We start from the raw sequence: 144179 nt of genomic DNA on the forward strand, positions 1-144179 counted from the left end.
CCATAGATAATTTTGACTATTTACCTCAAACCTGATCCACTCTTATGTCTCCACACAAAATTCAAGTACTCATGCAATAATCATGGGTCTTAGTTTATTGGATTTAGACTTTCATACAATTTATGAAATCAATATTAAGTTTATTGATTATAGAAAATATTTATCATTTTACAAACTACGAGTTTTAGGACATAAAACCCAACACTCTCAACTGCTGATGCATAAAGAATTCTTTTCATTTCCTCAACTTCTTGAGGTGTCTTAGGACACTGTTCCTTAGACAAATGAATTTCGTGCCTAAATGGTAGCATACCCTTTTTAGAATTTTGCATGTTATATCTTGACAACATTTTGTTAATATAAGATGCTTGAGATAGCATTAGCGTTTATTTCTTGCGATTCCAAACAATTTAGATTCCAAAAATATATTGTACTTCTCCCAAATCTTTCATTTGAAATTGCATTGCTAGTCATTTCTTTATGTCAGCAAAGAATCTTGTCTCATTCCCAATGAGCAAGATATCATCAACATAAAGTACCAAGAAAGTTACAGTCTTGTTAACTATTTTCTTGTAAACACAAAGTTCGTCAACATTCTGCTCAAAGTCATAAGATTTTATCGTAGTGTCAAATCTTATATTCCAGGATCGAGATGCTTGTTTTAATCCATAGATGGATCTATTAAGCTTGCAAACCTTTTTCTCTTGACCCTGTTCAATATATCCTTCTGGTTGAGACATATAAATACTTTTGTCAAGATGACCATTAAAAAAGGTTGTCTTGATATCTATTTGCCAGATTTCATAATCATAGAAAGCAACAATGGATAAAAGTGTTCTAATGGATTTAATCATGTCAACAGGAGAGAAGGTTTCTTCATAGTCTACCCCCTCTCTTTGGGTAAAACCTTTTGCCACGAGTCCAACTTTGTAGGTTTGCATCTTACCAGTTTGGTCTCGCTTTCTCTTGTAGGTCTATTTGCAACCAATAGGTTTTAATCTATTTGGTTGATCTACAAGCTCCTAAATAGAATTGGAGTACATCGACTCCATTTCTAGGTCCATGGCTTTTATCCATTGATCTCTATCTACATCTTTCATTGTTTGTTTAAGGGTCAATGGATCCTCTAAGCCATCATTAGGTATGATGATTTAAGTTTTTATTAAACCCATATAGCGATTAGGCTATTGAACAATCCTCCAACTACATCGAGACATTCTCAACCCATGAGAAGGATATGATGTATGAACAACTTTTGTTGAAGAACCAGCTTGATCAACAACTTTTGTTGATTTATTTGTAGATTCTTTGGACATCTCATCTAATACGAGTTTACTGCGAGGTTGATGTTTTCTTATGTGATTTTCCTCTAATAATGTAGAATTTATCGATACAAATACTTTATCTTCTTGAGGATCATAAAATAGACCACATTTTGTTTCTTTAAGGAATCCTACAAATAGGCATATTTTGTAACGCCGTTCCAATTTGTTAGGATTTTGCACCAACACAAGTGTCACGCATCCCTAAATTTTGAAGTGACAAAAACTACCTTTATGTCCTCTCCAAAACTCATATGGTGATTCTTAAATACTTTTTGAGGGAACGATGTTCAGTATATGTGCAACAACTTGTACTGCATACCCTCAAAAGAACTGAGGTAACTGGACAAAATTCATCATTGAACAAACCATGTCTAACAAGGCTCGATTTCTCCTTTCTGCTACATCATTCTATTGTTGTATACCAGATGCTGTGAATTGGGATTGAATTCCATGTTCTACTAAATAGTTATGGAATTGTAAATCCATATACTCACCACCCTGATCTGATCGAAGTATTTTAATCCTTTTACCTAATAGGTTCCCAACCTCAGTCTTATACTCTTTGAACTTTTAAAGAGTCTTAGACTTATGATGCATTAGATAAACATAGCCATATCTGGGATAATCATCAATAAAACTAACATAATATTCAAATCCTCCTCGAGCTTTAACATTCATCAGACCACAAAGGTCTGAGTGTATAAGTTTTAGAGGTTCTTTGGCTCTAAGACCTTTTCCTTGAAAAGATATTTTAGTCATTTTTCCCTCAAGACATGATTCACATGAAGGTAAAGATCTATCTTCTAACTGATTTAGATGACCATTCTTTATCAATCTCTCAATCTTGTTGACATTTATGTGACCAAGTCTTAAGTCCCAAAAATAGGCGTTAGGAGAAAACTTTCTTTTCTTATTTTGAGTTTCTGTTGTTTTAAACATCTCTATATATAAAATGGTTTTTGCCTCAGTTGGTTTTAACACATACAAGTAATTTTCAAGTTTAGTTGTACACATTTGAACACCTTTTGAACTAATGGACACTTCATTTACATCAAAAGTGACTTTATACATATGTTCCAATAAATAAGATACACAGATTAAGTTCCTTTTCATTTTAGGTACAAAATATACATTTTCTAGTAAAATGTAAGAATCTCAAAAATATAACTTGATGTCTCCCACTGCTTCTGCTAAAATGACTTCACCTATTTCACACCTTGAAAGTTATTTCATTTTCTGATAGTTGCTTCTAGGAACTAGTTTTCTTAATGAAAGTGCAAATATGATTAGCGACACCTGAATCTAATATCCTGGTTAAGTGAGAACTTTCCACTAAACATGTTTCTATTACAAGTAAATCAAATTTATATTGATTTGACTTCTCAACTTTCTTCTCTACAAGACGCTTAGGGCAATTACATTTCCAATGCACGTCGATGTTACAATTAAAATATTTTCCTTTTGTAACTTATGTCTTGCTCTTAGTAGCAGGAGTCTGTTTCTTCCCTTTTCCTTTTTTTCTTTATTTGGATACTTTTATTCTTTGAAGATCCCAACTTCTTTTCAGACGGTTTTGTACTAGATGAAGCACCCTGTTGAAATTTCCTTTGGGAAACAACATTTTCTTACCCTTCTTTATTTTTCATTAAGGATTGATAAGTCTGGAGTTCATTCAGGATAGATGTCAAGTTGTAATCAATCTTATTCATTACAGCGTTGTAGGAAAGGTTGGAAAACTCTTCGAAAGAGATTTCATTATCATACTAACTTGACTTCTCTCATCTATGGAAACACCATTTGCTTCCGCTATGTTGAAGTGGATCATCATATCCAGGATATGTTCTCTAATAGAGGTTCCCTCTTTCTTACGCGAATTGTAAATGTATTTAATAGTATCACGTCGTGTCGATGAGGACAACTGTCCAAACATCCCTTGCAACGCTTCCATGATCTCTCTAGTAGTGACCATGATTTCATGTTTTTTAGTAAGCACATTAGATATGCTAAAATATAGGCTCTGGATTTTTCATTAGCCCGAACCCATCTGTCATAGGCATCCTGAACATTTCGAGTTGCATTGAGATTGGGAAGAGGAGGACGTTCCTCCATTAAAATGAATCTCAGGTCATCAACTACTAATATCGTGTTTATGGTTGACTTCCAATTTGAATAACCCTCTCCATTGAACTTCTCGAAGGCTAAGAGTTGTATAATCGAGTTCGACATGCTGAAACATAAACAAATTCTATGAGAAATTTTCATCTAAATCCAATTTTAGCAAAAGTAATAAAGTACCCATATTTCTTTCTTTATTTGCAACGATACTTTAGTGAGTCATAATAAATGCTACTAAACGGCAGTCAAATACGCTTTCACTAAAGCAAAACATTCTTAACTAAATACTATATCCAGAATAACTCTTATTCCTATAATCATTTAGTTACCATTTTCGGTCAAGAACTTACTAACACTTAGTAACTCTTGTAAGTGTGACCCTCCATCTTCAGATTTCATAGAACGAGATGAATATTCTCCCGAATTTGAAGACAATGTTCAAGTCGAAACTAAGAAACCCTATTTATTTATGAAATTTAGGTAAATAATATTTCATTCTGGTTGTTGCCACCAAGTCTCTTGCTCCTATTAAGCTCAGCCTTAGTTCTGAATCCTATGTTACAACCCTCCGAGGGGATCATCGTAAAAACGACTAGCTAGTGTTGCCTAAAAACGACAACAGGAGCAACATAAGAATCTCACGGTTCAAACTAATGGAAGAGACCGTAGGATATGCTGACACATTTCCTACACCCACTTATTATGAACTACTTCCCCTATTCACCTTGTTATTGACCCATGTAAATACTTTCCAAATGGAGTAGTCATGGTAAAAGCGGCACAAATCCGAGCATGGATCTCACGGTGAGAACTCTTAGAGACGTGGGAGCTAAAAATAATATATCGTATATACTATTAATCTCCCACTGAAGTGTTCTAATTATTTGGATATCTCTTGTATTTAGGCATATTTTGGCTAATAAACACTCTAAATCTATGTGGTTTATCCAAGTATAACATTTATATTTGGATTTAACCTACAATGTCTAAGTGATAAAACAATTTTATTACCTCGCACCACTCATACATGCTCATAAAATTGGTTGACAACGCTCAACATTTCAGCTATAATCCCTAAGTAGGAGGTGTTACGTAAATTGTCAACTTAAATACCTCCAGCCTTAGACAGGATCATAGACTGATTGAGTTTGTAACTGTGTTTTATAAGATAACAACCTATTTTAACTATTAAAACAAGTTGTTATTAAACTTAAGTGAGCATGCATCAAATCTGTGTTATAAATTTTAAATCTCTAATTCATTTTATAGCTCTTATAAAATTATAGATAGGTTATAACGCATACTTAATCATTCGATACATTAATATAACAATTATATTGAACTTTTGAAACCCTAATCATGCACACTATATATTGAAGGAAATCTAAATAGACATCCTTTGAGTGGAAGCAGATCGCTCCAAATCCCATTGAGAAATAACACAAACACAATATAGTCTAAACAAAAACGATTATGCATAATCAGAAATTATAGCATGCTATTTTAAGGAACAAATAGGGATAGAGTATGCAAACCTTTGAAGAACCTTTCTTCAAGTATCCCCCGATCGTTCAGCAAATCGTTCAATCAGCACGAACTCAAACGCAACGATCAAAACTCGATCTCAACGAACGTCTAAATGAACCTTGATCCCAATCAAGTCCAACTCGATCCTCAAACGGAACTAAAACACCACCACAATGGTTATCTTGGTATTCTCGGTGTGAGAATCCAGGAGTTGTGGGTTCTGTATGATTTTGGATTAAGAAAAAGAGGAGTTAGACAGTCGAGTAAGTGGGAGATGAATACTGACTATCATATAGACGACATACTCGATCGTTTAAAAGATGAAGCCTATCGTATAGACTTTGCTACTCGATTGTGTAGCAACGAGTAAGTGAGTAACTATCGTATAGTAAACTTATAACTCAAACGTGTATGCTCTCTATGCTTTCACTTAAGAAAACACTTTTACTTGATAGCCTTTTTTTGTGAGATTATTCCGAATGAATCATCATCTAATTTTGGAAAACCATTTTCCTTTTTATCTCACAGTTACCATAAAACTTCCAATAACCTCCCATTCACTTCAGTTATTAGAGAAAAAGAATAACTAATTATCATATAATTAATATGTTATAAATAAATATAATAACCAACTTATCATATTCTATTTATAACATATAGTTTTAATATTTCATCATATGAAACATATAACCGTAGTTCTTTTTTCTATTTTATGATATTTAATATAAATCATATTTATATTAATTAATGTATCTAATATATCATATCAATTATATTACATATAATTGAATTTCCTCTTGTTAATTTGAACACTTCAAATTAACCCAAAATCTTATTCTCAACTTGAACCCATTGAGCTACCAAGAGGACCTCATGGACCTGTAGCTTGGAGCTTCAATGGTACAGATATATTAAATGTTGGTCACTCCACTAAAGACCGAAAACTGCACTCTTTGTACTACAGATATATTTTTGTGTCCATATGACCAATCAACAGTGCGATGACCCTTCACAAATCACTCGTAAGTACAATTGGGCCAATTCACTATTTTTCCCGGTGTAGTTACATCTAACTTCTTAAGTACCACTGATTCCTCTAATGAACAATAAGTCATAATCCTACTATGACTAAGTCCTCTCGGACCAGGAGAGGGTGTGGCCCCTATGTTCAAGACCCAGAATCAGCCCTTCAGGGAGCAATTTATTTACTTATCTCGACTTCGAGGAAGGAGTGAATTCCATCTGGTGTAGCTGAGTTCCCAACTCCCCAATCAAACGAATCCCCAAAATGGTAGGCTTGTTGAATTGGCAATCTGGACACTCTCACCCATACAAATCAAAGGACTGCTCTCATAGGTAGAAGTTCCCAACTTAAACAGGATTAAGGTCATGTCACCTATGGTCATTTTAGTGAAATGTAAGTCTCAATTATCAACGATGTTATATAAAGAGACGAATTATCTCGTGGTCCGATCTTATACAAACTCTTTGTATAAGATACCCCCGCTCGCATGTCTCCATATGAATGGTTAGGATCAGACCATTTGTAGCACTTTACAATACTTGTAACATCTACAAAGCAAGTCGTATCCGTGGTGTTAACAAGATAAGGTATCCCTCCTTTATCCATCTACTACAGACCATTTAGGTTATTACTTAAGGTATGATCCACTTGTATGTCTTTATATACATGCTTAAGTACATGAAATAACCACGGATCTTAGTTTATTGGATTTGAGTAAATGCTTATTAAATAACATTTATTTTATTAATAACAATATGTGTATAAAATGTTTACAAACTACGAGACCACCGGGAGAATTAGGACACCAATCCCAACATATATATTATAACTAATTTATAACATATATTAATGCAAGAAACATGCTTTCCTATTGTGGGGTTTTAAATCTACATGGCATACAATATGCATATACATGTGTAATTTAAATATAACATACATCACATGCATAAAATATTTAAACAATATTGATATGGACTAACTTTGGCATCCTAAGCAAGCAATAAACTAATTTATTACAAAATTAATTCAAAAACAGCTTGAAGAAGCCTTTGGATCACTCGAACCGACCTGAACCAGACCTAAACCACCTAAACCAATCCTCCAAATCTCCAAAAGATGTTGAACCAATCCAAATTTGGTTGAATCAGACCCAAGGAAGTCGAACCGGTCAAACCAGACTCCTCCTGCGAACCGGTTTGCAAGTGCGCATGTCTCTGGGCTGGGATGAGCAGTGTTACAACACTCCATCCCAGCGTTACAATGCCTCAGGCTTCAAGAAGAACAGTGTTGCAATGCTGTATGGGCAGTGCTGCGAGGTTGCTTGGCAGTGGCTTCTTCTCCAGTCTTTCCAACTGAACTTGCTTGTTTGAATCTTCAATTACAACCTAGCTTCAACTCTATTGACTTTAATAAAATTACAGACTCTCAAGCACACATTAAGGCTCATCAATCAAGAGCCAATTACAAATAAAACAACATAATTAAAGAGGAATCTAATGCCAAAGTTGAATTAAACCATATCAGTCACCCAAACATGCATGACTAGAAATTCACCCACCAAACTCAAATTAACGTTAATTGAGTGCTTAAATCATGCTCTGATATCAATTGATAGAGTAAGCATGCATAAAACAGAAGCTAACATAATCATTAGCACTCTAATTACAGTATAAAGCATGTCAAAAAACAGTTTTAACAAATAGGGTTTCAGAAATGTACAACCTTTGAAGATTCACTTCAAATCCTTGCAATCTCCACGAATTAGATCTCCAAAATTCTAGTTGACCACCAAGAGAATCTTCTCTACTATTCCCAGACTTGGATTGAGTGGTGAAAACTCAGATTTGAGAGCAATTAGAGATGGGATTGGAGAGGGTTTTAGAGAGCAAGTAAATCTCAAAATTTCTGTAAAATTTCAGATTGCATGAAAAATACTATGAAATTTGAAGTATTTAATAAGTTCAAACATGAAACTACTAACTAATTCAGCTGATTGACACTTCAATTAGCACTTTAGTAAGTGAGATAGGTGTTAATTTTGTGGATTAATCCACTAACACATTTAATCTAATTTTATTTTATTTTTGGGAAAAAACCCACTTTCACATTTAAAAATCATTTTAATTTGATTTTTAATCTAATTTAATTTTACTTTAAAATTAAATTAGACAAAATCTAAAAAATAAATTCTGAAATTGAATTTTATAAATTAAAAAATTATTTATTTAAATAATTAATTAATTAAACACATTTAATTAACCAAATAATAATTTAATATCAAATATTAAATTAATAAAATACCTAATCCAAACATGAATCCTATTCATGTAATCAATATTTAAAACATCTTTTAAATATTTTGAACTCTCCAATTACGTTTAAACTTCAATAAATTTAAACGTCAATTATATCAAATATAATTATCCAAACCCTAAAATGAATCTAAACAAATTCTAAACCCTAATTTCAAATTTGAACGCTTCAAATTCGTCCAATATTTTAATCCAAAGTGTAATCTTTTACGAGCTAGTAGAGGGACCTTATGGACCTACGGATCATGAGCTCCAATTATTTGAGATTAATTGTCTAAACTCTTTAAACTGAATTAATCAATATACGTTAACTACCGAGACATACCACTATAGTTCGATAGTTGCACTCTCCTCACTATAGATATTTTTATCCACTTGATTTAACCATAATCAGTAAGTCGATCCTTCACAGGTTGTTCGTATTTACAGTTAGGTCAAAATTACCGTTTTACCCCTATAAATACATCTTGCTCCTTAAGTCACCACTGATCCTCTATTAAACAATTGGTTTATAGTTTAACTAATAAAACATGTCCCTCTCTATCATGAGAGGGTGAAGGCCCTTTTTTCAAGACCAGGAATCAGTACTTAAGGGAACAACCTATCTGCTAACCCTAAATTAGGTAGGAGTGAATTACATCTTATAGAACTATGTCTCCAGCTATCTATCTAGTCTTATCCCCAAAATGGGAGGCTTATTGAGCAGTGTTGATGAATTACTCTCATTTATGCAAATCAAAAGGTAATCCTGAATAAACAGATTTTCATAGTTAGCTCAGAATTAAGATCGAGTTACCCTAGGTCATCGAATTGAAATAGTCAGTTTTAACAGTAAACGGTCATTATAAAGAAAAGTGACTATTTCATGGTATGGTCTTATGCAAATGTCTTTTGCATAGGATGGCCCCACTCGCATGTCTCCACATGAACGATTTCGGGATCACATCATTTGTATCAGTATACAAAGTGGGTCGCGTCCATAGTGTCCCAAGGATGAGGTACCTAATCTCATCCATATACTTATAGACCTTTTAGGCTATATACTATAACTTGATCCTCTTTTATGTCTCTATATAAAGTTAAAGTATTCATACTATAGCCATGGGATCATTTAATGAATTTTATAACAAAATGAAATTTCAATAATACTTTTATTGAAAAATAGAATATGTTTCATATATTACGAACTACGAGTGTTAGGACATTCCCAACATAAAGATCATGGTCATACAAGGGTTGAATGTTTTTCAAATGCTGATTGGATTGGATCTCGAGAGGATAGGAGATCGACCTCTGGATATTACGTTTTTGTAGGAAAAAAATTTAGTGTCATGGAAATGTAAGAAATAGAATGTAGTTTCTCATTCGAGTGTTGAGTCAGAATACAACGTTATGACACAATTTATGTATGAAATAGTGTGGATACACCACTACAAGAAATATGGACTTTGATGTCAATTTGAAAACTAAAAACGGATGTACAATGTTGATTTCTTTAAAAAAAAAAAAAAGCGAATGTTTGACATTAAAGGAGTACCTATAATATCAGTTTAAAACCGACATTGTAGGCGAATTTCAAACAAATTTTTAAGCTTCATTTTTGTTTTCCCCCTCCCCTCCCAATCGATAGTATAGCGATCGCGTCTTAGGAAGTTTTAAAGCAATGAGAAAATCAGACAATATCAGACAATGGCCTAATATATAGCGTAACTATCATGTCAGATAACATATCGTAACTACAATGTCAGCTATAGCAATTTTTCGACGACACAAGCCTGGTTGGACTTGCATTTTGTTTGTACTACAACTCTCTATTTGTCCAGATTTGAATGGCATATTGTCTGTTGTTTTCCATCTGCATTATCTTTATAAGCCTGTGCTTTATCTTTCAATCCTTGTTTGAATCGTTTAATTGTATTAGCAAAAATTTTCTTGCTCTAATCCTCATTTCAAAATCTATTCCAATCTTCTATGATCGCTAAATTTTCAAAATCCATTTGCTTTTTCCTCTCTCTACCCATCATAGAAAACTCAATAAAATAAAACAATGCAATTTTCACTGCATCAAAATCGTTTTCAAACTCAAGACTTGGAAAAATAGAGTCCAACTCGTATGCCTTCATGCCCTCATTATCGTTCAGATACTTTTGCTCTAAGTTTAACAAAAGAATTTTCTCCCCTCACATTTCTAGTTTGATGTTTTAGTCCTGTGATAAGGTTAAACTCTACTTGGCTGAAGGATACTTTATTCCCTATAAGATTAAAGCTAATAACATCTCTCCTAGGTTCCTCTACCTCCCGAAGAAAAATATAATGAATTAGTGGTCCATTGAAGATGATATTTTTGTCAAGGAGGGGACCAAAATATGTTTGTCTAAACATGACTAATTGTGTCGGAGATAGTTTTTTCTTAATTTTAAGGATAGCCTTTCCTATGTGGGAATAACATGAAAGGGCTGCAGGAAAATGGTCATTAGGATGTACCCCCATATCTAGTTCCATTATAACCTATATTTTCATGAAATAGTTAAATTAGAGGACAACACATCATGATCATCAATGCATACTTAAAAAAACAAAAAAGTTATATATAAATATAAATAAATAAATAAAATGGCTCGGCCCATACCCAGCCAGGTATGGCCCGGGCAAAAAAACAGAATACCCCTACCTGGTCCAATTACCGGTCGGGCGGGGCTGGGCCAAAGTCCAGAAGCATCCCCTACACGGCCCGCTCCCCTCTACCCGGTTCCCCTCCCCCTACACGGCTATTGTCTAGTGTTTACGGTAGCTAAACGATCGTGTAGTGCTATCGTTTAGAAAATCTAACGTGTCATTTAGTTCCTACACCACGATCGCTTAGCTCTACATCTAAACAATCGCTCAGTTTTATTGCCTAGCACTTCATCGCATCGCTTAGCGTATGTCGTAGCTAAACGATCGTGTAATGCCATCGTTTAGAAAATCCAATGTATCATTTATTTCCTATGCCACGATTGCTTAGCTCTACATCTAAACAATCACTCAGTTCTATTGCGTAGCACTTCATCGCATCGCTTAGCGCACGTCGTAACTAAACGATCGTGTAATGCCATCGTTTAGAAAATGCAACGTATCGTTTAATTCCTACTGATCATAGCTGAGCGATCGTTTAGTACTAGGTGATAGTACTAAGCGATCGTTTAGTCCCAATACTTCCACGTGCGCCCCCTCTCTGCGCCCCCCTCCTCTCTACCCGATGCCCTCCCCCTACCCGGTCCAATACCCGAGCGCCACCTACTCCTACCTAGTTTTTGCCCCTTCCCCCTCGTTCTTTCCTCTCTTTCCCCCCCATACCCGGTCGAAATACACATACGGCCCGACCGGTCTACCACAGTGCACAATCCCTCTTCCCCAAATCTATCCCCAAGCAACCTCAAACTTGCCCGCCCGGTCACATACCCGATCATGATGGTATGAAGCCTGGCCGGTTAAGACTGATTTTCGGAAACGAATTTTAGGCTTAAACTTATTTAGAAAATGTCGAACATGATGTTTTTAGGAAAAAAAAATAACATTCAACATAGATCTAACATAGATTTCAAATATTCACACAAGAACACCTAACATAAACTAACACATTGAATGAAACAAATGAAAATCCATACCTTAGTCGAAAAATCTCAATGATCTTTAATGAAAAGAAGAATGACAAGGAAATATAGAATGGGAAGAGTGAAAGAGAGTGAGATTGAGGACTTTTGAAATGGAGAAGAGTGAAAATGGAAAAGAAAAGTGAAGGTTTGTAGGGTTTGAGTGAGTTTTGAAATGTGAAGGGTATTAGGGTAATTTTCATTCATTTTCAAAATTGTGGGGTCAAAAAAACATACTTTTTAAAAAGGGTCCAAAAATCCAAATCAAAACTTGAAAAAGATTATTTTTGTCAATTACCCTTAGAATTTCAACTTCAAAATCCCCCCCCCCCCCCCCGGATTTACTTATGTTTTCATGGTGTTTTTCAGGGCAAAGTGGAGACAAGAACAAGTAAGAAATCCGTCTAAGCTTTTAGAAGGATTCTATAAGTTTTCGCTCACATATGGAGATAGAGATGGAGATTAGATGCTAGTTGGAGATATCCCTTGGGGGTTGCTTACTAGTCTATGTCTAATTTCTATATTTAGAATTATAGAACGTGAAATACAGATCGTTGAATTTTGTGTAGAAGAAGGATGAGTTGTCAAAGAATTTGATTATGTCTAATTATTATATAATGCTTGCTTTGTATACCCTTTTTTTTCTAAGGAAAGAGAAGGTTGAATTAGTTTGATGAAATTTGTGTCATTTGTCCTATTTTAATTCCTTTTTTTAATCATGAGATGCAATTTAGTCTATTATATCATACAAATAAGGAAGATAAATTACAAAATGGTTTGAGATTTAAAAGAAATTTTGAGATGCGATTTAGTCTATTGGATTCTAATTTAATTATGATTTGGTGATTTAACCCTTATGAAGCTTTGGTAATTTGTTGATTCTCAAACTTTGTGGTGTTTTAATCATTGTTTTCAATCCAAATTGCTTAAGCCAAGAAAGTGAATTAAACTAATGTTGTGTTTGAGTCACTAGTTTTTCTATTACTTTTCACTAATGTTCTATTTTTTACTTATTTGTTTAAATTATTATTTTATCTACTTTGTAGGTAGTAGAATAATCCCTAGGTTCCAAGAATTGACATTAGAGAAACTTAGGAAGGCATCACTGAACACTCCTCGCTTATCTTCGGTTTATTTTAATGATTTTAACCATTTTGTAATTCATTTATTTCAAATTCTATTCCTGTGTGCAACTGTAACACCCGGACCCGTGCAGGATTCCAGAGGTTGAGGGAAGAATTCATAATTAAAGCCTTGGAAGGAAAAAGTTTGGTTAAGTCCCTAAACTATTCCTTGGAGGAAGAGAAATTTCTAAGTATTGGAGTAAGTGTCAAAATTATGCTATGAAAACCATGTGTTGAGAAGCCATGTGTTGAATTAAGCACAAACCAAGGGGAGGAAATAAGTGTTGGACACATGGAATGTTCAGAGTGAGAATTTGGCTAAGTATTGTACTAGAAGTTGAACAAAACTTCATGAGGAAGCATGCTACACATTGAGATTAAAGGTTGTGAGGTGAAGTAGAGTGGAAGCTTGGTGAATAGAAGGTTGGAAGCATAGTTAAGCCAAATGGATACATAGTTGAGCAAACTTTGAAGCATTGTTGAACAAATTTGCTATCAATGCAACCAAGGCTAACCAAAGGGATCTAGGAGTAAAATTAGATATCAAAGATGTGTTCAACTCATGAACCACGCGTTGAGGTTGGGCAACCATGCGTTAAGGTGAGGGCAAGGAAGAACTATGCGTTGGAAAGTACCAAACCGTGTGTTGGGAAGCTAGGAAAAAAGGACAAGTTGGACGCATGGAGTGCTTCATGCGACCAACCTAAGCACTCTTAACCTTTAAGTAAAGATTTTTCAGCTTATTAGGTGGCTTAAAAAGAAGCTAACACGTGGCTTAGATGGTGACAAAGCCTAGGAGGTGTCAACCTCTCATAACCCCGTAGCATGCAGTCCCAACTATAAATATTGCTACACCAATTTCAAACGAAGAGTGCTCTCAAATTACTCATGAAAATTTGATGATTCTTGAGCCAAAATCTAAGAAATTGAGCATATTTTATATGAGGGCTTTTGTGAGAAAATCCAAATAGGAGGGTCATCAAAATTGAAGAAAACCGAGAGATGTTCACAGAATCTAAGACAGTCGCACAAGGTGGAGAAATCTTGAGATTCTGAACTCTTGAGTTGGAATTTGAAACTCAAACTTGTTTCAAATTTGAGATTTTGAGCTCTTAATTTCTAAACAAGTTTGTAGAAGGACATTTCCTCAAATAGTGTCTGGAAAAATAAGAAATCTGAGCTTGAAGCTGAATCTAGAAATTAGGGTTCAAAGAGGGAGGTGTTGGCAATAGGAGAAAAGAAGACCCACGTCCATTGAAGTGTGATTTGCATCCAAGGACAAGCGCCATAGGGGAGGCCTACAAACCCTGAGGAATTAGCTCAAAGGATTGGGAGTGGTTTCTTTGCTTGTTTGCTTGTGATATATGATGTGAATGTTTATATAAATGTAATGTATATATACGTATAGGTATGAATATAGGATTGGTTTTGAAACTTATGGCATGATCGGAAAATAAGTTTTTATTACTTGATTGTATTGGATGCATGTATGCTATAAGATGTAAAAGGAATTGGAACATCACTCGGGGATAAATGTTAGCATACCTCATGGGCATTTAGCTGGGATTGTTAGTATTTAGTTGGGATAGTCAGTGTACCCAAGTATGACTAACAGGGTATTGTCGACATGTGCACATTCGATGAGATAATTTGGGTGATTGGGAAAAGGTTTTCTGAATTTTTGAATGAATGTTATTTTATGGGTATACATGTGATCTTGCCAGGATATGCTCAGTTACCAGACTGAGTACATGCATATTTTGTTGTGGTTTTATGATTGGATGCATTGCATATATCTTCCCCAAAATGATTTTCAAAACCTATTCGATATAAAAATATACCACTCACTGGGCTTCTAGCTCACTTTTTTCAAATGTTTTGTCCCCTCTTTCCCTCCTCCCTCTCCCAGGTAGCGAAAGAGAGGAGTTCCAGAGGCTGTTAAGGTCAAGGTCTGCCACACCACAACCACACTTCCAAATTTAAGTTTGTTGTTATAAACTTTTGTAATTAAGAGTTTGGAGTTGTTGAGCTAAGTTTGGGAATTGTATAACTGTTATACTAATTTTAATAAAAATAAGTTAAGCCAAACAACTGTTGTTTATTTACTTGGCTTTAAGTTTAGTGAGCAAAACATGTTCAGATGGGCAGTAGGTATCCAAAAGGGTGGTATCTGTCATCCTTACGCCTTCTTTCGAATTCAAGAAATTAACTCGGGAGGGGATGTGACAGCAACTTAGCATGTGTGTTACTTGTTCAACGTGGAATATATATGTATATTTCATGGTTGATACGTAGGGATTTGCTGTCTAAACCATACAGAGTTGATTTGGATGAAAAATATATTTCATCTTCATTTTGGAGTTAAAATTATTATCCAATTCCTCTTTTATGATTACTGTGAATTTGTGAAAGCAATTAAGATTTTATTTTGTGCATGTACAGGTAAAAGAGAAATATTATTGATTTATACGTGTGTAAGTAAAAAAAATATATTTTTTATTTTTTCAATAATAAAACGATGATAGACATTTAATGTCGAACAACTACGGACAAAAAGTAGGCGAAAAACTGACATTGAAGATAGTATTCAATGTCGGTTGAAAATTGGCATTGAAGATAACTGATATTGAAATCTTGGCCATCTATAATGTCGGTTTTAAACCGACATTGAAGACCTTTTATAACATGATCTTTAATTTCGGTTTTTAACCAACATTGTACCCCTATAATGTCAGTTTTAATCCAACGTTAAAGCCCAGTTTTGTAGTAATGCACCAACTTTTATCTCAGATGGATTTTAGCATTACCATATCAGCTAAATTTATAGTGTAATAATCAAGTTGCACTCACATTGCATCCAATCTAGTATTTCTTGAACAAACTGAACACATTGAAGTGCATTGTCACTTTGTTTGCGAGAATATACAAGAAGGGATAATATCTATGGGATATGTGAAAACTGAAGAACAGTTGAGAGATATCTTTACCAAAGCTGTAAATGGAGCAAAAATAAGTTATCTATGCAACAAGCTGGACATGATTGACATATTTGCTCCAACTTGAGGGGGAGTGCTATAATATATATTTAAATTAATATGTACAATCGTCTTTTATTATAATTTTGTATATCCTAGATTAGGATTTCTCATTCACCTATATATATGTATCTTTAGTCTAATTAAATATAAGAAATTCATTATCTAAGAGTACAGAGTACAGAGTACAAATAGGTTATTGAAGAGAGCCTATAAAATGATTCCAAGATTTATACACGAGTTCATTTAAGGGAGGTATATCTTTGAAGAAGAGTAATGGTTAAGAGAAAATAAATATTTTAAAAAAATATTAAACTAGATGCTACATTATCAATTTATTAACTAATTAATAGAGAATTAGCAGTAAGGACTAAAATGGACATACTTTAAAAGTTTAGAGCACTATGTCAGTTGAGCTACGCTCTTGTTGGCAAAACTGAAAATATTAAAGTTAAATTATTCTTAAATCTCACATATAAATTTATTATTCGGTTGACAAGATACATAGCCAATTTTGAAGTTTCATTTACAAAAATAACAAAAAGATTTTAGAATTATAAAAATAGCAAAACAAACTTGAATAATAAAAAACATTAATGACCAACTTATCCAACTAAGTTCATACGGGAATGCAAAGCTTTAAAAACACCTAAAAAATAACAAATACATCTAAACCTTCTGAAAGCAAAAAAATTAAAATCGCAACCGACTCACTAAAATCAAGATCCCAGCACTGGCGGCAGCAGATCAAAGAAATGGAAGTGCTGAGCGGTTGGTCGACAATGATTCGGAGTTGTAGTGGCTTGATAGTGATGCTTGATGGTGCTATACAGTGACCCATACCACGAGATAAAGAGGGAGAGAGAGAGAGAGAGAGAGTCGTGAGAGAAGAACACAACGAAAGAAGAAAAACCCACCCTCGGACGTGACGCCCGCGGCCGAGAATGACGATCAGCGAAGAACTAGCGTAGCTGGAGCAGCGAGTGGCCAAACTGACGGCAGATGAGAGCGTCTGAGGGGGAGCGGCGAGGAGGTGACCTAGCAAAGTGTCTGCGCGATAGTGAGAGAGATGAAATGGGGGTCTGATGACAGGTGCAACAATTCTTCCCTCTTTTTGTTTTTGTTTTTTTTTTCCTGTAACTTTTATATATATAACTCAAACCCTCAAGTAAATTTAAAATACATAGATATGATTGTCAGGGGGAAATTTATATATATGATATATATTATATATACTAAATAATTTAATTTTGAGTTAGATACCTAGCAACATAATTTAAGATAAATAATTTACAAGTACCTGGAACTCGAATCTCACATATATTGTGTAACGATCCAAAATTTCAGGAAATTGTATTTATTTATCTTGTATTTTTCAGTTTGTATTTCAGATTTTAGGGAGTTGGAATTTGTTTATTTTGGAGGGGTAAATCGATTCAAATTAATCTTGGTGAAGGATATGGATTTAATTTAATTATTAAGAATAAAATTTGATTTTGGTTTATTTGGATTAATGGTTGAGATTTTATTTCATTTTGATTTTTTTTTAATTTGAATTTTGGAAATAATGAAGTTGGGTGGAGTTGTTTGGTTGAGAGATTTGACGAGTTAAGGTTAAAAGAATTAGGGTTGCCTCACGAGAAATGTGCCAGAGAAAAAAAAATATTACGTTTTCCCTTCTTCTTCCCTTAGCAGTACGATGTGTCTCTCCCCCTCTAGTTCTGTTTGCACCGCCGTGAAGCTTAGCCGCCGACGACTCGCAGTTGCGCCTCCCCACTGATCAATGTCCACGTCGCATCCAATCACCATCGAGCACCCTCATCGTCGTTCTGCCGCCTCTCCACGGTAGTCGCTCTGCCCACCCACTCTCCACTGTCGTTCGTCCACGACCATCGAATCTTGGTTTTTCGCTGAAATCTTGGTTTGGGTGAGATTTAAGATTTATTTGGTTTTTTTTCTTGAATGGGTTTTTAAAATGTCCATTCGAGTTTGTCTGATTTAAGTTATCCACTATGTTTAGAAGGTTGAAGAAAGTTTTGGAGCTACAAGCATGTTGTCCAGCAGTATTTGATGCGTTGATTTATCATGCGATGTAGGGATGTGTGGATGCGATGATCATACAAGTTTTCTTAACAAAGCCCAAAGCCCAAGTATAAGCCTTCTTAGAGTCCTGGTGTCGAACGCAGGGATTACTAAATAGATACGCGACGGACTCTCTGATTCTATTGCGATGGTGATAAGGAAGTAGATGGTGATTTAATTTAGATTTTCTAATGCGATGGATTTAAATGTGGAGCGATGAAAGGGTGGTATTGTGACAAGTATGCGATGAAGGGGTTGAGAAGAGATTTGGTTAGCATTTCTTAAGATTTTGTACAAGTCATGTAATCATGCTATACACAAATATTAAGCACTACATTTCTCAATGCATAATGCCATATTTCCTATTTCTAGGATGCATGCAATGTGTATAGAATGTAGCAGATAGAAATTATTTCTAAATCTCTACTCTTGCTTATGCGATCTAATCTGACTCTCTCAAGCCTAGATTCTGTCTTTAGACTACTCTCTCAAGTACTCTAAATGATGAATGAAGCATACATAAGACAAGATGATCGCATACGGTGCATAGCTTAAGTCATGCCAGCTAAATACTTCTCAACCCATTCATAAATTTAGTTACTCATGCATGGTGTAGAGAGACTGATCATAAATTAAAATGAAGTTTCCATTTTTGTGAATAAAATGTTGGGTACAAAACAATAAATTGAGTAAGAAGTATCAAGTCAGGTAAGCTATGTCTTGCTTCCTCTGGCTTTTCACACTGCTCTTATCACTTCAACTCCTTTCCGAATTGCAGAATCTTGCTCTCGCAAGGGTTGGGTGTCACTCCTTCGTGTTGTTTCCGGCAGTCTCTCAACCTCTCCGAAAATTAATTTTTTCTCAAGAATTCCCTTCCCTCGGCTTCGCCTCCTCCTTCTCACCTTTCTGGGTTGGTAACATTGGGTATTTATAGATTTCTAGGTGAAGCAGTTCTTCTCTCTAGTGATTACATGGATGGGCAGCATTAATTTTCATACTCTGTTGCGCCGTTTGAAAGTCACCGGAAGTTCAATGTATTTGCAATGGTATGGTCTTTAACGGCCATCAACTGTATTTCAGAATTGACCGTTATCAGCTCTACGTCCCATCATGTTTTATTATGTTGTCACCTTTATGTAAGGTCTTTATGCGATTATCTTTGAGGTACTCTTGGATCACAAACTCAAATGCGCCATCGCATTGTTCCCTTGGATCGCAATTTTAGACGCACCATCGCATTGTATCTGCATAAAATAACACAATTTAACTGCTTTTATGCGATGAGTATTAGCGATCCAATTTCTTTTAGTTCGACGCATTAATCATAATATTGCCTATTTCAACATCTCTTTCTCCCATTGTTTTAATAATTTGAGCTTTAATAACTTGTATTTCAACCAGTTATTAGTATTAAAGAGTGTTTTTTGGTATATTTTTGGTAATTTTTAACGCGTTGTGACTTGTGAAGTTTGGAAAATTTTGTTGTAAGTTAAATTTTAATATTTGATTCTTGTTTATGTTTAGGTTGGAGTACTTGGTGGAATTTTGTAGTGATTTGTGTAAACCACGTGTTGGGTAGGTGGATTAAGTTTTGGTAATGTATGCATTGGAACTGGCCTTAAAGTTGAAATTAAAGTTATTTATGCTTTATGTTTAGGCGCCTTGATTCAAAAATTCCAAAGCCAAGAGGGAAGTTTAATTGCTTGATATTTAGGCTTAAAATCAAGGTAAGTTACCTACTATCAGTTCGTTCACAAACCTAAGTGTGTATTAAGTATTGGTCCCTATGTTGGTTTGGAATATTACAACATGTTTGTTGGTCAGTTGGAATTGTGGAAACTAATGTTTTGCCATGGAAATCTTGATAGTATGTTTTGATGCATGTTTGACTGATGGATGGATTTAGACATTTTCTTAAAATCTCTTAAGCATGATTTATGACTATAATTGTATGCTTATGACTAAGTTGAATTATAGTGGTTGTTAGCCTTTTTAACAGGCTATGCACATCATGAGTAGTGAGCCTTCGGGCTTACACCTTATGCCTATATATGGTGCCTAGGGTTGGCCCCCCATCCCCGCCCCCTTCCCCGCCAATTGAAGGAGGGGACGGGGATGGGGACGGGGCAGGAATACCCTCCCCATCCTCGTCCCATCCCTGACCGGATTAAAATCCCCGATTTTACCCCCATCAAACTGGGGATTTCCCGCCCCGATCAGGGTGGGGACCTAATCCCGTGAGGATTTTTTCTAACCCTAATGGTGCCCCTTGAGATCACCACTTATGTTTATGACTATGTCCCTCCGAGGTCACTACCTATGAAAGCGTGTCTACAGGTTCGTCTCTTATGCTTATGCCTATGCCTATGCCTATGCCTATGATGTATAATGTGCATCTAGTCTCGATAGGAAGTCTAATAGTTCACTTAGTGGACTCAATGGTGTGTCGCTTACTGGGTATATTTACATACTCATCCAATTCCCTTCATGTTTTTCAGATAAAGGTAAAAGCAAACCGACGAATGACAGGAGAGATCCATGACTCGCCCATTGGGATATGTTATCGCTTCCACATTCATGTTGCCATTTGATAGGAGCTTGTTTAAGAGTCTAGCATATCAAAACTCTTAGTTACTTCATTCATTCATTTATTAATTTGTTTATTTGCTCAATTTATTCTAAAATAAAATCAGGGGTACTCTGAACAATGTTTTCTGGATTTTAGTGTTTTTACTTAAATAAATAAAAGTTTTATTTATTTTATTAAATTTTTCTTTGAGAAGTTTATTCTCAAGCCTATGCATGCATATAGTAGCATCCTAAAAGTATCATAGAAATTTGGGTCGTTACAGTTAGTATTAGAGCCTAAGTTTTAGATTCTGAAGATTGACTTATTAGGTAAGTCCAGATTGTCCCATTGGCCACAAACAAATCCTTCGTCATCGCAAGGTATGTCCCTTAAAGAAAGTTCTTTAGGATTTTATGCATGAAACTTTACCTAAATTATAGTCGTAATTGACAGGATTTCTTTTAAGAGTTTTTGTTAAAAAATTTTCATATGGCTATTGATAGAGTAAACTAACATGCAACAGATGAAATCAGAATCAATAAGCAACTAATTACATTTAATTTGAATTTAAAGCATGCAACAAAACAGTTTTCTAAAGAGGGTTTCAAGAATTCATTACCTTTGATGTAAACTCTTCAAATTTCAGCGAATATCCACGAAATTGTCCTTCAATATTTTAGTAAACCCCCAAGAGAAACTTTTCTACTATCCTCAAGCTTGGAATGCGTGGTGGAAATACTAAATTGAAGGCAATTGGATTGAGATGGAAGGGGTTTGGAGAAGGAATTTTTTGGCAGAATCTCAGCAGCCAATTTTCTTACATGAACCACAATTTGAAGTCAAGACTTCAATTTATTGAGTTGGAACATGCAGCTCAACATCAAATGTTGAAGCCACTTCAATTTCCATTGAGATTGAAGTGGCATGTGATGGAAGATTTAGTGGAAAAATCTAAAATTGGATTTTCCCACTTTCTTCTCTTTTTTTCTTTTTTAAATTAATCCAATTTTAATTTTAATCTGATTCATTAAAACTTAGTTAAAATGTGATTTTAAAATTTCAATTTTTAAATTAAGTTTTAAAATATTTTGAATTTTCAAAAACACCAAAATTTCAATTAATCAAATTACCAATTTTGAACAAATTTCAAAATTTGAATAAAATTGGATAATTAATTAATTTAATTTAATATCAAATATTAAATATAATAATTCACCTCATCAAATATTTAAATTATTATTTAAATATTTTTTAACTCTCCAATTTCGTTTAATTTCAACAAAAACAAACGTTTTAATTGTACTATATATAATTGGTTAAAACCATAATCGAATTTGAACAGTTCAAATTCAAAACCCTAATTTCGAATTTGAACATTTCAAATCGGCTCGGACCTACAGATCATGAGCTCCAATGATTTAAGATTAATTTGCTAAACTCTTTAGACTGAAATAATCAATATTTGTTAACTACCGAGACATACTACTATAGCTCGATAATTGCACTCTCCTCACTGTAGATATATTTCCGTCCATAATCAGTAAGTCAATCATTCACAAGTTGTTAATATTTACAGCTAGGTCAAAATTGTTGTTTTACCTTTGTAAATACATCTTGCTCTTTAAGCTCCCACTGATCCTCTATTGAACAATTTGGTTGTTAGTCTGACTAATAAACCATAACTCTCTCAATTGAAATAGTGGTGTCTCGTTGTTCAAGACCAGAAATCAGCGTTTAAGAGAACAACCTATCTGCTAACCCTAAGTCGGTAGGAGTGAATTCTATCTTGCAGAACTATGTCCCCAGCTATCTATCAGGTCTTATCCCCAAAATAGGAGACTTATTGAGTAGTACTGTTGGACGACCCTCACCTATGAAAATCAAAGGATAATCCCGAATAAATAGGAGTTCATAGTTAGCTCAGGATTAAGATCGAGTTATCTTAGGTCATTGAATTTGAAATAGTCAGTTTTAATAGTAAACGGTCGTTATAATGAAAAATAACTATTTCGAGGTCCGGTCTTATGCAAACTCATTGCATAGGATGCCTCCACTCACATGTCTCCACATGAATGATTTTGGGATCTCATCATTTGTATCAATTTACAAAATGGGCCGCATTCAATAGTGTCACCAAGATGAGGTACCCAATCTCATCCATATACTTATAAATCATTTTGGCTATATAATAAAACTTGATCCACTTTTATGTCGCCACATAAAGTTACATGGATTCGTTTTTATTGGATTTTTATAACAAAATGCAATATCAATAATAATTTATTGTATAAAATACTCAATAATATTTTTATTGATAAATAGAATATGTTAACAATATTTATGAACTGCGAGTTTTATGACATTCCTAACAGTTATCAGGATATGGCACCATAAACTAGAGGAAGAGGCGGTCAAGGTTAGTAGGGAGTAGACTCTGAGGTGAAAATCCCAGAAACACGGGACCTGCCACCTCTTGACCCTTCTGGGTCAACCTGGTAAAGGGTTAGAACAAGAACCGGGCCTCAAAATTCGATCACGCCCTCACAAGAACCAAGACCCTCAAAGATCCCGACAGAGTACACTGTCATGGCTGTAGCAATTGGAAACGTGGTTAGGAAGGTTATGGTAGGGCAACTAAGGACATTGTGGCCGAGTAGATAGTTCAGCATGAATAGTCGCAACATATGCTACCTCGTCGGCCTCGACACCACAAGTTCATAACCAAGACCAGATACTAAATCAGGTTGTCGCAAGTTCTTCTCTAGAGGTCAAATATTTATGGAACTTCAAGAAATATGATCCCCGCTGTTAATGGGTCTGTGAAAGACCCCACTAAAGTAGAGTTATGGTTTTCTATTGTGGAAGAGATTTTTCAGTACATGAAGTGCCCAAAAGAGTGAGAAGTTGCAGTGTGCTGCCTTTGTACTCTTCGATAACGCCAAGCATTGGTGGTACTCAGCAAGGAGAGTGATAGAAGTTAATGGGGGGCCAGGCAACGTGAGACCAATTCAAAGAGTGATTATATGAAAAGTACTTCTCTACCCACGTGAGGTACAACAAACATGCTGAGTTTATGAATCTGAAGCAGAGAACCATGACAATGAAAGAGTACGAGGAGTTTGACAAACTGTCTTGCTTCCCCCCTAACCTGATGTCCACCGAAGTGAAGGGAGTTGAAATATTTGTTCAGGGGCTTCGAGACGGGATGCGAGGCATTGTGCAAGCATTTGAGCCTACCATCTATGCAACAACGTTCCAAGCGATAGCACAAGTAGGCTGTACATCGGGGCTAGAATTTTTGAAGTCTTTGACAGCAGAACCCGCCTCAAGGAAGAAAAGGAAAGCTAAACAGAAAGTATCGGAACCTCCGCAGAAGGTTCATAACATAGACAAAACGTTAGGGCACATCAAGCAGCAAGCTGCTAATTCATGAAGAGTCTTGAGGGACAGGCCTGTGTGCAAGTCATGTGGGAGCGTCTGATAGCTCTAAAAAAGAGTTATTATTCCTAGCTAAGTTTGGGGTCGTTATTGATTTTTATGTGTTTATTTTTCTATTTTGTAGGTACCGAGCAACCATGAGGTAGAATTGGCGATTTGAAGCTAAACAGGGTTAATTTGGAGCAATTTGGAGTTGATTTGAGCATCTGGGCTTCAAAAGAGTTAAAAAGACAAAAATGCCCCTGTTAGAGCATCACAACGCTCATGATTTGCCTTGGCCTGACGCTCGCCCAACGTTGAAGGATAGAATAGGTAACATTGCAAGGCTCACTCTGAGCGTCGCAACGTTACGATGTTGAAGACAGAGAAACCCTCGCGCGCGCAAGTGAGCATTAGCCTAGTGTTGGACTTCTATGCCTAACGCTCAAAACCAACCGCGAGCGTTGCAACGCTATACCTTTTTATATAAATACTTCTCTTCGATTTTTAGGTAAAAGGATGCTGAATTTCAATGGAGACCGAGGAGAGGCCGCATTTTCTTCTTCCCCCTTTATGTTTTCAGTATCATTAGGCTACTTTTTAGTTTAATTTTGGATTGTGAGCACGGATTGGATTGTATCTCATGGGTTTTTTTATGAGTCGATGAGGTAATTTTCTATCTAGTTCTTGGATTAAGGATTCGATGTAATCTTTAGAGTTTTCGGCCCAATTTGATGTTTATAATTCAAAATTATGTTTTTTCTGAATCTTAATTGAATTAGACTTGCATTTGTGTGCTGGATTGACACCCCTATCATGATTGCAATTCTCTGCTAGTTAATTTCAAGTTCACACATTTTCTCGTAGTTCGTCTATGCTTGAATTTACCCCGGTAGTAACAATTGAACGTGTATGTTTAGGTTTACAGGCTGACCTTGAATCTTTACATTACATGTTTAATTTAGATTTGAAGAATATTTGGTTAATTGAACATGGCTTTTCCTGACAGTTAATCGATAAAGTTGAATCCTAAATCTTAATGCATGTGTTTCTAGTTCTTTATGGCTACTAAGAACCCAATTGAATCTAGGAGAACGGTCTTTCTAGTCTTAATTATTAATTCGGACACTTGATTAATTTCGATTTAATTGATTGTCAATCTTCGTAGAGATTAGTTAAATCGTATTAATTGGGTAGTTATGCATGCATAATTTGGTGACATAGTCAATTGGTAGAAAACAATGATTGAAATTACATTGAATGTTTACTTGATCTGAGAACTAGATTAACCAATTACGGCTTACATTTATCCCTTGAAATTTATTTTCTTGTATGTTTTCAAATTAATAAAAAACTAAAACCCCGTTTTTACTGTTTTCCTCAGTCAAATTTAGCTTAAAAGAAATTAATTCAATGTTTCTCTATGGTTCGACCCCACACTTACCACTATTGCTATGTTTCAGTAGTAATAGGAGTAGTACAGTTTTTACAAATTTTCTTTTAATCAAGTTTGAGGCTTATTAACGACGTAAGTATCAAGCTCTGTCATTGAGGACGTTGTCTGATTGGTACATGGACTTGCTTCAGGTATAAGCAGGTAGGACATACGGCCGACCAGTGCCCTAATAGTGGCTTTAGAAATGGTAGGGGTCAGCCCCGAATTCACAGCATGGGAGTATAGGTCAATAGCAACAGCACAACTGAGTTTATGCTATGACTTGACATGAGGCAAATAAGTCAGACTCAGTGATGATAGGTACACTTCCCATTTTGGGACATTATGCTTATGTATTGTTTGACTCTGGTTCGATGCATTCATTCATATTGTCTGTGTTTGTGAAGCATGCTAGTATAGAGTTAGAGTCGATGCATTATGTATTATCAGTTTCTACTCCGTCTAGAGATGTTATTTAAGTGATACAGAGAGTAAAAGCATGTCAGCTTGTAATAGCAGAGCGTATACTAGACGTGGCTTTGTTAGTCCTAGAGATGATAGATTTCGATATTATTCTAGGCATGGATTGGCTGGTTGCCAACCACTCCATCATAGATTGTTTTCGTAAAGAAGTTATGTTTAGTCCGCCTGCAGAAGCTAGCTTTAAGTTCAGAGGAGCTAAGACTAAGGCTTCACCTAGGGTAATCTCAGCTTTAAAAGCTAGAAAGATGTTTAGTCAAGGTGCTTGAGTCCTTTGGCCAATGTGGTTGATGTTAGAGCCCCTGAGGTCACCTTGTCATCCGAGCCAGTGGTGAGGAAATACACAAATGTTTTTCCAGAGAATCTCCCAGGTTTGCCACCATACAGGGAAATAGATTTCATTATTGAGTTGGAACCAAACACTACCTCAATCTCTAAAGCTCTTTATAGAATGGCTCTAGCTTAACTGAAATAGCTTAAGATCAAGCTGCAAGAACTACTTGACAAGGGTTTCATATGTCCGAGTGTGTCACTATGGGGTGCGCCAATGTTGTTCGTAAAGAAAAAGGATGGATCATTACGCCTATGCATAGACTATAGGGAGTTGAACAAAGTAACTATCAAGAATAAGTATCCACTCTCTAGAATTGATGATTTGTTTGATCAGTTACAAGGAGCTACTGTATTCTCCAAAAATTGACCTTCAGCCAGGTTATCACCAACTGAGGATAAAGGACAGTGATATCCCTAAGACTACGTTCTATTCTAGATACGAACATTATGAGTTCATTGTATTGTCGTTTGGTTTGACCAATGCTCCAATGGTGTTCATGGACTTGATGAACAGAGTGTTCAGGGATTTCCTTGACACCTTTGTAATTGTTTTCATCGATGATATCTTGGTCTATTCCAAGATAGAAGTAGAGCACGATGAGCATCTTCGGAAAGTCCTAAGAACTCTGAGGGAGAATAAGTTGTATGCTAAATTCTCAAAGTGGAAATTCTAGCTACGTAAGGTATCCTTTCTTGGACCCGTGGTGTCGAAGGACGGGGTTTCTATGGAACCAACAAAAATTGAGGTCGTTACGAATTGGCCCCACCCCACGATAATCAGTGAGGTACGTAGTTTCTTAGGGTTGGCTGGTTATTATTGTCGATTTGTAGAGAATTTCTTTTGCACAGCCACCCCATTGACCTAGTTGACCAAGAAGGGAGCTTTGTTTTTTTGGAGCAAAGCTTGTGAGGACAGTTTCCAGAACCTCAATGTGACATCCCAAATTTTTGGGGTTTAAAATTAATTATCTCGAACTATTTGGAATTATATTTTTTATGTTTGGAGTTCTACATTGAATTAAAGGTGATAAGATAATTAAGTTTATATTTAGTTATTTGGATTTCTAAATTATTTTTGTGGGAGATTGAGAGGTTTAAGGTGCAAAGGAAAAGGAAAAAATGTATATGTATATTGGGTGTTGACTGGTCAAATTAGGGTTTGACTCAATCTTAATATATATGTATGTGTATATATTAAAGGGAATCGACACTCGAGATTTCCATGAGCAACAGAAGCAAGACTATTCCAAATTACAATCATGAATCAACAAATCATTTACAGTCGACTTCAAAACAAATAGTTATACAATTATACAGAGAAATTACAGCATGAATAAACTCAAAAGAATAGAGATCAAACTCTATACGAATATCGGCAGAAGCGTCTCCACACTCCGATGTGCTACTCTGATCAAACAACAGCAACCACAAGCGCTCGATCTACATGACCGCAACACTGCAACAACACGCATGAACACTTCGCGCTCGTCCTCAACGATCTCCTCGGTCACAAATTCCTCCACAACACGAACGAACACCACACTCGTCCTCAGCAACACGAACGGCCTCCACAGCACCACGAACGGTCCCCAGAAAACCTCGACGGTGTCGAGTTGAGTCTGACACCACCAACAAGGCGACCTTGGTATTCTCGGTGTGAGAATCCAGGGTAGGCCCTGTTCAGACTTGGTATGAGGCAGGCGAATGGAGGAAACAACGATTGCGTACACGACTGGGCAAGTGGAAATTGGTTGAGACCTATCGTATAGGTCGATGCCCAATCGTTTACATAAAGCTATACGATCGTCTAGCAAAAGCTATGCGATCGTTTAGTCTATCATCTAGCTCAGTCTGTCGCCTATAGACTCTACACGATCGTGTACCTTGGGCCAGTGATCGTCTAGCAAAGTTATGCGATCGTTTAGTAAACACTGCACGATCGTTTAGCTCGCACCTACACGATTGTTTAGCACGTCCAGCTGTCATTTAGTAAATCTGTATTTACTTGACGACTTTTGTGAGTCTCTTTTCGCCGGAGAGAAAACTCAAAATCTTTTTCAAACTTTTGTAAAAACTTCTTTTTCAAAATAGGAAACCACTTTCCTTTTAAACTCACGGTTACCATGATTCAATAACCACCCACTACTTTGGTTATTTAAAAGAAAAAGTATTAATTATTTAATAATTAATATTATTATAAACATAAATGATAACCAACTTATCATACTATATTTATAACCTATAGTTTTAAGATTTCACTCATGAAACATATAAACCATAGTTCTTTTTCTATTCCATGGTACTTAATGTAAATCTCATTTACATCAATCCTCCACTAGATGTATCTCATACATCATACCGATTATATCATATATAATCAAAATACCTCTTGTAAATTTGAACATTTCAAATCAACACCAAGAACTTATCCTCAACTAAATCCATTGAGCTACCAAGGGGACCTCATGGTAGGGGTAGTCATTCAAACCACAAAAACCAAACCATTTCTAAAAATTGAACTGAACCGAACTGAAAACTCAGTGAAATCGAAAAATTCGGTTTGGTTCGGTTTCACTTTCGAAAATTAAATTTGAAACCGAACCGAACCGTTTTTAACTAATATATATACATTTATTTATATATTTCAAAAAAAGAGTAAAATCGAACCGCTTTTAATTTAAAGAACAAAATCGAATTTAAAACCGAACCGAATCGAACCATTTTTAATTAAAAAAAAGAACATAATATGGATTTTTTTAAAATGTCAAAACTGAATTTGAAACCAAATCGAACCGCATATATGCGGTTTGGTTTTCGGTTCGCTTTCGGTTCGGTTTGAACCAATCAATCGGTTCAATTCGGTTTGACCACAAAACCGAACCGAACCAAACCGTTTCGATCCCTACCTCATGGACCTGTAGATCCGAAGCTCCAACGGTACGTGAATAACTGGCTAAACTCTTTATTCCCGGGATCCACCATCCGTTAACTGCCAGACACTCCACTAAAGATCGACAACTAAACTCTCCTCACTACAGATATATTATGTGTCCATCTTAACCAATCAACAGTGCAACAACTCTTCATAGATCGCTCATAAGTACAGTTAGGCCAATAACCGTTATGCCCCTGTAGTTACATCTGTCTCCTTAAGTACCACTGATCCCTCTAATGAACATAAGTCATAGTCCTACTATGATTGAGTCTTCTCTTCCAAAGACGAGTTGTAGCCACTATGTTCAAGCCCCGGAATCAACCCTTAAGGGAGCAATCTCTCTATTTATCCCTACTTTGGGAAAGGAGTGAATTCTATATTGTGGATTGAGTTCCCAACTCCCAGATCAGACAAGTCCCCAAAAAGGTAGGCATGTTAAGTTGGCAATCTGGCCACTTTCACCCATACTAATCAAAGGACCGCCCTCAAAGGTAGGAGTTCCCAAAACACTCAAGATTGAGGTCGTGTCACCTATGGTCGTTTAGGTGAGACGCAAGTCTCTAGTATTAACGGTGTTATATATAGAGTCTAGTCATTTCGTAGTTTAAGTCTTATACAAACTCTTTATATATGACACCCCCGCTCCACGTCTCCACACGAATGGTCAGGATCTACCATCTGTAGTAGTTTACAACCTTTCTCTTATACACATCTAGATGTGTATAAGAGACAGGATCTATCATCTGTAGTAGTTTACAACACTTGCAAACCTCTACAAAGCGGGTCGTATCCGTAGTGTCACTAGGATCAGGTATCCCACCTTAATCCGTATACTACAGACCGATTTAGGTTATCACTTAAGGCATGATCCACTTGTATATCACATATACATGCTTAAGTTCACATAAGATAATCAAGAAGCTTTGTTTATTGGATATGAGTAAATGGCAGAATTAAATAACACTTATTTTATTCATTGAACAATGTGTATCTTTACAAAACAACGAGACTCCGGGAGAATTAGGACACCAATCCCAACATATATATATACTGTCTCTTATACACATCTAGATGTGTATAAGAGACAGGTTATTCACGCCAGCAGTTGTACGCCCTCCCCCCAATCCACAACTTTTTCTTCTCTTCCATTCGCAATCGTGCGCAACCCTCAGTCCCTAGAACCGCTGCCCACACAAAAAGCTCCAAATCTTTCGTCCTACGCCGCTCCGACCATGCAAGCCGCAGGTTCTCTCAACTGTGACCAAGCGCTGCTTGTTCCGTCGGAATTTCAGATTGCGTCGTGATCCAATCGTAGCCCACCTGATCTCCAGCCGCCTCATTTGCCTACTAGCGCTGTCGCTGGAGTCTAGCTGCCAGATTTGAAGTCGCGCCGCTATCCATAGTCATTCGTAGTTGGTGCTCAGCATGGGCATTCGTGTGGTTTTCGTCGGGTCGTCCGTTCTTTGCAACATCCACCGTTTGGTCTGCCGCACTCATCCATCACCGACCGTTGGTCACTACCACTGATTCTTTGCTTTACATTGCCAAATTTTTAGAGTTCAATGGGGTTCTGGTGAGTTGATGAGATTTCGTTGGGTTGTTTTTTATCTACTGGTGTGTCATTAGTTTAATTGAGTTTCAAATGTGACCATGGTAGGTTAGTCTAATTTCAGTTTTCTTATGCCACCTTGATCATAGATTTAATGTTCTGGAAAAATTCGAAGAATTTTGAAGAAATTTCCAGCAAGGTTGGGTCAACAATCAATGAGTTTTGTTGGATTCTTGTTTAACGGTAGATTACCCATTAAGCTTTGCACTGGTTTAAGTTTGTTGCTCACAATGCTTGTGTTAGATTGGAGCTTTGAAGGACTTTGAGGCACTATTCCGAAGCCGTTGGGTTTTTTTAAGTTATCTTAAGTATAATTGTTGGTAATTTAGTCATTGTCTTATTGGTGACTTGTGCATAGGCTGGACTACTTGGTGGACGTCTTTGAGTGAAATCTTGGATTTATCTTGTTTTGACCTCCATTTGGGCAAGTGGGTTAAGTATAGTTGAGGTAAAGTGTGTTGGAAATTTATGCTTTATGGGATGAAACCGATTATGGTTTATGTTTTAGGCTTTAGATTAAAAAGTTTGATAAATAACTGGATGAAATCAATTGGATTTACTCTAAGGTAAGTGATTTACTACTGGTTCGCACTCGAACCCAAGTTGATCTTAAGACTGTGATTGCACTAAAAGCATGATTCTATTTTGATGGGTTGAATTGCTATGACTTGCTATGGTTGAACCATTGAGGGTGTTATGGAAACTTGTGTTTATGTTACCAGAAATATGATATTATGTGAATGATTTGCTACGTTTGAATGATGGATGGATTGTAGAGACTATTTTGGAAACTCTTGAGTGAGTATGTTCTAAGATTATGATTACATGCTTATGACTATGTTAGAGTAATGGTGACTGTTAGCATTCCTAACGTGTTGTGTACATCCCATATGTATATTTTGGCATCCTTATGGGATTGTCACCTATATTTATGATTTTTTTTGTGACTCTTCAAAGCCACTACTTATGAAAGCGTACCTTCAGGTTTGCCCCTTATGTCTATGCTTATGCCTATGCCGGGATGCACACATTTGTCTTGTTAGGAAGAATAACCTATACACCTAGTGGGCCCAGTAGTGGATCGCTTACTGAGTATTTTTATACTCAATATTTTCTCTATATGTTTTTTTTCCAGGTAGAGATAAAGATATACCGGTGAATGACAAAAGGAATCCATGACAGAGCCATTGGGACTTGACATCGCTTCAACACATGATTTTCTCAGTGTTATGTTTTGTTTTAGAGTTAAATATTTAAATTATTCAATTGTTTTAGTCAGTTATTTATTTAATTTATTTTGAAGTGGATTAGGGGTACCCGAACAGTGTTTTTATTTTATTTTATTATTTTATAGCTTTATTTAATGAAAAAGTTTTATTTTTTTATTGGATTTTTCTTCTAGAAATATGTTTTCAAGCTTATGCATGCATGTAGTGGTGTCCTTGAAGTATATTAGAAAGTTGGGTCGTTACACTCAAGCAGAAGTTGGTTTCTGCACCAGTTCTTACAGTACCAGATGTCAGAAGTTTTGTGATTTACAACGATGCTTCTAAGAAGGGGTTGGGTTGTGTGCTTGTGCACCATAGTAACGTGGTTGCCTATGCCTCCCAACAAGTTGAAGAATCATAAGCGAAATCATTCTACCCATGACTTAGAGCTAGCAGCGGTGGTCTTTGCATTGAAAATCTAGATACACTATTTGTATGGAGAAAAGATACAGATCTTCACTGATCATAAGAGTTTGAAATACTTCTTCACCCAGAAGGAGTTAAACATAAGGCAACGCAAGTGGCTCAAGTTAGTGAAGGATTATGATTGTGAAATTCTTTACCACCCAGGCAAGGAAAATATGGTGGTCGATGCTCTCAGTAGGAAGACAGCTCATTTGGTTGCCTTGATCACTAAACAAGTCCAACTATGTAATGATCTAGAGCAGGCAAAAATTGCAGTAACAGTGGGGGAAGTCTCCTCGCAGCTAGCATAGTTGATGATACGATCGACTTTGAAGCAGAGGTTTACTGATGTGCAGTAGGGCGATCTGTACCTTGTTCAAAAATTTTATCAGGTGGAGTTAAGTCAAGACAGTGAATTTTCAGTGTCCATAGATCATGGTCTTCTGTATCAGGGACAATTATGTGTATTTGCAGATAGTGGCTTTAAAAGCGAATTGTTGGCAGAAGCCTATAGCTCCCAATTCTTGATACATCTTGGCAGAACCAAAATGTATTAAGATTTGAAGTAGTATTGTTGGTGGTTTGATATGAAATGAGCAATAGCTGAGTATGTCAACAAATGTTTAGTTAGTCAGTAGGTTAAGGCCCCAAGGCAGAAGCAACGGGTTTACTGCAACCATTGAATGTACCAGAATGAAAGTGGGAGAATGTCTATAGATTTCATCATGGGCCAAGACGACGAAAGGTTTTTCAATGATATGGGTTGTAGTGGACGGACTCACTAGGTGGCATATTTCGTTCCAGGGAAGCCCACGTATTCGATGAATAAGTGGGCTCAGTTGTACATGAAAGAGATAGTAAGATTGCATGGTATGCTAGTGTCGATTGTATCCGGCAGAGACCCTCATTTTACCTCTAGTTTATGGAAGAGCCTCTAGGAAGCATTGGGGACTCAATTGAACTTTAGGGCAACCTTTCACCCCCAGACAGATGGGAAAATTGAGCGCTTGAACCAGACGTTGGAGGATATGTTGCACGCTTGCACGTTGGAGTTTCCAGGGAGTTAGGACTCTCACTTGCATTTGGTAGAGTTTGCATATAATAACAGTTATCAAACTACCATTGGTATGTCGCCATTTGAAGCTCTATACGGTAAGGGTTGCAGGTCTCTTATTTGGTGGAGTGAGGTTGGTGAAAGAAAGTTGGTGGGAACTGAGCTAGTGGAGATGAAAAATGAAACCATGCAGAAGATTAGGGCTCGAATGCTAGTCACGTGGAGTAAACAAAAAAGTTACATCGATGTTAGGCATAAAGACCTTGAGTTCGAGGCAGGTGATAAAGTGTTCCTAAAAGTAGCACCTATGACAGGTGTTCTGAGGTTTGGAAAGAATAGGAAGCTCAGTCTGTGTTTTGTGAGGCCATTCAAGGTGTTAGAGTGAATTGGTCTTGTGGCCTATTGGTTAGCGCGTCCCTCTCTGCAGTACACAATGTTTTTCATGTCTCCATGTCGAGGAGGTATGTGACAAATCCGTCTCACATGGTGGACTTTGAGCCTTTACATTTGAACGAGAACTTGAGTTATGAAGAGAAGCCTATACAGATTATTGCAAGAGAAGTGAAAGTTTTGTGCAACAGGGAGGTGTCATTGGTGAAGGTTCTATGGCGAAATCATCGGTTTAATGAGGCAATCTGGGAGCGAGAGGATGATATGAGAGCTCAGTACCTAGAGCTCCTAGAGCTCTTTCAAGACTAAAACTTTTGAGGATGAAAGTTCCCTAAGGAGAGTAGGATGTAACGATCCAAAATTTCAAGAAATTATATTTATTTATCTTGCATTTTTCAGTTTGTATTTCGAATTTTAGGGAGTTGGAATTTGTTTATTTTGAGGGGTAAATCAATTCAAATTAATCTTCGTGAAGTAAATGGATTTAATTCAATTATTAAGAATTAAATTTGATTTTGATTTATTTGGATGAATGGTTGAGATTTTATTTCATTTGGATTTTTTTTTTAATTTGAATTTTGAAAATAATGAAGTTGGGTGGAGTTGTTTGGTTAAGAGATTTGGGGAATTAAGGTTAAAAGAATTAAATTACACACACATACACATATATATATATTAATTAGGGTTGTCTCGAGAAACGTGCCAGAAAAAAATAATATTACGTTTTGCTTCTTCTTCCGTTAGCCATGCGGTGCGTCTCCTCCCCTGGTTTAGTTCGCGTCGCCGTGAAGCTTAACCGCCGACGACTCGCAGTCACGCCTCCCCACTGATCGACGTCCACCTCGCATCCGATCACCATCGAGCACCTTCATCGTCGTTCTGCTGCCTCTCCACGGTAGTTGCGCTGCCCAACCATTGTTCACCCGTCTCGGCCCAACTGCCTCTGTCCACTGCCGTCCGTCCCCCTCATCCAGTGTCCGCGGGCGCCGAATCTTGGTTTTTTGCCGGAATCTTGGTTTGGGGTGAGATTTAAGATTTATTGGGTTTTTTTTTCTTGAATGGGTTTTTGAAATGTCCATTCGAGTTTGTCTGGTTTGAGTTACCCACTATGTTTGGAAGGTTGATGGAAGTTTTAGAGCTACAAGTGTGCTGTCCAACGGTATTAAAGAGTGTTTTTTTGGTATATTTTTGATAAGTTTTAAGACGTTGTAACTTGTGAAGTTTGGGGAAAAAATGTTGTAAGTTGAATTTTAATATTTGGTTCTTGTTTATGTTTAGGTTGGAGTATTTGGTGGAATTTTGTAACAGTTTGGAGTAAACCACTTGTTGGGTAGGTGGACTAAGTTTTGGAATTGTATGCATTGGAAGTGGACCTTAAAGTTGAAATTAAAGTTATTTATGCTTTATGTTTAGGCGCCTTGATTCGAGAATTTCAAAGTCAAGAGGGAGGTTTAATTGCTTGATATTTTAGTTTAAAATCAAGGTAAGTTATCTACTGTCGATTCGTTCACGAACCTAATTGTGTGTCGAGTATTGTCCCTATGCTGGTTTGGAATATTATAACATGTTTGTTGGTCAGTTGGAATTGTGGAAACTAATGTTTTGCCATGGAAATCTTGATAGTATGTTTTGATACATGTTTGACTGATGGATGGATTTAGAGATTTTCTTAAAATCTCTTAAGCATGATTTATGACTATAATTGTATGTTTATGCCTAAGTTGAACTATAATGGTTGTTAGCCTTCTTACCGGGCTATGCACATCACGTGTAGTAAGCCTTCAGACTCACGCCTTATGCTTACGTACGGTGCCCCTTGAGATTATCACTTATGTTTATGACTATGTCCCTCCAAGATCACTAACTATGAAACCGTGCCTCCAAGTTCACCCCTTATGCTTATGCCCCACCTAGTCTCGATAGGAAGTCTAATAGTTCACTTATTGGGCTCAATAGTGGATCGCTTACTGGGTACCCATCCAATTCCCTTCATGCTTTTTAGATAAAGGTAAAGACAAACCGACAAATGACAGAAGAGATCCGTGACTCGACCATTGGGATATGTTATCGCTTCTGCATTCATGTTGTCGTTTGATAGGAGCTTGTTTAAGAGTCTAACATATTAAAACTCTTAGATATTTCATTCGTTCATTTATTAATTTGTTTATTTGCTCAATTTATTCTAAAATAAAATTAGGGGTACCCCCAAACAGTGTTTTAGGATTTTAGTGTTTTAATTTTACTTAAATAAATAAAAGTTTTATTTATTTTATTAAATTTTTCTTTGAGAAGTTTATTCTCGAGCCTATGCATGCATATAGTAGCGTCCTAGAAATATCATAGAAATTTGGGTCATTACATATTGTATTTGATAAAAGTCGTGTGAAATATAGTTTTTTGACTGAAATATAATTACATTGTATTTGAAACATATGTTGGACCTCATCAAAATAAGATAATTGTTATGAAAATTGAGGAGCACAACGGGAATACGGATATGAAAAATATAATCTAATAATATTTTTATATAATAATAAATAAATAAATAAAAACTAAAATTATAAAATAAAATAACTAAAACATAAAATAACCAAAATCATGAAATTGGATAATATGGAAATTGGTGGAAGTGGAATTCTCACCAATGTTGGTGAGTTTTTAAGGTCCACCAAATGCCACTATTTATAGGCAAAGTTACAAGTAGGATGTGGACTTACATGGACACCAAGCATGAATAACTACATGCCACATGGACAACATAAATGATGACACATGGCATTTGGGACACTAAGCTATGGGCTTAGATGCCCATATATATATAAAATATGCCTTGTTAAAACATTACTACGAAAAACCCAATGGGAAAAACCCTAGTGAAAGAAAAAAGGTACATATTTCATATAATACATATTCCTAAAAAAAATTCAATATATTTACTCCCCCAAAGTTGCGGTTGGTAATGTCTTTGTAAATAAGTCTGTCAGGTTATCCTACAAATTTGTTGTATAGTAATATCTATCTCCTTTAATATATCCTCCCTTGATTTGGGCTATGCAAGATGTGTTATCTTCGTATAATATTTTTGGAAGGTTTTATTAGAAGACAAGTCACATGTTTCATGAATGTACTGAGTCATTGACCTTAGCCATACACATTCTCGACTAGCCTCGTGAATTGTAAGAATTTCAACATGATTTGAGGAAGTGGTCATTATAGTCTGTTTCACCGATCGTCATGATATAGCAGTTTCTCCACATGTGAACAAATAACCTGTTTGAGATCTAGCTTTGTGTGGATAAGATAAATATTGAGAATATACATAACCAACTAGATCAAAATTTGATTTATTTGAATAAAAAAAACTCATATCGATTGTTTCTCGGAGATAACGAAGTATATGCTTAATTTCGTTCCAATGTCTTTTTGTAGGAGAAGAACTAAATCTAGCTAATAAATTTACTGAAAATGCAATATTTGGTCTTGTATTATTAGCAAGATACATAAGTGCACCAATTGCGCTAAGATATGGTACTTTAAGACCAAGAAGTTCTTCATTATCTTCTGGAGGTCGAAATATATCTTTTTTTTATATCCAATGAGCGGACTTCCATTGGAATATTTTATTGATGTGCTTTGTCCATATAAAATCTTTTCAAAATTTTTCCTGTATAAGTTGACTGATGATTAAATATTCCATATGTTAAATGCTCAATTTGCAAACCAAGGAAAAATTTTGTTTTTTCAAGATCTTTCATCTCAAATTCTTACTTAAGATATTCTATTGCCTTTGAAAGCTCTTCAGAAGTTCCAATTATATTCAAGTCATCAACATATACAGTTATAATAGCAAATCCTGATTGTGATTTCTTTATAAAAACACACGGCCATATTATTATTTTGATATCCTTCTTTCAATAAATATCCACTCAGGCAATTGTACCACATACGTCCTAATTGTTTCAATCCATATAGTGATCTCTATAACTTTATTGAACACCATTCTTGGGAATTTGATGTATATATTTCAGTTACCTTAAATCCTTCTGGAATTTTCATATAAATATCATTATCAAGAGATCCATATAGATATGTGTTGGGATTGATGTTCTAATTCTCCTAGTAGTCTCGTAGTTTGTAAACACTTTATGAACATATTGTTATTCATAAAATAAGTGTTATTTTATAAGTATTTACTCAATCCAATAAACTGAGACCTGTGGTTATTTCATGTAACTTAAGCATGTATATGGAGACATACAAGTGGATCCTGCCTTAAGTAATAACCTAAATGGTCTGTAGTATAAGGATAAAGGAGGGATACCTTATCCTGGTGACACTATGGATGCGACGCGCTTTGTAGATGTTACAAGTGTTGTAAAGTGCTACAAATGGTTTGATCCTGACCATTCATGTGGAGACATGCGAGCGGGGGTATCCTATACAAAGAATTTGTATAAGACCGGACCACGAAATGATTAGTCTCTTTATATAACACCATTGATAATTGAGATTTACATTCACTAGGATGACCATAGGTGACATGACCTTAATCCTAAGTGAGTTGAGAATTCCTGTTTATGAGGGCGATCCTTTGATTTGTATGGGTAAGAGTGGCCAAATTGTCAACTCAACAAGTCTACCATTTTGGGGATTTGTCTGATTGGGGAGCTGGGAACTCAGCTACACAAGTCAGAATTCACTTCTTCCCCGAAGTAGGGGTAAGTATATAGATTACTCCCTTAAGGGCTGATTCTGGATCTTGCACATAGTCGTCACACCCTCTCTTTGGAAGAGAGGACTCAGTCATTGTAGGACTATGGCTTATTGTTCATTAGAGAAATCAGTGGTACTTAAGGAGTTAGATGTAACTACAGGGACAAAATGGTAAATTGGCTCAACTGTACTTACGAGCGATTTGTGAAGGGTCATCGCACTGGTGATTTTTGAAGAGGTCATAAACCCCAAAGTAAGTTGTTTTAAATTATATTTCTAATGAGACTACTAAGAGTTCAATAAGAGTTGTTGAACAAGCTGATAGATCAACAAGAGTTGTTGATGTTGGTTCATCTAGTCAACCATCTCAAAAGTTGAGACTGCCTCGACGTAGTGGGAGGGTTGTGAACCCACCTAAACACTACATGGGTTTAACAAAAGCCCCAAACATAATATATGATAATGGAGTTGAGGATCCATTATCTTATAAGCAAGTAATGGAGGATATTGTACTGCTTTTGTATTGTACATTAGTCTCCCGAGGCATTAGGACAAGTGGGAGATTGTTGGGATTGGTGTCCTAATTCTCCTGGTAGTCTCGTAGTTTGTAAACACTTTGTGAACATATTGTTATTCATAAAATAAGTGCTATTTTATAAGCATTTACTCAATCCAATAAACTAAGATTTGTGGTTATTTCATGTAACTTAAGCATGTATGTGGAGACATACAAGTGGATCATGTCTTAAGTAATAACCTAAATGGTCTCTAGTATAAGGATAAAGAAGAGATACCTTATCCTGGTGACACTAAGAATATAGGCTAATTTTTAGATGTTACAAGTGTTGTAAAGTGCTACAAATGGTTTGATCTTGACCATTCATGTGGAGACATACGAGTGGGGATATCTTATATAAAGAGTTTGTATAAGACCGGACCACGAAATGATTAGTCTCTTTATATAAATTCGTTGATAATTGAGACTTACATTTTACTAGGATGACCATAGGTGACATGACCTTAATCCTGAATGAATTGGGAAATCCTGCTGATGAGGGCGGTACTTTGATTTGTATAGGTAAGAGTGGCTAGATTGTCAACTCAACAAGCCTACCATTTTGGAGATTCTTCTGATTGGGGAGCTGAGAACTCAGCTATACAAGATGGAATTCACTTCTTCCCCGAAGTAGGGGTAAGTAGATAAATTGCTCCTTTAAAGGCTGATTCTAGGTCTTGAACATAGTGGCCACACCCTCTCTTTGGAAGAGAGGACTCAGTCATATTAGGACTATGACTTATTGTTCATTAGAGGAATCAGTGGTATTTAAGGAGTTAGATGTAACTACAGGGGCAAAATGGTAATTTGGCCCAGCTGTACTTACGAGTGATTTGTGAAGGGTCATTGCACTATTGATTGGTTATATCCAATGGACACCGAAATATATCTGTAGTGCGAAGAGTGCAACGTCAGTCTTTAGTAGAGTGACCAATAGTTAACGGATGGTGGTATTTGTGATTAAAGAGTTTAGTCAGTTATTCATGTACCGTTGGAGCTTTAAGCCACATGTCCATAAGGTCCCCTTGGTAGCTCAATGGGCTCAAGTTAAGAATCAGATTTTGGATTAGTTTGAAGTGTTCAAATTAACAAGAGGAAATTTGATTATATATGATATGATTAAATTAATTCAATTATATGTGATATAATTGGTATGATGTATTAGTTACATTAATTGAAGGAATTAATATAAATATGATTTATATTAAATACCATAACATAGAAAAAGAACTATGGTTTATATGTTTCATATGATGAAATATTAAAACTATAGGTTATAAATATAATATGATAAGTTGGTTATCATATTTATTTATAATATGATAATTATATGATAATTATTCTTTTTTTTTAATAACCAACTTGAGTGGGAGGTTATGCACGGTTATGGTAACTGTGAGATAAAAGGAAAATAGTTTTCCAAAATCAGATCATGATTCATATTTTGGGTCGTTTGACAAAAGAATTAACCATCGAGTAAAAGCTTTTTACTAAATGATAGTGTCTCATAGCCTAAACGATCAAGTATCGAGTTTACTATACGATAGTGACTCGATACTACACGATCGAGTAGTATGTCTATACGATAGGCTTTTTCTTATTATACGATCGAATATTTAGTCTATACGATAGACTTCAACCATCTCCCACTTACTCGATCGTCTACCTCATTCTTTCCTCTATCCAAAGTCACACAGAGCCCACAACTCCTGGATTCTCACACCGAAAATACCAAGGTAACTCTTGTGGTGGTGTTCTAGTTCCATTTGAGGATCGAGTTGAACTTGATTGTGATCGAGGTTCATCCAGCCATTCGTTGAGATCGATTTTTGGCTGTTGAGTTCGAGTTCGTTCTTTGAACCAGTTGCTAAACGATCGAGGGATACTTGAAGAAAGGTTATTCAAAGGTTTGCTTACTCTATCCCTTGTTTGTTCATTTAAAGAAGCATGTTGTAATTTATAGTATATGCATAATCTGTTCTCGTTGGACTGTAATTGTTTATGTTGTTTCTCAATGGGATTTGGAACGATCCACTTCCACTCATTAGATCTCTATGTTTAGTTTTCCTTCAATATGTTATGACTACATCCATGAGATGTATATTCAGACTTTTATACACAGTCAAGCCTACTAAATATCTTAATATAATTACATCCACCACCAAAGAATACGTCTCCTTAAAATCAATACCAGGTCTTTGTAACAAACCTTGCTTTATATCTTGTGACCTCATTATTTTCATTTCTTTTCCTTACAAATACCCATTTGTATCCCATAGGTTTAACACCTTCTGGTGCACCTGACGTTTTGAAAGTGGGTTTAATTCTACCTCGAGTGCTTCTTTCCAATGAAGCCAATCTTTTCTATGTCGACATTCTTCAACAGATTTTGGTTCATGATCCTCATTTTCAGATATGATATCAAGAGCAACATTACATGCAAAAATGTTGTCAATAATTACATTAATTCGATTCCAACTTTTTCCTGTCATGACATAGTTTATCGAAATATCATTATTATCTTTAAGTATTTTACCTTTCTCACTAGTCATGTCGAGGATTTCTTTATGGGTATTTACATCCTCAACCAAGTCTTTTTCACTATTAGTTTTTTTTTTTTCGAGGATTTTTATCTTTGGAACCCACTAGTCTACCACGCTTCTGGCGTATTCCAGACTCATTAGTGATAACTTATTGTATTGGGATATCAAATTTTTATGGAACATTTGTAGTTGGTATATGTGACTTAGTTACTTCCTTTTCATCTATAAATGCATCTGGTAATTGATTTGCTATATTTTGCAAATGAATTATTTTCTGAACTTCAAGTTCACATTGATTTGTACGGGGATCTAAATGGGACAATAACGATGCATTCCATATAATTTCTTTTTTCAAATTCTTAATTCCTCCCTCTAATGTTGGAAAATTTATCACATTAAAATAACAATCAACAAATCGTGCAGTAAATACATCACCCGTCAGAGGCTCAGATATTTAATAATTGATAGGGAATCATTTCCAACATATATTCCTAACCTCCTTTAAGGACCCATCTTAGTGCATTGTGGTGGAGCAATTGGAACATATACTATACATCCAAAAATTCTAAGATGGGAAATATTTGGCTCATGACTATAAGCTATTTGTAATGGCGAGTACTTATGATAAGCTACTGGCCTAATGCGTATAAGTGACGCTGCATGCAACATAGTGTCCCCATACAGATGAAGGAAACTTAGCTCTCATAAGTAATAGTCTTGCAATTAATTGCAAACGTTTTATAAATGATTATGCTAAACCATTTTGTGTATGAACATGAGCTACAGGATGTTCAACACTTATCCCAATTGACATACAAAAATTATCAAAAGTTTGGGATGTAAATTCACCAGTATTATCAAGACAAATGGTCCTAATTGTATAATCAGGAAATTATGCTCTTAACTTAATTATTTGAGCAAGCAATCCTACAAATGCAAGATTTTGACTTGATAAAGCATATGTGTGACCATCTGTTGGATGCATCTATTAATACCATAAAATATCTAAATGGTCCATTTGGTGGGTTAATGGGTCCACATATATCACCATGAATTCATTCTAAAAATGCCCGTGATTCAGTCTCCATTTTAGATAGTGATGGTCTAATTATCAATTTTCCTTGAGAGCAAGCATCACATGATAATTCATTAGATTGAAGAATCTTTTGGTTCTTCAACGGGTGTCCATTTGAATTTTCAATAATTCACCTTATCATTATAAATCCTGGATGACCCAATCGCTCATGCCAAATTGTAAATATGTATGGATTCATGAACTTCAAGTTCATTGTTGCATATGTTTCAATTACTCGTATATGTGTATAATACAATCCAAAAGATAAAGGAGGCAACTCTTCTAATATACGTTTTTCATTTGAGACAGTGGATATGATATATGGATATTCCACATTATTCTTACTATTAGTCTCAATATGATAACATTGCAACGTATATCTTTAAAACTTAGAAGAATTCTCTTTGATTGACTAAAGAACAATGCATTGTCAATTGTAAATTTTGTTCCTTTAGGCAAAATAATATTTGCTTTTCCAAAACCTTCGATCAAGTTTGCAGAACCTAATATTATATTTACTTTTGCTTTCAGCATTGTCAATTTGAAAAAGTATTTTTTATTTGTAAGTATTGTATGTATAGTTGCACTGTCTGCCAGACATAGATCTTCTTTGCATATTTTTGAAACACCCAACATATGAAAATGATCCATGTTTCTTCATTAAAAAAAAATAATTACAATAAGACAAACAACACTTAAAATATACAAAAGTTACTAAAAAAAACATGAAGATAGATAAAAGAAAACAACAACATTAAGTCTAGATATTCTCAAAGTCAAAAGAAACACTTGATGTGCCACCAGTTGTGCCAATCTTCTCTTCAGGAGGTTCCAAGAAGTCCGCCACATCCGAATTTGTCATATGGGATGGGTCAAATATGTCATTATCCTAGTATGCAAAATTTGTTGGATTGTATTAGCAAGCAGCGGAAGTAACAAGGATCAATAAGCACTCTAATTCATTAATTTCGCAGAAACTAAAGCATGCTATTGCAGAAATAAATGGGTTTCAAGTCATACCTTTGTAGCACTATTGAAATCTCGATTTTCAGCTACAAATTTCTCCTAATCTCGTTGTAGATCACCTCAAAATCTTCCCTACTATCCTTTTGGATTTTTAGATTGAGTTGTGGGACTCAAAATAAGTTTGAATTAAGGGAATTTGGAGAATAGCATACAATAACAACCCAATTGAAGAACACCTTCTTCACCACGAATTTTTCAGCAAAATTCTACAAATTACATTGCCTCAAATTCACTCCAATCTTCTCAATATATTGCAGACTATCATGTAATGAAGATGGCTGCATGAGATGCAGCTCATGCTTGGAGTAATTGAAGCCTTAGTTTATGGGTTTTGTGTGAGCAACTTACAGGTGTAATGGAAAAATCCAACTTTTCATTTTTGTGTTTTTTTTTAAATCTTTTTCAATTTGATTTTAAAATAACATTTGATTTCAAAAATCAATATTAATTTACAAATTAATTTCATAAATTAATTTTTCTAATAAAATTGATAAATAATTATTTAAACAATTTAAATAATTCTAATCAATTTAATATTAAATATTAAATTAATTTTACACAAATTCACCTTTATATATTTAAATCATATTTAAATATTAATTCTCCAATTTCGTTTAATTCTAATTTGAACGTTTCAAATTAATTTATCACGCTACTCTAAAACTAATCCATTTACGAGCTAGTAGTGGGACCTCGCGGACCTACAGATCATGAGCTCCAACGATCCGAGATTAATTGGCTAAACTCGTTAGATCGAATTAACCTCATTCGTTAACTAATGGGTCACTCCACTAAAGCTCATAGTTGAACTCCCCTCACTGTATATATTATGTCCACTCGATATAACCATGATTAGTAAGTTAAACCTTCACAGGTTGTTCGTAATAACGGTTGAGTCAAATCTCTGTTTTACCCCCGAAATTACTGCTTGTTCCTTAAGTCCCACTGATCCTCTAATGAACAATTTATTTGTGATTTAATCAACAAATCAAGTCCCTCTCAGGCCAATAAGAGGGTGGGGCCCCTTGTTCAAGACCAAGAATCAGCACTTAAGGGAGCAACCTCTCTGCTAACCCTAATTGGGTAGGAGTGAATTCCAAACCTCTCTGCTAACCGTAATTGGGTAGGAGTGAATTCCATCTTGCAAAGCTATGTCCCCAGCTATTCATCTGGTCTTATCCCCAAAATGGGAGGCTTATTGAGCAGTGTTGTTGGACTTCTCTCACCCATGCAGATAAAAGGATAATCCCGAACAAACAGAAGTTCATGGTTAACTCAGGATTAAGGTCAAGTTACCTGGGTCATCGCTTTAAAATAGTCAGTCTTAGACATTAGAGTGACTAATTTCGTGGTTCGATCTTGTACAAAACTTATTTACACAGGACGCCCCCACTTCTCATGTCATGACATGTACAAATTAGGACCACTTCGTTTGTAGCACTTTACAACTCTTTGTAACAACTACAGAGTAGGCCACATCTAATAGTGTTACCAGAGTAAGGCACCCAATCTTATTCATATACTATAGATCATTTTGACTATTTACTCGAACCTGATCCACTTTTATGTCTCCACATAAAGTTCAAGTACTCATGTAATAATCAAGGGACTTTTAAGTTTATTGGATTTCTAATAAGCAAAACATCTATTCAATAACAACTTATTGAATTTTCAGAATAAGTTTTATTGTTTACAAACCACAAGTTTTAGGACATAAAACCCAACAAACTCCCACTTGGATTAAAACTTCAGTGGTAACTTATATATTCAATATATAAGACTGAGTTTTTGAGTTTTATAGAGAAATACAATAAACTAGAGCATCCCATACCCATGGTTTACCATTCGGTATCCCATACCCAATATTTCTTCTACTTGCCCTAGGTTATTTACCTGGTGATTATAGTCTTACTAGGTGATTCTCAAACACTTTAGCCAAAAGAATCATTATAAACATGTTAGTGTACAATAGGCTTCTTCTTAAACTATATGGGGAATGCATCTAAATCTCAAGAATGACCAGGAAGTCATACTTTCCTCCCACTACATTAAGGTACTCTCAACTCTTTAAGTAAGACGCATCTGACCTATTTAACAACTCTTTATTAACAGTCGGATCTAGAAATCTTTAAACTTTCTATATTTTGATCTAATTGATTTCTAGTCATTTTAAATATCTGAATATTTGAAATGGCTTATAACACTTTGATTCTTTAACAGAAGTTGCTATGAAGATAGAATAAACATAATTTCTGAAAATGAACATTTCATTCACAACAAAAATATATACATTTTGTTCTTTACAAGACCACAAAAGCAAGTAAGATCAAGCAACAATATCTCCCCCTGGTCAAGCTGAGCAAGCGGTCCTCAGGAACTAGTGTGCCTGTTTAGCTTTCTCTGCTCTCTTCTCAGCAAGGTACTGAGGGCAGTTTCTCTTCCAGTGCCTTTCTTCGTTGTAGTGGAAACACTTCTCTTTGTCTGCAACATTTTTCTTGCTTTTCTTTCCAGTGAGTTTTTTCTTCCCTTTCCCTTTGTTCTTCTTCGCAGGAATACTCTTACTTTGTGGAAAGGAGGCAACATAAGGCTTGGAGGACGTTCCTCCCTTCTCAGCAGTAGTAACGTTTACTTCTGATTCCAGACCCTTAGTTCTCAACGTAGTCTGGAAAGCTTGTAGCTCATTCAGCAGAGTAGTCAAGTTATATTCAATTTTATTCATGTGTGCATTAGCGCAGAATTGCAGAAAACTCTTCGAAAGAGATTCTAGAATAAAACGACTTGACTTCTCTCGTCAACAACGTTGTTTACTTCTGCCACATTAAAGTGGACCATCATGTCCAGGACATGTTCACGAATAGAGGCCCCTTCTTTCATGCGGTTGTTGTAAACGTACTTGATAGCATCATACCTCAGGGTGAAGGACAATTGTCCAAACATCCCTCGTAGAGATTCCATAATCTCTTTGACAATACCCATATCCTCATGTTTCTTCGCCAAAACATCAGATATGCTGGCGAAGATATAAACACGGGCTTTTCCATTTACCCTGATCCATCTATCATACACATCCCAAACAGTTCGATTTGTATTAAAGCTCGGAACGGGAGGACAATCCTCTGTTAAGACGAACCGCAAATCGTCTATCACCAATATAGTGTTCAAATTTGATTTTCAGGTCACATAATTATCCTCGATTAGTTTATCCGATGCCAACAATTGTATTATCGAACTCGTCATTCTGAAATTATAAATAAACTCTATAAGTGAATTGCTTTTAAATCCAATCAAGTTTTAGCAAAGTGATAATAATGTACCCATAACCATTATTTATTTGCAACGATACTTTAGTGATTTAGAACAATTACTACCGAAGGGCAGTCAATAATTCCTTCACTGAAGCAAGACAATTCTTGACCAAATACTATATCAGAATAACTCTTTACTCCTATAGTTCTTTTCACTACTACAAAATCTACATTACTTGACACTTGTAGTTTTTAATTACTTGACATTTCTGTGGAAAAAACGTCAAGTAATATGATTTTGGATAAAAAAAAATATCAAGTAAAAGGGTTAAAAAAGCGGAGATTGATGGAATATTTCGGATATTTTTATGCAAACCTTTACTTGGCACGATTTTCGTGTCAAGTAATATAAGGTCTTACTTGACACGTTTCACATGTCAAGTATAAGAAGCTCTTACTTGACATTATTTTTTGTGTCAAGTAAAAAGGTTAAAAAAGCGAAGATTGATGAAATATTTTGGATATTTTCACGCAAACCTTTACTTGACACGATTTTCATGTCAAGTAATATAGGGTCTTACTTGACACATTTCACATGTCAAGTATAAGAAGCTCTTACTTGACATTTTTTTCGTGTCAAGTAAAAGGGTTAAAAAAGTGGAGATTGACAGAATATTTCGGATATTAGATAGTCCTCTAATTATATGTTGCTCATCGTCTACTTCTACTAAGCGATCGTGTAGCATTTGGTAGGCGATTGTATAGCATTTGGTAGGCGATTGTGTAGAAACTAGTAAGCTATTGTGTAATGTTTTGTAAGCGATTGTGTAGTTTTGGGTAAGCGATCGCGGGGTGTTTGTGGGCGATCATCTAGTGTTACTTAGCGATCGTGTAGCATTTGGTAGGCGATCGTATAGCATTTGGTAGGCAATCGTATAGAAACTGGTAAGTGATCATGTAATGTTTTGTAAGCAATCGTATAGTTCCGGGTAAGCGATCCAAGGTGTTTGTGGGCGATCGTCTAGTGTTACTCAGCGATCTTGTAGCTTTTGGTAGGCGATCGTATAGTATTTGATAGGCGATCATATAGAAACTGGTAAGCGATCGTGTAATGTTTTGTAAGATCATGTAGTTCTGGGTAAGCGATCACAGGGTGTTTGTGGGCGATCGTCTAGTGTTACTCAGCGATTGTGTAGCTGAGCTAAACGATCGTGTAGCAAAGCTCAGTGATCGTGTAGTATTTGGTAGGCGGTCGTATAGCATTTGGTAGGCGATTGTATAGAAACTGATAAAAGATCGTGTAATGTTTTGTAAGCGATCGCATGGTGTTTATAGGCGATCTTCTAGTGTTACTCAGCAATCGTGTAGCAGAACTAAGCGATCGTGTAGAGACTTTATTCGTATAGAGACTTTATTTTTCGTTTCCCTCTCAAATGAAATCTTTTTCTCCTCCTTTACTTTACTCAGTGATCGTGTAGAGACTATATTTTTTGTTTCCCTTCTTCTCCCATTTTCATTTCCCTCTCAAATTTGGTTTCCATCCTACCAAAATTATCAAATAAAATAATATTTCCCTCTCTCAAATTAAAAACTCTTTCTCTCTTCCTTCACCATCTTACTCACGACCTTCCCCTTCCCCCCAATTTTTTTCTTCTTTCGTGCGTCTGAGAGCTCTAACCGTCGTCAGCCTTCATTCTCCCCTCGCCTCTATTCGTGCCGTTGTTATTGAGTTTTTCATTCCGTCGTCTGTTCAGTCGCACCAACCCTCTCCCTCGTTGTCTGCTCAACTCCCTCGCCGTCTACTCAACCGCGCCAGTCGGCCAGCTGTGCACATCGTTCCCGAATCTTCAGCCCCACCCAGATTTGTAGTCGAACGCCCCCAATCGTTTCCGTCGCTTCAGCCGCGTCCAGATCTATAGCCGAACACTTCCTTTCGCTTCAGCCCCGCCCAGATCTGTGGTCGAACGCCCCCAATCCTTGTTTTGGGTAAGGTTTGGTAATTTTGTGGGTTTATATGCATAATCTTGATTATTGTTTGATTTTTGGATTAGTTCTGATAAAAACCCATTATGTTTGGGTCATAGATTCAAGTTGTGGCGGAGATTGAAGATTGGAAGCGTGTTGTGCAGGGTTGCAAGGTTTTGACTTTGGCAAATTTTGGTAACTTTTAGTAACTTGTTATTAAACTTTGGTTTGATGTATATTCAGACTGGACAAATAAATCAGTGTATGAGTGTTCTTGTTCCTCTTTTGTTTTCTTTTCAGGAAAGTTGGTCGAGGCTTGAGTGAAGCATCAATTTGAGCAAACACTTCGGGTAAGTGTTTTGGATGTATTTGAATGAATTTGTGATTTGGGTTTTAATGTAGCATCTTCTGTAATGATTTGCTTGTTTGAATGTTTGATGATGAGATTGATTTTGAAGTGTTGGAAGGAGTTGAGTTGCTGTCCAATAGGTTTGAAACCGATCTTGGCAAGGTTTTGGTAATTTTGGAGGTTAGTATTAATAGTTCTTTGTTACCCATTGAAGTATTGGTCAAATAATTGAGTTATTTTCAATTTTTGATGTTCAATTAAAAATTTTCAAGGGATTGGAGCCACTGTCCAACAAAGTTAACGATGTTTGGATGTTTTGATAGGTATTAAGGCCTTGAAACTCTTTTGGAATTGTTACATAGTTTCCGGAATTTGCGTTTTGTAACCATTATTATTGAACTTTTCGTAGGTTGGATTACGTTGTTGTATTTTAACACTTATTTATATATTTTGAAATTTGATGTTATCGCACTTTATTCTATTTTGCAAGTTGACTTGCTTAAACATGGCTTGCCTGACCCTTTGTTCTCGATCTTTAGATTTCAAAGCTCAATGTATAAATTAAATAATGTACTTTGCTGAGAGGTTATTTATAAAACAATTTATCACTTTTGTGTTTGTTGAAAGTTGAGTTTTGTATACAAAAGCAATAGTTGAGATTTTATTTTGTGTATGTACATGTGAAAGAGAAATATTGTTTAATTTGTGAGGAGTATTCATAGTTGAATATATGGATTTTTAGTGAATATATTGAGTTGATAGATCTTAAATATATAATGTTTATTTATTTGATGTAATTATATTGTTGGAATACAAGGTAGAAAATGAGAATATCGATTGGGCATTTAATTTGAAAACAAAAAGATATATACTTGACACATAAAAAACGTCAAAGAGTATCACACTAAACTTGACATACCACCAATGTCAAGTGTATTATCTTTCTTGACACGAAAATTGTATCAAGAAACATATTACTTGACGTTTTTCGGAGTCAAGTTATCATACTATACTTGACACTCGAATAGTTGACGCTTTTATAAGTGTCAAATATACCCTTTACTTCACACTGGAAAAACATCAAGTAATCCAATTTTTGTAGTAGTGTTTGGTTATCATTTTCGGTCAAGATCTTTACTAACAATTAATAATTCTTGTAAGTGTTGACCTACCATTTTTAGATCTTATAGAACGGTATAAATATGCCCCTGAAATAGAAGACAATACCCAAGATGGAACTATAAGACCCTATTCATTTTACTGAAGCCTGGGTTGTTACGAATCCTATGTTACAACCCTCTGAGGGGATCGTCGTGGTTAACGACTAGCTAGTGCCGCCTAAAAATGACAGCAGGCGCAACATAGGAATCCCACGGTTCAAACTAATGGAAGAGACCGTAGGACAATGTTGACACATTTCCTTCACCCACTTACTACGAACTACTTCCCCCATTCACCTTATTATTGACCCATGCAAACACTTTTCGAATGGAGCAGTCGCAGTAAAAGCGACACGAAGCCGAGCATGGATTTCACGGTGTGCACTCTTGAGGACATGAGAGCTAATAACTATTAATCTCCCATGAAGTGTTCTATATGTTTGGGTATTTACTTAGGTTCTTTTCGGCTAATAAAATTAACCCTAAGTCTAGGTGGTTTATCCAAGTATAACACTTATAAATATATTTAAACCTATGATGTCTAGGTGATAAATTGTTTTATTACCTCACACCGCTCACGTAAACTTATAAAATTAGTTAACAACGCTCAATCTTTCAATCATAATCCCCAGATATGAGGTGTTCTGTAAACCACCAACTTAAGTACCCTCAGTCTTAGATAGGTTTATGAACCAATTTGAGTTTGTAACCTAATTTTATAAGGTAACAATTTATTTTAACGATTAAAACTAGTTGTTAATCTAAGTGAGTATGCAGTTGTTCTTCGTTATGGATTTTAAACGTCTAACCCAATTTTATAACAGCTTACAAAATTTTAGACATGCTAAACATCCACAACATGCAACAAAGGCATTCAATATCTAATATAACTATTATATTAAAAAAAAAAAAACCTAACATGCATACTATATATTATAACATTTTATAACATACTTTCAATGTATGTAACATGCTTCCAACGGTGGGGTTTTAAACCTACATGGCATACTGTATGCATATACATGAATTATTTAATTATTACATACATCACAGGCATAAACAATCAAACACTAACTGATATGGTTTTAGTTTTGGCATAAACAAGCAACAAAAACCTAACTATTACAAACAACTTCTGAACTGCTTCCAGACCGCTCGAACCACTCCAAACCGAACCTAAATAGCTTGAACCGGACCAACAAAGTCTAAACCGGATTGGACCTCAAGAGAATCGGTCGAACCGGCTACTCTCGCTCCATGCTCCAAATCTCGCTGAGGCTCATCATGTAGCATTGACAACTATTGTGTAGTGTTTGCCTTATCGTGTAGCACCATCATATAGCGCCTGACCAAGCTACATGATCGTGTAATGTCTTCCATCTATTGTATAGTGCCATCGTCTAGTGCCGGATAATGCTACACGATCGCTTAGTGTCTAACACTATCGTGCAGTGCCATCGTTTAGCGCGGACAAATAATATACGATCGCATAACGCTCCTTCTTGATTGTTTAGCATGCACATAGCTACACGATCGTGTAGCGCTATCGCATGGTGTTTCAACGCATCGTTTAGTTGTCGCAGAAAGCTACACGATCGTGTAGTGTCATCATATAGCACTTCAGAAAACCATATCAGTGCAACAATTTCATATAACTCATGAAAAACACCCACCATACCAAAAATAAACCGAATTGAATGCTTATATGATGCTCTGATACCAAATGATGGATTGTATCAGCACACAACAGAAGCGATAAGGATCAATAAGCACTCTAATTCATTAATTACGACAAAAACTAAAGCATGCTATTGCAGAAATAAATGTGTTTCAAGTCATACCTTTGTAGAACTCTCGAAATCTCGATTTCCAACGGCAAATTTCTCCTAATCTCGTTGTAGACCACCTCAATATCTTCCTTACTATCTTCTTGGAGCTTTAGATTGAGCTGTGGGACTTAAAATGAGCTTGAATTAAGGGAACTTGGATAATAGCTTACAACAGCAACCCAATTGAAGAACACCTTCTTCACCAAGAATTTTTCAACAAAATTCTACCGATTGCATTGCCTCAATTCACTCAAATCTTCTCAATATATTGCAGACTATCATGCAATGAAGATGGCTGCATGAGATGCAACGGAGATGGCTGCATGAGATGCAACTCATGCTTTGAGTAATTGAAGCCTTAGTTTATGGGTTTTGTGTGAGCAACTTGAAGGTGTAATGGAAAAATCCAACTTTCCATTTTTGTGTTTTTCTTAAATCTTTTTCAATTTGATTTTAAAATAACATTTGATTTCAAAAATCAAAATTTATTAATTTACAAATTAATTTCATAAATTAATACTAATAAAATTAATAAATAATTATTTAAACAATTTAAATAATTCTAATTAATTTAATATCAAATATTAAATTAATTTTACACAAATCCATCTTCATATATTTAAATCATATTTAAATATTAATTAATTCTCCATTTTTGTTTAATTTTAAAATTAAACGTGTAATTATATCTCATATTATTACTAATTTCTTTAATTCTAATTTGAACGTTTCAAATTAACTTATCACGCTACTCTAAAACTAATCCATTTACGAGCTAGTAGGGGGACCACGCAGACCTACAGATCATAGGCTCCAACGATCCGAGATTAATTGGCTAAACTCGTTAGATCGAATTAACCCTCATTCGTTAACTAACGAGTCACTCCATAAAGGCCATAATTGAACTCCCCTCACTGTAGATATATTATGACCACTCGATATAACCATGATTAGTAAGTTAAAGCTTCACAGGTTGTTCGTAATAACGGTTGAGTCAAATCTTTGTTTTACCCCCGAAATTACATCTTATTCCTTAAGTCCCACCGATCCTCTAATGAAAAATTTATTTGTGATCCAATCAACAAATCGAGTCTTTCTCCGGGCCAATGAGAGGGTGGGACCCCTTGTTCAAGACCCAGAATCAGTACTTAAGGGAACAACCACTCTGTTAATCCTAATTGGATAGAAGTGAATTCCATCTTACAGGGCTATGTCCCCAACTATTCATCCGGTCTTATCCCCAAAATAGAAGGTTTATTGAGCAATGCTGTTAGACTCCTCTCACCCATGCAGATCAAAGGATAATCCCGAACAAACAGGAGTTCATAGTTAGCTCAGGATTAAGGTCAAGTTACTTAGGTCATCGCTTTGAAATAGTTAGTCTTAAACAGTAAACAACGTTATAAAGTAAGAGTGACTGATTTCGTGGCGCGATCTTGTACAAAACTCATTTGCACAGGACACCCTCACTCTTCATGTCATAACATGTACGAATTGGGATCATTTTGTTTGTAGCACTTTACAACTCTTTGTAACAACTATAGAGTAGGCTGCATCTAATAGTGTTACCAGAATAAGGTACCCAACCTTATTCATATACTATAAATTATTTTGACTATTTACTAAAACCTGATCCACTTTTATGTTTTCATATAAAGTTCAAGTACTCATGTAATAGTGAAAGGACTTTTAAGTTTATTGGATTTCTAATAAGCAAAACATCTATTCAATAACAACTTATTGAATTTTCAGAATAAGTTTTATTATTAACAAACCACGAGTTTTATGACATAAAACCCAACAAAATTTGCTTCCACATTTTTATCTTTTTCCTTCAGAGAGGCCTGATAGAGGCCAGCTAAGTGTTTTGATGTACGACTGATACGTGACCAATGCCCAATCATTCCACGTCGGAAGCATTTGTTTTCAACACTCTTTGAACTTTTATCTTGTAGAGCTTTCCTTTGTGATCATCATTTTGTGTGGTTCTTTTGAAATTTAAATGATTAGAACGACCATAAAATAATAATTATTTCTTTTTCTGCAACGGTCACGACCTCGACCATGATTATTATTAAAATTCACTCACTTCAGGGAATGATGTTGTTCTGGTTGGTCAAGATTCATGATTGTTCATCAATAACTCATTATTTTGTTCAGCCACGAGAAGACATGAAATTAATTCAGAATACTGTTTAAACCTTTCTCTCGATATTGTTGCTGCAAGAGCATATTCGAGACATGAAATGTAGAAAATGTCTTCTCTAACATATCAACATCAATAATTTTCTCTCCACATAACAACAATTTTGAACTGATTTTAAATAATGTGAAGTTGTAATCACTTACTAATTTGAAATCTTGTAGCCTCAAGTGCATCCACTCATAACGAGCTTTAGGAAGAATAACTGTTTTTTTTATGATCATACCTCTCTTTTAAATTTTATTCATAAGATACAGGGATCTTTTATTGTAAGATACTCCATTTTTAATCCCTCATGGATATGATGACGAAGGAAAATTATAGCTTTTGTTTTGTTCTAACTGGATGTCATATTTTCTTCTTTAATAGTCTCCCCAAGATTCATAACATCCAGGTGAATTTCAACATCAAGTACCCATGACAAATAATTATTGCTATTAATATCAAGGGTGAAAAATTTTAATTTTGTGAGCATCATAAAATATTGTACTTATGTTAGAAATTTAATAGCTATTGAATATGCAAAATAACATTAAATTTATTAATTATAACGAAGAGAGAAAAACCGACATACCTTTAGGACCTACCTTTAGTGGGGAAAACGACATGAGTTCGTGCTGATAACGTGTTATGAAAATTGAGGAGCACAATGAGAATACGGATATGAAAAATATAATATAATAATTGTAAACCCGAGACTTTCCTTGGATTATTTGCTTTTGTCACATATTGTAGGATGTTGGATTTAAGTTATTGTTGTTCTATTATTGAAGAGAAATGACAAAGCTTTTGGTTGAAGTTGTCTTTGATAATTTTGGAATTTATTAATAAAGAAAAAAAATAAAGGAATAAAGAAAAAGAAAAGAAAAGAAAAGAAAAGGAAAAGGAAAAAGGAAAAAAAATGAAAGGAAATGGAAACCTATTCGGCATCACCACCTAACTCATTTCAGCCCATTTCTCCATCATTTTTCATCATATTTTCAGAGCATTTCGAGAGAGGGAGTGAAGGAAGAGGAATAAGAAGCTTGCTGCAGGTTGGAGGTTGAAGAAGGGAGGAAAAAGTTCATGCAAGTGCAATCATGGAAGAATCTGGGTTCAACCTACCTATCTCTGGTTTTTAAGTTGGTTTGAGCTACACAAGAAGAACTAAGAGGTGAGGTCTGACTTCCTTGAAAGTTAATCCATTTTCTAACAAATTTCATGAAGGAAGCTTGAGCTAAATCTGATGATAAGATTTTTTAAAAGGAAAACAAAGCACGAAATTTTTGTGCAAATCAGAAGGATCTAGGATTTTCTCTGGTTTTTTGAACATTCTGGGGTGTACAGGTTGAATTAGAAGCTTAATTGGGTATAGTTGGAAAGCTGATTCAATTTCCTATAACTTATATGAAGAATTCGTGAGCCAAAAACAAATAGAAATAGGTTTAATTTAAGGAGAAAAGTAGAGGGTAGAAGAGAAGTACGTATCTGTATTTGCTGTGTTTGGGGGATTTCTGGATAAATCCATTGGGAATCTCGTTTTTATTCCTTCAGATAAGTTGTAGAGAGTTCCAAAATGAAGAGTTTGATATATAGTACGTTAATTTTAGCCAAGTATTGAGGAAGTTATGAATGTTGGAAATTAGGGTATTGAATCTAGAAAATCTGGAAAAAAAAGTGTGAAGTATGATTTTATTTCTAGAATTTAGAATTCATGAGCATGGAAAGACAAGATGATTTATAGTTCTGATGCTCGGTTTTGGTTTGTTTGACAGGCCAAGAGGAAATAGGCCGAGTCTACAGACTAGGGAACTAACCAAGACTGTGAGTGACAAAACGAAATTTGAAAATGATTTCTAAACTGTAATTTATGCTTTAAATGGTTTACATGCTTGAATATGAACTTATGAATGATACATAATTTCTATGAATGGTTTCAAGCATAAGGTTTGAGCTTAGATTTTCTAATGAGGTTTATATATGAGCACGTGATTATTGGATTCCTGAAAAGTAGTTGAAATGATATCATTTAAAGTAAAGTATGTATTAGCGAGTACTGTCAAAAGATTTTCAGTTTTCACGAGCAAGATGAGTAAGCTTGAGTTTTATGAAAGATAAAGATAAGCATGCATGTTTTAGTATTTTCATGTGGTTTTCTGAGACTATTATTGACTACATGACTGAGATATTGAGCCCGAGGCTATATGGTACCGTGTGCACACAGGTTATATTTCGTTGTTGATGTTGTGTGTACTCCGTGACAATGATGCTGTCGTGAGTGCTGGGCGGGCCCCACTATGACAAAGACGATAGGAGTGCTAGACGGGCCCCACTACATCGTAGAGCTAGTAAACGTTGGTTGTATTGGGCGTGGCCTACACAACGTTAATTTGTCATGTTAGGTAAAATGTTTTATATACTTGATATGCTTGCTAGATTTTAATGACGTACTTGCGGAATATTTGAGAAAGCTTTTATCGTTACACGTTTATGTTTAACGCTTTGATTGAACACGTGTAACTAAGTCATTGCGGTTTACAGATTTACAGTTTTAAATTAGTCACTCACTAGGCTTCGTAGCTCACTCTTTTAAAATGTTTTCCCACTTTTCAAGTAGAGATCGAGCTCCCGGTGCCTGATAATTGCCAAAGTCTGTTTTCTGCTAAAAGCTTCCAAATCAAGCTCCATACGTGGGTGGAGTTGTACATTGTGTCTATTTGTATTGTAAATTTCTTTGTAAGAACTGGATAGTTTATGGTTGTGTAAGCACTAGATGTCGTGATTGTGTAAACCCCAGTTGGATATATTTTTAGTTGTGATATCTCTATCATGTTATTTTCCAAACCGAGTTATGTTAGGACTGCACTTCATGTGTGTCTAAAGGTTTTCAGGGGTTCCGCTGTGTTGTGTTACATGTAAAGTATTTTATATCTAAGATTAGTAAGTTTATCAGGTTCAACGATTCAGCAGGGTCAACAGGTATCGTTAGAGGAGGACGATGTCTGTTGGCTTCATGCCATCTCCCTGACTAAGCTAGTAGGTAGTTTGGGAGGGGGTGTGACAATAATATTTTTATATAATAATAATAAACAAATAAAAACTAAAATTATAAAATAAAATAATTAAAACATAAAATAACCAGAATCATGAAATTGGATAATATGAAAATGGGTGGAAGTAGAATTCTCACAAATGTTGGTGTATTCTTAAGATCCACAAAATGCCACTATTTATAGGCAAAATAGCAAGAAGGATGTGGATTTACATGGACACTAAGTATGAATAACTTCATGACACAGGACAACATGAATGGTGATACATGACCTTTGGGACACTAAGGAATAAACATCTATTTTCTATTATAATATTCATAATAATAATCTAATTTTCAATGATTAATGTTCTTAGAAGATTGGGAGAAGATATGTTTCTGTATTATTATTCAAATACAAAATTAGTAAAATAAAATTAGATTTGATAATAAAAGATTAATTTAAATTTAAATTGTGAGAGAAAAACCATGAAGATTTTGCTTTATTTTGAGTCAATAGTAGTTATTGAAATCTAATTTGGTAATAAAATATAAATTCAAATTTAAAAAATGACAAAAATATGAGTATCGCTATTTTTTTTTTAATTGAATCTATTAGGTAGGGGTGTTCAAAAAACCCGATGATCCGAAAAAACCGATAAACTCAACCCAACCCATGCGGTTTGGGTTGGGTTATCAACTCATTTGGGTTGGGTTGAAATTCAAATAAATAAAAATTTTATGGGTTGAGTTGGTTCATGAGTTCACCTAATATAACCAAAACTAACCCAAACCAACCTGAATTTATTATTAACTTTAAAATATATTTTTTATTACTTATAACACAATTATTTATACATATATTGATTTTTAGTTTTATTTAATTTCAATATTTTTTGAATAATTTATTCTTCAACAACTCTTTTCATTGCACTATAGAAAAAAAATTTCACTATATAAATTGAAATTGAGTTGTTAATCTTAATTCAATATAGGAAAATAATTAAATTAGATTTTTACACATTTACGTTTTGCTTCTTTTTAGAATAAAATTTTAAATAAATGACCCAATTAACCCAACCCAAGTATTTCATGGTTGGGTTGAGTTTGGTTCATTTTTTAATAATGGTTATTTAGGTTGAATCATTGTTTGTTTGTTATTAATTCAACAAAAAAAGAAAAAGAAAAAGGACAAAAAATGCGTCTTTTTTTAATGGAAGATTATAATTGGTTAACAAACACTTGTCCATTTACACTATAATTCTAATTCAACTATCTCCACGTTATAATAAGTTGTGTGACACAGGCTAGGTAAAAAATCTTATTATTTATGGATTTTAGCATAGAAGTAAATGAATCTCGGAATGTTAGCATTTTATCCAAATTTTCTAGTAGGACATTATTAATATTTTTCAAAAAATGAAATGAATATGATGGTGACTGGCTTGGCTGATGCTAGAATTAAAAAAAAGGCAAAACCAGAAAATAAAACCTAGACGGAATAATGTGATGACCGATCAGAAAAGGGCGTGACGTAATAGATTGGTGGAACTGTGCCGTGGGAGAGATCCACGAAGGCCGCCCCCCCTCCGTTAGCATTTGCAAACCCAAACGAAACCTTCTTTCTTCTACTTTTTCTACTCTCCCAATCACTTCCACCTTCTTCTCTCTCTCTCTCTCTCTCTCTCTCTCTTAAACCTCTGCACTTCCTTCTTAAGCTAGGGTTTCCTTGGCGATCCATTCAAATTGCAAGGGAGGCGGCCAATCCGTCTTCATCTTCTCCGGACTCTGTTTTTCTTTTCGGAAAACAACCATTTGCATCGCTGCTTTTCCTGTTTCTTTGTTTCTTTGTTTCTTTGTTTCTTTGTTTCCTTTCCCTTTCTCTCTATCTTCTATATGCGGTTGATAGGGTTTTGGAGATTTCTTGTTTGGGAGGAGGGTTTTTGATGATTGGCCCGGGAATCTGAGTGAAGTTCAACTTAGTGGCGATTTCGCGATTTTCCTGTCTTCGAGGGTTCTGCTTGCTCGAGTTTTTGGGGGAGATATAGCTATGGCTTCTTACAGGCCATATCCTCCACAATCGTCTTTCGGTCCTGCACCAGGTCAAAACCCGGTACCGCCTCCACCAACGCAATCGGCTTCCGTTCCAGCGCAACAGCGAGGAGGAGGTAGTCAATATAATCAGAATTGGGGTGGTTATGGCGGTGATGGGTCCATGCCTCCTGCTCAATCTTCGTCGTATCCCCAGAATTACAACCAAGCTCATCAAAGTTCTAATTACCACCAGCAACATTATGGTCCGCCGAGAAGCCAACACCCTCCACCTCCTCCTCCTAACCAGTCGTATCCTTATGCACCACAGCCGCCGCCACCGCCTCCGGATTCTTCATATCCACCGCCTCCGCCCCCTCCAGCGCCTTCGCAACCTCCTAATCTTTACTACCCCCCTTCACAGTCAATGCAGCCACCACCTCCGCCCTCGTCTCCACCACCGAGCTCTTCAATCCCGCCACCTCCACCCCCAAATTCTCCACCACCTCTATCAGCGCCTCAGCAAAAAGCAGAGGGTACAAACATGGGAGCACACGAACGCGATAAAGGGGTTTCAAAGGATCCCTCATATGGTAGGCGTGATCGTGAAAATTCAAATCATGATAAACACCAGAGGCATTCTGGTCCCCCAATGCCTCCCAAGAAAGCAAACGGTCCTTCAGGGAGAATGGAGACAGATGATGAGAAAAGACTGAGGAAGAAGAGAGAGTTCGAAAAACAAAGGCAAGATGAGAGGCACAGACACCATCTAAAAGAATCCCAAAACACTATACTGCAAAAGACCCAGATGTTATCTACTGGGAAGGGGCATGGATCAATTGTAGGATCCCGAATGGGGGAAAGGAAGGCCACTCCTTTTCTAAGTGGTGAGAGGATAGAAAATAGGTTGAAGAAGCCAACAACATTTTTGTGCAAGTTGAAGTGAGTATGTAGATATTTTCATTGTTATGATCTGGTTTTAAGTCGTCTATAATTGTTGACGTTTACTAAGAGTTCTTTGGATGAGTGAATGAGCGGAATGCTCAGTTAATATTTATACTTTATATTATCATTATTATCATTATCACGATTTTCTCATTCCTTGTGCTCAGGAAGGCATATCTTTAATAACACAAAAGTACACTGTCCTTTCTCAGGGGATTGTTTTTAGTTTCAATCCATGGATTAGTGCCCTGTAATATTGTTTTGAAAGAAACCCAATTTATTAATGTCCCTACCAATGTTCTTTTGGTAGAAATAATATTTCATGCTTCTTCACTTGTCGATGTCTATTGATTTTTATTTTCTTATGGCTAATGATATTGTACATCGACTATCATGCATTTCAAAGATTCCGGAACGAGCTTCCAGATACAAGTGCTCAGCCGAAGCTCATGTCACTACGGAAAGAGAAAGATCAGTATGTGTTCTCTTCTTTTCCCTCCAAAGTTTGAATAGATCTGCAGCTTGGGTTTACTGTAATGTAGGGTGCTTCTCTATTTTTGTTCTTTTCTTCCCTTCATCCTGCCCCTCATTTTGCTGGAATACTATTATGTTATTTTGACGATCTAGGAGTATTTGATGTAGTACAAAGATTATCCTTGTTGTGGTAGTGAGCATTGAACAACAAATGAAATAGTAGAACTTAAGTGAAACGTCTCTTGCTAGACATGAGCAAGGTACATGAGAGCACTAGTTGTGATATTGAGAACTCAGAAAGCTAAAGTTTGATGTATTTTCTTATAAATGTTCACCTAGACAGACAACCTTACTTGAATAGGATCTGTCCTATAGTTTGTAGAACTGTCCTTGAGTTCTAAAAATGTTTGCCTATATAGAGTCCATCTCAAGAAGCTGGGTTGGCACTGTGTTCTTTTAACCTAAGTTGGAAAAAAATGTAGTTCAGAATCATGTGACAGTTTAGCTCTCGGATTTATTCTCCTATGCAAACAATGACTTGAAAGACAAAAGGGAAGTCATGTGACATGTGTATTAACATTTAAGATTGGCCATCAACTTATTTTGTGAAACAAAATAGTTGGTGCTACAACTGTGTTTAGGTCGTATTGGCTGTTTCCACTTAAAATTATTAAATTTCTTGATCTTACGGTGCTTTTTTATTTTTATTATCTTACAAATAGGTTTGACTTAAGTAATAAGAGGTGGCATCTTCTATTTTTTGGGATGTTGCAGCTATACAAGATATACAATCACATCACTAGAGAAAACGTACAAACCTCAGCTTTACGTGGAGCCGGATCTTGGAATACCTCTCGATTTGCTTGACCTCAGTGTATACAAGTATGAATCCTATCAAGAATCCTATAAATATTTTCTTTATAACGTGACCATTCTTTGTGTGCCATTATTCTAACTTTTCTCTATGCATATGTTTACTAGCCCTCCTAGTGTTAGAATACCCCTTGCTCCTGAAGATGAGGAATTGTTACGTGATGATGTTTTGAAAACTCCAGTTAAAAAGGATGGTGGTATAAAAAGAAAAGAGCGTCCTACTGATAAAGGTGTTGCCTGGCTTGTTAAGACGCAGTATATCTCTCCTCTCAGCATTGAATCGGCAAAGCAGGTATTGATATTGAGGTTCTTTCATAGAAATAATTCTGTTGTAGTTGTGTTGGTGCTAACAAGGATTGCATCTGCAGTCGTTGACTGAAAAACAGGCCAAAGAACTGCGAGAAATGAAGGGAGGACGCAATATTCTTGAGAACCTAAATAATAGGTTCGTCTTTTAACTTGGAGAAGGAAAAAAAAGTTATATGTCGTGTGATTATATTCTTTACTGAATGATCTTTATGTTTTCCAGGGAACGGCAAATTAAGGAAATTGAGGCATCCTTCGAAGCATGCAAGTCACGCCCTGTTCATGCCACTAACAAGAATTTATATCCTGTTGAGGTTTTACCTCTTCTACCTGATTTTGATAGGTACAAAATAATTCAATCCTTGATTGTGGCAACTAAAATTATCATAGTACATTAGCCCAAGAATTTTGGGTCAACTTCTCTTCAAGGCTACCGTACAATATACAACATTAGGATTTAGATGGCACTAGATTCACTTTTCAAGAAAATTTGATTGCTATCAACAATATAATCTCTGATAAAGGTCTATAAAAGTTACATTGTGTCCCAGCACTTATTAATTTTGGCATTCCTATGATTTGTAACCATTGGAGGAAGTTCGGAGGCAGTGTGCCTTATATCTCATTTGTCGGTGAAGTAGTTTCTTATTCAAAAGAATATTGTTATTGCATCAGGTATGATGATCCATTTGTTGTGGTGGCGTTTGACAGCGCTCCAACAGCTGATTCAGAGACTTTCAACAAGTTAGACCAATCCATTCGTGACACTCATGAATCACAGGTCAGTTGTTGGGGTTATTTATACTTCAAATATATTGTTGAAAGGCTGATTGTTAAAGTTCATTTCATTAACTCAGATATTAATGTTATTTTTTTCTTACAAAAAGAAAATAGTATTGGTTTTAGTGTTTGATGTAGAATTTGTTTCAGATTTTTGTTCATCTGAGGGAAGGGTTTATGTGGCATAATATTGATCGTCGGATACTTCTAACTCTGGCAAGGGTTTTTGTGGATTAGATTGGTTAGGTTAGGAAGTATTTTGGACTTAATCTAAATGTTCATGTTGGAAATTGGCCTAGTTCAATAGCCTTAGTTCAGTGATGAACCACTTGTTTGAATTGGTAACGTTATCTAATTTTAAAATTTCTATAAAAATAAATAAATAAATATAGTGAGATAATACAACAGTAGTTTTCTGATGTAATAATTAAATCTTTAACTTGCCCCTTTGGGGACGTGCCAAATCAAGCATAGCCCAATTGACATGAGTGTATTAGTAACCAAGTCTCTGGTTCGAATCCTCCCATTTGGGGATGTCCGAAAGAATTAAGTTATCTTACTCAATGCTTTTAGACTTGAATTGGTTGTTTTCTGGAAATTACTTGAGAAATTTGAGAAACCATTCGGCGGAATTAAATTTAAAGAGGTACATATGTAATTAGTTTTCATAATAGGAAATGTCTGAGTAGAGAAATTAATTAACTAATTTGTGAGTCCTAATCTTTAGTATTGTACCAAATTATCAATGATAAGTTTGCTTTTTAGATATAAGTTTATAACATTTATCATAACTGCCTTGCTCAGTTAATAAAGCTTTTGTCTTAGTGATATATATAAATTTGCCTATACCCACTAGCTTAAACTTTTTGGTAGGGGTGTTCATGGGTTGGGTTGAAAGATTTTTTAGACCCAATCCAATTGTTCGGTTTGTGAATTTCTTCAACCCAAATAATCCTTATTAAAAAATGAACCCAACCCAACCCGACTATGAAATATTTGAGTTGGGTTGGTTCGGGTTAATCAGGTTATTTATTTAAAATTTTGTTCTAAAAAGAAGCAAAACGTAAATATGTAGAAATCTAATTTAATTATTTTCATACATTGAATTAAGATTAACTACTCACAGTGAAAATTTCTTTCTAAAGTGCAAAGAAACTACTTTTAAGAGTTGTTGAAGAACAAATTATTAAAAAAATATTATAATTAAATAAAATTAAAATCAATATATATATAAATAATTGTGTTATGAGTAATAAAAAAAATATATTTTAAAATTAATAATAAATTCGGGTTGGTTTGGGTTATATTAGGTGAACCCATGAACCAACCCAACCCATAAAATTTTCATTTATTTGAACCCAACCTAACCCAAATCGTACGGGTTGAGTTGGATTGATTGGTTTTTTTCGGGTCATCAGGTTTTTTGAACACCCCTACTTTTTGGTTAGTTGGTGATTTAAGGTGGTATCAGAACAGGTGGTCTAGGGAGGTCCCATGTTCAAGCCCTTGCATTGTTGTTTTCTCCTCAATTAATATTCATTTCTACTTGTTGGGTCTTCTTTATATTTCAAGCCCACAAGTGATGGAGAGTGTTAGTGATATATAATTTGATTTGCCTTTATCCACTAGATTAAGCTTATGGGTCATTTGGTGATTTAAGAGCTTTTCTATTTGGTGCTGTACATTTTTTTGATAAGAAAGAATTTCCAATCTGGGAAACAAGTATTTGTTACCGAATTACATTGCTAACCTGCAGTATGAAATAGTTAATTCTAACCCCCGTTGGTTGATCCTTACCAGGCTATAATGAAAAGCTATATGGCAACAGGCTCAGATCCTTCAAAGCCTGAGAAATTTCTTGCGTACATGGTTCCTTCTCCAGATGAGGTTGGTCAATTTGTTGTATATTTTTAATATTATTATTTTCCATTGGAATTATAGTTTTTTGTTTTCCTTATCTTGCCAAATGCTAAAGCGAAATGAAGCCTGTGCATTCTTAGCCGTCTTCGCTATTCTAAAAACAAAAGGAAGATCTTAAACGTTGTGTATTCTACAAGGCAAAGATTAACAACACCTTCACTTTGTGTTGGGTGGATCCCTACGATATTGATCAGCGGTGTAGCATTAGATCCATTCTCTTTTATGAAATATCTGTTTTATGTCCATTCCCTTTTATGACGAATCTGTTCTATGTTTTACCTTTCTTTTTATTGAAAGTCGCCCCCTCTCTCTCACACACACACATTCGCACTCTTATGTGAAGCAAACTAAATAAATATAAGTATCATTTATCTGAAACAAGTTCAAAGTTATCCTCTTGTTTGATTCAGCTATCGAAGGATATTTATGATGAACAAGAAGATGTCTCATATTCCTGGGTTCGTGAGTACCATTGGGATGTAAGTGCAGGCATTTTTAATTAGTTTACAACAATAAGTTAGAATTTTGACCACACGCTTGGTGAGATTTCTGATGAGACTTATAACAGGTACGGGGTGACAATGTGGATGACCCCACTACATATCTCGTTTCATTTGATGATACAGAAGCTCGTTATGTGGTATTCATCTCTTGTATCTCTTCATAATTGATTGGAATTCACGTATGATGTATTCATGCCTTGTTCTTGGTTTAGATATCTACTCATCTGTTCAATTTCAATTGTAGCCACTTCCTACAAAGCTTGTTCTTAGAAAAAAGAGGGCTAAAGAAGGGAGATCAAGTGATGAGGTCGAACATTTTCCTGCACCTGCAAGAGTGACTGTAAGGAGAAGACCTACCGTAGCTACTTTGGAAGTGAAGGATCCAGGGGTATCGTTTAAGTTTATGAACTTCAATTAGTACTACCCACTTTTGTGGTTAGTGATTTTATTAACTTGGTGGTGCTTTCAGGTTTACTCGAATTCGAAAAGAGGATCGGATATTGAAGATGGTCTTGGGAGATCACATAAACATGATAGACACCAAGACATGGATCAATACAGTGGAGCTGAAGATGAGATGTCTGATTGATTAACTCTTTGGTACAACCAATTTAATTTGGCTTCCCATGGATTATCTACCTGATGCAAACGCCGCTAATCTGGCAGTGACTCGGCCCAAAAATTTTTATACCACCAGATGTTTATGGTGCTGTGTTGAGTGTGTACGTTACATACCCCTATTGCCACACTAACTTAGTACTTGTTTGCATTATTGAATTTCTTAATTTAATCTGTATAGTTTCTTCGGCACGGCAAGAAAAACGAAATATGAAAAAAAGGTTTTACATTAAACACTTCCATTTGTTGTAATGATCTTAAGATGATTCCTTTACATGCAATTATCTCGTGTGATGTATGTTGTAAGGTTCCTGTACACGTCTTTGATAATAAAAATTACATTATTTAAGTTGATCATGAACTTTCATCTCCCAACCTTGTATTTTAACAGTTTGAGTATCAAAGTTCCTTGAATTATCGTGTACTCATCTTGTCCAAAGGCAACACGTAAACTATATTAATTTTCTTTTCACAGATCATGTTTCTACAGCTTTTTTCTTGTAGGAAAAAAATGAATCAACTAGCTACTATCCAGAATAGAGAGGTGTGATGTATGAATCAACTAGCTACTATCCACAAAAGAGAGGTGAACTGGTACATGTACATTGAATATGAGTAAAAGGAGACAATATACACTCTAGATTTTGCTACTTCAAACGTGCTCAGCTGCCAGCCTTGCTGAGTCACTATGTGAGACCAGGAAAATTGCTCCCAATGGACCATTAGAAATGAAGACTTCTTGATGCAATTGATGCCCTGTTTGTGAATTTATAAATACAAATTAAGCACAATTTAGTCACCTTCTGCTAATTACTAGTAAAATGTTACAGAATCATGAAACACATTGCACAGAACTGACCATGCTTGTCGACATCTGACAGCTTCCTGTCGAACAGCTCTCTTGGGATCATCAAGAGCTTTCGATATTGCGTGCAGAACCTGAGAACGGAAGAAAAACATTCAGCATTATAAACAGGACAGAAAAATCACAATCCCAGATAATTGATTGCGAGGAATAATCCTCGGGCTACCTGTCTCCTCATGGGGTATATCCTTGCATGGGGCAGTTCAGACACAGCGACTAGGCACTGAATTGCAGTTTCTCGTACAAGCTGGATAATGCATGTCCTTCAGGTATTAGTACAACAGTGTAATATACCAGCATCATCGCTATCGCCAAATACAGCTACTAAAAATTATCCTAAATGACTTTGATCAACGTGCTAGTTTTTTATGTAGCTGACCAATAAAATACCACTGAATGTTTAAAACGGAAAGAGTTCGGGCCTCCTAATCATGCAAGGAAAAGTAGATACAAATTACTAAATCATATCCGGATCACACAATTGGGAGAGGACGTTACAAGTGAAAGCAAAAAGCTGATAGTGGAAACAGTTGCCTTACTCGAAGTATTTCAAAGAGGACCAAGAAAAATCATTTATACAGCAGGAGAATATCAGCAGTGGAACCCATCACAACGACTGCATTGCAATAGACAATAAAATGATGATAAAGAAAATGACTTCATACCATCATATGAGAGAAGGCAGTAAGTCCAGCAAGGCAGTCAACAATTTTATGTGCATTCTCTGTGACAGCTTCTTGTCCTGCAGTATGACAGGCAAATCCTCTTAGAACTGGATCAAGGAATTTGTTTAGTTTGAGACCAAAGCATTGACAGAATAGTTGTTTATTAGATCCAGGGTTCCAAAAGAAAGGTAAGACCCAATCATGAGAACTTGAGAATTCCTGGTTATCTCACTAACGTTTGGCCCTCATTCCTCATCTCCCTTTCCTTTCAACTTCAACCATTCTTTCCCCTAGCACTAAGCATAGTCTATCAAAGATTATACTCATGTGCTCCCCACGTGACTGACTTTTTGTATTAAAAAAAAAAACTTCGGTTGAGCCATTTTTACTATTGATTCTCTCTTTAGAATTATGTTTTCTGTAAGGCTAGATGTTGGCCTATATATAAACATGGGCCATGTACCAAGTATGGTGGACTGAGTGATATTGTGATCAATAAAATATTCGCCGATAACTGAACTTACCATAAGGAGTAAGTTACCTGATGACGAAAGGGACGGACCTTCCTAGCCAATAGAAAAAGTTGCAGAAGAACTCACAAAGCCTTATCACTTTGGCTCATCGGTTTTCTCCTACTAGAGACTGATTGTGTACAATAAGAAACTGGTTGAATAAATTTCGAACACTGCTCCAAAGTGTAACTTGATGCATTTTGTTCTTGAAAAAATGTAATAGTGACGATTTCATTAGATACTGGAATCCCTCCTTTAGTTCCCCAAGGCAACCTCACTCCTTTCCCACCCTCATGTTCCTTTTTCTCCTTTAGCACCTTTCAATTAGTAACCTTGCTTGGTTATAAGCGGGACCTAAAACTCTGTCACCACTCTGTGAGAGTACTAGTTAGGGGTATATGAGTAAGATTAACAGGACATTAGTAAGTGGAATTATGGACACTAGTTAGGGGTATATGAGTAATAGTGTCTTGGTTATAAATAAGAGGAGCTTGGCACCCTTAGGGGATCATTTTGGTGAAAGTTTCCATGGTGAGATTTTAGGAGAGAGATGGCCCTCTTGAGAGGCTAACATATTGTAATTTTTTTCATTGGTATTGCAATATAGTTATCTTTAGTGTTTACTTATATTTTCGATGTTTGGGAACGTAATACATTCCCTTAATTCCTTTCCTCCTATGTATAACTAGAAATTTCAAATCACACTCGGATTCATAAGCTCAAGCGTGGCCATTTACACATTCTCTATAAGTGGAAGATGGGTCGTGTTCAATAACCACTAAAATTTGTAATAGCGGGCCAATGAGTACTAGTCTCGATTACAAAGCTAACATGTTAATGTGCATAATAGAATAAAAATTACACAATAATGAAAAAAGAAATAGCAAATCATGGAAATAGATCAGAGTCTTACCATTTCTACCCATCAATATCCCAGACAAAACAAGGAGGAGGCTATAAACCACATCCTTATTTATGATGTTCACACTTAATGTTAACAACCCATCCAAAAGCATAGGAATAAGCTGCAAAAATTAATGTGATATCGTGTAAAAAAGAAACCTGAACAACAACAATAGCACAAATAAACCCAAAAATAACACTTTGTTTACATTAAAGCTAACCTTCTTTGCATCACTCAATACAGCACTTAGTGGAGTATCAGATATAACGTGTGCAAATGCCTGGTACAACATATATCTGAAATACAAAGCGGCATATCAGTACATGGCTACCAAAATTTCTCGTTGACCAGCACCCAGGCATGTTTTAGGGCATGGTTATAGTAAATGCTCCAAACAGGTATTTTCATGCACATTTTTCACTCCAATGTTAACAAACACCCAAGCCCGAGTTGAAGTGCAATTACTTCCATGAACACAATCAAACGAATGGGTCAAGCAGAAATAACCTATATTATACATCTGCAGGAATAACCTTAGACTGCATAATGACAATTCATAAGGTATTTATTAAGATGTTTACTTTTGATGTCCTAACTGTAAAGCTGCATAAACTCTCTAAAGAAGATACTGCCTGGTATGGTATGAATATTATCATGATCATAATAAACTCAAAACTGTGATCGGTTAGACCAATCTTGCTATGTGATTCAAAAGGATAAAGTAAACAACCCTAGATCCAAAAATCGCAGGTTTCCAAATCAGTTGTTTGAGATGTAACAATAAAGAGACTGAAACATGCTTTTGAGTTGCAATATTGCAGTGCTAAATGATGTCACAGTACTACGAAGGATGACAAAATTGAAAGGAAACTTCAACATGGTAGAGCTTGTTTAAGATCATTCATCGACGCAGGTCTATTAGACTAGACATTAATTGTTTACATTAGCATTCAGTTACATTCTTCTTAGTCTGGAGATTGCTAAGACAGACAAGAAAAACTCATGCAATATGCTCATCGAAAGAAAAATTAATTTATCCATGGGATAAGAGACAAATGCGCCTACCTAGAAAGTGACGTATCTGATTTGCTTACTAGAGTCTGGAAAATGGGCATCATGGTGGAGAAAAAACGCTGCTTATAAAGTGGCCGTACTATTGCATGGAATTTTCGGTTCAAACAAGCTTCAGAATCACTCATAAGAATGTGAAATGCATCTGCTGCAACTTCCATTACTGCAAAGTCTAAGTTTGTTTGGTTATCTTTTTCCAGTATAAACTGCTGCAAGGGTGAGGCATCTGTTCTGCTTTTTGACACTAAGCACTGCAAGAAAACCATGGTTATATCTCGGACCTTTTCATGACCGCAAAGGAGCAAGCCTTTTCCAATCCATGATAATCCAACCACAGCATGTACTTGAAGAGAAGAGCTTTTTTCAATGCTAGAGCATAAATCAGTGAGAAACATTCTCATTTCACTGCCATCACCAGCACTTTCATTATGGAAGCACCTAAATTCTGTTTTGAAAATAATGTCCATAGCTTCTTCCAAGGAAACATAACTTGAGTCTTCTACTTTATCAGATTTCATGCTCAATTTATTGATCATAGAACCCAGTGCCTGTGCAGCTAGTACACAGCCCCTGGTGATGGATAACATAAGCAAATGCATTACTAATCTCACATCTGGAACATGTATTTGTGGACGAAGTGCTATTATGACTGACGCAAATAATGAAAAAATCCATTCATCTCTAGAAAGAGGATTATCTTTCTGCTGCAGAAGTTGTAAGTCCTCCATCTGAACTGGTATTGTAGTAGATAATGCTAGTTTCAAAGGAGAAAAACTGCTTGTTAATAATACATTGAATGCCTTTTGGATTATAACATTCTGGCTCTCTTTTGAGCAACTTCGAACAGAGAGTTTCAATGCCAGCATGGTAGCATCTAGAAGCACCTGAATTCATTAAAAAGGGGGAGAAAACAAAAACAAAACAAGAGGCTACTATTCAGTAAAAAGCTTGCAACTGATTTTAGGAAACTGGGGTGGTCATTCAAACCGCAAAAACCGAATTGTTTCTAAAAATCGAACAGAAAACTCAGTGAAACTGAAAAATGCAGTTCGATCTGGTTTGAAGAAATTTTGAAACCGAATTAATTTGGTTCGGTTCGGTTTCACTTTCGAAAACCGAACCGAATCGGTTTAACTAATATATATATTTATTTATTTATATATTTTAAAAAAAATAAAACCGAATTTAAAACCAAACCGCTTTTAATTTAAAGAACAAAACCGAATTTAAAACCGAACCAAACCGAACCGTTTTTAATTGAAAAAGAATATAACATGGATTTTTTAAAAATGCCAAAACCGAATTTGAAACCGAACTGAACCGCATATGTGCAATTTGGTTCGGTTTGAACCAATAAATCGGTTCGGTTCGGTTCGGTTTCACATTTTAAAAAATTCGGTTTGGTTTGGTTTGGTTTGACCACCAAACCGAACCGAACCGTTTCCACCCCTAAGAAAAACTACACAAAATTAATTGACAACAAATAATACAAAAGAGTAGAAGTTTTACTCACTTTATCCATCAAAGTGCTCAAAGTTGAACACTTTTCAATTTGATCCCAAATGTTTAGTGCAAATTGCAATATGACTTCCTCAAAATCTCCAGCTTCATCAAACCTACATCACCATGCAAAAAATTCAAGCATCGCATTTATAACAGGAAAATGAGAAGAAAACATGGCTGTTCGTGCCTTGAAAGTAGACGAACACAGGAAAGAAAATTCAACTTTTTTGTTTTTTGAAAATTAAACTTATAATCATTACTTCTCCCTATTGGTTTCTCTGCATTTTTTTATACCTTTTAGGAGTGTTTTCAAAATCCAAGCCAAGTTTTAAAAACTTATTTTTGTTTTTGAAATTTAGCTAAGAATTGCATGTTTATTAAGGAAAGATGAAAATAATGATTAAAAAACAGTAAGAAAACCAGCACAATTTTATAAAACCAAATGGTTACTAAACGGGACATTAGATATTTATAATTTGTCCACAAAAAAAAATGTATAAGATATAATACAACCATTTACCATGGCAGAACTTTGTTCGAGTAGCAAGCCAACAGGGACAATAGAATCTCGACTGATTTTGCATTGCCATAGACCTAAATAAATAGAATGTGCAGAAGGCCATTTGGAGGGGGGGGGGGACAGTAATTAGCTCCGAATTTGATATAATAATAATGGGACTACACCATGAAAAACAACAAAAATAGAGAGAGAGAGAGAGAGAGAGCTCTGATGTTCCTTGAAAATCAAATGAAGTTCTTCCTCTGAACAATATAACTCTTTTCTTTTTCATTCAAAGAGATTTGGAATAAAAGAGATGAATAACCTCAAAATACGTCATACTATTAAAGAACTCAGAAATTATCTTCCAGAGAAATTGTAAAATATTGAAGAATACTAAGAAATTATCATCTGTTGGAGGCTTTTCTCTGATATGTTGGTTTTTTTATCAAGAGAGGTGAAAACATAGCATGTCAAGAAGAAACAAATGAAAATTCATCGAAAAATTAATTAGGCAAGAAAATAAGGATCAGTAATCGACTGGAGTTATTCTGGTACGTTGCTTGTGGAAAAAGCGAGAAAGGGGGGAAGTGGATGGTATTAAAGGAAAACCGAAAATGTAATTGAAAAAAAAAAGTCAATTAAGCTGGGAACATTGATGATGCCTATGCCTATGAGGAGCATCTAGGATAAATTAAAGATTATTAATCTTTTAACACGTACATAAACCTCGGATAAATGGAAGAATATTGCGTCTTCAATCCCCAGAACAATTTTCAGCATATAACTTCCCCCAGTTCTACCAATGTCAAATGCCATCTCAAGTTTAAGCATCAGTGGCAAGGCCTCATCATGAGGACAGAACATCGATGCAATCTTTTCAACAACTATATGCATGTAACTTTGTGATTCCACAGACCCATGATATTTGTCAACAAATGAACCAATATGCTGTAATGCCTTCAAGGCATGATTCCACAACGATCCAAATTTGAAGTTCACTGTTATAAATGACATGAACTCCAACAAAATATCCTCAAATATGACTCTTGATACTGGTGAAGAGCCCACAGGGAACGTGGACAAATTCCGCAAGCCTTTTACTGCAAATCATTTCAAACTTCAGTCACAGCCTATATTGTAATTAACCAATCTTAGATTTAAACCAGTCAAACATATGAGCAATAATAAGTTAGAGACAAGGCAAAGATAAAAAATAAAATTGTTAGGGACAGATATAAATGGAAAATTGAAAAGACGGTGAATTGCAGTAATTGCAGCTCCTATGAGGAATTGAAAATCATCGTATTTCTTCAACAAAAACGTGATGAAAAAATAAATGAATATATCCTTAAGCCTAAATTTGTAGATAAGTTGAGTCACTAACTCGTTGATTGATTGAACAGATGTGACAAGTCATACGTATGTATGTGTACATTACACAGACATGCGCCCCATCAAACGGTACTCAACACTACATTCAAATATAAAAATAGAATAGCAAAATTTCAGGCAAACAATGTCATCCAACGGAATAACCTCAAAAGAAGATACCTGCACAGTAGAATTCTTCAGTATCATGCAGATCTTTTTTAACAATTCCTGAAAAGGTAGAACTGAGGAGCTGAACCAGTGAACATGAAGAAGTTTGAAGCATGCAGTATGATTTCTCTTTAACAGAGCATGTGGGTTCATCAGAGCTTGCGATCAAGTCTCTGCAAGCTGCAAGAAGTTCAATACAGAGATAGAGGGCTCCAAAGTTAAAATTCCTTGAGGGAGAAACTTTGTTATTGTGAGACCGACCCACAGAAATCCCCACAAAATCCAGCAAACGAGGGAAGAAACTTTCAAACACATGATCACAGGAAGCAACAGATGCATTTGCTGACTTGTAAAGGATATGGCCCACTGCATTCAGTCTCTGCCTGCTTTGCAGAGGGAAGTCGTTGTAACAAGTATAAATATTTAGGATGTTGAAAATATCCTTTATATCTTCATCATCGATAATTAATCTTAAGAAAAATTCATTACTCTCCACAACCATCTTCTGCAGGAGTATTAGAGCTTCTGTTGTTATTTCATTCTCTTGAAAGCTAGGACTATTTAACGATTCTATGTTAATGGACAAAGAAGGCTGTCCTATTGAAGTAAATATGATCTCCTTTACCGAAGACCAGATAGCTTCACTATGCTTTTTCATTCTATCTGCCCCATAATTTAAGCTGCAATCACTTAGATACTTCAAAGAATCGATCTGCAATCATTGAAGTTATTATTCAGCAGCTTGGACAATCAAAACAAGTGACTCCTCAATAATAAGCAATTACTAAATCAAGTAAACAGAGAAATTCAGACACACCTTTGCTAATGGCAATGAAGATGAAAGTTTCTCAAGAAGTAAAGGAATTGCAAATGGCTCAAAGAGAGGGGTAGATGAGAAGGCCCTCTGCACAGTAATATTAAAAAAATGCAATCAAGTTAAATAATATGCAAGTGCAGATTATGAATATGGTGCAGAATTCAACATAGGTGTTGAAAATAAATAAATAATGATGGATGAGGGTAATATATTAATACCAATCCCGGGCACCACTAAATTTATAACTGACCAATAAAAGTACAAAAATAATCTGAGGGCTCGAACAAAATGAGAAAAAATAAATACAATCAGCATAATCATAGATGTATGGAGAGTTATGATTGCAACACAGTAGATGAACACCAAAATTCTCAAGCGGGCATGAAGAAACCCCATGAAACATCAAGAATATTGGTATATTGCTAGAGAAAATAAAACTCTTTTTTGGGCGTAGGGACAAGGGAAAAATTATGAATATCCAAAATTATCCAGAAAGCAAATCATAAAAATTAACTAGAACAGTAGACCTATATTCAACTTCCACAGAACGTGAAGAATATGTAATCCTGGACAACTCCAACAAATCTTTGAGAGCTCTGGTTGCTGAGAAACATGGAAAACAGATCCTTAACAGATCATATGTGACAAACCTGGAAAACAAATTTCTAAAAGAAATTAAAAAGATTTAAGTTCTTTGAAGACTCAGTTTATGGGACAGACATTTGAAGAAGCTGAAGCTAACAAGGTTCCCTTGGGTTTGAATAAAACTCTGGATCCGTATGAAAGGCTACAATTGTTTCTTGGTCTAGAGTAGAAAATTTCCTGTTGGGTAAGTTCTAACTGCATGAAAGGCATAACGATCAGGATACTGGGCACTATCTCAAAGAGAAGTTTGGCTAAATGAGCATGCCATAAAAAGTAGCCTATTCATACCTAGATAGAAATACCCTATGAAGCTTTCCTGTGATTTTCCCACTATTTTTCATTCATAATACATTTCTTTTTTGTTTTTGATTAGAGACAATTTCATTGATGAGTGAAATTACAAAAGAGGGGGAGAAAAAAAACCCCAACAAAAAGGAGTTACAAAGGAGATCTCAAAATGGACAAAAGTGAATCAAAACTATAAGATTTGAAATCTTTAGACAATTTAAACCATGATATAGCAACGAAAATAACATGATCAATGAAGGGGTCTATTTGTTGACAATCATTGAAAATCCGACCATTTTGCTCGAGTCATATTGACCACAAAAAGGATCTAACAAGGTGCATCCAGATGAGCCTCTTCCTACCTTTGAAAGGGTGACCCTCGAGAATGAGGCAAAGAAAACTAGAGTTGTCCCCAGGAAAAGCCACAGACCAATTAAAGGAGCTAAGGACAAGATCCCAAAATCTTTTGGAGAAAGAGCAGAGGATGAAAACTAAAGGGCGCTATCTTTGCAAAACAAGCAACGAGACACAAAATCACTTTTTCATTCATTATACATTTCAAAACTAGAGATTAATGATCATCCATTTTTCATTCATAATTCTTTTTGCAACTAGAAATTCGTGATCTTGCACAGAGTTTTCATACGTGAGAACAACATTTCTCATGCAATTTTTTATGGACATTTTTATGCAAAGGACTTGACGTATAAGAAAAAACTTCAATATCCATGTCTTATTCATAATAATAGTAATAAAAATAAACCATCATGGATTGGCCTAGTGGTAAATACCAAGCACGACCTTAATAAAAGGTTAAGAGGTCATGGGTTTAATCCATGGTGACCACCTACCTAGAATTTTATATCTTACGAGTTTCCTTGACACAAAAATATTGTACAAGGCGGGTTAAAAAAAAAAATAGTATTGATAATAAAATCCATGGTTATTAAGAAAGCATATATATTAACCAAGTTCTTCATATTACCTTGAAAATGCTAATTTTTGCTTCAGATTACATAGAAAACATTGCCACACATAGGTAGCTAATTAATTTCACGCAACCACGAAAAATAAGCAAGTTGTTGCAATTTAATGCCGCTGGCACTAAGATCTACCAACACCCACTGACTAAAACAGCATTCCTAGAAAATCTAGAATGCTATTACTCTTATTCAAATTCTCTTGTACAAAATCTTTGGTAACAATTAAGACCTCAAATAACAATGTAAGCCAGTAAACCGATGTCCTTGTACATTACCATACCATAAGAGCCTGCGAAAGATCATTCCTTCTTACATCTACATCCTCCTCTTTTCCCTGGAAAATAATAGTATATAGAAACATTATTAACACACGGAAAGCAATAGAGAGAAAATTAATGGGCAACGTATACACACACACGTAGAAGAAAAAGTGAGCAAAACAAAGCAGAGAAACAGAAGAGCATCAAGAAAAATGTATGCAGTATCCATTCAAATCCTAAATTCTCCCTGAAGCTTATTCTTAAAGTATTCTATCCAGTGATTGTTTGAAATTCAGATTCCCTCACCATCCCTGAGATCACAGTTTGTAGATACTAAAAAATGCCCTATCTAACATTTTTAATGCTGTTACTCTCTTTTTCATCCCACAATGTTAAGAACCCCATTGAACATTCCCACACTCAACCTCTGTCATTGCTTGATCACAGTCTACGATACGTAGAAGTCCTGCTTAATAGCATTACGAAATTGGTTATTGTAGTGATTACATTTAGTTGTGCCTTGCTCCTAGTGCTTATAATCCTGATGAGCTCCTCATCATTGTAAGCTTTCTCAGAGGTTTTCTCGTGAAGTATCTTTAGCCTCTGATATGGCTAGGGTAACTGGTGTACTACCAAATGTGAAGTAATTTTCAAAATGAATCACTTCTCAAAATGAGAGAGGAGATCTTATTTATAGAGGGTATTAGTTACAAGATGTTTAACTAACATAACAACTAACAATTAGCTAACTCCTATCCTTTTAGCTTAGCTTTTACAAAAGGACCCTTTCGGCCTTACACCAATCTACCTCTCCCAAAATCAAACTCGTCCTCAAGTGTGCTAAGAAGCTAAATGAAAGTCGTCTGGCGCAAAATATGGCTTGATGGGGTTGACATGTAGATCTTCCGGTAGCTCAATTTGATAAATATTGGTACCATATGTTGCTAGTACTTTACATGGTCCAAGCTGTCTATCCTTCAATTTATTATAAGTTCAAGTAGGAAATCGGCTTGGTTCAAGTTGAAATTTAGCTCCCTTTGATCTTGGACAAGACTTTTAAGTGTTGAAGGTCAGAAAGGATTCAACGCATTTTTAAGATACGTCACTTTATTGATTAGGCCATTTTGAGATGACTCCGGTCAATTCTTCCTTGGTGCTCTATTTCCAAACTTTTATAGACTATTCAATTCAAGTCATTGTTAAAGATGTAGTGGTTTATTTGTTCTTCTTCTTTAGTTAGCTTGTGTTCTATTGCTAAGTGTTTGCATTGTACTTGATTTCATCTCTTGTTGGTTATTTTTGTTTCGTCTCCATTATTGTATTGAGCATTAGTCTCATTTCATTATTTCAATGAAGAGGCTTGTTTCTATTCCAAAAAAAAAAAAAAACACTAACAAATAGCCAACTCCTATCCTTTTAGCTAGCTTTTACAAAAGGGCCCTTTCGGCCTTACACCAGTAACATTTACCTCAGAGCCATCATATCCATATGCAATCAGTTGCAAGAGGAATCAGAATCAATGAAGAGCATGGTCGTGAAGAAGCAAAACTGGGGTAAGTTATTGGATGGCATTGAAGTCGGTCAATCGTGGGTCAGGGATAGAGAAAGGCGAAGGGTTGAAAGGAAGGGTACAATGAGGCTAAGAGAGCGAAATTTAGGGGATTTTTAGCGTATTTGATTATGCGGCTTGTTGGGTTATATGTCCTAAAACTCACAATTTGTAAACTTTAAACATATTTCTATTTACAATAAATATGTTATTGAGATTATTTCAATAAAATTGTTATTTAATATATAAATTGCATTCATAGATTCCTAAATCCTATAAACTAACGGACCTATGGTTATAACATGAATACTTAAACTTTATGTAGAGAAATAAAGGAGGATAAGTTTGAGTATATAGCCAAAATGGTCTATAAGTATATGGATAGGGTTGAATACCTTATCTTGGGGACACTATAGATGCGACCTGCTTTGTATATATCAGCAAACGATGTGATCCCAAAGTCGTTCATGTGGAGACATGTAAGTGAGAGCATCCTATGTAAAAGATGTTTGCATAAGATCAGACCACAAAATAGTCACTTTCCTTTATAACGACCGTTTACTGTTAAAACTGACTTTCAATTCGATAACCTAAGGTAACTCGATCTCAATCCTGAGCTAACTATGAACTCCTGTTCATTCAAGATTATCCTTTAATCTGCATGGGTGAGAGTGGCTGAAAATCGGTGCTCTATAAGCTTCCCATTTTAAGGGTAAGATCGGATAGATAGCTAGAGATATAGTCTTGCAAGATAGAATTCACTCCTACCCGTAGATAGGTTGTTCCCTTAAGTACTGACTCCTGGTCTTGAACAAAGGGGTCTCACCCTCTCTATGACTGAGAAGGACTTGGTTTATTGGTAGGACCATAAATCAATGGTTCATTAGAGGATCAATGGAGACTCAAGGAGCAAGATGTATTACAGAGGTAAAATGGTAATTTTGACCTAGATGTAAATATGAACAACCTGTGAAGGATCGACTTACTGATCATGGTTAAATCAAATGGACAAAAATATATCTAGAGTGAGGAGAATGCAACTACTAAACTATAGTGGAGTGTCTTGGTAGTTAACAAATATTGATTAATTTGATTTAAAGAGTTTAACCAATTAATCTCAAATCGTTGGAGCTCATGATCTGTAGGTCTATTGGGTCCCTCTACTAAACCTTACAATAGTGTGCTGAGAGAATTTGAAATATTCAAATTCAGTTTAGGGTTTGAATTATTATATTCGATATAATTAAGTATTTAATTAACGAATTAAACGGTTTTGGAAAGTTGGAAATATTTAAATGAGATTTAAATATTAATTACATGAATAGGGATTCATGTTTTGGATTAGGGTTTTAATTAATTTAATATTTATTATTAAATTATTGAATTAATTAATTAAATTTGTTTAATTATTTATTTATTTTAAATAAATTTGAATTTTATTTTTCAAATTCAAATTAAGTTTTTTTTAAAAAAAAAATTAATTTGGTTTTATTTGAAAATCAAAATTAAATTAAAAGGAAATCAATTAAAAATCGGAAGTGGATTTTTCCCACTTTTTCCATTTGACTTCCACCGATTCCACTTAATTAGCGGAAGATTGAGGGTCAATCTCCTACTTTAATCAGTTTGCATGTTCAAATTACATAAATATGTGTTAATTTGACGAGATTTTTTTCATGCAATCTGATTTTCAAAAGTGAAAAATTCTGAAAAAAAAAATTTCACTCCAACTCTCAAAACCACACCAAATCTCTCTCAATTTGGGTTCCACCACCCAATCTAAAGCCTAAGATTAGTATAGAAGACTCTTGTGGTGGTCTACTTCAAAGATTGAAGAAGAGATTTAAGGAGATTTGAAGCAATTTGGAGGATTCATCAAAGGTTATATGTTTAAAACCCTATTTCTGTTATTTTATGAACTTGCATGTTAATCCACTAAAATTAATGTAATTAGAGTGTTTAAGATCTCTTCCGCATGTTGAATGTCAACTCTATCACGACTGCCTCTCTCGTCTTCCTCTTCTTTCATCGCCAAATTTCGCAATTTGTCGTTGTTCGCTCATAAACCCAGATTGACCATAGATCCATTGCCCTCTGCCTTGTATTCCCTACTAGTACCCAAATCCATCACCGCCATCCGTCCAACACAACCATAGTCGATTGTTGTCCAAATCTTTTGTCGAGCCACAATGGTGAAGGGAAATGAGAAGGAGGGATGGTTCGACAAATAACGCCTGTTGCAAACCTCGACGACTAACGATGTTTGGTTGTGACAGGCGAACGGCGAACGACAAGTGATGAACACAGGCAACTAGAGGTTGGCGTTGGTCCTTCACGCGAAGAAGAAGATGGCTTAATTTGCTTCAAGTACTCCACCCCTTATTCCACAAAAATTCATGTAGAATAACGAAGTACTTGCCCACGCCAATCTTTACTTCATCCTCCAAGGATTTTATCTTTGTCAATCGTAGGCGTAGTATCTAGTTTGTTTTGAGATCCAAATGTAAGTAAGATTCGTAGGAGGCTTTCATCTTGGAAGAAGAGTTTCTTTTCAAAAGGGAGTAGACTCACTCTCATTCAACCAATGTTGACAAGTCTCTCAAGCTATTACCTGTCCCTTTTTAACGTTCTTGTGTCTATGAGTGAAGTGTTAGAAACTTAATAGGATTTTCCTTCGAGAAGGGTTGATCAAGGGAAGTGTGTTAAATCGTCTTGATATGGGGGTTTGGGAATAGGAAATTTAAGGCCCTTGATAGTGTGCTCCTAGCTAAACGGCTTTAGCTTCCATCATGAGTCTAACTCCTTGATATGGCAAAAGGTAACTCTTGTGGGCAAATATGTAGTCACTTCTTTTCTCAATTTTTTTCTGAGAGGATAAATGGTTAAGAGATAGACTCTTATGCTCTCTTTTCCCTCATTTGTAACATTTATCCTTTGTTAAAAGGGAATTAGGGTTTATTCCTGTTGAAATTAGGGTTTTCGCCCTAGGGGCAATTTTGTTTTTTTTATTGTACCCTAGGGTTTCCCTGTTCTCTATTTAAGTTGTTGGTCTACTGTATTCCATTGCTCAGTTTTCTAATAAGAATCCTTTTATCCCGTGGTTTTTCTCCCTAATTAGGGTTTTCCACGTAAATCTTTGGTGTGCTATTTTCTTTTCCCTACTCTATTTTTCATCATGGTATCAGAGCATGGAGACGAAACCCTGGCCACCATTGAAGAAAATCCAACAGGAGAATCCCAAACCAATAACCCAGATATAACCAATATTATCCAAAAAGCCATTGACAGATACTTCAAAACCCTTCTTCCCCACTTCCGTGAAGACCAGCCATTGCCGCCCTACCCACCACCGGCCATCTCCTTTGCAGATCCAACAACCAGCCGCCAGACCCAGCGAACCGGCCGCTACCCACCCGATCCAGCCATGCGAAGACAGCAGCGAACTAGCTAATACCTACCCGGTTCGGACGCACGCAGACGCGGTCGACCAGCAGCCGGCCACTCGAATCCTGTCCGGCCGATCTCAGACGGTGCCGACCGACGCATTGGGGCCTCGATTTGATGTACCCACCGGCGACAGGTCCAAATTTGTGATGCCCACTGCCCATTTCCGTCCGTTGGAGCCCCAATTTGCTATTCCCACTACCGACCGATCCAAAACCAGCGCCGATCAGTCAAGTTTCCGTCCGTTGGGTGTGCTGCCGGCCTTCTCTGAAACTGAAACTGATTATATGTTATGGCATTATCATCTTGGCCATCCTAATTTCCAGTATATGAACTATTTATTTCCTCATCTTTTCCGCAATATTAATATTTCTAAATTGAAATGCGATGTGTGTGTCCAGGCAAAACAGCCTCGTGTTTCTTTCTCTTCTCAGACCTATAAGCCCTCTAAACCGTTTACTCTATTCCATAGCGATGTCTGGGGTCCTTCACCAGTCACTACCATAACTGGGAAGCGTTGGTTTGTAACCTTTATTGACGATCATACTCGTCTAACCTGGGTTTTCCTTCTGACAGATAAATCAGAAGTCACTTCAGTTTTCCAACAATTTTACAATTCCATAGAAACCCAATTCAACGCTAGAATCGCTATTCTCAGGAGTGATAATGGTCGAGAATACCTTAGTAACACCTTATGAGAATTCCTTATCTCCAAAGGTGTTGTCCATCAGACCTGTGCGTACACTCCTCAACAAAATGGAGTGGCCGAACGAAAAAACCGTCACCTGGTCGAAGTTGCCCGCTCTTTTATGTTGTCAACCTCTCTTCCCTCTTATTTGTGGGGTGATGCTATCTTGACAGCAGCCCATCTAATAAACCGCATGCCATCCCGGGTCCTCAAATTCCAAACCCCTTTAGATTTCTTCAAAGAGTCTTTAGATTTCTTCAAAGAGTCTTACCCCAACTCCAGACTTCTTTCTGATATACCCCTTCGTGTCTTTGGTTGTGTGGTGTTCGTCCATACACACGAACCTAATCGTATCAAGTTTACCCCTCGGGCACAAAAGTGCGTTTCTGTAGGGTACCCTCTACATCAGCGTGGGTACAAGTGTTATCACCCTCCTTCCAGAAAATACTTTGTCTCTATGGATGTGACCTTCTTCGAAGATCATCCATTCTTTCCCAATGGTTCTCTTCAGGGGGAGCATTCCAGTGAAGAAACCAATTGGAGTCCCAACCTTTCTGTCTTACCTGAACCTGAACCCATCCTTGATGTCAATGTCAGTACCAATGCACCTATCCTCCCAACTGAACAAGTCCCTTGGATCACATACTATAGAAAGAATCTTAGGAAAGAAATAGCACCACCTGTTATCTCTCTGGCTCCAGTTCATGAGTCTGAACAGAGATCAGTTCCAGGTACTAGTAGTCCTATCCGTGATCATGATAATAAATGTGATAACACTGATGCTTGTGTTGAAAATGTTGAGAGCAAAAGCAGGGAAGATAATGCCAGTAGGGATGTGATTAAGGTTGATGATGGTGCAGAGACAGATGAGTGACTCTTGAAGACATGGTAGAACCTGGAAAAGAAGCTTCTCTTATTCCCGCTGGGGAAAAATGTTGAGAGTGGGAAAATAACAGAACCGGAGGGAGAATGCAGTATGTCAGAAGAAAATAAAGATAGAGATGAATCCCTTGATCTTCCGATTGCCCTAAGAAAAGGTATGAGATCATGTACTAAATATCCGTTGCAAAGTTACTTGTCCTATAGTAATTTATCTCCTGAGCTCAAGGCCCTCACTACAAGCCTAGACACAGTGGTGATACCAAACAGTATACACACAACTTTGGAAAGTCCTGAATGGAAAGTAGCAGTTATGGAAGAAATGAAAGCTCTCAAGAAAAATCATACGTGGGATCAAGTCAATCTTCCAAATGGTCATAAAGCAGTCGGATGTAAATGGGTGTTCACAATAAAATATAAGCCCGATGGAACTGTTGACAAATACAAAGCCAGATTAGTGGCCAGGGTTTTACTCAAACGTTTGGGGTTGATTATTCAGAGACCTTTTCACCAGTTGCAAAGCTAAATATTGTTCGGGTCCTCCTTTCTATTGCAGTTAATAAGGACTGGCCCCTTCACCAGCTTGATGTGAAGAATGCTTTTCTCAATGGAGAACTGGAGGAAGAAGTCTATATGAGTCCCCCCAGGATTTGAGAAACAATTTGATCACCGAGTTTGCCAATTGAGAAAGTCCTTATATGGGCTAAAACAGTCACCGAGGGCTTGGTTTGGAAGATTTACTATGTTTGTAAAGTCTCAAGGATATAAACAGGGTCATTCTGATCATACTCTGTTTACTAAAAGGTCTGTATCCGGGAAAGTCGCTGTTTTGATTGTATGTTGATGACATTGTTATTCAGGTGATGATACCTCAGAGATTGACCGATTGAAGGCAAAGATGGCTGAGGAATTCGAGATCAAGGACCTTGGAAAACTAAGATACTTCCTCGGAATGGAAGTAGCTCGATCAAGAGAAGAAATTTCAGTTTCCCAACGGAAGTATACTCTGGACCTGCTCAAGGAAACATGTATGACGGGGTGCAAACCAGTTGATACCCCTATAGAAGCCAATGCAAAGTTAAGTAATATGAGTAAAAGTGTTTCAGTGAGCAAAGAAAGATATCAGCGACTTGTTAGAAAATTAATATATCTTTCTCATACTAGACCCGACATTTCTTATGCAGTAAGTATGGTAAGTCAGTTCATGCAGTCACCATACGAAGAACACATGAGGGTAGTAGAGCATATTTTGAGATATCTGAAAAACTTCTCCAAGGAAAGGCTTGATGTTCAGGAAAACTGAAAAACGATGTATCGAAGCTTACACCGATGTTGATTGGGCAGGATCTGTAGTAGACAGAAAATCAACATCAGGATATTGTACCTTTGTGTGGGGCAATCTTGTTACATGGAGAAGCAAAAAACAAGGTGTTGTTGCCAAAAGCAGTGCTGAGGTAGAATACAAGGCCATGAGTCAGGGAATCTGTGAAGAGATCTGGCTTGAAAAAGTCTTAAAAGACCTTGATCAAGAGCATACCAGTCCAATGAAACTCTACTGTGATAATAAAGCAGCCATAAACATAGCAAACAACCTTGTTCAACATGATAGAACAAAGCATGTGGAGATTGACCGGCACTTTATCAAAGAAAGACTCGATAGTGGCAACATTTGTGTTCCTTATATTCCCTCCAATCAACAAATTGCAGATGTCCTAACAAAAGGGCTTTCCAGACAATTGTTTGACGCTTGTGTGAGCAAGTTGGGACTTATTGACATCTACGCCCCAACTTGAGGGGGGGCGTTGAAATTAGGGTTTTCGCCCTAGGGGCAATTTTGTCTTTTTCATTGTACCCTAGGGTTTCCCTATTCTCTATTTAAGCTGTTGGTCTACTGTATTCCATTGTATCAGTTTTCTAATAAGAATCCCTTTATCCCGTGGTTTTTTTCCCTAATTAAGGTTTTCCACGTAAATCTTTGGTGTGCTATTTTCTTTTCCCTACTCTATTTTTCATCCATTCCTAATTATTTATTTTCCATCATTATTTCCTATTTGCTATTTTCTATTTATGTATTTTCTTTTATTGGTTTATTGATATCTATTTATTCACTTGAAGAATGTTGATTATGTACTCTGAATTACTCTGATTTTGTTCAATAATATACAAATTTAACATGGTATCAAAGTATCAGGTTTATTAGAGTTTTGTCTCATTGAAATCTAGCCGCCACAACCATATTCGTTCTCTACCTACGTCAATCGGTCGACGGAGGCAGACCCATCACATAGACAACCTAATCGCATCAAAAAGCCTATGTGAACTTCCGACAACTCCCAACCAGCAACCAATAAGTAACTGATGATGGACTTCATAAATGATGTTTGACGCCCTGCTAGTATGAGACAACTCTTGCCTTGATTAGACAAGTCATGATTTCTAAACTCCAGTCCAGACTCTTCGTTGCACCCTTACCACGTGCAGAAATAACACCCTCCAAACTTGTCTTCAGGGTTCAAATCACTTCTTCCATCCCTATCCTCAACTGTTTTAGCTATTTAAACAAGAAGATTCAGTAACCAATGGGTTCCATCACCTCTCCTTTATGCTAGCCCTTCTATCCACGCCCTAAAAATAATAATAATACTAATACAATTTAAAAATAATAAATAAACCTCTGCTGTGTTCTACAGTGATGGTTCATCATTTTCCCTCCCCAAAATGAGAGAAGTACACCACCAATAATCAATCATATGCAAGAGAAGAAAGGTCGAGAAACCAAGAAATGAAATGACGAAACAAGATGCATTGAACTTACATGTGTAAAATGGATTGGGAAATAGCAACCCAGGAATTCAAAAAGATCGCTAGAACTACTTGCAAGTGTTCCAGATGGATCTGGGAATAGCTTTGCTACAAGCTCAACGATGTGAAAAGTAAGCATTAAGCAGTGTGGATCTTTTTCACCGTCAATGGCTTCACAGATTCCATATACAAGATCATCACCCTGGATAACAGTGAGAAACCCATTGATACTATCTCAAAAAAAAAAAGGTCAAGTAAGTTAAAATAGTTGAGAGAAAAAGCTATACACAGCAGTGAAACATGAGAGTTGTCATGTAGATATTAAGATGTGATGTAACCCAAATAAGGGTTGACCAAATGGGTCAAGGGAACATTTTTTAATCGCTTCTCGTGGTTTTCATGACTCCTAAAAGAAGACACGGATTAAATGGCTGGAAGAAAGCAAGGAAAATGTAGTACCAGTGAAACAACTGCATCAGGATAATGTTCCAAAAGGCACGCCAGAAGTTCAAAACTCAGCTGTCAAAATAAATAAACCAAAGTGAAACAGAAGCAACGAATATCAGAGACGTTATTCAAATTTGAAAGCATTTGCCAGCAAATATGTGCATAAGTTTCCTACTTGTTAAGTTTGTTAATTCACCTTTCGATCGTGCTGTCCCAAGGACTGTACTTGAAGATTTTGAAAATAAGACTGGGCAACAGATTTCGCATCATTCTGAGAAATTGTCCCAACATTTGATTTCCTCCTCATCAGTGCCAAGCAACCAACAAGGGCACCTCGTAAAGCTTTCCAATCTGCCTGATAATAAGTATCAAGTCATCTTTTTAAAAAAAATAAGAATAATGGTTTTCATTGAGAAAGAAAATGAAAGAATATACGGACAAACAAAAAGTATCAAGTTATCTATCACATGAAACTTGCATGATAGTCTATTAAAAAGAATCTACAATATGAACTATTTGGGAGTGTTTTTAATGTTGACAAAAATGTTTTCAATTCAAATGATAAAAATCAGTTCCTCCCTCAAAGGCTTATTTAAAAAATAATAATAAAAAAGAAAGGAAATAAAAAACTTTCATTGATATAATGAAAAGAGTTTAATGCTCATATTACAAGGAGACATAATAATGCAAAAAGACGAGATAAAGAGATCAGCAGGTGCACCCGACCATCTCAACTAAGTCGACACCACCCTAGCGCCCTCATCATATCCCAAAAGATACAAGATGAAGATGTCAATGTTTAACATAAAGAGAAAATAATACAACTCAATAAGCTCTTAAAAACCAAAAAATAAAGTAGCATCTAATCTAGTGAAGTAAAAGCTCTCCAGACAAATATCTTGCACCGATAAGCTTGAGAATGCCTTGGAAAGTGAACACTAGGTGGATGCATCAAGTCTAGCCACTTCAAAATGATTTATCCACGATAAGGATTTTTCATGAAAAATTCTTTGGTTTCTTTCAAACCAAATTCCAACAAGAAAAACCATCACTGCATTTATCCATGGAAGATTGGCTTGCTTTTTCAACTTAGGACCACCCAAGATTAGAACAACATTATCTTTGAAGTAAGCACAGAACACCCGTTGCAAGTTGGAGAGATAGGGTAATGTTTAGTCCCTTATTAGATTTCATGTTTCTCTCTAGGATTTTTTTTTTTTTTTCCAAGAAACAGCTTCTCGAAAAAGATTAAATGTTCAAGAGATACAAATTCCCAAAGGAAATTGTTTTTTTTTTTAAATAATTATCCTCCAAGTCTTACTTTACTTGATTGGAGCCATTTTTTTCGTTTGACTCCTTTATGTAAGCTATATTTTTGTATGCCCTTGCCTCATTTCTTCACAATGAAAGCTTGGTATTTTATCAAAAACCAAAAACAAAAGGGAGAAACCCATAAAATGAAGTTACAAAGATAACTTAATTGGGGATAAGAGAATTTAAACTATAAGTATAAAAAAAAGTTGAGACATAGCTAACAAATGAATGAGATCAATGAGGATGTCAGTAAGATCTTTCCTTTTCTTGAAGAGTTCTAGCATTCCTTTCATATTATTAGCTCAAAAAAAAACCCCATCATACTTCAAAAGAAAATTACTACAATGTAAAAGAATTCACAAAAAAGAATAAAGAATGAAACTTGTGTTTGGCGTTGGCCAATCCTGCAATATGGAGTATGCTTGTTTAAAGGAAAAGCATTACAACCTAATAGAAAGTACAACAAGGATAAAGAGAGAAAGATCTGTGTTTATTTGATCTTCCAGTTCGAAGTTGGAAGCAACCTTGAATTATTTTCAACACGAGGAAACAGTTACAAAGAGAAGAAAAGGCAATAATGTATAGAACAAAGACAAATGAAAACAAAAAATAATGGAAATCACAATCTAGAAAGACCAATAGAAAACATGATGTAATCGGTCTTACAACAATTATGATGATGAAACTTATTCAAGAACACCCGTCAATCCTGAAGTATTGGAAGAAATGAAGAAGGGAGTAAAGAAAATCCAAGGTCTGTTGGGAGAGATGACTCAATACGTGGAACAGCTTTTAGAATAATGGCAGGAACTTAAAAAAGAAATAATTCAAGAAATTCATTGGGAAGAAGAGAGGGATGAACAAAAATCGGAGAACCCACAAAATTTAAAAAACAGAAGAAAATATTATCAGAATTATTGGCACTGAAGCGAAAATTACTTGTTTGAGACTAGGATTCAAATTGAATACTGATGAAAAGTAAAGAGAGGAGAAAAAGGGCACACTTGTTACATGGAAAACCCTAGTACAGGGAGAAAAAACCACGGTGAAGAGAACTTTTATTATAATAATGTGATACAGAGTAATACCTAGAGGCTACAGTTTAAATAGAAAAAGATGAAACCCTAGGGTACACATGAAAAGACAAAAATGCCCGTAGGGCAAATATTCTATTTTCAACACTCCCCCTCAAGTTGGAGCGTAGATATCAACGAGACCCAACTTGCAAACACATGAGTCAAAGAGTTGTCGTGATAGCCCTTTTGTGAGTACATCTGCAATCTGCTGACTAGAAGGAACATAGGGAACACAAATATTTCCACTGTCAAGCCTTTCTTTGATAAAATGTCTGTCAATCCCTACATGCTTCGTTCTGTCATGCTGAACAGGGTTGTTTGCAATGCTTATAGCAACCTTGTTATCATAATAGAGTTTTATTGGCCCATCATGACTTTGGTTAAGATCAATTAGGACCTTCTCCAGCCATATTTCTTCGCATATCCCAAGGCTCATGGCCCTGTATTCAGCTTCGGCACTACTTCTGGCAACCACCCTTGTTTTTTACTCCTTCATGTAACAAGGTTACCCCAAACACTGAGCCTGCCCAATTAGCATCTGTATATGCCTCGATGCATCGTTTGTCTGATTTTCTGAACAATAATCCCCTGCCTGGAGAAGCCTTTAAATATCTCAAAATTCGTTCCACTGCCTTCATATGTTCTTCATAAGGAGACTGCATAAATTGGCTAACCACACTTACTACATGTGCAATATCTGGTCTCGTATAGGAGAGATAAATGAGCTTCCCGACCAAACGTTGATACCTCTCCTTGTTAACTGGTGCACTACTACTCATATCACTCAGCTTAGTATTTGCTTCCATAGGAGTGTCAACTGGTTACATCCTGTCATACCTATCTCTTTAAGCAAATCTAGCATATACTTTCGTTGAGAGACAGAGATGCCTTCCTTCGACCGGGCCACCTCCATTCCAAGAAAATACCTTAACCTTCCAAGATCCTTGATCTCGAATTCTTCAGCCATCCTTTTCTTCAATCTGTCTATTTCTGAAGCATCATCCCCCCGAGATTACAATGTCATCAACATACACAATTAGAACTGCCATTTTCCCAGACACAGACTTCTTTGTGAACAAGGCGTGGTCTGAATGTCCCTCACTGTACCCTTGCGATTTTACAGTAGTAAATCTGCTAAACCAGGCCCTCGGAGACTGTTTCAACCCATATAATGACTTCTTCAGTTTACAAACTTTGCGACTGAACTGATTTTCAAACCCTAGAAGCGGACTCATGTAAACTTCTTCTAATTCTCCATTAAGGAATGCATTCTTCACATCAAACTAGCGCAAAGGCCAATTCTTATTAACTGCAACCGAGAGGAGCACACGAACTGTACTTAACTTTTCTACTGGAGAGAAAGTCTCTGAGTAATCTATCCCAAAGGTCTGAGTGAAACCTCTGGCCACTAACCGTGCCTTATACCGGTCGATCGTACCATTAGGTCTATACTTAACAGTAAACACTCATTTGCAACCAACTGTTTTGTGTCCCTCCGGAAGAGTGACCTGTTCCCATGTGTCGTTCTTCTCAAGAGCTTTCATTTCTTCCATGACAGCAGCTCTCCACTCGGGAATTTCCATAGCTGCATATATGCTGCTTGGTATTGATATGGTGTCAAGGCTAGTAGTTAACGCTTTGACCACCGAAGACAGGTTACTATAAGACATATAACTCTGCATTGGGTACTTGGTACAAGACCTTATTCCTTTCCTTAAAGCAATAGGAATGTCAAGAGAGGCATCATGATCTTCCTGTTCTTCTGACTTCTCATCACACTTAGTATCTTGCTTTGTCTCATCTAGGTCTTTCTGATCTTCTGACTTCTCATCATACTCAATATCCTACTTTGTCTCATCTGTACCTTCTTCAACATTTTCAGTCGGAACCTGGGGTTCATTACTTCCTTCACCCGTACCAGCCACATTTTCAACTGTTACTGTCAGTACTATCATGGTGATCAGTATCCACATTAGTCACATTCTCGGTACTGTCTCTACTTACACTACTTTCAACACAAGCATTATCACCACACATGTTATCATTATTAGGAATAGAAGACTTCGTACCTGGAACCGCCACTCGTTCTGACTCATGTACTGGAGCTGGAGAAGTGATCGGCGGCACTATTTCCTTTCTAAGATTCCTCCTATAGTACTTGATCCATGGGACTTGCTCAATAGGAAGAATAGAAGCATTGACACTTGTGTCGGGAATGGACACAGGAAGGTCTGGCAGGCAAGGACTTAGACCCCAGTTGGACTCTTCACTTATACTCTCTCCCGGAAGAGGACTAAAGGGGAAAAAGGGGCGGTCTTCGAAGAAGGTGACACCTATGGAGACAAAGTACTTGCGGGAAGAAGGATGGTAACATTTGTACCCGCGTTGATGATGGGGGTATCCCACAAAAACACACCTCTGAGCCCGAGGTGTAAATTTGGTTCGATTAAGACCATGGGTATGGACAAACACAACACACCCAAACACACGAAGTGGAACATCAGAGGTAAGGCGGTTTCAGGATATGACTCTTTAAAATAGTCAAAAGGGGTTTGGAACTTTAAGACCCGAGAAGGCATTCAGTTTATTAAGTGAGCTGCTGTCAGAACAGCATCTTCCCAAAGATATGACGGATGAGATGTGGATAGCATGAGTGACCGAGCAACCTCAATTAGGTGATGGTTTTTCCGTTCAACCACGTCATTCTGTTGCGGGGTATAAGCACATGAACTTTGATGGATTATTCCTTTAGAGACAAGGAGTTCCCCGAGGTTATTATTAAAGAATTCCCGACCATTATCGCTCCGAAGAATGGTGATTCTCGAGTTGAATTGGGTTTCTATAGAATTGTAGAACTGTTGGAAGACAGAGGTGACTTCGGATTTGTCAGTAAGGAGAAAGACCCAGGTCAACCTAGTGTGGTCGTCTATAAAGGTTACAAACTATCGTTTGCCAGTAGTGGTTGTAACCGGAGACGAACCCCACACATCACTATGAAAATGGGTGAAGGGTTTTGAAGGCTTATAAGGTTGGGGTTTGAACGAGACACGAGGTGGTTTAACTTGGACACACACATCACATTTCAAGCTAGAAACATTAATATTATGAAATAGATGGGGAAATAAATATTTCATATAATGGAAACTCGGATAATTGAGACGAAAGTGCCATTACATATGATCTATCTGGAAAAACAGGAAGACAATAAACTAGTCCTATCACAAATCCTAGAGGAGGTATCTTCAGTAAGGAAATAGAGCCCTCCATCATACCAGGCAGTGCCAATCGTCATCTCCGAGTTCAGATCCTGAAAAATAGCAGCATCGGGTGAGAAGATAAAACGACATTTCAAATATCTGGTAATCTTACTGACAGATAGCAAATTGTAAGAAATTTTAGGCACATGTAGAACGTCTTGGAGAGCAAAACCCTCAAAGGGTGATAAACGGCCTTTCCCGACCACAGGGGCGAAGGATCCATCAGCGATCCTGATCCTTTCATTCCCAGCACTCAGGTAATAAGACAAGAACTGGTCGGACGTGCCAATTAGATGGTCCGTAGCTCCTGAGTCTAGAATCCATGGTTTTCTACCGTTTATACTAACAAGGCCACAAGAGTGATGCGTACCTGATTGTGCGATTGCACTGACACCTGCTGTACTAGAGCCGTTTTGACTCGTCTCCTGATTCTGTGGTTGAGGACCAGCTGTCGATTCACTTGCTAATGCACGTCCATGTCCCGATTGTCGTCTTTTACTATTTGGAGGACAACCATGTAGCTTCCAGCATTGCTCTTTTGTGTGTCATGGCTTCTTACAATGTTCACAGACCGGAGGTATTTTTCTATTTTGTTTGTCAGTTCCTGATACTTTAAATGTAGCGGAATCAGTTGACTGAATTACTAGATTATTCATGGCATTAGACCGATCTTCTTCAAGCCGGATTTCAGAACACACTTCCATCAAGGAGGGTACTGGACGAGTTCCTAGAATTCGACTTCGCACAGCATCAAATTTTGGATTAAGTCCTACCAAAAAATCATAGACTCGATCTGTCTCTTCGGACTGATAGTGCAAAACTCCTCCACACGGACAGCTCCAAATCAACTCTCGACATAAATCCATTTCTTGCTAAATCACAGAATAAGCTGTGACGTCCATGATCCCCTGTTTACATTCATGGACTTGTTTACGAAGCACATACAGTCGAGCTCCATTTTGTCGTGTGGAGTACAACTTCTTCACAGCCTCCCAAATATCCCTTGCAATAGCAGCATATAGCAAGGGTGTGCCAATCTAGGGTTCCATACTCCCTAGTAACATAGATTGGAGTAGAGAATCCTCTCCTTTCCATATGCGTTCCTGAGGGTCGCCTTGTCTAGGTTTTGGTATTTCTCCAGTCAAACACCCAAACTTATGGTGACCCTCGAGAGCCATTCTCACAGATTGGGACCACGAAAAATAATTACGGCCATTTAATTTCTCTCCTACAATACAGCAAGCAGGATTCCCAGAAAATAATTGAGCTGTAGATAAAGTAGGAAAAGAAGTTACCAGGCTTTCTGAATAAGCTGAGCAATTTGAGATTTCTCGTCGACCATTTGACGTAGTTTGGAGAGCCTCTCCAAGACTGGCCATCTGCTGTTGGATTGACTCATTCTGCTATTTAATCTGAAGCTGCAACTAGGCCAACTGTTCCTGAACATAGTCAGATCCGCTTGGCTAGAAAGAATTAGAACCGCTCGATTGGAAGGAATTGTGAGCGATTCCGGCAGCCATATATGACAACGTCTTGAGAACGTGGCTTGAGAGATCGACGCTCGTGGCTCGAATCATCGCTAACTCACAAACTTGGGAATCGAATCTGGGCATTGCGTGCGGCTGGAATACTGCGGCTTGGACTGGAACGCGTGCGGCTTGGCAGGAGGATCGAACACCAACGGCTGGAAAGCGCGCAATTGGGCAGAAGGATCGAACACGGCGGCTGGGCATTGCAAGCAACTGGAGTCTCGCGTGCGTCTGGAGCAGCGTACGGCTGGGCGGCAGCTAGGATCGACGCTGGAGGAAACCCATCGTCCGACGCGTGAGGCTTGGCTCCACCGACGGTTGTTGGGTATTCCGGTCGTCTCCATAAGCGGCTGGGATTGAAGACCCGTGCGGCTGACTTAGGCCAGAAGCCGCAGACCCGTGCGGCTGGAAGATCTGTTTTGTTCGGCTTGATCCGTGTAGCTTATCAATGGCTGATCCAATCATCTCCTGAAACCGAGGCATCATCATCTGAAAATACTGTTCCATGGCTGTTTTAACGACAACTTCGATTTCTGTAGTCGTAGTGCCAGATGGCCCTTGCGATTCTCCTATTGGGTTTTCCTCAATGGTGGCCAAGGTTTCATCTTGTTCTGATACCATGATGAAAAGTAAAGAGAAGAGAAAAAGGGCACACACTTGTTACGTGGAAAACCCTAGCACAGGGAGAAAAAACCACGGTGCAAAGAACTTTTATTATAATAATGTGATACAGAGTAATGCCCAGAGGCTACAGTTTAAATAGAAAAAGACGAAACCCTAGGGTACATATAAAAAGACAAAAATGCCCCTAGGGCAAATATTCTATTTTCAACAAATACGATAAGCCAATTAAAGAAGAAATAACCAATGGGAACGAAATCAACAAAATCCTTTCAAATTGGAGCACAAACAACCTAATTCGGAAGAAATCAAAGCCATTGCAGAGGTTAAAATACACAATAACCATGGGTGTCATACATCGAAACAAATTGAAAACCTAATTGCAATCGACCACGCATCAATGTGCGATATGATATGTTCGAAATTGGAAAAACTTGGGTTTTCGAGTAGAATTGACGACAACATAGAAGAGGTCGAATTGAAAGAGCAGACGAAGAAGGAGAAAGATGCACCATTTGTGAAGAAAGAAGAAGAAGAAGGAAAACTCGTGGTTCTTGAAAGAAATCATCAAAAGCTAATTGACACACCATTCGCCATTGTACAAGAAAGAATATCCATGGAAGCTTGTAGACAACCCATATGCAGTCCAATTCGAAACTGAAGAACATGACGCAAACATGCAACCACAAGGTGAACATTTTCACGATTTTTTACCCGAATTTTCCTTTTTGACCGAACCAGAGACACAACCCCAAGTCTAACCCAATTTAAACAATTCCCCCACCCATTTTCTTTTCCCTGACCTGACAAAGAAGATCCAATCTTACTAAAATTGTGGGTTTTTCAACCCATGACCCACACAATTGGACCTCAAATCTTCCTCAAGCCCTGTTTGAATTTGAAGTCCGCCTTTTCTTCATGGAAATTGCAATCCAACCCATATCTAAACTTACTGAAATAATTAAAATCCATCCCCAACTGGATTTCTTCACACTTACAAAATGGGTTTTTCCTCATTTTCTAAGAATTCTGCACATTCTTTTTACAATAGAGGATTTTTTGAACAAATTAGTTCTTGGGTTCATTGGCTTGATCATGAAGATTGGATATTTTTTATGTTGAAACGTTGTGAGATGTTTTCGTTCGAGTGGCTTACTTTTTTATTTTTATCATCATTTTCGTTTTAAAACTCGAGGGCGAGTTTTTTTTGGGAGGGATAGAATATGATGTGATAGATTTCGGATATTTTGGTAAAATCAAGTTAATCTTGGTTTATCCTTGATTAATAACATTTTAATTATCAAATTAGTTTTTTTACCTCTTTCAGTTATCCTTTTAGGATTCTTATAATTCTCTATAAACAGAGAGTCCCCTTGTATTTGATATTTTCTCATTCATAATAAAGACTTTGTGGGTTTCCTGAAGATTTCTCTCCTTTTAACATTTAGGCTACATCAAAACACCCATCACCCCTCCGTTTAGATAGGTAATTGGTACCAAGAAAAAGAAATTAAAAGAGCCCACTCACCAGTCTCTCTGTGAAGAATGCTATTAGGCTGTGTATTGTTGCACCATCCAGAGGCTTTGATGCAAGACATGCAAGTAGTTCCCCAAGAAGAAGTATACCTGAAAAGGATAACAAGCTTGTTGTTTCTTTTTCAACAATACAGAAGGATAAATTGAAAATGCAAGGCAACGTGTCAAAATTTCTACTACATACAGCAGGTGCAAACCACAAAAGATGGTGTGTGCATAACTGATATCTCGACAGACTAAGGCAAACAGCAAGGCACAAACATTGATGTATTTTTTTTTAGAGTTCATTTTTCTTAATTGCCCTTTGTTTTGTATTTTGTTTTAATTTTTAAGTTGCTGTAATTTTTCTCAATTTACCAGCCGGTAACTTTGTTTTTCTTTTAGGCTGCGTTAGTTTTGTAAGTTTTAAAAGGCTTAGTATACAAGCTGCCTTTCTTAAGATTAATGGGCATTATTGAGGTATTATTCATTTAAGTCTCTCTCTCCAATCTTGGACACACCAAGTTGGTATCAGAGAAAGATCTTTGAATCTTGATGGCTGGGAATCTCATGGTATTTAATATTCAAAGAATATTTGAAGAATTACCTCTTCTTTTAGAAACACCTTCGGGATTACCTCCAACCCGTGAAATACAACACAATACTGATCTTATTCAAGGCTATATACTTCCTAACTTACCACGCTATCGTATGAGTCCAAAAGAGTACTCCATCCTCCAAGATTGTGTTCAGGAACTTCTTGATAAAGGCCATATACTCCCTAGCCTAAGCCCTTATGCAGTTCCAGCCTTATTGGCTCCTAAAAAAGATGGAACGTGGCGCATGTATAGCGCATGTATAGATAACAGGGCCATCAATAAAATAACAATCAAGTATCGGTTCCCAATTCCAACAATTTCAAATTTATTAGACCAACTAGGAGGAGCTAAAAACTTTTCTGAAATTGACTTAAAAAGTGGGTACCATCAAGAATTCGAGGGATGAGTGGAAAACTGTTTTCAAGACAAATGAGGGGTTATTTGAATGGATGGTTATGCCTTTGGCTTATCCAATGCTCCAAGTACATTCGTGAGATTATTTTAACTGCTCATATTTATTTTTTGGGATTATTTTAAGTGAATTTGGAGTTACTGTAGATCCAGCCAAAGTTCAATCTATTAAGGATTGGCCAATACCGGGATGTGTTTGTGACATTCAAAGTTTTTTGGGCTTGGTCTCATTTTACAGGTTTCATTGAGAATTTTAGAGTTCTAGCCGCCCGTGACAGAGTGCTTGAAAAATGGAAGTTTCTTTGGCAACAACCTCAATTAGACAGCTCTCTGGTGATTTCTTTTCTAAACGAAAAGAAGACTTTCATTGAAAAAATGAAAGAGGCTAATGCTCAAAGTACATAATAAAGAAACAAAGCGCACTAATAGCGACTCCCAAGAACGAAACAAAAACAAACAAAATCAAATGATACAAGGAACATAAAACAAAACTAATCCAAACAACAGAAATGCAGAAAAGGCGACAATACAAGTCAAAAGAACAAACAATGGGGAAAATAAATTCTCCCCAAAATCAGGGAATGACTTGAAAGGACAAAGCAACAAATGCCTTAGAAAGAATGCACCATGAAGAGACGTTGAGTCGAGCCATCTCAAAACAAACCCACCACGATGAAAACTAACAATGAGAGACCCTTTGAAAGGAGACTAGTGGGTAAACTTCAAACTGATGTAGCCTAACTACTAAAAGGAGAGAAATCTCCAAGAAACCAACAAAGTCTTTATTATGAATGAGAAGATATCAAATACAAAGGGGACTCTCTTTTTGTAGAGAAGTATAAGAATCCTAAAAAGATAACTAAAAGAAGTTAAAAACTAATTTCATAATCAAGGATTAACAAGTATAAGAATCCTAAAAAGATTAATATCCCAAACCTATTACATCACATACTCTGCCTCTAGAATGAATTAACCTCAGCCAAACTTTGGACAAATATTGCAAACTCTTCCCCAGAAATTCTTCACAAATGACTTCTTCAAACATTGATTTTAAGACTAAGACTTCAATTACAACTTTATTACTAAAGCACAAAAAGAGAGTCAACCCAGCACTAAGCCGCAAGCCTCAACAATTGACAGAAGGTTGGAAGGGATATCAGACTTATTTGGTGGAGGAAAAATAGCACTCTCTGTGGGTGAAGACTTTCTTGCTATTGACACTGTTCTTCATCTCTTCTGAATTTTGAAAAAGATCGTTAAGTTCCTTTCCAAAGTTATCAACATATACATCTTCTTCTTGGGCAGCCTCTGCCTTAAAGCACTCTGAATCTTCACTATTAACACTTAAAGTTGAATCATCATCTGAAGCAACCTGCCCTTCTTGAGAAGACTTTGGAATGTTACTCGGAATATTTCTCAAAAAGTAGGAAAATTGAGCTTAGAATGCTGGAAGATTTGAGAAGGATATGGAGGCTTTACTGACATTTTAGTGGTTAAGTCTGGTACCTGAGCACGAACACGGCGTTCTTCTAGAAAATCAGAGTTAGCAAATGCAAAGAGAGTCTTGTAGGTTGAGGATCTTTTCCTTGAAACGTACTTAGGATATGGCTTTAATAACTTTGAGTACTTCTTGGGAGAATGCGAGGAGCCAGGAAACCAAGTAGTGGTAGTATCTTTATCCAAAAGATTTTTGGAGAGAGATACCTCTTCTTTATTAAATGCGCCAACATTATTAAGCCTTGGAGATGAAGCTTCTTGAGAAAAAGAATTTGAGCCGCCAGAAATAATCTTACCTGAAACTAAAACAGGGCTATCAGCCTGTCACCAACTTTACCATTGCATCAAAGCACACCAGTGACTCCTCCCCTTCTTTTGACTTTGTGGGGACGTTTGAAACAGGGGACAGTATCAATATGGATTTCAACAACTGAGCATTTTCCTTTGGAAGGGTATCTAAAGGACTTCTCGATTGGCAAATTTTGAATGGAGGCAAGGAAGGTGATATCAGGATATAGAATACTACAATCAATTCCTTCATCCACCCAAAACATTAGTTATTTCAATTGTTGAGGGCATGAATCCACAAAAGTTTCTTTTCACTTCAATTTTTGCTTCAGAAACGTAAAGAAAATTAAACATGCAATACTTTCAAGTCCCCCAAAATAAGCTCTGATGGCTTCAAATGCGCTTCTTCTCCAATAGTCTAGTGGAAGGTTTTTGATCTTGATCCAACCTCCAAACCTTTTGTAAGGAATGGCCGATTGTGACGAAACTTGTTCCATTTCTCGAGGAGCATATGGAATGGACCTAAATCCTATCATTTGCCAATCAAATCCTCTTTTCTACCATGATCAAGCTCAATAAAGGCATTTTCATCAAATAAAGGATTAATGGTGACTTTGGTTTGAAAAATTCTTCCAACAACTTAGCTATCTCCTTCCATCCATTAAACACAAACAGTCTTGAATTTTTTTTTAAACGGAAACGAAACTTTTCATTGATATAATGAAAAGAGCAATAGCTCAATTACAATGAGACAAAATGCAAAGAGACAAAATATCAAACCAAAGCAAACAAGAACTGAAAATTGAAAACTAGGGATCAGTAGGTGCACCAGGACATCTCAACCTATTTTTTTGAAAAGGAAACGGCCTTTATTAATCATTAAGATTTAGTACAAGAGATGTGTACTTGAAGATAAAGGCGAATACAAATAACCAAAATTGAAACCAAAGGATCAGCAGGCGCACCTGGGCATCTCAACTAGGTTGACACCCCCATAGCGCCCTCATCATATCCAACAAAACTGATGAACCCTTATAAACCAGCGATAACAACAATGAAAAGAAGACAAATAAAAGCTTCACAAACTGAAGCTGCACAAAACTAAGAATATAGCATTGTTGAAATTAGGGTTTGCACTCTAGGGGCAATTTTGTCTTTTTCATTGTACCCTAGGGTTTCCCTTTTCTCTATTTAAGTTGTTGGTCTACTGTATTTCTTTGTATCAGTTTTCTAATAAGAATTCCCTTATCCCGTGGTTTTTCTCCCTAGTTAGGATTTTCCACGTAAAATCTTGGTGTGCTATTTTTCTTTTCCCTACTCTTTTTTCATCATGGTATCAGAGCGTGGAGACGAAACCCTGGCCACCATTGAGAAAAATCCAACAGGAGAATCCCAAACCAATAACCCAGATATAACCAATATTATCCAAAAAGCCATTGACAGGTACTTCCAAACCCTTCTTCCCCACTTTCGTGAAGACCAGCCGCCGCACCCTACCCACCACCGGCCGACTCCTTCGCAGACAGAATGACCAGCGAACCAACAGCTACCCATCTGGTCCGGTCGCGCGCAAACAAAGACGATCAGCTCGAAGGTACCCATCTGGTCCGATCGTGCGCAGACGAAGACAACCAGCGACCGGCTGCACGAAATCTGTCCGGCCGATCTCAGACGTTGCCGAACGACGCCGACCAGCCCCGATCTGCGATGCCCAGCGCTGACCAGTCCAGATCCGTGATGCCCGACGCCGACCGGTCCAGTTCCCATCTGTTGCCCTTGCCGCCGGTCTTCTCCTCTCAGATCGGCATCTCATCTCAACCTCTGCCGCACCAAAAGACAGATGGAAGAAGTGTGGGTGTTTTCCAGCCGAGTATGAGCAACCGAATGGGGCAGTTTTCGCCGATCATGGATGAGTTTGGAGGGGGTGAGTCTTCATCATACCACCAGGACCAAGGAAATATAATCCAAGATCAAGTTACCAAGTTGCAGTTGCAGATTAAACGACAGAACGAGATGTTTCAGCAGTAGCTGGCTGCTATTGGGGATGCCCTGGATCGACATCCAAGATCCAACCAGATCTAAACCCATACCCTGAAAACTCGGTAACTTCGTTCCCCACTTACCCCTCAAATTTATGTTCTGGAACTATAGGCAATTCTTCTGGCTTTATTATAGGAGAAAAGTTGAATGGTGATAATTACTTTTCTTGGTCCCAATCTATTAAAATGGCCCTTGAGGGTCGTCACAAATTTGGATATTTGACAGGTGAAATACCAAAACCAAGGATCGGTGATCCCCAAAAGCGAATGTGGAAAGGAGAGGATTCCTTGTTGAGATCGATTTTGGTTGGAAGTATGGAACCTCAGGTTGGAAAACCTTTATTGTATGCAGCTACAGCCCGTGATAATTGGGAGGCAGCCCAAAAACTCTACTCCAAGGGACAGAATGCCTCTCGTTTATATACTCTACGTAAGCAGGTCCATGAATGCAAACAGGAAACGATGGACGTTACTGCTTACTTTAACAAGTTGTCTATGTTGTGGCAAGAGATGGATTTGTGCCGTGAAATGATTTGGAATTGTCCTTGTGGAGGAGTATTACATTATCAGTCTGAAGAAACGGATCGCGTGTATGACTTTCTTACAGGACTCAACTCTAAATTTGATACAGTGCGAAGTCGTATATTGGGGACCAGACCTATACCATCCCCAATGGAAGTCTATTCTGAAGTTTGCCTGGAGGAAGATAGGTCGAGGGCCATGAACAATACACCTGTAACACCAACAGATTCCACTGCTNTATGACTTTCTTACAGGACTCAACTCTAAATTTGATACAGTGCGAAGTCGTATATTGGGGACCAGACCTATACCATCCCTAATGGAAGTCTGTTTTGAAGTTCTCTTGGAGAAAGATAGGTCGAGGGCCATGAACAGTACACCTATAACAACAACAGATTCCGCTGCTTTCAAAACATCAGACCCTGTCCAAGATAAACAGAACAGTAAGCCGCCCCCAGTATGTGAACATTGCAAAAAACTCTGGCACACGAAAGATCAGTGCTGGAAACTTCACAGTCGACCGCCAAATGGTAAGAAACGAAAGCCAAGCCAGGCTCTTGTAGGTGAATCTGTTACTGGAGATACTCAGACTCAGAATCAGGAAACTACTCAGAGCACTACTACTATAGTGGGTGTAAGTGCAATCGCCTATACAGGTACTTTTCACTTCTTTGGCCTTGTCAGTATAACTGGTAATAAACCAAACGAAAGAAGTCACTATCAAGCAGCGAGCCCTTATTAGTCAAGCTTGTTGAGAGTTCTCTTTTCTTTCTATTTCTAGACCAGACCCTTTTTTAGACCGTCTCCGTGGATATTAGACTCGGGAGCCACAGATCACTTAACTGGCTCCTCTGATCAATTTTTATCTTATCAACCTGGTGCTGGAAATGAAAGAATCAGAATTGCAGATGGGTCCTTTGCTCCCGTTGCTAGAAAAGGACAGGTGTCACCCTTTACCGGCTTAATACTCCAAGATGTGTTGCATGTGCCAAAAGTGTCTTACAATCTGTTATCTATTAGTAAACTTATAAGAGATTTGAAGTGTTGTGTTATCTTCTCACCTGATGATGTTGTTTTTCAGGATCTGAACTCGGGGATGACAAGTGGCACTGCCCAGCATGACAGGGGACACTATTTCCTCATTGAAGAAGCTTCCTTTAGGATATGTGATAGGACTAGTTTGTTTTCTTCCCATTTTTCTGTTTCTGAAACTGATTATATGTTATGGCATTATCACCTTGGCCATCCTAATTTCCAGTATATGAATTATTTGTTTCCTCATTTTTTTCGCAACATTAATATTTCTAAATTGAAATGCGATGTGTGTGTCCAGGCCAAACAGCCTCGTGTTTCTTTCTCTTGTCAGCCTTATAACCCTCTAAACCGTTTACTCTGTTCCATAGCGATGTCTGGGGTCCTTCACCAGTCATTACAATCACTGGGAAGCGTTGGTTTGTAACCTTTATTGACGATCATACTCGACTAACCTGGATTTTCCTTCTGATAGATAAATCAAAAGTTACTTCAGTTTTCCAATAATTTTACAATTCTATAAAAACCCAGTTCAACGCCAAAATCGCTATTCTCCGTAGTGATAACGGTCGAGAGTACCTTAGTAACGCCTTACGCGAATTCCTAGTCTCCAAAGGTGTTGTCCATCAGAGTTCCTGTGCGTATACTCCTCAACAAAATGGAGTGGCCGAACGAAAAAAACGTCACCTTGTTGAAGTTGCCCGCTCACTTATGTTGTCAACTTCCTTTCCCTCTTATTTGTGGGGTGATGTTATCTTGACAGCAGCCCATCTAATAAACCGCATGCCATCCCGAGTCCTATAATTCCAAACTCCCTTAGATTTCTACAAAGAATCTTACCCAAATTCCAGACTTCTTTCTGATGTACCCCTTCGTATCTTTGGTTGTGTGGTGTTCGTCCATACACACGGACCTAACCGTACCAAGTTTACCCCTCGGCCACAAAAATGCGTTTTTGTAGGGTACCCTCTACATCAGCGTGGGTACAAGTGTTATCATCCCTCTTCCAGAAAATACTTTGTCTCTATGGATGTGACATTCTTTGAAGATCATCCATTCTTTCCCAATGGTTCTCTTCAGGGGGAACATTCCAGTGAAAAAACCAATTGGGGTCCCAGCCTTTCTATCTTACTTGAACCTGAACCCGAACCCATCCTTGATGTCAATGTCAGTACCAACGCACCTATCCTCCCAACTGAAAAAGTCCCTTGGATCACATACTATAGGAAGAATCTCAGGAAGGAAATAGCGTTGCATGTTATCTCTCCGACTCCAGTTCATGAGTCTTAACGGAGATCAGTTCCAGGTACTAGTAGTCCTATCCCTGATCATTATAATGAATGTGATAAAACTGATGTTTATGTTGAAAATGTTGAGAGCAAAAGCAGGGAAGATAATGGCAGCAAAGATGTGATTGAGGTCGATGATGGTGCAGAGACAGATGATTGTGTGACTCGTGAGAACATGGTAGAACCTGGATAATAAGCATCTCTTATTCCCGCTGAAAAAATTGTTGAGAGTGAGAAAATAACAGAACCGGAGGGTGAGTACAGTATGTCAATAGAAAGTAAAAATAGAGATGAATCCCTTGATCTTCCGATTGCCCTAAGGAAAGGTACTAAATCATGTACTAAATATCCGTTGTAGAGTTACTTGTCCTGTAGTGATTTGTCTCCTGAGTTCAAGGCCCTCACTACAAACCTAGACACAGTGGTGATATCAAACAGTATACACACAGCGTTGGAAAGTCCTTAATGGAAAGCCGCAATTATGGAAGAAATGAGAGCTCTCGAGAAAAATCATACGTGGGATCAAGTCAATCTTCCAAATGGTCATCAAGCAGTCGGATGTAAATGGGTGTTTACAATAAAGTATAGACCCGATGGAACAGTTGACAGATACAAAGCCAGATTAGTTGCCAGGGGTCTTACTCAGACTTTTAGGGTTGATTATTCCAAGACTTTTTCGCCGGTTGCAAAGCTAAACACGGTTCGAGTCCTCCTTTCTGTTGCAGTTAATAAGGATTGACCCCTTCACCAGCTTAATGTGAATAATGCTTTTCTTAATGGAGAACTAGAGGAAGAAGTCTATATGAGTCCTCCCCCAGGATTCGAGAAACAGTTTAATCACCGAGTTTGCAGATTAAGAAAGTCTTTATATGGGCTAAAACAGTCACCAAGGGCTTGGTTTGGCAGATTTACTATGTTTGTAAAGTCGCAAGGATATTAACAGGGTCATTCTGATCATAATCTGTTTACTAAAAGGTCAGTATCCGGAAAAATTGCAGTTTTGATTGTTTATGTTGATGACATTGTTATTTCAGACGATGATACCTCAGAGATTGACCGATTGAAAGCAAAGATGGCTAAGGAATTCGAGATCAAGGACCTTGGAAAACTAAGATACTTCCTTGGAATGGAAGTAGCTCGATCGAGAGAAGGAATTTCAGTTTCCCAACGGAAGTATACTCTGAACTTGCTTAAGGAAACAGGTATGACGGGTTGCAAACCGGTTGATACCCCTATAGAAGCAAATGCAAAGTTAAGTAATATGAGTAAAGGTGTTCCAGTGAGCAAAGAAAGATATCAGCGGCTTGTTGGGAAATTAATATATCTCTCTCATACTAGACCCGACATCTCTTATGCAGTGAGTATGGTAAGCCAGTCCATGCAGTCTCCATACGAAGAACACATGAGGGCAGTAGAACGCATTTTGAGATATCTGAAAACCTCTCCAGAGAAAGGCTTGATGTTCAGGAAAACTGAGAAGCGATGCATCGAAGCTTACACCGATGCTAATTGAGCAGGATCTGTAGTAGACAGAAAATCAATATTAGGGTATTGTACCTTTGTGTGGGGCAACCTTATTACATGGAGAAGCAAAAAGCAAGGTGTCGTTGCCAGAAGTAGTGCCGAGGCAGAATACAAGGCCATGAGTCTGGGAATCTGTGAAGAGATTTGGCTTGAAAAAGTTTTGAAAGACCTTGATCAAGAGCATACCGGTCCAATGAAACTCTACTGTGATAATAAAGCAGCCATAAGCATAGCAAATAACCCTGTTCAATATGACAGAACAAAGCATGTGGAGATTGATCGGCATTTTATCAAGGAAATACTTGATAGTGGCAACATCTGTGTTCCTTATATTCCTTCCAATCAACAGATTGCAGATGTCCTAACAAAGGGACTACCCAGACAGTTGTTTTAAGTATGTGTGAGCAAGTTGAGCCTTATTGACATCTATGCCCCAACTTAAGAGGGAGTGTTGAAATTAGGGTTTGCACTCTAGGGGCAATTTTGTCTTTTTCATTGTACCCTAGGGTTTCCCTTTTCTCTATTTAAGCTGTTGGTCTGTTGTATTTCTTTTTATCAATTTTCTAATAAGAATTCCCTTATCCCGTGATTTTCCTCCCTAATTAGGGTTTTCCACGTAAAATCTTGGTGTGCTATTTTTCTTTTCCCTACTCTTTTTTCATCAAGCATAGTTAATTATCACAATCAAAATGACAAAAGAAAAACTAATTCTGCTACCACGTCGAGCGAGCCCTCAGCTAAGCTTCCATTTGGATGAATGCCTGCCAATTTGAACTTATGTCTTGTAAGGAGTAAGCTTCAAAACATTTAGATAGGGAGCACCAAAGAGAAGTATTGAGCTTTGCCGCCTCAAATCTAGCAAACCAAGGAGTTTCCTTACCATTGAACATTCTTTGGTTTCTTTCAAACCAAATTTCAACCAGCACTGCTTTTGTCCCATTAATCCAAAGTAAATTTGAGTTTTTCTTGAGAGATGGACCAGAAAGTAGTTGTTGTACATTGTTTTTAAAGAAATTGTCGAAGACCCAAGAGGTGTTGAAGCATTTGAGAAATTCTCTCCAGCAATTAATGGCAAAAATGCAATCGAAGAAGAGGTGTTGGAGATCTTCCTCAGCTGATTTGCAAAGGATACACCAATTGGGGGCAATATAAAAGTAGGGCAGCTTCCGTTGCAGCACAAAGGAGCAGTTAAGGGATCCAAAAAGCATTATCCAAATTGTTATATTAACTCGCCTAGGGCCGTTGGCCTTCCAAAGACCCTTTTGAAGGTTGGCTGAAATTGGAGGGGCCATAGAAAGGTGGTTTACCAGTGATTTAACTGAGAAGGAGCCATTATTTTCAAGGGACCAAGACATCTCAACTATGTTGACATCCCTATAGCACCCTCATCATTTCCAAAACGAGATACAATAATTCAGAAATTACGAACAAACTAAACACTTGTCTTGATTACATAGAGAATAAAAACGCATTCCAATTAAGACAAATATCCTGGATAGAATAATCTTCAAAATGCTTTGATTGTGAACTCCAAGTAGAAGCTAGTAGTCAGACTGACCCCCATCTATCAAGCCAATCTATAAATTTATCATGGAAAACTCTCTGGTTACGTTCAAACCAAATCTCAAAAGTCAAAGTTTTAATTGCATTTGCCCATAATATCTGAGCTCTATAGGCAAGAGAAGGGCCAACCAACAAATGAAGAATGTTGTCCTTAACTGAATTCCCAAAAACCCATTGCACACCGAAGCAAGAAAATAATTTCCACCAACAATTACTTGAGAAGGAACAATCAAAAAACAGATGTTGCATTTCTTCCCCGTTCGCTAAGCAAAGAGGACATATTGAGGGTGAAATAAGTTTGTTTTGTAGCTTGTGTTGCAATGTGGATGAGCAATTGAGAGAACCAAATAGAAGAATCCACACCAAAATATTAATTCTTTTAGGACTCTTTGATTTCCAAAGAGCTTTTTAACATGCTTTATCAATTGGAGAAGAAGCAATCAAATATTTTGACAAAGATTTAACCGTAACAGTCTTGATATAACCCAAAGGTTGTCAAAATCTACATTAAACACATCAAAGTTTTTTTTAACCCAGGAAGCATCCAAATTCTGTTTCTCTTTCACTAAAATAGGGATCTGTGTCTGACTCATCTTTTTATCTAAGAACCCATTTTGTGTTGAAGTACTTGGAACAGAGGACGTTGAACTTTTCCTCCCTCCATCTGCATAGCTTGAGCTCTGTGCCTATAAAGTGGGGGACTCTAAGGCGTCCTTCTTCGACTGCAAAACTTTCGTGACATTGAGCAACGGATTTGGTCTAGCCTCCCTTTTTTCCATAAAACCTTTGAGCATTCCCACAAAATATCACCAACCTTGCTTTGAAGCTACCAAAGGAACGTGAATATAGGATCGACCTTCTGTTGCTGGCCAAACAACACATCTCAAAACCCAATTAGATAAACTTTTAAATTTCAGAAGTCTTGTTGCACCACAATTATCTTGATTATTTTTCAAGAAAAATTTATTAACTAAAGCTTGAAGTGCATCTAAAATAGCTTTCACAAACTAACTCACATAAGAAACGAATAATACAAGAGTCTTACGAAATTCCATATCTTCCACATAAAATGGCCCAAGATCAAACCAAATGCAAAAGAAAAAATCGTCAACTTTAAAGCCTTCTATTTCCATAGCAAAGTACCCCAACCAATCGTGAATAGAAAAACAGTAAAGAAGATCACATAGGACTATGTTTAGGGAGTTTCACGGTGGAGATAGTGCTTGGATGGATGGCAAAAGGTAGAAGGCAGAGGCCAGATAGTGGTGGGCGGAGAAATCTGAGAAGGATTGCAATGGAGGATGAAACAAGGGGCGGCAAAGGTTTTGGGTAAATATTCAGGGAGAGAGAACGAAGGTGTGGTGAGGGAGGAAGACGGACGAGGGACGGCTAAGGTTTCGTGGAGAGAAGATAAAGGGAACGGGGAGAGAGAAAGCTGAGTAGACGTCGGGAGGATGATGGAGGGAGCAAAGGACAGACGGCGGGAGGGAGAAGGTGGAAGGCAATGGACAAATAATGGAGAACGTCGAAGGTCGATGATGTATGACAGAGGTCGATGGTGATCGGACCAGTCTGAGGTTGATGGCTAGGGTTTCGGAAATCGGCTAGGGAGAGAGAGAGTCCATGTTCCACCGACAGCTTTCTAGTGATTAAAGAAAAACTACTCCGCCCCCAGTCTTTGCCTTCCTGGACTTCTCAAGACCATTTGAAGTGGTTGTTGATGTGTGCAGTAATGGCATTGGAGCTGTTTTATCTCAAGGCTCCTATTCAATCGAGTATTTTAGTGAGAAACTAATTGAGGCAAGGCAAAAATAGTCTACATATGAGCAAGAGTTGCATTCCCTCGTGCGAGCACTTAAGGTTTGGGAACATTACTTGTTAGGTAAAGAGTTTTTTTTTCCCCCGGATCATGACTCCCTAAAATTTCTTCAAACACAAAAACAGACAACTGAATGCATGCAAGGTGGCTCTCATTTTTACAACATTTTGATTTTCTTATTAAACATAAAGCTTGACATTCTAACGTTATGGTTGATGCTTTGAGTAGGAAGTCTCATTTGTTAACTGTTCTTAAGGGTGAAATTGTTGCATTTGAGGATCTTCCTTCCACTTGTCCCAAGACCTTGATTTCGGAACAATCTGGGACCTTTGTAATTCCGATGTTAACTTGGGAGACTTTCATCTTCTCAATGGCTACTTGTTTAAAGGAGACCAATTATGTATCCCTTGCACATCTTTGAGAACTTTTTTACTAGCCAAACTCCATGGAGAACTTTTTTACTAGCTACTTGTTTAAAGGAGACCAATTATGTATCCCTTGCACATCTTCAAGAACTTTTTTACTAGCCAAACTCCATGGAGGTGGGTTGGCTGGCTGTTTTGGGTTTGACAAAACATGCCACTTAGTATCCAGTAGATACTATTGCCATCTTTATGCAAGGATGTTCAAAACTTTATTAAACATTGTTATATTTATCAGACTGCAAAGGATGTTCAACAAAGTACAGGTTTATATACTCCCCTTCCTATTCCTCAAAGTATTTGGGAGGACCTATCTACAGATTTTATTCTTGGTCTCCCAAAGACTCGGTGGGGATGTGACTCTGATTTGGTTGTCGTTAACCGCTTTAGTAAAATGTCCCACTTTTTACCTAGCAAGAAAACTTCAAATGTTGTTTTATGTGGCTAATCTTTTTTTTAGGGAGGTGGTTTGATTACATGGTATTCCTGAATTGTTTCTGATCAAGATGCCAAATTCCTTAGTTTTTTTTTGGAAAACGCTTTGGAGGAAGTTTCATACTAACCTTCAATTCAGCACTACTAATCATCCTCAAACCAACAGGCCAAAGGAGGTGACCAACCGTGTTTTAGGAAACTTGATTCGCTGCATTGGAGGGGATAAACCGAAGCAGTGGGATCGCTCCTTGCCACAAGTTGAATTCGCCTATAGTCATATGCGAAATAGGAGCATAAGGAAGTCCCCATTTGAGGTGTTGTATACTAAACTTCCTCGTTCGACTGTTGACTTAGCTAATCTCCCATCTTTTGTTGATTTGTTTGGAGGCTGAAGAAATGGCTAAGAGAGTTGCTATTTTACACAAAGAGGTTATGGACCATTTGCAGCAAATGACAGAATCTTACAAGAAGCAAGCTGATAGTCATCGTCGTTTCAAGGAGTTTAAGGAAGGGGATCTTGCCATGGTTCATCTCAAAAAGGCATGGTTTCTAGTTGGTACTTACAATAAGTTAAAGCCGAGGAAATACGGTCTTTAAGAGATATATAGACAATGCTTATAAGGTGGAACTTCCGGAAGATTTTCGCATCAGCCCTATTTTCAATATTGCATACTTATCCGAGTACTTTCCTCTGGACACCCTCACCATTACTACTTGAACTCGAGGACAAGTTTCCTTCTTTTTGGTGGGAGGGAACTTCATGTATTGTTCTGAGAGTTTATTTCTGTTAGTTGCCCTTTGTTTTGTGTTTTCTCTTAATTTTTAAGTTGCTGTAATTTTTCTCAAGTTATCTCCCGGTAACTTTGTTTTTCTTTTGGGTTGTGTTAGTTTTGTAAGTCTTGAAAGGCTAGTATATAAGCTGCCTTTCTTAAGACTGATGGGCATTATTGAGGTATTATTCATTTTAGAATTTCTCTCAAATCTCGGGCACACCAGACCAAACATGGTTAAATAACATCCCTAAAAGAAACAGAAGGTAGGGATGTGTTATTTAATAGACAACTCGGTGTTAGGCACCAATGACAACATTCAGAATTTGTTCGCTCATTGTTGTCGAGGAAAATTGGATACCGCTTTTTAAGCCATAAACATCAATAAGGCAGTATCTCTGAAAGTAACTTGTGCTTTGGCTAGTCTTTGAAATAAATTTTAGGAAAGCCAGGTCTATCTAGATAATAGCTATACTGCCTATTTTACCAAAGCTGTGGAAAGAAAGAAACAGGAGGATTTCTGATGGACCAAAATTTTGGGGTGGGTGAGGTTTAGTGCTTCCAATAGGTTATGTGTCACACAAAAATTCACTTAATTGCTCCTGTGTTTTAGCCGACTAGAGCCTTTCAGCCTAGAGGGAGAGTCATAGGTGCAAAGTATAGACCATATCCACGACCAACCATCAACCATAGACACTTAAAACTCAATGACATAGTTGTACAACCTATAGAACAAATCCTATTCAAAAGTTAAAGCAAGCAAGTAAAATATACAGAAAGTACAATTAACAATAATTTGTAATGGTAATAATAATATAACAAAATCAGAAGTTTATGTAGTAGTACCTCTGCCTCGAATAATGTTATCAGTAATTGTCAAATACATCCCCATTTCTCTAACCTAATTCATGTAAATCAGAATTTAAGGCAGTATAGCAGCATAGAGTTAAAGGAAACATGAACAAAGAGGAAGGGAAGAAGAAGCAAGGCAGAAAATACCAGTGTTTCTATCGTTAGTACATTGTTCTTCGCAAGGGAGGTGATTGCTTCCAAGCTTGTGGCCTATACTATCACATAGATTCTCGTTAGTCCATTGTTCTTCATGGTGTTCCTAATCAGTACATTGTTACACAGATGAAACATCATAGCATAAAGAAATACACATAAGCAATATACGGGCTTCCCAAAAAATTAAGGTTAGCAATTTCCTCATGGTCTTTGCCCAAAAAATAAAAATAGAAGCATCAGTTCAGACTGAATAAACAATATTGGTGTCTATCATTGGTCAAAAGGCCATACATCAAACAACACCTAAAGTAAGTTTTACATCTTCCTTGGCTATTTTCAATCCAAACTGCCGTAAAAAGGTCCTCGCACAGAATTGAAGTGAGATAAGCTGATAAAGACCGTCCTACAAGAATAGAGACCAGATAGTCTAAAGACCACATTGTCCTGTCTTCTATGAAGTATTCAGACTGAACTGAAGCAAGACCAAGAGGCTTAGCAGTTAACCATTCCTCTAACAAGAGAAAATGATTAGAATAAATCGATCTCTTCATGGAAGAGAGGTTTGTTAGAATGACCACATCCCATTTGCAATTTTCTACGTCCAGACAATCACTAATTGCCGGTTCGTTTTGGTTAAAAATTGTGCATGTCCTGGAAAGAGATTGTTGGGAGGGGAAAAGAATTAGTTCAATTATCCTCCCATAATCTAATAACTTTTCGATTGTCAACTTAAGCTTTAAAAAAATCATTGAATATGTTTTACTCTTTCATCACTGGTTAACTCAAAAGCTTAAGTTCATCTCTAACCTAACTTTTACAGCAAATGTCGTAGTTGGAACTAACTTCCTAACCTTAGCTATGTAGACGACATTTGTCATCTTTGCCAAAAAGTAACTTCCCAAACCTCACACTGTTTTACTGTTTTCTCAAAAACACTTACATACACACTGCAATTGTTCAGCTCCCGGGACTGCCGAGCTTTCTAATTGCGTTTCTGACTAATTAAATGAGGAGAACGAGTCGAGCTATAAGTGGTAGCCATTAGTGCAAAAACAGATTAATTTGCAATGGTTGAGTTCAGAAAGTTCAACCCGCTTTGATGATCGTCTAGTTTGCCATGCAGTATTGAGAAATTGAGAGTTCAAAAGTGAAATGGGAATGGAGCAACAACCTGTTGAGACGGAGTACGAGATACGTCGACGAAGGACTCGATGTACTGTGTAAGCTTACTGAGCTCCGCCATTTTTGGGTGCTGGACTGGGTTTAAGCTGCGCGAGCAATTGGTGGGGAAAGGTTTCCTGACTTGAAGAAATTAGAATAAAAATGGATGTAAAATTCCAAGTTTGAAGAATCGTTTCTTATGCACGCTACTCGTTCGTTTTTTTATTTTTCTTTTTTCTTTACGAGAAAGTTACTTTTTTTTTTTAGTCCCTCAATCTTATGTATCAATAATTTGATGTCTGAATTTTTAAAATAAACTCCTTCCGTCCTTGAGTACTTTAAGAAGAATTTGAAAGGTTTGTTCTTGATAACTAACCCTTAAATAAAAGGGTTTTTTTTATACCAATGGCCTCATTTGGGAGGTCCAAAAGAAAAATGGTCTCCTGTAAAGAAAATAATGGAAAGTGGTCTTCTGCTTACATCATAAGCATGTGATTTTACCGATTCGTCCCTGAGATGCACCCCTCGCGCGCACCAATATGAATTTACTCGATCTTCGATGGCTCGTCACACGTTCCTCGATGCACGATCACTCGATATGGCTGCAATCGACACGTGTATACTCGATCATATTAACGTCATACTCGATGCTTTATTATTTTATACTCGATGTTTGATTATTTTGTACTCAATTATTTTGAATTCATAACTCGTTTGAAGGTCACTTGAATTATTTATACTTGATGCTCGTCACACGTTCCTCAATGCACGATCACTCGATACTCAGCTTCATGGTCACTCGATACGACTGCAATCGACACGTGTATACTCGATCATGTTAACGTCATACTCGATTACTTTATTGATGACGTAAAATTAGGTGATGAACGCAATATGCGAACGCATGTCTTAGGGTATGCGTTTATACTCATGCGTCGGTGGTCATGCGTTGGAATGAAACTATGCAATTACGAATATATGCGATGACTATGCGTTTCTGTCACAAGTTTTCTTATGTTCTCGCCAAGTATAACAAGAACACAAGTTTCTCGGGTGATCCGAGGTCAAACTCAGAGACTTGTAGCTAAATGCATGCGATGATGTGTATGCGGCAGATGAATAAAAGAATGATAGGGGTTGTAAGCTAAACACTACTCCTACTACTAACTAACAGATTAAGCGATGAGAATATGATTGAGAGGTAGAGACACGACAACTATTGACACGTAGTAAATGTATGGAAAATAGATAAAATGTGAGGATGTCTTCCATTGCAACACTGAGCTTGACCGCAAGGGCGACCCCAGCCAACGCAAGCTATGCGATCATGCTACACACACTTGTGCCTAATTCTAGGACGCATGCGATGTATGTGCGATAGTGCCGAGAAGCTTATTTCAAGCCTCCATAACCCACTCACGTGCTTTCGCCACATAAGCGTGATAGGCACATACCACTGTATCATAATTATAGACGCATGCAATATCCTATCTATGAGGTGCATACGCTATGTAATAGCAAACAGAGCTTATCTCTAAGTTCTCCATTCTTGCTTATGCGATCCAATCCGCTCTCTCGAGACTTAGATTTGATTTCTAGACTACTCTTCCGAGTATACCTAAATGATGAATGATGCGCTCATAAGACAAGGTTATCGCATAAACCTGGCAGACGTAAGATTATTCCTATCTCTAATGAACACTTGTTTACATTGCTTAATGCAACCAACCACTTACCCTCCCGAGCAGTTGGTTGTTGTTGACTTTACTCATAGACAAGCATTGCATCCGCTTATAGATAAGCGTTACTACAGCTTCACACTAAGCAAATAAGGTTTTTTCACACACTCACGTAACGCACACCTCCCGGTGGTTTGCTACATGCTTCATATTCCTATGTCGCATGACTAAGTATATGATACTCTAACAGTCTAACTTGGTGATGCAATGAAGATTAAAGATGCTAAGTAAATGAAGATGAAGATAGAGTCGAAGGAAAATATAGAAATACATGGATCACAAAATGTATTAATTTCTTAAGTCAAAATGTAATACAATACAATATAAGGAAAGAAGATAAAATGAAATGACCAGTTGGAAGCAATATTTTGCTTCCAGCAGATGTGTGTCAAGGCTGCCGGTGGTGTCATGGAAGGGCGGTGGAGCAGACTCTCTCGAGCTATGACTCAGGTCGTCACTTGGAATGGATGAAGGAGATGAAAAACTCTCAAGCTTTCTTCTCACGCTTTTGTCTGGATCACAAGGATCCACCCGAAGGTAGAAACTTGGATAAAATGAAATTCTGCTCAACAGCTTCTATTTATAGAGCTTGATCGCCGACAGCATTAATGGACCTGCTCTGATTCTGACATTCACAACGCGATGGTCCTTTTCTGAATCTCTGTTGCTAACGGTATGGTAGGTGAAATGTCAACATCATCTTTTGATTCTTCCGAGGTATGCGTTCATGTTGCATTCCACCAACCTTGCGTTCATCCCTCTATTATGGTTATCATCATGTAGCCGTAATCTCCTTGCAATGACCGCTTTGCTCGATGACCACAACTTCTCATCGATGATCGCATTCGCTCAATGATCGCAACTTCTATGTGATGGACACATGCGGCTGATGACCACAACATCCATGCGTTGAACGTATGCGCTCGCCTTTGTAATGGAGGAATTCTCCGCATGCAGTCGTCTTTGCGATAGCCCGGCTTCCGCGTATGCGTCCACTTTTTATGTTAGCTACAAAAATAAACAATTTTGAACACATAATAACGTATAATAGTGGGTTAGCTGATATTCTTGATGTCGAACGACGCAAACTCATTTTCTCAAGAATTCCTAACATATTTGCCGCATATTTCACTTAACAATCCTCATAATTCTAAATAAAAGGCCTAAGATGACGTGCATTTCTGCACATCATCATTTATACCCGATTATTTTGAATCCATAACTCGTTTGAAGACCACTTGAATTATTTATACTCAATGCTCGATTACTTTATACTAGATTGTTCAAGTTTTAACGAGTATTGTGTATCGAGTATTTATCAGAACTTCAAACGCCTTCAAACAGGTTTTGAATTCAAAATAATTGAGTATAAAGTAATTGAGCATCGAGTATGGCGTTGATATGATCGAGTATACACATGTCGATTGCAGGCGTATCGAGTAACCATGAAGTTGGGTATCGAGTGACTATGCATCGAATAACATGTGACGAGCCATCGAGGATTAAGTAAATTTGTATTGGCAGGCGCGAGGGGTGCATCTTATGGGCAAATCGGTAAAATAACATGCTTATGACATAAGCATAAAGCCACTTTCCATTACTTTCTCTACAGGAGGCCATTTTTCATTTGAGCCTCCCAAATGAGGTCATCGGTACAAAAAAACCCTAAATAAAAACAAAAAGTTGACTAAGTACCACGTGAGATGTTGACTCTCTCATGCTACTAGCCAACTCCACCTTCCGTCATCGACTCTGTCACACCAATTGCTCGATTTAAGGTACTTTTCTCAATTTCAAACTCTGTGACATCTGCAAAATTGACGTGTTGTTATTGCTAGAATACAATGCTATGAGTAAACACCATCAAAACCACCAAAAACACCGATAAAACCAAATACGTCGCAATCAAACAAGGTATATGGAGACATAAAGACGGATCGAGTGCGATTAAATAGCCAAAACGGTCTATAGTAAATAAATAAGGTTGAGTGCCTCGTTCTGGTAACACTATCAAATGCGGCCCAATCTTTAGTTGTTACAATCTATTGTAAGATGCTACAAACGAAGTGTCACACCCCCTCCCAGATTACCCACCTAATCTAGAAAGAGGTGTGAAAATGCTAAACATCACCTCCCCCGATGACATTTAGCATCTTACTAACCAATTTAACCTATGTTTAAATTTGAACAGTTACACAATAATCCTTTAGTACATTTAATTTCCATTCAGCATATTCCATATTACGATATCCATAAACAAGTTTCATAAACTTTCTATCTTCTGTTACATACAAACCATGAACAGAGTTTAGGCACAACGGAAACACTTTCAGACATTACACAATAAAACAACTCCTCTTGTCCCATACTCCCAAAACCATGACACGTAAGGTTCGTGATATGCAATCTATTTACATCAGTGCAAGGCCTACAATGTAGCAGGAGACTCTTGTTGTGTGGCAGTAAACAGCTCAGCGTGTTTCCGGAACTTTAACGCTATATGGGGGGAAAACATAAAATATCGAAAACATGAGCTAATGCCCAATGAGTAGTAATTGAATATAAACATAAGTTATCGCTTTTTAAATCATCAATAAAAGTAATTAAATCATTTAATAAAACATTGGCCAAGTATAAAAGATTCAATAGCATCTTAAACACGTGCTAGTAAAACAGTGGCATGATCAACTCTCATAAGCACATTTTAAAGCATTCAATCGTTATCAGAAAACTACACCAACTCTGTACCCAAATACTCGTTTACAATGGCGGGTTACTCTGGACAAAGAATGCCCCCCGCAGTGTAAACCAAATCACAAGGTCATACGTGCACACAGAGCTGCCTCAAGGCTAAGCATAAATACACAGCACAGGCCTAGGTTACTCTGGACTCCCCGGTATACTCTGGCCACATCTGACCCCGGTGGTAGCCCCTTGATAAGCCTAGGTGGTGCTACAGGCGCAGGTTTCTCTGGACTTCCCAGTATACTCTGGCCACATCTGACCCCGGTAGCCCCTTGATCGCCTGAGCGTAGCTACTGAAACACATTCAAGTAGCACGAGAAAATAACCATCTCTCGGGTACAAGAATCAGTAGTTTTGAACCATTTCTACAACCATTCAACAACCTTGATTCCACCATCAAGAAATTTTCATAAAACCATACAAATCACAAGTATGTAAACTATGATTTCAAGCTACATTTTAATTAATCAGAATTGTATAAAACCATCGAGAGTTTAGAAATCATGATTTAAACATTTTTGAAATATCAGTCAAGTAAAACAGATCATGCCATCACATTTCATAAATCATAGCATACTATCATATATAATTACTTTCTATATCAAAACATTCGAAAATAAACCACTCACTATCACTGGCATGAGCTCCTTGGGTTGTAAGCCTTTCCAACCTCAATTTAACCTGAAATAAAGTTCCAAGGTTAATAGACACTCACGATAGGTAAAATCAACCAAAATAGCCCATAGTGATTCAATGTAACCACTTGAACTCATTTTAACACCTAAAACATTCACATTTTGCTCCTTAAGTCCATTTTCCTCACATTACCCAAAATGGCCCAAAAACCTGTTTTTAATCCAAAAGTATTCATTATAGGGTCAAAATATCAAGAAAATCTTAATTGAGATTCAAAAAGGCTCACCAACACCCAAAATGCTAAAAAACAAGCAATTGGTCACTAGAAATGGGCATGGGCGCGGGCTGTGGCGTGGGTGGGCGAGGCGGCCGTGGGTGGGTAGGGCTGAACAGGCTGAGCCGTGCTGAGGGGCACTGGCAAGGAAGAAGGTGCGCTGGTGGGCTGCAACCTTAAGGGGGTGGCTGGCCTGCTACTACCCTGTTCGAGAAACACAGGTTTCACTTTAACCAACTTTTAACCCAACTTAAAGCAAAATTGCACATACTTACTTCATGAAATATGTTAATACCTTTAAGCTAACTAACCTCAAAATTACACCCTCTAACTCGTATTCCATAGCTCAGAATCTCTCCTGGGCTACACCTTACTCGAATTTTCCAGTTTTCCGGGTAACCTTCACTATTTTCACGATTTCTTCAGTTTTTCGACCCCAAATCTCTCGAGCAGCCCTAGAATAGACTCACAACTCAATAAAATTTAACCTGGTTTAAATATGGAAGCTTTTGCACGAGTATTTTGGGAGAACCATCACATTTTCAGACCCTAAATTTCTGGCCGAAGCTGCACATTTTTTCCTCCAATCAAAGTCCTCCACCTAGCTGCTTGTTTGCCCTACTATGTGGCTTTTTATTTATTTTCCTTATCTTTTATAGCCTTACAAGACTTATCAAGTTAAATTAATTTTAGATTTTAGCAAATTAATCTAATAATTTTTTTTTTTTAAAAAAAAAAACAAACAACTTCAATGCCCCTCTCGGCTAACTTGCATTTCCTACAAAATTTCTTCTTTCTTTCCTTGTAACCCTTAGCCAAGAACAAATCATGTTCACTATACAAGTGCCCAATCATGAAAAATTGTTCCAATAATAACATGTATTAATACATTTCTAAAAGAACTTGCATTTGTTAAGTAATTTTCAACTTTCATTCGAACACTTAAAATTAGAACTTTCTTAGGTCATACAATCCAAGTTATTCATTTAGGTACATAAGCTCACTTATCTAGGTTGATGCTACGCATAAACAAGAGAAAAAGGGATAAGGGCTTACACGAAGTGATCCTGATTCGTTCATGTATTGACATGAGAAGTGAGAGTGTTATATGCAATGAGTTTGCATGATATCAAATCGAGAAATAAGTCACCCTTACTTTATAACATTGTTTAATGTTTAAGACTTACTATTTCGTTTAGATGACCTAGGTAACTCGATCTTAACCCTGAGCTAACTATGAACTCCTGTTTATTTGGGATCATTCTTAGATTTGCATAGGTGAGGGTTGACTCAACAACATCGGGTCAATAAGCCTTCCATTTAAGGGATAAGACTAGATAGATGGTTGGGGACATATGGTGTAAGATGGAATGCACGCCTACCCAATTTAAGGATAAGAGGAAGGTTGTTTTCTTAAGTGTTGAATCTAGGTATTTAACAAGGGGTTCCACTCTCTCATTGGCCCGAGAGGGAGTTAGTTTAGTGATTGGATCACAAACCAATTGTTCATTAGAATGATCAGTGGAACTTACAAGTTATAGTAGTGTGACTCGATAATTAATAAATATTGATTAAACCATCTAAAGAGTTTTAGCCAATTAATATAAAATCATTCAAGTTCATGATCTGTTGGTCCATAAGGTCCCTCTACTAGTTCGTAAAACATGAACATCTTAGATTAGTAAATTGAGTGAATTTGAAATGATTTCAATTTAAAGTATTTAAATTGAATTTTAATTTGAAATGTTCAAATTGAATTTAGGGTTTTCAATTTGAAGTGTTCAAATTCCAAATTAGGATTTGAATTTGAATTGTTCGATTTCAAATTAGGGTTTGTATAATTATATTCGATATAATTAAACGTTTAATTTATTAAAATTAAACGATATTGGAGAATTTATAATATTTAAATATTGATTTAAATATTAATTACATGAATAGGATTCATGTTTAAAATTATATGTTTGATTAATTTGATATTTAATATTAAATTATTATTAATTAAATTTGTTTAATTAATTAAAATCAAATTAATTTTTATTTTAATTCAATTTCAGAAATTGAATTATTATTTTTTTAATTTAGTTAATTTTGAGTTAATTAAAATTAGAAACAAAAGATGGAAATTAAGGTTGATAGTGGAGATCTCCCATTTTTGGAAATCTTGATGCGTGTTCACAATACCATTCCACCTAGCTCACTAAACTTATCCAGTTGAAGTGTCTTATTAGTGTTTGCATGGTTTTGATGAACAAAACTCTGAATTTTCTGAGGAAAAAAAAAAAAAAAAAAGAGAGAGGTTGTAGATTTTGAGGAAAATTCTGAAATTTTGTCTAAAGCACTCAAACTCTCACAAAATTCCTTTCACAATTCTCTTTAATCTTGAGTTCCATCACTCAAATTCAAGGTTGGGAATAGTAAAGAAGATCTCTTAGTGGTTCACTGAGGTGTTGAAGCTAAGATTTCGTGAGGAGCAACTTGGAATTGGAAGATTCATCAAAGTTATCAATTCTGAAACCCTCTTTGTTGAAAAACCTGTTCTACATGCTTTTTAGAACTCAAATTAAATGTAATTATAATGCTTATTGATTCTGATTGCTTCCATTGCATGCTTCTACATTCCATTAAATTGGTATCAGATAATGATTTAAGCACTCAATTAACGTTAATTTAAATTTGGTGGGTGAATTTCTATGATTGCATGTTTTGGGACCGATATGGTGCTTTATCAAATTTGGCTTTAGATTTCTCTTTAATTCCCCAGTTAAATTTGTAATCGACTCTTGTTTGATGAGCTTATATGTGTGCTATAGATTCTGTAATTTATTTGGATTCAATAGAGTTGAAATTCGATTGTTATCAAAGTGAGAAATAAGTGTGGTTGAGTTGCAGATTTCTGGACTAAAATGTTGTTCATCAAGCGTTGCAACGCTTTGGGCATAATGATGAACAACATTGCAACGCTGGGATGCAGCGTCACGATGTTGTTCATCCCAGCCAAGAACAACGTGCATCAGTGAGCCGGTTTATGCGGAAGGTGATCGGTTCGACTGGTCTGGCTTCGTTTGGTTTGCTTTCAGCTCGGTTTGGTCCGGTTCAACATCTTTTGAAGCTCTGGAGGTCTGGTTTAGGTCGATTCGTGCGGTCCATATCAAAATTGAAGTTGTTTTTGTACATTTGTTGTTATAATTTGATTATTATTGCTTGCTTAGGATGCTAAAGTTTAACCATAACAATGTAATTTAAATATTTGTCATGTGATGTATGTTATATTTAAATTAAAACATGTATATGCATATTGTATGCCATGTAGATTTAAAATCCTACCATTGGAAGCATGTTAAATACATTGGACATATGTTATAAAGAGTTATAATATATAACATGCATGTTTAGGGTTTCTTTTGTTTAACATAAGTGTTATATTAAATGTTGAATGCCTTGTTGAAGTTATGGATGCAACGCATGTCTAGTTTTATAAGTTGTTATAAAATTGATGATTAAAATCCATAACAAAGATAAGTTACATGCTCACGTAGGTTAAACACTTGTTTTAAATAGTTAAAATAGGTCGTTATCTTATAAATCGAGGTTACAAACTCAACTGGTATATAATCCTGTCTGAGGTTGGAGGTTTTTAAGTTGACGGTCTACGGAACACCTCCTACTTGAGGATTATAGCCGAATAAATTAACATTGTTAACTAGTTTTATAAGCGTACGTGAGCGGTGTGAGGTAATAAAATGGTTTATCACCTAGACATCATAGGTTAAAATCTATTTATAAGCGTTATACTTGGATAATCCACATAGAGTTAGGGCTATTTAATTAGCCAAAATAAATATGAGTATAAATATACCCATACAATTAGTAGAACACTTCAGTGGGAGTTTAATAACATATATGATATGTTGTTAGAACGCTTCAATGGGAATTTAATAACGTATATGATATGTTGTTAGAGTGCTTCAGTGGGAGACTAATAATATATACGATATGTTATTTTTAACTCTCACGTCCCTAAGAGTTCACATCGAGATTCATGCTTCGCTTCGTGTCACCCTGGGAGTGAACTCCATTTGGAAAGTGGTTGCATGAATCGATATCTAGGTGATTAGGGGAAGTTGTTCACGGTAAAATCAAATATACAATGTTTTTATTATAATTCTCATGTCCCTAAAGAGTTTACACCGTGAGGTTTATACGACACTTCGTGTCACCCTGGCAGTGACCTTTATTCGAAAAATGTTTGCATGAGTTAATATCAAAGTGAATAAGGGGAAGTTATTCATTGTAAAATCAAATATGTGATATATTGATTTCAACTCTCACGTCCCTAGAAAGTTCACACCCTGAGATTCATATGACACTTCGTGTCACCCGGAGAGTGACCTCCATTCGGAAAGTGTTTATATGGGTCAATATCAAGTTAAATGGGGAAGTAGTTCATAGCAAGTGGATAAAGGATATGTATCGACGTGTCCTGTAGTCTCTTCCGCTGGTTGGATCGTGAGATTCCTATGTTTCACCTGCTAATTAGCTTTAGTCGGCCTTTGTTAGTCGTTTAACAACTACTATCCCCTTGGAGGGTTGTAACATAGGATTCGGAACAACTCAAACTCCATAAATGGATAGGATTTCTTAGGTCCATTCCCAACCTTGACTCTCCAATTCATTATCATTGTTGGGACTGACATTTGAAGTCTGAAAATAGAGGGTTACACTTACAAAATTACTAAGTGTTAGTAATTTCTAACAAAAAACGGTAACTAAATGACTATAGGAATAAGAATTATTCTGGAAATAGTATTTAGTCAAATGTCTTGCTTTAGTGAAGGAGTATTTGACTGCCCAATGGTAGCACTTATTCTGACTCACTATTGTATCGTTGCAAATAAATAATGATTATGGGTATATTATTATTTTTTGCTAAAACTTGATTTGGATTTAGTTACAATTCACTAATAATAATTTGTTTAAAATTTCAGCATGTTGAATTTTTCTAGAATACTCGCTTCCGCATTAGTTAATGGTAGTAATAATTTTACATGTAAATTACTAGCAAAAGATGATTCAAAACAAGTTTTAACATAGGAAACTCTATCTTCTATCTCATCTAAAGTTTTGAACTATATAGGTGAGAGTATGAAAATCGAACAACATAGTAAGTATTTACTATGTCATCCAAACATGCTTAATAGAAAACGATAAGAAGACCTAGATAATAGATTCAGGTGGCGCTAATCATATCTGTATTTTCTCTCATGAAACAAATTCCTGGAGACAATTAATAGAAGGCAAAGCAACCTTTAAGGTAGGAACCTGTTTAAGCCAAAGCAGTGGGAAATACGAAGTTATTTGTAGGAGATAGATACATTTTACTTGAAAATGTTTATTAAATTCCTTCTTTATTATCTATCTCATGTTTACTGGAACAAAATTATAAAGTTTCTTTTGAAAATAATGAAGTGTTCATTACTTTGAAAGATATAAAAATTTGTTCTGCAAAACTAGAATATAACTTGTACATGTTAAAACCGACTGAGGTAAAAGCCGTTTTGAACATAAAGATTAACCGAGACTCAAGATAAGAAATGAAATTTTTTTCCAAATGTCTATCTTTGGCACTTAAGACTTGGTCAGATCAATCTCAACAGAATTGAGAGATTGGTTAAGAACGGTCATCTAAATCAGTTAGCAGATAGTTCATTACCGCCATGTGAATTTTGTTTTGAGGGTAAAATGACTAAAAGATCTTTTTCTGGAAAAGGTCTTATAGCCAAAGAACCCTTGGAGCTAGTACATTCAAACCTTTGTGGTCCAATGAATGTTAAAGCTAGAGGAGGGTATAAATATTTATTAGTTTCGTTGATGATTATTCAAGGTATGACCATATTTTCCTAATACATCATAAGTTCGAAATACTTGAAAAGTTCAAGGAATATAAGGTTGATGTTGAGAACCAATTAATTAAAAGGCTTAAAACACTTCGATCAGATCGATGGGGTGGGTATATGGACTTAAAGTTCTATGACTATTTGATAAAACATGGAATTCAGTCGCAACTCACAACACTTAGCACACATCAACAAAATGGTGTAACAAAAAGAAGAAGTAGGACCCTATTAGACATGGTTTGTTCAATGATGAGTTATGCCTAGTTGCCAAGTTCTTTTTGGGGACACGCAGTTGAGACTGCAGTGTATATATTGAACACGGTTCCCTCGAAAAGTGTTTGAGCAACACCTTATAAGTTACGGAGAGGACGTAAAGGTAGTTTACGTCACTTCAGGATCTGGGGATGCCCAACACAAGTGTTGGTACAAAATCTTAAAAATATGGAACGTCGAAGGTATGTTTATTTGTAGGTTACCATAAAGAGACAAAGGTGATTTCTTTTATGGTCATCAGGAAGATAAGGTATTTGGATCGAGAAATGCGACTTTCTTGGAGGAAGACCACATTAAAAATCATCAACCCGACAGTTGGCCAGTAATAGATAAAATGACCAGAGGAACGTCAAATGTATCAACAAGAGTTGTTCATCAAGCAGGTTCATCAACAAGAGTTGTTGATGAAACTAGTATTTCGCATCATTCTCAAGAGTTGATAGTGCCTCGACGTAATGGAAGGGTTTTGCAACAGCCTGGCCGGTATATGGGTTTAATTGAAACTCAAGTCATCATACCAGATGATGGCTTAGAGGATCCATTGACTTTCAAAAAAGACAATGAAATATGTAGATAAGAAACAGTGGATTAAAACTGTGGACCTTGAAATGGAGTCAATGTACTTCAATTCAGTTTGGGATCTTATAGATCAACCATAAGGGGTAAAACCCATTGGTTGAAAGTGGATCTACAAGAGTAAACGAGACCAAGCTAGTAAGGTACAGACCTACAGGGCTAGGCTAGTGGCAAAAAGGTTTACCCAAAGGGAGAGCTATGAAGAAACATTCTCTCCGGTTGCATGATAAAGTCTATTAGAATACTCTTATCCATAGCTACATCTTATGATTATGAAATCTGGCAAATTGATGTTAAGACAGCCTTTCTAAATGGCTATCCTGAAGAAAGTGTCTATATGTCCCAACCACAAGGGATTATTGAATAAAGTCAAGAGCAAAAATTTTGCAAGCTTAATCGATCAATTTATGGATTGAAACAAGCATCTCGATCCTGGAATATGAGATTTGAAACTGCGATAAAATCTTATGGCTTTGAATAGAACGTTGACAAAACTTGTGTTTACAAGAAAATTGTTAACAAAACTGTCACTTTTCTGGTTCTGTATGTTGATGATATTCTACTCATAAGAAATGAGGTGAAATTTCTAATTGACGTCAAGAGATGGCCTGCTATGTAATTTCAAATGAAAGATCTGAGAGAAGTACAGTATGTTCTTATCCAAATAGTTCGAAATCGTAAGAACAAAGCTTTAGCATTATCTCAGGCATCTTATATAGACCAGATGTTGTCTACATATTGTTGGGATTTGTGTCTTAATTCTCCCGGAGTCTCGTTATTTGTAACTATACACGTTGTTTATGAATAAAATAAGTGTTATTTCATTCTGGCATTTACTCGTATCCAATAAATAAAGTTCCATTATTATCTTATGTAAACTTAAGCATGTATATGAGATATACAAGTGGATCATACCTTAAGTGATAACCTAAATAGGTTTGTAGTATAAAGATTAAGGTGGGATACCTGATCCTGGTGATACTACGAATACGACCCACTTTGTAAGGGTTTGTAAGTATTGTAAACTACTACAGATGGTACATCTTGACCATTCATATGGAGACATATGAGCGAGGGTGTCCTATACAAAAAGTTTGTACAAGACCGGACCACGAGATTATTTGTCTCTATATATAACGCCATTGATACTGAAGAATTACATCTCACCTGAACGACCATAGGTGACGTGACCTCAATCCCGAGTGTTTTGGGAACTCCTGCCTTTGAGAGTGGTCATTTGATTAGTATGGGTAAGAGTGGTCAGATTGCCAACTCAACATGCCTACCTTTTTGGGGACTTGACTGATTTGGGAGCTGGGAACTCAATACACAAGAAGGAATTCACTCCTTCCCCGAAGTAGGGGTAAGTAGATAGATTGCTCCTTAAGATCTGATTCTGGGGGCTTGAACATAGTGGCCACAACTTCTCTTTGGAAGAGAAGACTCAGTCATAGTAGGACTATGTATGTTCATTAGAGGGATCAGTGGTACTTAAGGAGTTAGATGTAACTACAGGGGCATAATAGTTATTGGTCGAGCTGTACTTACGAGCGATATGTAAAGGGTTATCGCACTGTTGATTGGTTAAGATGGACACATAATATAACTGTGGTAAGGAGAGTTCAATTGGCGGTCTTTATTGGAGTGCCTGGCAGTTAACGGATAGTGGATCCCGTGACTAAATAGTCTAGTCAGTTATTCACGTATTGTTGGAGCTTTGAGCTACAAATCCATAAGGTCCCCTTGGTAGCTCAATGGATTCAAGTTGAGGATCAGTTCTTGGTGTTAATATGAAATGTTCAAATTGACAATAGGTAATTCGATTATATATGACATGATCGGTATGGTGTATGAGATACATTAAGTGTCATGGAATAAAAGAGCTATGGTTTGTATGTTTCATGAGATGAATTATTAAAACTATAGGTTATAAATATAGTATGATAAGTTGGTTATCATTTATATTTATAATAATATTAATTATTGGATAATTATTTCTTTTACTCTAATAACCAATTGAGTGGGAGGTTATTGGTGGTTTCATGGTAATCGTGAGATAAAAGAAAAAATATTTTCCTAAATTAAAAAAAAAAAAAGTGAATTTTGAGATTTCCTATATCGAAAAGTACTCACGGTATAGTTGTCAAGTAGATCAAATTTACTAAACAACAGCTTGGAGAGACTAGACGATCGTGGAGTGTTCTTACACAATAGACACTCAACTAGACGATGAGCTAAACGATCGTATAGTTTTGGTAGACGATTGCATAGCTTTTGTTAAACGATTGGGCATCGACCTATACGATAGGTTTTATCTTATCCCATTTGCTCAATCATTTACGTGATTGTTCTTCCTCCTGTTTCTCACTTCTAACCAAGTTCACACAGAGCCCACCCTCTGGATTCTCACACCGAGAATACAGATGTAACCTTATTGGTGGTGTCATACTCAACTTGACATAGTTGAGGTTCTGTGGAGGCCATTCATGGTGTTCGTGATCGTGGTGATCGCTTTGTTAGAGTTTGCTGTGAATGTGCAGTGTAGCGGTCGTGTTGTACGAGTGTTCAAATGTTGCAATGTTGTGGAATTTTTTAGCGATCGTGATCAAAGAACTTGAAGATGAGTCTTCAAAGGTTTGTTGATTTCTGCCCTTGATATGTAGTAAAACATGTAATTTTGTTTTATGCATAACTGTATGTTTTCGTTTGTGATTGTAATTGTAATGTTCATATACGATTGAAATTTGGAAAGATCCTTCTGTTGCTCATGGAATTCTTCATGTCCGATTTTCTTCAGATATAAAATGCAAAATTCCAAAAAAGGTATGTTACCTTTCAGACATGGAATTCATATGTGTAAGGAACAATGTCTTAAGACATCTCAAGAAGTCGAGGTTATGAAACCAATTCCATATGCATCAGCAGTAAAGAGCTTAAGGCATGCAATATTGTGTACTCGTTCCGACATATGCTATGCAGTTAGAATTATCAGCAAATTTTATTCCAATATTGGATATGATCATTGGACTGTCGTTGAAAACATCCTCGAGTATCTTCAAAGAATGAGGAATTACATGTTCATGTATGGAGATATAGATCTGATCCTTACAGGATACATTGTTCTGACTTCGAGACCAATATTGATTCAAGAAAATCAACTTTGGGGTCAATATTTACTGTAAATGGAGGAGCGCTAGTATGGAGAAGTGTCGAGCAAAGTTGTATTGCTGACACCACAATGGAAGCTGAGTATGTAGCTACAAGTGAAGCAGCAAAAGAAGTAGTATGGCTCAGGAAGTTCCTAACTTATTTGGAAGTAGTTCTAAATATGCATCTGCTGATCACCCTACATTGTGATAACAGTGGAGCATTTGCAAACTCAAAGGAACCTAGAAGCCATAAACATGGAAAGAACATCGAGCGAAAGTACCATCTCATCCGGGATATTGTACATAGAGGAGATGAGATCGTCACGCAGATAGCCTCACTAGACAACTTAGTTGATCTATTTACGAAAGCCCTCTCGGCTAAAGTGTTCGAGGGTCACCTAGTGGGACTATGACGACGAGATACTTAGAACTAGGGTAAGTGGGAGAAGTGATGGGTATCTGATGCCCTAGTTTATTGTATTTATTCTATTTTATGTTTTCTCTCATTTAACTCAACCTTGTATATATTTGTATAAATATCCACTAAAGTTTTAGTCCAAGTGGGAGCTTGTTGGGTTGAATGTCCTAAAACTCACAGTTTAGTAAAGTTAAACATATTCTATTATCAAGAAATATGTTATTCGACATTTATTCAATAAAGTTGTTATTGAATTTTGCAAATTGTATTATATGAATTTGCAAATTCAATAAACTAAGATTCATGGTTATTATATGAATAATTGAACTTTATGTAGAGGCATAAAGATGGATCGAGTTCGAGTAAATAGCCAAAACGGTCTATAAGGTTGGGTGCCTCATTCTGATAACACTATCGGATGCGGCCCACTCTGTAGTTGTTACAATTTCTTGTAAGGTGTTACGAAGTGATCCTGATTCATTCATGTATTGACATGAGAAGTGAGGGCGTCTTATGCAATGAGTTTGCATGAGACCGAACCAAGAAACAAGTCACTCTTACTTTATAACACTGTTTAATGTTTAAGACTTACTATTTCGCTTAGATGACCTAGGTAACTCGATCTTAGTCCTGAGCTAACTATGAATTCCTGTTTATTTGGGATCATTCTTAGATTTGCATAGGTGAGAGTTGATTCAACAGTGTTGGCTCAATAAGCCTCCCATTTAAAGGATAAGATCGGGTAGATAGCTGAAGACATAGGTGTAAGATGGAATTCACGCCTACCCGATTTAAGGATAAGAGGAAGATTGTTCTCTTAAGTGCTAAATCCAAGTCTTGAATAAGGGCCCCCCTCTCTCATTGGTCCGAGAGGGACTCGGTTTAGTGATTGGATCACAAACCAATTGTTCATTAGAAGGATCAGTGAAACTTAAGGAGCTAGATGTAATTTCGGGGGTAAAACAACTTATTGACTCAACCGTTATTATGAATAATCTGTGAATGGTCGACTTACTAATTATAGTTAAATTAAGTAGACATAAATATATCTACATCGAGAAGAATGCAATTATCGAGCTATAGTGGTATGACTCGGTAGTTAACGAATATTGATTAAATCGATCTAAAAAGTTTCAACCAATTAATCTCAAATCGTTGAAGCTCATGATCTGTAGGTCCATAAGGTCCCTCTACTAACTCGTAAAACATGAACACATTGGATTAGTAAATTGAGTGAATTTGAAGTGTTCAAATTGAATTTAGGGTTTCAATTTAAAGTGTTCAAATTGCAAATTAGGATTTGAATTTGAATTGTTCGATTTCAAATTGTACAATTATATTCGATATAATTAATGTTTAATTTATTGAAATAAAAAGAACTTTGAGAGTTTATAATATTTAAATATTGATTTAAATATTAATTACACGAATAGGATTCATGTTTAAAATTAGGTGTTTGATTAATTTAATATTTAATATTAAATTATTATTAATTAAATTTGTTTAATTAATTAAAATTAAATTAATTTTCATTTTAATTCAATTTCATAAATTGAACTATTTTTTTTTTTTTTGAATTTAGTTAATTTATAGTTAATTAAAATTAGAAACAAAAGATGGAAATTAAGGTTAATAGTGGAGATTTCCAATTTTTGGAAATCTCCACTATTAACCTTAATTTCCATCGATGTGTGTTCACAGTACCATTCTACCTAGCCCACTAAACTTATCAAATTGAAGTATCCTATTAGTACTTGCATGGTTTTAATGAATAAAACTCTAAATTTTCTTAGAGGTTACAGATTTTGAGGAAAATCCTGAAATTCTGTCTCAAACACTCAAACCCTCACAAAATTTCCTTCACAATTTTCTTCAATCTTGAGTTCCACTACTCAAATTCAAGGTCGAGAAGAGTAGAGAAGATCTCTTGGTAGTTCAATGAGATGTTGACACTGAGATTTTGTGAAGAGCAGCTTGGAATTGGAAGATTCATCAAATGTATCAATTCTGAAACCCTCTTTGTTGAAAAACTTGTTCTACATGCTTTTTAGAACTCACATTAAATGTAATTAGAGTGATTGATTTTGATTGCTTCTGTTGCATGCTTCTACATTCCATCACTTTCCACGCCTAGATGTTTCATCTCAACCAAACAAACGACAAAAATTCCAACAACATCTCCAAGTTGTACATCGCCAACACTACATTGTTGGTGAAGTTTAAATACGAAACCCTGACAAAGATGGGGATGCAGATCACAATCCCAATCCAATGGCGTGTTGAGACCATATGGCTCTAGTTGTGAAGAATTTAGGAAAAATTCCAATTTTCGCCATGCCCAAAATCTGGAATGCGTTATTGCTCAATTAGGCTTTGAATAGACTAATCGTCGATAAAAAAAAAAAGAGCTTTGACTTCCATGAGGATTCTAAGACAATTTTCGTGCGAGGACTCTATTGGTTGGGCGTGGGATCTAGATCTTCAGACAAAATTTTCTACTTCCATGGCATTGTTGACGACCAATAGTAGGATTAAAAAGGCTTATCTTAATCAACAAGCCATGTGGCACTTAGTCATTTTTCCGTTATCGTTTAATAGTCTATTAATAGGAAAAGACCTTTTAAAATCATTTTTAACAACTTGGGGACTAGAAGGGTCCATTTTAAAAACTCGGGACCAAACACACATAATACATAAAACTTATGGACTAAAAAAGTAATTTTTTCGAAAGGGAGTACATGATTTTTTTGTACGAACTTTCCATTTTAAAATGCCCAATATAATCTCGTCATATTTTCAAAAGTATATTCTTTTGACATTTATTTATTAAAACATCATATTGTGCATCTGGGTTGGAATTATTGGGATTTGTATTCTAAAGCCTCGTAATTGATTATTTGATTCATTTAATCACTAATTATGTAATAATAAATTTCATTAACCCAAAAAATCCAAGGTTATTCCATGAAATCTTGAACATGTATATAGTTAACATACAGGTAGATCATGTTCAATAAGTAACCTAAAGTTCTATAGTTTATAGATAAGTTTGGGTGTCTTATCCTTGTGACACTATAAATACGAACCACTTTGTAATAGTTGCAAATAGTTTGATCCAAACTGTTTATGTGGAGACATGTAGGCGGGAATATCCTATACAAAAAGTTTGTATAAAACCGGATCGCGAAATATTTAATCTCCCTTTATAAATCCGTTAATTGATGAGATTAATATTTCATAGGATGATCATGTGCAACTCGATCTTAATCCTGAGTGATTTGTGATCTCTTGTCTGTGAGGTATGTCCTTTGATTTGCATGGGTGAGAGTGACCTAAGTTTCCGACTCAATAAGCCTACCATTTTGGAACTTGACTGAATGAGAAGCTAGGAACATAACTTCATGACATGGAATTCACTCATTCCTGCACAAGGTACAGATTAGTTCTCTTAGGCGCTGATTTCAGATCTTAAACAAGGGACCTCACCTTTTCACTAGCCAGAGGAGGACTTAGTTTATGGTTGGATCATAAACAAATTGTTCATTAGAGGAATCCGAGGTACTTAAGAAAATGAGATAATTATAGGGGTAAAATAGAAATTTGAGCCAACTATAATTATGAACAACTCGTGAAGGATTAACTTGTTTATATTGATTGCATCCATGGACACAACTTGTCCTACAGTGCATAAGAGTTCAACTATGGGTCTATAATAGTTTGCCCTCTAGTTAATTGATGAAGGTTAATTTAAAATTAAAAAGTTTAATTAATTAATCTTGGATCATTAAAGTTACAATATGTAGATCCATTTGGTCCCCTTATTAGCTCACTACGGACCAAGAGGATCGAATATGTTGAAAGAAAATTGGAAATATTCAAATTTATAAGGAAAAATATTAATTGTATTGAATATAATTAATTAAGTGAATTTATTATAAAGTTTATTTGAATGAAATTCAAATTATAACTTTATTATATGGAAAATTATTTTATTTGAACATGATTCAAATAATTAATTATTTAATTGGATGAGATCCATATAAATAAAAAAATATTTAATTTGAATAAGATTTGAATTAAATAAATAATGGGAGAATAACTTTATTTGAATGTGATTCAAATAATTAATTATTTGGAGGAGATTCATATAATCAAGTTATTTGATTTAAATAAGATTTGAGTAATTATATAAATAAATAAATAATTAATTAATTAATTTGATTTGGATTCAAATAATTTATATATTTAATTTAGATGACATTCGAATTAAATATTGTGCAAGAGATAAATATTTAAATATCACTTAAATATTGTATACCTTTAATATAAGATATTATTCTGGTAGATATTTATTAATATTTGATGTTATTGAATATTTAATTTAAAATCTTTGCAAAAAGGGTTATAATAGGAGTAACCATAGAGTTCTATAAATAGGGTCATTGGGAACCCTCGTAAAACACATTCTTTAGAAGAATAGTCTATAGGATTACTCTAAAATTCTCCCTCTGAAAATTCTCTCAAATTTCTTATAAAAGTTATAACAAAACTCTTCTTCACTATTCCCTGTATTCTTTCAAGAAGTGGTTCATATTGAGTTGTATGTCCTAAAACTCGCAGTTTGTAATATTAAACATATTCTATTATTAATAAAGATGTTATTGACGCTTATTTAATAAAATTGTTATTGAATATGTGAATTGCACTTGTAAATTCTAAATCCAATAAACTAAGATTCATGGTGATTATATGAATATATGAACTTTATGTGGAGACATAAGAGTGGATTAAGTTCAGTAAATAACCAAAATGGTCTATAGTATATGAATAAGGTTGGGTATCTTATTATGGTAACACTATTGGATTCGGCCCACTCTGTAGTTGTTACAATTTGTTGTAAAGTGTTATAAACGAAGTGATCCTGATTCTTTCATGTATTAACATGGAGAGCGTGGGCGTCCTATGTAATGAGTTTGCATAAGATCGGACCAGCAAATGAGTCACTCTTACTTTATAACGTTATTTACTGTTTAAGACTGATTATTTCAAAGTGATGACCTAAGTAACTTGACTTTAATCCCGAGCTAACTACGAACTCCTGTTTATTAAGGATTATCCATAGATTTGCATGGGTGAGAGTTGACTCAACAACGCCGGCTCAATAAACCTCCCATTTCAGAGGTAAGACTAGGTAGATATCAGGGACATAGGGTGGAAGACGGAATTCACTCCTACCCACATTTAGAGATAGTAGAGATGTCGTTCCCTTAAGTACTGACTCCAAGTCTTGAACAAGAGGCTCCACCCTCTCACTGGCCCGAGAGGGACTCGGTTTAGTCATTGGATCACAAACCAATTGTTCATTAGAGGATCAGTGGGACTCAAGGAGCAAGATGTAATCTCAGGGGTGAAACAACTTTTGACCCAGCCGTTATTACGAATAACTTGTAAAAGGTTATTACGAATAACTTGTAAAAGGTTGACTTACTAATCATGGTTATATCGAATGGACATAATATATCTACAGTGAGAGAAGTGCGACTAATGGACTTTAGTGGAGTGACCCGGTAGTTAATAAATAGTGGTTAATTATGTTAAAGAGTTTAGATCATTAGAGCCCATGATATGTAGGTCTATGAGGTCCCTTACTAGCTCATATCGGACTAAACCTTAGAACAGTGTGACGAGTGAATTTGAAGTGTTCAAATTCGATTTTTGGAGCAAAGCGATAAATATATACGATATGTTTAACCTAATATTTAATTGTGGATTAAACATAAAGAGAGAGAAAATTTGAGATATTTAAATAATATTTAAATATCAAGATTATGAATAGAGATTCATTATTATTGAATTTAATATTAAATTAATTAATTAAATTGTTTAATTAATTATTTAATATTAATTTAATTTTAAAATTGATTATTAGAATTAATCTTGAAATTAAATGAAATTGGTCAAAATTGCATTAAAAGTCAAAATTGTTGATTAGGTCAAAATTGCAATGAAAGTCAATATGTTGACTTTCGACCTTGAAAGTCAAAAAGTCAAATTTGTTGACTTTGGACTTTGAGAGTCAAACTTTGACCAAGTTAGTGGAAAAATCTAACATTTGTGAGTGGAAAATGTTGACGGAGATGAATGAATCAAAGCTATGGATCTCAAAATGGAGTCTATATGTGTTCAATTCTATGGAATCTTGTAGATCAACCTAATGAGGTTAAACCTATAGGTTGTAGATGGATATACAAGAGGAAAGGGGGTGCTGATGGGAATGTGCAAACCTTCAAGGCTAGACTGGTGGCAAAGGGTTATACCCAACTAGAAGGAGTCGACTATGAGGAGACTTTCTCGTCTGTTGCCATGCTTAAGTCTAATCGGATCCTCCTATCCATTGCCTTATATTATGACTATGAGATTTGACAAATGGATGTCAAGACTGCTTTTCTGTATGGCAATTTTGAGGAGACCATTTATATGGTACAACCCGAGGGATTCATAACTCAAAGTTAAGAGCAAAAGGTTTGTAAGCTTAATTGGTCCATTTATGTAGAAACAGGCATCTCGATCTTGGAATATAAGGTTTGATAATGAGATCAGATCTTATGGTTTTGATCAAAATATTGATGAGTCTTGTGTATACAAGAAGATCATCAACAGTTCAGTAGTTTTTTTAGTATTATACGTAGATGATATCCTACTCATTGGGAATGATGTAGGTTTACTGACTATAGTTAAGAATTGGCTAGCGACCCAACTCCAAATGAAATATTTAGGAGAGGCTCAGTTTGTTCTGGGTATACAAATCTTTTGAGTTTGGAAGAACAAAATGCTAACACTATCTCAAGCATCGTATATGACAAAATGTTTGTCAAATATTCAATGCAGAACTCCAAAAGGGGTTTATTACCTTTCAGGCACAGAGTTACATTGTCTAAGGAATGGTGTCTTAAGACACCTTAAGAGGTATAAGAGATAAGACAGATCCCCTATGCATGTGGTGTGGGCAATTTGATGTATGCGGCGTTATGTACTATACCTTACATCTACTATGCAGTGAGAATAGTCAGTAGATATCAATCTAATACAAGATTAGATCACTGGACAGCCGTTAAAAACATCCTCAAGTATTTACGGAAAACGAGGGACTACATGCTTGTGTATGGTTCTAAAGATTTGATCCTTACGGGATATACAGACTCTGATTTTCAGACTGATAAGAATTCTAGAAAATCCACATCAGGATCAATGTTCACTCTTAACGGAGGAGCGGTAGTATGGCGAAGAACCAAGCAAGGGTGCATCGTTAACTCCACCATGGAGGCTGAGTATGTAGTGGCTTGTGAAGCTGCTAAGGAAGTTGTTTGGCTCAGGAAATTCTCGACTGATCTGGAAGTTTTTCCAGACATGTCAAAACCCATCACACTTTATTATGATAATAGTAGTATTGTGGCTAATTCTCGATGGCATAGGAGTCACAAGCGTGACAAGCATATAGAGCGGAAGTATCATCTCATCCGAGAGATTGTGCATTGAGAGAACGTGATTATCACGAAGATAGCTTCGGAGCACAACATTGCTTATCAGTTTATCCGTTTACAAAGGCCCTCACGACTATAGTGTTTGTGAATCACCTGCAGAATATGGATCTAGGGGACAGGCCACGTCTACACTAAGGCAAGTGGGAGATATTGTACTGAGCATGTGTTATGCCCTAGTTTATTATTTATGTACTTTGTATTTTGATTATATTATACATCCCACTAGCTTTAGGTCAAGTAGGAGATTGTTGAGGTTGATGCCTTAAATCTCGTAGGGTCCTATAGTTTGTAAACATGGTTGAACAAACTCTTTATATATTTAATAAAATATTTGATATTTTATTCATTGTCTATAAAATAATGATATTTTAGTTGTATTAACCACAAACCAATAAACTAACATCCAAGGTTATCTTTGTAACTTAAACATGTATGTGGAGACATAAGATTGGATCATGTTTAAGTGATAACCTAAATGGTCTGTAGTAAATGGATAAGGTTGGGTACCTTATCCTGGTGACACTACAAGTATGGCCCGTTTTGTAGGTGTTACAATTGTTTTAAAGTGCTACAAATTATTTGATCCTGATCATTCATGTATAGACATGCAAGCGGGAATATTCTATACAAAGGAGTTTGTATAAGACCGAATCACGAAATTTTTAGTCTCATTATATAACACCCTTCATAGCAACATACATTTCACCAGGATGACCATATGTAATATGACCTGAATCCCAAGTGAGTTATGAACTCCTATCTATGAGAGTGGTCATTTGATTTGTATGCGTGAGAGTGGCCAGATCGCCGACTCAATAGGCCTACCATTTTGAGGATTCGTCTGATTGGAGAGTTGGGAACATAGCTACACAAGATGAAATTCATTTCTTCCCCGAGGTAGAGGCAAGTAGATAAATTACTCCCTTAAGGGCTGATTCTAGGTCTTGAACAATGTGGTGTCATACCCTCTCCTGGCCCAATATGGGTTTAGTCATAGTAGGACTATGATCTATTGTTCATTAGAGGTATCAGTAGTACTTAAGGAGTTAGATATTACTACAGGGGCAAAATAGTATTTTGGCCCAATTGTACTTACGAGCAATTTGTGAAAGGTCATCGTACTATTGATTGGTTATATCCAATGGACACAGAAACATATTTGTAGTACGAATAATGCAATTGTCGATCTTTAGTAAAGTGTCCGACAGTTAATGGATGGTGAATAATGTAATTAAAGAGTTTAATTAATTATTCATGTGTCGTTGGAGCCTCAAGCTACAGGTTCATAAGGTCCCCTTGGTAGCTCAATAGGATTTAGTTGATAATCAGTTTTTGGATTAATTTGAGTTGTTCAAATTAATAGAAGGATTTAATTATATATGATATAATTAAGTTATTTCAATTATGTATGATATAATTATCATAATGTTGATACATTATAGCTTAATGAGAGGAAATAAATATTTGAATGAGATTCAAATATTTTTTTTTTTATCAATTGGATTCATAGTTGTTAAATTTAATATAAATATAATTTATATTAAATGTCATATAATAGAGAAAAGAAACTATAGTTTATATTGTATGTGATGCAATATTAAAACCATAGGTTATATGTATATTTGATATAACATATATATATATATATACATGATAAGTTAGTTATCATATTTATATTTATATTATTATTGTTATTTTGATAATAAGAAAGGGAGTTACAACTCCCTTCCCCATCTTTTCTCTCCACACGCATTAGTGAGGGTGGTTATTCTTTATGGCAAGGAGAATAAAAGAAAATCGTTTTCTTCTTTTCTATCGTTGATGTTGTTGAACGATATAAAAAAGACAGAAGTGTTTTGTGTCTTTTAAGTGTTCTTGAGAAAGTTCTCAATCTTCCTCCTCTTTACATTAAGCTCTTTCCTTCTTAACCAAAATATTCAGAGCCCACCACTCCCTGGTTCTCACCCTGAGAATACCAAGGTTTTCATCGTGGTAGTGTCCGGGTTTTGGTTCGAGATTAATCTTGAAGAAGGTCTTCAAGAAGTTCGTGATCCGTACGAGGGAAATTGTGAAGATGAAAGGTGATGTTTCTTGAAACCTTTTATTGTAAAGCATATTGTAATTTAGTTTTAAATGCATATTTGTTTGTTTGTTTACTGTAAACTTTGCATTCAATAATTAATAGAATTTGGTCGATCTGCTTCCACTCAAGGTTTTTCTTATACGAGTTCCTTCAAGTAGGACATCGTGTTGGGTATAGAGTATGTCCTAGGAAATATGTCTCATCGATTTTTCACCAGCTTCAGTGCATGTGAGAGATTGTTAAGATTTGTGCCATAAAATCTTGTAATTTATAAGTTGATTAATTTAATCATTAATTATGCAATAATAAATTCCATTAACCGGAAAAAAAAATCCAAGGTTATTGCATGAAGTCTTGAACATGTGTATAGTTAACATACGAGTGGATCATGTTCAAGAAATAACCTAAAGGTCTATAGTATATGGATAAGGTCGAATGCCTTATCCTAGTGACATTATGGATATGACCCATGTAACCCCCGAATTTTCATTTTTATATAATTTCAGTAATTTTGCTAGTGGAGGACATTTTTGGAATTTTGGAGTTCAAGTGTAAATGCAAGAATTTAATTTTTGACCTTACAAAATTATTCAATTTAAAAATTTATGACAGGAGTTAATCTCACTTTTTGGAAAATAAAAGAAGTTAATAAAGTAAAGTGGAATAAGGAAAGTAGTAAAATAAAGTTTAATTTATTTCATTTTTAAGTTTCAAGTATTATTATTATTATTATGATTATTATTATTATCTTTTTTTATATAAAAACAAAACTTCCTTCTTCTTCTTCCTCCTCACCATGTGCCCCCCTTTTTTGGGAAAACCCTAGCCGTCGAAACCAGCAGCCCCTCTTGAGTCCGCCGCCGGCCATCCGCACCTCCAGCCAGACATCAGTTCCGCTAGTCGCTCGCGGAACGCCTCAGTCGCTCGGTGTTTGCAGTCTGAAGCAGTTGCTTGTCGACCCCCAATCGCCGCCGCCTGCCACCGAAGACCCACCCCCAGGTTAGCTGTCGCCCCTACCTCCTCGCGTCAATGGTCTGAGCCACACGCACAAGGTCTCTCCCCAGTCGCTCGTGGTCGCTGTCGAGGTGTTGCTCGTCTGCCCGTGGGTCGCCGCTGCTCAGACCGACGTCAACGAACTCGAGCCCCCAGCCACCGTGAAGCCATCGACGCTAGCCTTGAGTTTTGCAGTCGCCAAGCCTTCGTTTCGACGTGTATCTACAGTCAATTTCGTGTCTGAAGCTCGACTGTAGTTCGACTTGAGCAAACACTTCGAGGTTTGATTCAAGATTCTTTTTAAGCAAGAAAGGAGATAAATTTGTTTGATTGATCTCAAACTCTAAGGTAAGTAATCTTACTATTGGAATTGCCTTTATGTCGGGCGATAAATTTATGATTTATTTTTTGAGAATTTTAAGACTAGTTGCAAGGATACTTTTGACTATTCTGAGATTTAATGGATTGTTTAGAAAAGATATAGGAGCATGTGATAATATGTCTGAAAAATTTTAATGTATGAGCATGATTTAGAATTTTATGAGTTATATTAAAAGGATGATTGAGCATGACCCTTAAATGTAAGTTAAGTGGCACTTCTACTGGAATGTCTTAAAGTTAGATGAGGATTCGACATTTGCTGATTCATATAGTTATGCGATTTATGATGAGAATGTGTAGACCGTACTAGATATTATGAAATCTCAAATACTTGATTGTTTACATAGTTTAGTGCATGAAAGTGATGTACTAGAGGAAATCTCAAATACTTGATTGTTTACATAGTTTAGTGCATGAAAGTGATGTACTAGAGCAGATCCATTAACACCAGATTAATTACGTATGTTGAGGTTAATTAACATGACCTTAATGAGGAGATTTTAGAGGATTCATGATTAGGTGAATGTTATATGTAATAGGAAGTTAGATGCCATTTTTTCCTTTCCAGACTATGTGACTGCATGAAAGTAATGCACGTCCAAGGACCTAGTACATGAAAGAGATGTACTAGGGCTGGTGTGTATGAAAATGATACATACCTAGAGGGTACTGGGGTGTACGAAAGAGGTACATACTCAGTGGGTTATGTGTATACGAAAAAGGTGTATGCCTAACCATGTGTACGAAAGAGGTACACATCCCTACATTTATAGAGAGGATCTGGGGTGTATGAAAGAGGTACATACTCAGTGGATTATGTGTATACGAAAGAGGTTATACATAATTAGATGTACGAAAGAGGTACATACTTAGTAGGATAGGTGTATACTTAACTAGGTGTACGAAAGAGGTACACCTTCAGTGGGTTATGTGTATACGAAAGAGGCGTATACGTAACTAAATGTACGAAAGAGGTACACATTAAGTGGGTTATGTGTATACAAAAGAGGTGTATGCATAACCATGCGTATGTAAGAGATTGTGTTTCCTTCGGGATTCACCAGAGGTTGTGGGTCCTACGGTACTTACTAGAGGTAGTGGACATATTCAATTACCTTATGATATAAATAAATTTTTCATGTATATATGTATTCCTAGCCTGACCCCAGCAGTGGGGTTATTTACGGAGTATTTCATACTCATTCTTTCTTATGTTGATGTTTCAGGTAAGGGTAGAGATGCACCGGTGATGGCGCAGCGGAATTCGTGATCGTGTCACTGGGACTAGTTTTTACGCTTCCGCATCTTGAAATTTAGAGTCCTTATTTTTCCCTTAATGTTTAGTTGTACTGTTTGAAACTTATTATTACGGATTATTTCTTTTATATATATACTTTTAATAGTCTTTACAAATTACGAGTACCCTAATATTGTTTTAACAATTACATTTAATGAATGTCTTTTGAACTTCTCTTGTTTATTTAGCATTTATTTCAACATAACTGAGCGTCGTTTCAAATTCTATGCATGCATTTATTTTAGTAACGGCCTAACTTAAATCCTAGGGGGTCGGGTCGTTACAACCCACTTTGTAATAGTTATAAATGATTTGATCTAAACCGTTCATGTGAAGACACGTGAGTAGAGGTATCATGTACAAAGAGTTGGTATAAGACCAGACCGCGAAATATTTAATCTCTCTTTATAAATCCGTTAAATGATGAGATTAATCTTTCATAGGATGATCACATGCAAATCTTAATACTGAGTGATTTATGAACTTCTGTCTATGAGGTTAGTTCTCTAATTTGCATGGGTGAGAGTGGCCCAAGTTGGTGACTTTACTAAATGGGGAGTTGGGAACATAATTTCATAAGATGAAACTACTCCTTCCTGCATAGGTCAAAGTTTGACTATCAAAATCCAAAGTCAACAATTTGACTTTTTGACTTTCAAAGTCAAAAGTCAACATTTCGACTTTCATTGCATTTTTTACCTACTTAATAATTTTGACTCTTAATGTAATTTTAACCAATTCCATTTAATTTCAAAATAAATTGTAATAGTTAATTTTAAAATTAAATTAATATTAAATAATCTATTAAATAATTTAATTTAATATTAAATAATTTAATTTAATATTAAATCCAATATCAATCCCAATCAATATAAATCCCTATTCATAATCTTGATATTTAAATCTTATTTAAATATCTCTTATTTTCTCTCTCTTTATGTTTAATTCACAATTAAACATTATGGTAAATATATCGTATATATTTAACGTTTTGCCTCAAAAATCGAATTTGAACACTTTAAATTCGTTCGTCACATTGTTCTAAGATTTAGTCCGATATAAACTAGTAGGGGGACCTCATGGACCTAAAAATCATGAGCTCCAACGATACGAGATTAACCGACTAAACTCTTTAACCCAATTAACCACCATTGTTAACTATCGGGTCACTCTACTAAAGTTCAGTAGTTACACTCCCCCTCACTATGGATATATTGTGTCCACTCGATATAACCATGATTGGCAAATGCAACCCTTCACAGGTTGTTCGTAATAACGACTGGGTCAAAAGTTGTTTTACCCCCGAGATTATATCTTGCTCTGTAAGTCCCACTTATCATCTAATGAACAATTTGTTTGTGATCCAATCACTAAACTGAGTCTCTCTCAGGCCAATGAGAGGGTGGGGTCCCTTCAAGATCTGAATTCAGTACTTAAGGGAACAACATCTCTACTATTCCTAAAAGCGGGTAGGAGTGAGTTCTGTCTTCCACCCTATGTCCCCAACTATCTACCCGGTCTTACCCTTGGAATGTGAGGCTTAATGAGCCGACAATGTTGAGTCAACCTTCATCCATGCAAATATAAGGATAATCCCGAATAAACAGGAGTTCATAATTAGCTTAGGATTAAGGTCAGGTTACCTAGGTCATCGCTTTGAAATAGGCAGTCTTAAATCGTAAACAACGTTATAAAGTAAGAGTGACTTATTTCTTGGTTCGATCTTATGGAAACTCATTGCATTGGACGCCCCCGCTCCTCATGTCAATACATGAACAAATCAAGATCACTTTGTTTGTAGCACTTTACAATAAATTGTAACAACTACAGAGTGGGCCGCATCCGATAGTGTTACCAGAATAAGGTACCCAGCCTTAATCGTATACAATGGATCGTTTTGGCTATTTGCTGTACTTGATTCACTCTTATGTCTCCACATAAAGTTCAAGTATTCATATAATAGCCATGGATCTTTAGTTTATTGAATTTAGGTTCTTTCTAAAATGAAATGAGCATTTCATATATTGAACAATAACTTTATTGAATGAAACCTCAGTAACATCTTTATTGATAACATAATAAGTTTATTATTTACAAATCACGAGTTTTAGGACATAAAACCCAACAAACTCCCACTTTGACTAAAACTCCAGTGGTAACACATGTATTCACATAATGTTGAGTTGTTTGAGTTTTAAAGATAAATTATTGATAACATAATAAGTTTATTGTTTACAAACCACGAGCTTTGTGACATAAAACCCAACATGTCCAAGAAGGACTTAATTTATGGTTGAATCATAAACAAATTATTCATCAGAAGAATCAATGGTACTCAAGGAAAATAGGTAATTACAAAGGTAAAACGAACATTTGATCAAATTATAACTGTGAACAACCCGTGAAAGATTGACTTGCTTATATTAATTATATCTATGGACACAACCTATCCTATAGTTCATAAGAGTTCAACTATGGATCTATAGTGGTTTGCCCTGTAGTTAATGAACGGAGATTAATTTAATTAAAGAGTTCAATTAATTAATCTTGTATCATTGAAACTTATAATTTGTAGGTCCCATTGCTAGCTCACCACAGACCAATGATCAAATATGTTGAAATAAAATTTGGAATGTTCAAATTTTATAAGGGAAAAAATTAATTGTATTGGATACAATTGATTACATAAATTTATTATAAAGTTTATTTGAATGAGATTCAAACTATAATTTTATTATATGGAGAATTAATTTATTTGAATATGATTCAAATAATTAATTATTTATTTGGACGAGATCCATATAAATAAATAAATTATTTAATTTGAATAAGATTCGAATTTAATTAATAACGAAAGAACTGATTTATTTGAATATGATTTTTATTGTCTACTTGATTTTTAATTGTTTCAAGAAATCAAAGAAAACGATCACACGCTTCCGCCGAGATTCAATTTCCTCTAGAAATAACGCTATTGATACTCCAGCGATTCGCTTTAGTTGCTCTTGCTCATTAAGGTTTAGATTTTCCTGCTCTCGGTGCTCTTCTATTTTCTCATGCACTATTGCTTTTTGCTCTTTCTATTAAAAGTGAATGAATAACAAGAGTATGTGATAGATAGGATTAAGAATAGAAAGTAAAGATGTATGATGGTATGAGTAGAGATGTCTACGGAGCAAGGCGGGGCCAGGATGCCATTCCTCATCCCCATCCTCACTCCCCATTTCATTCTCCATCCCCGTGAAATTTTCCATGGGGATCGGATGCGGGGATTCCCCGCGGGGAATTCATGAGGATCGAGTTTTCCGTGGGGAATTTCTTTTCGTTATTTTCTTTTTAAAATAATTTAAGTCACTAACCTTATCACTAAATTGTTTATTATAGTAAGTTTTATATAACAATCTAAATTTAAAGATAGATTACTCAAATTTTGGCATAAAGAAACTAATCAATTTTTTAGTAGAAAGAAATAAATATAAATCAAATTATTCACATATATAATCTAAATTTAAATATTCAATTTAAACATATTAATTATTTTGACGAATACACGATCAAATTTGAAATTTAAATATAATATTTATATAATAATAATAATAACAATAACATAACATTAAATAATTATATTAAATAAATAAATATAACCTAATTGGGATAGGGGCACTGTCCCCATCTCCGTTTAGCTCATGAATTTTTTTTTCCCACTCCTTCCTTAGTAAAGTCTGCATGACTTGTCTCCATGGAAAAATTGGACATCTCTAGATATAGGTAGAGATGTCATTGGAGCAGGGTGGGGACGGAGAAGGCTTCCCCATCCCATTCCTGTCCCCTGTTTCATACCCCATGTTTAGAATTTTTGTTCGTTTTTTTAATATATTCATTTTTAGCAATTTTGTTTATTCTCAACAAAATAAAATTATATATATTA

At 36.3% G+C, this 144179-nt stretch overlaps 3 protein-coding genes and 1 long non-coding RNA gene across 6 annotated transcripts; 3 read left to right on the forward strand and 1 right to left on the reverse strand.

Moving 5' to 3' along the window:
• The first annotated feature begins 33754 nt into the window (after positions 1–33754).
• On the forward strand, positions 33755–34380 carry LOC120084521. Its single transcript, XM_039040315.1, has 2 exons — positions 33755–34005; positions 34092–34380. The coding sequence occupies exons 1-2, from the start codon at positions 33755–33757 to the stop codon at positions 34378–34380; spliced, it is 540 nt and encodes a 179-aa protein (XP_038896243.1).
• A 21337-nt stretch (positions 34381–55717) lies between these two features.
• On the forward strand, positions 55718–57353 carry LOC120085293. Its single transcript, XR_005483873.1, has 3 exons — positions 55718–55888; positions 56490–56538; positions 56939–57353. It is a non-coding gene; the product is annotated as an uncharacterized LOC120085293 (long non-coding RNA).
• A 1883-nt stretch (positions 57354–59236) lies between these two features.
• LOC120086131 (protein PAF1 homolog) lies at positions 59237–66469 on the forward strand. Its single transcript, XM_039042595.1, has 12 exons — positions 59237–60718; positions 61128–61196; positions 61970–62077; positions 62177–62360; positions 62437–62513; positions 62598–62717; positions 63050–63155; positions 64955–65041; positions 65485–65553; positions 65643–65714; positions 65822–65965; positions 66047–66469. Exons 1-12 carry the CDS (start codon positions 59796–59798, stop codon positions 66164–66166), a joined length of 2079 nt encoding a protein of 692 aa, XP_038898523.1. The 5' UTR covers positions 59237–59795; the 3' UTR covers positions 66167–66469.
• Positions 66470–66625: 156 nt separating this feature from the next.
• Positions 66626–112485, reverse strand: LOC120086130 (MMS19 nucleotide excision repair protein homolog). Of its 3 annotated transcripts, none has more exons than XM_039042592.1 (20): positions 112260–112485; positions 111080–111142; positions 110927–110981; positions 95884–95981; positions 86755–86913; positions 86571–86630; positions 86125–86313; positions 76770–76823; positions 74574–74660; positions 73769–74468; positions 72938–73317; positions 72236–72309; positions 71726–71828; positions 70207–71096; positions 69362–69437; positions 69151–69262; positions 67726–67802; positions 67227–67307; positions 67055–67134; positions 66626–66951 (listed from the first exon to the last, which is right to left on the reverse strand). In XM_039042592.1, the coding sequence occupies exons 1-20, from the start codon at positions 112329–112331 to the stop codon at positions 66918–66920; spliced, it is 3444 nt and encodes a 1147-aa protein (XP_038898520.1). In that variant the 5' UTR covers positions 112332–112485; the 3' UTR covers positions 66626–66917. The 3 variants fall into 3 exon arrangements, with proteins under 3 accessions (XP_038898520.1, XP_038898522.1, XP_038898521.1); XM_039042594.1 differs by having other exon boundaries at positions 86755–86909; positions 111080–111191; positions 112260–112404; XM_039042593.1 differs by having other exon boundaries at positions 111080–111191; positions 112260–112404.
• Between the last annotated feature and the right edge of the window lie 31694 nt (positions 112486–144179).

This window comes from Benincasa hispida, chromosome 9, assembly GCF_009727055.1.
Source record: "Benincasa hispida cultivar B227 chromosome 9, ASM972705v1, whole genome shotgun sequence".
NCBI lineage: Eukaryota > Viridiplantae > Streptophyta > Magnoliopsida > Cucurbitales > Cucurbitaceae > Benincasa > Benincasa hispida.

Coding starts and splice junctions, on each gene's coding strand:
- LOC120086131 (XM_039042595.1), top strand. CDS start 59,796: ATGGCTTCTTACAGGCCATATCCTCCACAATCGTCTTTCGGTCCTGCA. Junction 62,718..63,049: donor CTTCTACCTGATTTTGATAG/GTACAAAATAAT, acceptor TTATTGCATCAG/GTATGATGATCCATTTGTTG. Junction 65,966..66,046: donor TGGAAGTGAAGGATCCAGGG/GTATCGTTTAAG, acceptor TGGTGCTTTCAG/GTTTACTCGAATTCGAAAAG.
- LOC120084521 (XM_039040315.1), top strand. CDS start 33,755: ATGTCGCCATTTGAAGCTCTATACGGTAAGGGTTGCAGGTCTCTTATT. Junction 34,006..34,091: donor CCTATGACAGGTGTTCTGAG/GTTTGGAAAGAA, acceptor CCTATTGGTTAG/CGCGTCCCTCTCTGCAGTAC.
- LOC120086130 (XM_039042592.1), bottom strand. CDS start 112,331: ATGGCGGAGCTCAGTAAGCTTACACAGTACATCGAGTCCTTCGTCGAC. Junction 74,469..74,573: donor CTTCATTGCCATTAGCAAAG/GTGTGTCTGAAT, acceptor CAATGATTGCAG/ATCGATTCTTTGAAGTATCT. Junction 67,803..69,150: donor GATATTGATGGGTAGAAATG/GTAAGACTCTGA, acceptor GTCATACTGCAG/GACAAGAAGCTGTCACAGAG.